Consider the following 132,573-nt stretch of genomic DNA (forward strand, 5'->3'; position numbering starts at 1 on the left):
AAATTACTTCCTGCGTTGTTTTATTTTTGTTTTTTAAACCAATTACTCTATTTTATGGGTCACTTCTTCCAAGTAAAAATGTAGAAAAAGCATCAGCTACATTGCAATCAGCTCAGCTCCTTCTATATCAAGATGCATTATACAATGGTGATGAAGGTTTCTATAATTTCTGCAGCTTTATCATGTACAACATGACAATATTTAAGCCTTTCATGATGCAGTTTGTGAAAAATCTATGATATCTCAAAAAAGAGATGCTATGCAGCTCCTTTCTTCCCCTGTTCTTAGCTCACTGCATTTAACCAGAAAAAAGAAACAACCAAGATAATCTTCCTCCGTATTTCTCTATGAGGGTCTCTTCACTAGTTTTTCTGCTATACTCCAAAACTTCCATCTATGTTCCTGATCACTTGCCTCCTTTTCTTCTGGTTGTAATCCATACCACAACGCTTCCCTAAGCCCCTCCATGACACCTTCCCTTTTGGCTACCTTACCAACATTAAACTGGCTTGCTCTAACATCTGACCTTTACAGTTAATACATTGCAACATTAAGAAGTGCAGGAAAGCACAAATGTTTCCATGATAAGCTTTGCTTACAGCACTGATCTTACAAGCAGTTAAGTTAATTTTTATCCTTCATTTTGACACTAGAATCAGAATATAAGTCTTCACACATTCTTCTGCTTCCTGGGCATCACATTTAGTTCTCTATGTTTCAGTGTCCACGTATGGGCTGGGAAGTAACAGATGGAAATTCGTCAGAACATTTTAAATGAAATTCTGTCAAATCAGGAAGGATACCACCAAGTAGTTGTGAGTGTGTGTGTGGTTTATTTTTATGACAAAATGTAACAAATAACTTAAGGAACACACACACACACAAAGGTTCCATTAAAGGAAGGAATTTGTTATCTGTCTAAAAAGAGAAAAGAAATCCAGTGTTTTACATTACTAGGGTATGCAACTAAACAGGCAGTTACCTACAAGCAGAGGCTAAGAAAGCTCCCAAAAAAGACTGCATTCTGAACATGATACAGTTATTTTAGGGGAAACTTTTCTATTTTACTGATCAAAGCAGCACTCTACAGCCTGGCATACACTGCAGCTCTCAGCTTTATATTTTTCCCTTTCTGCATCGTTTTTAGGACAGCAATTCATGACAACTTCAGAAAGCAAAAAGAAATAGAAATTCATTGAGAATTGATGGAAGACCTGACACCAGTTAGCAAAGAAAGTGCATTTCGCGATTTATACATGACAAGAAGTATTTGAGAGTGACTTCTACCCTGAAAGGATCTGTCTGCTCTAAATCATAAGCACATTTCAAGTTAGCAATATTAATGTATCAGATGAGACATTTGCTAAGGAATTTACAGTCTCCCAAAGCACTGTAAAATGAAAATGCTATTTGGAAATGCAATAGTTAAGAAATAGAGAAAAATGAAATGGATGTCAAAAAGAAAACTCAAAACCAAGCAAACTCAAATAGCATTAACTGCTCTGTAAATGACCTCAGGAATGAGCACACATCACTGCAGAGGACCTTTTACTGGTGGACATAAGAACATTTCCACTGATTTATGTAACCTGTAACAATTTATTTTAGTTGTAGAGAAATATTTTTTAGGCAGGAAACAGCAAAAATCTTTGGGAAGCATCCAAAATCGCTATACCACTTCTTAATTTGAATAAGAAATGTAACAGACCTTCAAACTATTGAACTATTAACTATTTAGATCTATGATAGTGCTTTAGTCATCCATTTCATTATTATTAAAAGGTCAGCGTATGTGCCTTTGAATTCTTGAAGCAATATATAACTTCCTAAATCTTCTTGTAGTTGACATCTTGAAGTGTAGATAGTTCAAGTTTTCCTAAGACAATCGGTGTTATATAAGGTTATATTACTTTCCAAAAGGAGAAATGAGGCTGAAAAATATTGCCAATACAAGTGCTCTCTTTTGGAAGCCTCATATACATTACGATCTCAGAGTAGTAAATTCTAAATTATCATTTAAGAAAACTGTTATCAAAGTACTCATAATTCATATTATTATAAAAGAACAGGATATCATAACTAACGGCATCCCTCTTCAACTTTATCACAACAGCTTATTTTGAAACAGCTCACGTTTTACGCTCACCTCTTGCATATGGAATGAGGACTGATGTGCATGACGATGGGATATGCTACAGAGGGCAATGCATTTCAGGACTGACAGAAAAAGTAATGGTGCATTTTCGGAGGAACTGCTGCATTATCTGCATATAATGTTCTAGCCTGCTCTCTGCAGATACTTTGATAAAACACTCCAATCCACAAATCACAGTGTATCACAGTGGGTTTTTTTTCAGCTGTATGCTATGAAGGAGCCATGCCCAGTCTGCATGGAATATTTTGATTTCCTGGCCAAATAAAACTAACAGGCAAAAAGCAACAGTCCCGTTTACCTATCTGAATGCCCGAAGAGAACAGTCAACTTAAGTTTTTATTACGGCACTTAGAAAGCATCACATCAGTTATTTTACAATGAATCTCTTAATATCAGAGATTCTCCTCTTAAATTCAGCAATTATCAGTATTTGAAAACTAATTTTGAACATTTGAGGTATGAACACAAATGACCTTAGCTATTTCTAGGTGACACATTTTGTCAACAGACTCTTAAACGCGTGAGATCAAAATCTTAGATTGAAATAAAAATCTAACAGATATGATGTATCCATTAACAGGAGCACTCAATATGCTTACATTTTAAAAATGCCTTACCTTCCAGCAAAACACTGTGGCAAAGATAACCCTGAAACAGCTGCAAAACCAGGCCAGTGCTGGATAATAAAGCCACAAGTCACCATCAAAGCACAGAGAAAGGCTATTTCACGTCCCACAGCAAGACTGAGATGGGGACATCAGGGAGGCTGAATTTGGTATCAGAGGGAAAGTGAACCTGGGTCACCCTTACCAACGGGAGCCCAAAGCCCTCCCAGACAGAGGACATCCACACTTCTTCCTTATGCAACATCTTTGTGCTACGTGACACCTTCACGCCGCAATTTAAGAAGATAAATAAGCATTCTTAAGTCCACTTATTCATCTCCATCATGCCACTGGAAGCCTGTTCGAAGGAATCCTGAAGAATTCAAAGAGATGCGCAAACTTTTCAATAAACTCGGTTGTACTTTTTCTTTTCGAGTGTAAAAAAAAAAAAAAAAAAAAAGCACAGGTTCTTCCTGTAGCTTCAACCAGAAGGGATTTGAAAGGCTGCACGCTCAAGGAAGGAAAATCAAAGGAAGAAAGGCAAGCTACATCTTCCTTTCTTCTCATCAGGGAGGATGACTGCTACCCATCGCTAAAATTCAAGAATTTATTTGTTCATTTAGAGTGAAATGTGCCGTGGTGCCAAGGATGCAAGCCGGGCCTGGTGCTGGTTCTCTTTGGACAGAATCTCACTCCACATGAATGAAGCCAAAGCATCATCTTTTTGTTACCTGGGCTCAGTTTAGACAAATTCAATTGAGTAAGAGAGTTTATACTCCGTAGCTTTATATTCCAATGTCTTATGAAGCCATAAATCGATAGGAATGTGAGCGTGAAAGATCCTCTGGGATTTTTTTGTCCCTCCCCCCACTTTTATAGATTACTCTAGAAGAAATAAAAGGAATAGTAATATCATGAGATTCTCTCCCTACTGTTTGCCGTTCAGAGAGAAAATAAAGCTCAAAAATAACCTCCCACTTGTGGCTATTGAAGCCATTTGCACTGTGTTATTTTTATGGGCTACTTGTGAAACTAGAAGGAAGGTGTGAAAGCAGGGAAGTTCTTTCTACTCCTCGCTGCCAGCAAAACACTCAGCAACACAGTAACACACTCCTGTACCCCACAACTGCATGAGCTCCCAGAATGGCAGTGGTGAAATGATTTGGGCAGTTTCCTTAAAGGCTAAGTTGATTAGCTGCGCTGTTAATAAGGCTGCATATAGTCTCCATGGAAAGTCACCAGCCTGTCCAACTGCAGGACTATCAGAATTGCCAGAGACCTTACTGTTATTTTGTTATACACCGTTTTTATATTATTATTAAGGCATTTAAAATTTTTACAGTGCAAGTCACGCTGTTGAGAGGTAAAGAATCAGAGAAAACTAATTCAGGTGACCTCCACTACAAAAAATAAGTCTCATAAGAAGTTAACATATTAAAAAACCCCATGAATGCTAAGGGCAATTAGATTCCAGGCAAGCTTAAACAATTACTTTGTATTCTCACCCACACCTTAGAGATTATTAAAAAACACAATGTTGCCTAAATTAAAAGATCAGAAGAAGGATAATTAGGAGGCAGCACAAAAAAGAAATGTTTTGAGTTGCTGCTCTCAGTACTGACCCATTTCCTCTCCAGGGCAACGCAGTACGCTTATTCCCTCTGAAAGGCAGCTCCAGAGGCTGAGCGCTGCTGGACAGCCTCTCTGCCTCCAGGATGAAGTATGAACCACAGACACCTTAAATAACAACGACTCCAGTACCTGGTGTCCAATCCTAAGTCTCTGCTCCTTCATCTTCCGGTTTCCTTTTCTATCTTAGTTTGCCGTTTTATTATCAAGTCTTAACCTTCACATTTGCTAGAATAAAACTTGCTGTTGCAAAACAGAGCTCAGTGGATCTGACAAACCTGGACAGAACAACCTGAATTTTACAGAGAACATTCAAGATGGGGGATACAAGATTAAGAGCAGAGGAAGGACTCTGGGTGGAAAAGGAGCAGCTGTGAAGGACAATGGGGAGGTAAAGATAAAAAGCTCTGGTGTATACTATTCCTTGTACTATTTGTGCATTATATTAAATCTGAGACTCTACATTACTGATATTGCCTACTTGGATTCATGTATGTCTTTGACTGTATTTTTGTCCCGTTATATTGCCATCAATTCATCTACACATAGCACTAACAACATCTACTGCAGACAACAGGCACTGATTCCCCTGGTGAGAAGAAAAGCCCTCTTCTTTATTATACCTCATACATTTAGTACCGGATCCATACTACCACATGCATACACCGTAAGGAAAGGAAAATTTTCAAGATTATAAAAATACACAGTTATAAAACCAATAAATAAATTAATCTGAGGACTAAGGGTCAATGCCATACTGGAAGCTATCCGTTCAATTTTCAAAACTGGCAAGGACAGAGAAATATGGAACGCATGCAAGGAAAATGTATAGCAGATAAATGCCCTTGCTTTGTGCACAGAAGAAATCAAAATGATAAACAGGAAAGAACAAAGTGAGACCAAATATGTAGAAGCACTGACTGAGAAACTTGACTGCAGTGATTCCCTTCCTCTCATCACAACTGAGCGTGCACCAAATGAAAAAACGGCCACTTGACATTTCCTTTAAAAAAAAAAAGTAATAGGAACAGTACTTACTTTACTCTAATGAATCATTTTGGCCTCTGCAGCAGAAAGTAGCTGTGATGAACTATAATCTGTTTCGGGAAGTATAATTCTATAATGGAGATATATATGGGCTGAAATATGAGAAGTTGTAGTCTCAGGTCTACTTTAAAAGAGATTCTGAATCATTCCTGCCCACTTCTACTTATATTTGATCATAGCTGTTGACACACTGTTTCTGCCATGCATAGATACATTTCCCTACTAGGGGTAGGAAAGCCATATGGTTCGTGGATGACTATGAATTTTCATAAGGCAAACTAAACTACATTTAATTTCTTTCCACAGTTATCCAAACAAAACTAACCATTTAGCAAACAGAATAGTTCAGCCTCAGGTGGGACATTCTTGTCCACACAACATATTTCTAAGAAGTGTGAGTCTCTCTTAAATTCAATCATCATCGACAAGCTAATGCCAACTTCCAGCAGTATTGGTCACCCCATTTCCCACGCCTGGTTAGATAAACTGGCTCACTTGGTGATAAGCTGGAGCAGCTAATAACGATTGTCTTGTTCACACAGTAGGACTGAAACAGCTGTTTTTGTTTGACTGATACAGTTTGAAAGGGCCCCCTGATGGTGCACTTCAGAAAAAACAAGGCTTTATTTCAATGTTATTTTTATTACCAAAACTACTCATAGGACTATCGTAGCTATGCAGGAAAATTGCTTTGACCACGTGTAATTGCAAACAGGGAAAAAGTTCCTGCCTATTAGAGGCAGGTGTAAAATATTGCTTTACCACCTTAGACAAAGCCCACACAAACTATGCCAGTGACTATTCCTATGGCCATAATTTAGCCAGAGAAAGGTCCCAGTCAGGCTGAAAGCAGTCATTAAGATTGACCAAGAACATTCCCTATCACGACACCCACTGTCAGAACAGACCCTTACCTTTGGCTGGGGACTGCGCTCAGTGGGAATGGAAGTCTCCCACTGCTCTCAGGCTCAGGTGTGACCTCCCCATTTAGGAATGCATTGCTTCTTAAAGCCAGCACACTTGTTAAGTGATAACTTGCCTCATATACTTGAACTGACCAGAAATAATTATTAGCTAGCCACACTGGACTTCCACACACATGATTTTTGTCTTGACTTGGCAGATTGTAACACCCCAGCATAGCCCACAGCATCACCGCTGGTACTGATGAGACTTGTCCCCACACCGACACAAATTCCTACTCCCATTAAGCAATGGGGAACAGCAGCACTGATGCAGGAGCCTTGGTCTCAACTGCGTGGCTCGGTCTGTTGCACAGACTACACACATTCTCCCAGCACCTCTCCGGGCAGGCTGCCTACTGAGGGCTCATTTGCAGCCCTCTAAGCATATCTTCAGTTTGTACCAGAGATATTTAAAAATTTCACAAGGACTTCAAATTCTAAAAAGTTACCAGAGAGCTACCTATGCCCAGCACTGCTTTCAGGGCACGTAGCTAAGTGCATAACCAGATACTAATACCATTATTAGCACTAAAATGAAAAGCTAAAAATAATCTAAAACAGAACCAACGAATTTATTTGACAGTCCCCGTTTTTAATTCATGTTTAACTGAACAGCAGCATAATAAGTGCATTATTTAACTTCAGAATATTATGTCAGATCACACAGGGTCTGACTGCAGCACTCAGAATTAAATCTCCAGTGCTTAATAACATTGTAATTCATAAAACTATTGAACACGCTCTGAATTCATTTTAACATCGTACTTGATGTCTTGAAAACACATGAAGGGGGGGGGGGGGCACGATGGCAGCCTGTTAAGTACAAACGCTAACACCTGGTGAGCTCTGTAAGAACAGCTGCACGCAGTAATTTTAAAGCTTGCAACATAGAAAGAAAATGCTTTGTGCGATCCATCTAGAAATGGCTTTTGAAAGTAGGATTGCTGCGAAGCTGAAAGCACAGCGGTACAAAAGTTTCACTCTTCCTCCTTTACCTATTTCTTCTGATACGACACAGAGACAGAAACGAAGCTGAGCACAGGTGGACCCGAGGTGCTGCCTCGGGTCCCTTCGCGTTACAGAGCACCGCCATCCCCTGCTCTGCACGAGGGCCACTTTTCAAAGCAGCCCAGCGCCAGCCGTTCCCTCCCGTGCCGTACCCCGGGCTGCAGCGCACGGCGCTCAGCTCCCAGCCGAGGCACGGCGCAGCTCCGCCGCCCGCTCCCGCGGCCGCCCCCTGCCCACAGCTCTCGGAGTGTCGCGTACGCGGCCCAAACGGGGCACCTCGGGCTCGCCGCCGAGGACGCCGAGCCGCTGGAAGTTTGGCAAGTTGAGGCCGCGGCACTCCGCTACCGCTGCCAGAAGCGGGGCACGGCCGCCCGAACCGGGCTGCGGGCGGGACGGAGCCCGCCGGCACCTCCCGACGGGGATCGCGCCGCCCGCAGCCCCGCGGTGCCGACGGCTCCCGAGCGCCCGACCCCGCGCCCTCTCTCCCGCCCGACGCCCCGCGGCCCCGCGCCCGGACCCCGCGGTGCCGTCGCGCCCTTCCCTCGGTCAGCGGCGCCCCGACGGCAGCCCCCGCCGCCCGCCTACCTTTCTCAGCGCTGACATTCTAGTGCATTATTCACCGGGCAGGTGCGGGCTGGGCGCGGCGGCGCCGCCGGCTCAGGGTCGGGCAGAGCGCGGCCGGCAGCGGCAGCAGCGCCCTACGCCCAGCATCCCGCCGCCGCGCGCGCCCCCGGCGGCTCTGCGCAGTCGCGCGCCCCCTGCTGGAGCCGGCAGACGGCGCAGGGAGGGGGGAGGGACGGGCCGCGCGGAGAGGGCACGCCCCCCGCCGCCGTGTCAGCCAATGGGAGGACGCCGGGCTCTCGACGGACAGGCGCGGCGGGGAGCAGGAAGGAGGACGGGCGCGGGCCGGCTGGCTCCGCGGGGAGGTCGGGCTGTGCCGGGCCATGGCGCTCAGCAGGAAGGAAGGTGAGGCCGCGGCCCTGCTGTCGCGCGGGAGGCGAGGGGAGTGCGCGGAGCGGTGTTTACGGCCTCGGGCGCGGTCTCCCTGCACGCCGAGCGGCGCTCCCGACGGCCTCTCGCCGCCGCCCTCCTCGCAGCGGGGCTCGGCCGTCCTCGTGCTCTGCCTCGGCCCGTCCTGGGGCGCTGGGGCTGAGCGGGCCGCGCGCGGGGCCGGGGGAGGTCGGTGCCGGTGCCCGTACCCGCCCCGGGTCCCGTCCTGCGCTCTCTGAGCTGGGCTCGCCGCGGAAAGCCGCGGCGTCGGGGCTGGGGGGAGCGAGCGGCAGCGCTTCGTATCAAAGCGTAACTTCGTTCAGTTTGTTTGGCGTCTGAGTTCTGGGAAGCCCGACTTTTCGCAGGAAGAACGTGGTTGTAACAATGTGGGTGTTTGGTGAAGTGCTGTGTTGTTCTACAGAGGAGTTCGGCGTGGCTGAGCTCTGAGCGATCTGAATTCATGCCGTCTGCAGCGCCTTTGTGGCTGACTTTAAGTTTTCCCATAGTCCCCGACTTGAATCTTTTCTGATAGAGTGTGAGTGCCTGGACAGTGAGGTCAGTGCCGAAGTGCTTGCCGGCTGAACGCAGCTAGTGACAGCTCTGAGGGAGTGTGGAAGCAGAGCAGAGCTCTCTGTCCTAGGTACGGATCCATCCGATAGCCGACGGAGTAATCGCTGTGTGTGCAGCATGCCTTCCTATGGGGAAAGGCAGAAGTACAGATGGATGTTTTGTGAGAGAAACTTAATGAGTAGGGGAAAGAGTTTATTCACTCATAAATAAGCATAGGACTCGGGCTGAGAGTGAGGTGAGCAAACTTTGTGCGGAAGAGTGGTGGGTGCCCCATCCCTGGAGACACCCAAGGTCGGGCTGGGTGGGGCTGTGAGCACCTGATCTGGCTGTAGGTGTCCCTGTTCATTGCAGGGGGGTTGGACTGGATGGCCTTGAAGGGCCCCTTCCAACCAATTCTGTGAAATTCCGAAGGACTCCAACTCCTTGAAACCAGAGGTCACAGATAAAAACACGTGTTTTTGTGAGGTGGAAGAGAAAGTTACAGTGACCTGGCTTGAGTGGTAGTTTGTACTCTTTAACACGAAGCCACTCGTGTTCCCATGTAAGGAGTAGTGGTTTGAAATTGGACATAAAATACAGCAAGGAGAAGAAGGCTAATAGGATGCCACGTGGGCACCTGGGTTGGAATAACAAAGTTGGAAGAGTCTGCAGCTTCATCTGAGCAGGCACTGCACCTGATGGCAACAAGCAGAAAATGCTGAAGGCTGTTGTTTTTTGTTTATTTCTGTCTGATTAGAAACAAACAGTGGAACTTTTAGTTTTGCTTTGAACGGGGCTATAAGAATAAAAGGGACGGCCAACAGCTTGTTGGGATGAATTATCACTGGAAAGAATCAAAGTAACTTAAAGGTAGTAAGCCAGCAGTACGGGTAAGGGAGATCTACTCAGGAATGGGTTGGACAGGCCTATCTGGGAAAGTACAGGTATGAGTATTGTGGTGTTTGCATGCGTAGTTTTTCTTGTTTTCAGTTGTGTGTATAGCAATGATACATAGCAGAGCTAAATTGACTGAGGAGTTCTCATTCAATGCATTATTGATAAGATGATTCTCCACAGTGGACGATGTATTCCATTGCTGTTAAATATTAGTTGCTTCTTCAAAGCCATATCCATCATTTTTGAAGCATGTGGGGTTCCAAGATAAAGCTGCCGTACAGGCTGACAGAGTGATGGCCTGGCTGCTAAAGGGTAGCCCTGAGGTGCTGGTGCCTTGCACATCACTGACGTTCACTGCTAGTAAGCGCTACCAAAGTTAGCATGCCACATGAAGACCCAGGGATACCACAGGCTTCCCATTTGGGAGGTTATACTGGAAAGGTGGTGACTGATAGTCAGCACGACCGCTAACAAAAAAAAATCTGAACAGAGAGTATTGCACTGCGGAGTGCTATTTCATTGTTTTTGTGATGAAATTTAGGTTTCGGGCAGGAAGCTCAAACATGTATGAGGGTTGGAAGGAGATTGTAGTTCCTTAGTTGTTTTTTTTCTTTCTTTAATGGCCTTGTCGCATTCATATACAAGTACTTTGTCCTTGCAGAAAAACACACCAATTTTTCTGTTTGCTAATTGAGAACAACTTTCCTTCTTACAGATTTTGGTGGGGTTATTTTTTCAACTCTCTGTAATTTTTTTTGAAAACCCTTTGAGGATATTTGTAAAAACAAAACAAAAAAAAACAGTTAAGGTATTTACCCTATATATTAATGAATAAGGGAATGTGATCTAGAAGTGGAGTTTGATGTCTGGCACAGGCTGTTTGTGCTCTGCAAAAGATATATTGACTGTGTGGTTTTGTGTTTTGGTAGGTTTATGGAATTTGGTTTTTGTGGGTTTTTGTTCATTTATTTGTTGGTGGGGTTTTTTTGGTTTTTTTGGTTTTTGTTTTTTTTGCTTTGGTGGTTTTTTGTAGGGACAGGAAAGGTGTCTTTTTTTTTTCCTTGGGCAGCAATCAACAATGCATCTTGCAGTGCGTGGCCAAAGATTTATTATGGATGATGCTGATCTAAACTTGATTTGAGCAAGAGGGTTTATTTATTCGGGTTGCTGCTGATTAAGTCAGTGATACCAATGTTTTTGTGATTAAATGTAGAAGTTATACTAGAATAAACGTGGTTGAATCTGCCATTAAAACTTATTAGGGGATGGAGGAAATAAATTGTGGGCTGCTGTTGCTGACTTCAGCTTTGAGCCTGAGAGAGTAATGTAGCCAGAGGGAGATGCTGACGTGGTAAGGGACGAACAAGCAGACGCGGTACCTCCAGATTTGTAATTAGGAAGTCTGTGAAGGTAACGCCTATGCAGATAACTGAGCATGCAGATTCTGATGTAATGCAGCCGTTAGGGTCCTTGGGAGTGGAAGGGGTGTTGTTGGGTTTAGAGAGATTGGGGTTCTTGGTTTTTTTGTGTGTGTGGAGTAATCCTTGAAGAGCTACCAGGCTGTCATTTCCAGTAGGCAGTGTTTGGTTTCTTACAGAATCATAGAATGGTTTGGGTTGGAAGGGACCTTGAAGATCATTGGGTTCCAGCCCCTCTGCTATAGGCAAGGTCACTTCCCTCTAGAGCAGGTTGCTCAGAGCCCAATCCTTTCGGTTGTCTCTAGTTCAAAAGGTTTTAAAAGAAAACAACAAACAAGTGCTAGAAACTTGCACTTCTATGGGTTCCCTAATGATTTGTATTAAAACGCCCTTATAACTACTAGAAAGAAGGGAAAGTCTTTGTCACTGAAGCTTCCTTCCTTCCTTCCTACAAGTGCCTTGTAATGATGGGCTATTTGACATAATATTGATTTTGTTAGATGCACATGGGAACATCTGTAGCAATTGCTGGATATTATGAAGCAATCAAATACTCAAGTCACAGCCAAGCCTGTTGTGTTTACTCCCTGAGGAAGGCTAGGTGGGCATGCAGTTGTTCACTTTCTATATATTTTGTATGCTCAGTGATACTACTTCTGGCAGTTCCATGGTTTGATTTGTAAATATTTGTATTTTGAAATTCATTTTAGTTTCTTTCAAGCGGCGAGAGAAAGTTCTCTTTAAAATTTTCAGAAATCTTTTTTCTTCAGTAACCTAAGCTGGGAGTTGGTTTTTTTCACTAGTTTAACTGTTCTTAGAGCAGTGTTTAAAGCAGCTGAGTTACTACTTGTTTTCTGTGTTACCTGCAGCACGTAGCGTGGGATTACCCGATACCAATGGTGTTGCTAAGTTAGAATGGAAAAAACACCCTCCAAGATCTAGTAAAAACATTACTGTAGTTGCTCAAAAGAAAAAGGCTACTACTTCAGCTTGCACATATACACTAGAGTTTGCTCACCTCAGGCCATATACTCTTGGCGTTCCCTGAAGCAGGAAGAAGTTCTTAGGTCAAAGTAAGGTTTAAACTTTCTGAAGTTCAGGTAGTTTGCACTCTGTGTTTGCAGAGCACTGTTTCAGTGAGCAGTGATGTTTTAAGCGTGCAGCTTGTGGAGCTTTTTTCAGGTTTGTTACTTTTTTCCCCCTTTGCCACCCCTTCAACTCTCATCCCACGTAAAAAATAAATAATTGCACTTGGCCCACTGTAGAGTAGCAAGAATGATTAATTTTATTAATTTTAATGAGCAGACTTGTTCTCCTTTATTAAGGATAGATGTGAGATCTTTAGATGTTTTGAGTGAGATCTGTTTGTTTGCACAGTATGAGAAATGCATTATGACACGCCTAGAAACACAGCTAGCCTGCACAAACTGATGCGATGGTAAAGATGCTTTATTTTCCCAGGGCAATAGTAAGAATACACAATTGACAAGGTTTTGCTGTGAGGCAGGCAGTGTTCTCATGAACAGCTGGAACAAAATCCTGCTGTTCTCATTGTGTTGGCTGTGTAACTTCTTGTTATCTGTGTCATGTCAAGTCAAGTTTATTAGATGTCTAGGAGCTTGCAGTCGCAATTAAAGTGGCCTACTGAGAGATCTCTAAAGCCTCTGCTGAGACAGGATGGCACGATCTATTAGTCAGATTCTTATTGAACTACACAGTCATGCAGAACTTGCTGACAGATGTAACACCAGTCGTACTGATTTTGAAGCTGCAGGGTGACACCGAGATCATGCTTAGTGAAGCTGAATCAGTTTCATCTTAGCTAAGAAGAGAAAACAAATATCTGCTTTCTATATTGCATATCTTAGTTTTGTATCTGTGATTGCTATGAGTCACGTTGGCCTGGGGGCCCACAGGTCAGTCTGAGTGGTACATCGCTTGCCTGTTGTGACTTTCTACTTAATTTAGGTGAATGCGTGACTGTGGGGTATGCGGTCACTGTTTCCTTTCTCCTCTACTGACGTCTTAAACTGTATACTTAAATAAGTTGCTCTTGTTCAAAGGTTGCTTCAAAGAAGGGAGAATGATGTATTACTGAAGTTTCAGGTAACTAAGTGGTTTTCCTTGTACTATAAAGCGTAGTGCTGGGTGAAAAGATAAATGGAAATGCATTTTTATGGACTACTGTATTACAGCACAAAGCTGGAAGTTATTTATTACAATTCAATAACTACATTAAGAGTAAGATTAGTAAAATCTAGGCAATTAGTATCCAATTTTAATGTCTAATGGGACATGGAACACTAATAGAAGTTTTGGAGAAAACGATGTATGGCGTTTTGACACAAACCTTAAGATAGTGAAGTTAGTGTTACACAGATTAAAAATGACAGCATCTGAGCTTCTTGTGCAGCTCTCCGTGATAAAAGGTTAACAGCTGTACTCACATGCAGACAGCTCAAGCACTGAATTTGTGTGGCCTTGAATACAATAAATCCTTCTGTTTCATTTCCAAACAGTATGTTTCTTCCCTTTTCCACCTAAATATGCAACAATGGCTTTATTAAGAGTAATGTTTTCTGTTATATGGAATGCCAGTGAGATAAACTGTAAAACTGGGAGAGGACTGTTGCTGCGTTTGGACATTCAGCCAGAAATGTACTTTTTTTTCCTTTAAGCTGTCATTCACATTTTACCAAAGTAGTAGAATGTAAAAATTGTACAAGGAAAGGTGATTAAACAGAGGAAAAAAAAAAACAAAACACATTTTTAGCATTTCTACCTCTGGAAGGGCCTCCAGAGTCTTGGGGAACGTATTGTATGTATTCAGACGCAGGTTGGTGTCAGCATGGGTAGATACCCAAAATAATTTCTTCAATCGTTCAGATGGGTTAGCCTTAGTGATTTTTCTGGTTTTAAGGTGCAGGTGAATTCCACCCTGAAATTTTAAGCTGAAAAATTACTTGGTAAACTTCTCAGGAAAGAATTTTGGAGCATAATAGTGCCTTTAAGAAACAAGGACTTTCTGGACTTAAAAAAGAGAGAGTCGTAGTATGTAAAAGTATTCATTTGTAAGTAAATACAGCTAAATGGAAACAAGATATTGTGGCTGATCTGCAGAAGGGCATACTCTTTGACCAAGCACAAGGTCTGAGATTTGGCCTCTGTGTTTATCTACAGTGGCCTCTTTCAAGGGCTAGACAGTCTGCTTTAGCCTGCGTTTTCTGCAGCAGCTCCTTCAGTCCCTGCTCTTGTCATGTAATTGTTGTTTAGCTGTCCTCATAAGAACCTGTTACCATAGCTTCACCTGCAAGATGAGGGCTGTTTATAGACTGTGAACACTAAGCAAAATACTGTGAAATCAGAGAATTCCCATTCCTATATATGTAAAACTGTACTTTGACTACATCTTGAATTCTGTATGTTTCATACCAGTTTTTTTTCTTTTGGAAAGGAAAGGTTACCCCCCCATGTTAGTGTTTTGCTTTGATTTACATACATACCATCTGTGGTGGAATGGAAGTATGTCAGTCTCAGCAAAGCTGAACTCATTGGTAGCAAGAAAATGAAAACCTTTTTTTTTCTTCTGACTTGGACAGGAGTACCCCTTTTATAAATATGACATATACCCTTATGATGTGAACATCTAGGCTACATGGTGTGTAATTGTATTCATAGTATACTTATTCTCTTCCTCATATGTCGATGCAGCTTGAACACTTTTGAAAATGGGGAAATTATATATATATATCTGTTGGTAGTTACATGTAAGTGAACTTAACTGAAAGATTGTTTTTGAATGGAATGGGGATGATTTGTGTTCTGTTTTTGTCTGGAAGCAATGTATATGTGGCTCTTCTTGTATTATGAAACTTGGATCGAGATTAATTTATTTCTTATCAGATATGCTATGTATTGATTTCCAAAGACTTTAATAGGGCCTTGGATTCTGTGCAGTTTCATCTGTAGTGAAAGCACTTCAGCTGCTGAGCGGCTGGCCAGCTGAATTGCTGTTCAGAATACACACCAGCGTTCTTGGAGGGGTGGCTAATGTGTAAACAGTATGATGCTGTGCACATGTCTATCACTAGGTGCTGTAACTGCAAACTGAATTTCGCTCATATTGTGAGGTATAAGCTAGGTCTCTCTTGTCTTTTTGAGCCTTGCACTGATTCTTGGCCATAGCTCTTTATGCTAGGCCAAATAAATAAAAGGTCAATCAGCTTGGACAGTTGAGCAACTCCTTCAGAAATGCAGGCCTAAAATGCAAATCTGCATATTGTGTGGTAAAAGGGTGTCATGGTTTTATAATTTTCAGTTATTGGTACTCCACATCATAACATCATGTAGTGAATGTACCTGGTTCTCAGAAGAGAAGGACTGCTACATTCCCCATGGTACTTTGCTCCTCTGTTACCATTTTCCAGTCAGAGGGAAAAGATAAAAGCTCACAGTATAAAAACTTGCAGATCACGAGACCTCGTCCCTTTTTCCGCCGTCTCTCATCCTGGCAGCACCTCGCTCTCCAGCCGTCTTATCGTTGGTAGTAGAGTAAGGCCTACCTTGATTTTGGGACATTCTCTCTCTCTGTATTGGATTTATCAGCTTAAATTGTAATTATATTGTATTATAGTGTGTTGTTTTGCATTCTGATATTTTATTTAGTGAATTAGTTTGTTTCTCCTCAGATTGTTGCCGCTGTTCTTTGCTCTCAGGGCCATCTCCTTACCCTTTTCCCCTTTTCCCTTTTCCTGGGGCGTGGGCCCGTGGGTCCCCCGTCCCCTTTGTCACGGAACCGGGCCGAACACCCGTAAACCATTGACAAAGGGGAAGCAAGTATTGTAGGAAATAGTTAAAGAGAATGGAAAACACCTCCTAACCAGGAGTCCTTATCAGTTTTCCACCTGCTAGCTGGTAAAAATGGCAATGTGGCTGATGTTTTCTGTGTTTTAAGAGACCACTACACACTTTTATACCTGTCTGTTTGGGTCTTAGTGAAATCCATGCGTCTTGACTATTTTTTTTCTTCTGCAAGTGGTCCCATTGAGTGTCCTGGTTTAGAGTTGACTATGTAGCTATGATTAAAGAAGCAGTGATGATTGAGGTATTGGGATTATTCTACCTGATAGACCATGGCCCTAGGGAAGCTGCTCTAGCTGATCCTAATTTGGGCACTAAATGACGTCTGGAGGTCCTTTCTTGCCTTAACTGGTCTGCAATATTGTGACAGATCTGTAAAATAACAATGCCAAAATAGCCTTTGTAGGTGGTATGATACGTCAGAACAACAGATCCTTCAAGGATTATAATTCTATTGAATACTGGAGAATAATTCTGCGCTAACAGATGAACTGAACGTCTTAATGAAGCCTTGTCCAAACACTCTGTTCTTTCCATTGTCTTCTGTTCTGCTGTAATCTTTTCTTCTCTGCATTAGCCAAAATAATGAGTTAAAATATCTTACACATGAGATGGTTTCAGAAGAAATTCTTGTCTTCTCAGGTTGCATGGCACTGCTGTTGGTAGGAGAGAGATGAGGTAGGGCAAGTCACAAGCCTTTCGAAGCTCTGTGTTCGGCACTCGTGATGCCATTTGTTTTATGCTTGATGCCCAACTTACATTTGAGTAGGCAACAGGCAATCAACTGAGAAACACCACGGGGGTGCTTACAATATATATGGCAAGTAGCCAAAAGTACATGGCAAGCGTTCTCCAAAGAAATGTTTCTTGAGGACACAGTCTCCTTCTACGCTCAGCTGGACAGGAACACTTCTGATGCTGATCAGAACGTTATTTGTCCAATTATTTGATGTGGTTTTTGTTATAAACTGTTGTGCTAACTGAGTTTTCAGTTATGCTGTCAACCCCAGGAGAATCTCTATAGCAGTGCTATTCCTATATTGGCATGTGTGCAACTGTGGGGAAGTCGCATATGTAAGTAAGACAAGAAACTTAATGGTGTCAGCTTAACACTTAGATACCAAACAATACATTTAATTGAAGGAAGGCTTTTTATTCTTAGAAAACTGTGTAGAAAGATCCTGGATATTCATTTGTATCTCTACCCAGTGTATGTTCTGTACTTTCTCCTGGAGCTTGTTTTCCTTCTGTTATGTCAAACTGCAGACACATAGTGCTTTTTTCAGTTTTCTGATGTATTTGTACTTCACTGTTTATACAGGCGAGTTGTCAAGAATTAGCCACTTAACAGCTTAGTACCTGTTACAAGATGTTTTCCTTTCTGAAAACATTGGCTTCTTTTTGTTGCTGAACAATTCTTGGAAAGATGCACTTTTGAGTGTTGCTTCAGCTTAATCATGAAGTAGGAAAATCCAGTGTGTATCAGTTACAGGCTGTTTGTTTTGGTAGCATTGTACATCTTCATCTGGAAAGAAAAAAACTTGTTTTGCTTCTGAAATCTAAATAGAAAATGAATTCAGAAGACTAAAGAATGGATGGGTTTGCAGTTTTACATTTGTAGGTATATCAGAATTGAAATTGTCTCCAAAAGATGCATCAACTATTCTCTTTGTAACGTGTTTACAGCTTTCTATACTGGCTGCAAGACTCCAGCGCTTTTGTTTGAAGCCATAGAAGTACAATAGAAACCGTGTACTTTGCTGTAAAATGACTCAGGCATATAAGAAGATCCACATGTTAAATGCAGCTATTCTTTGAATGAAAGTAGAGATCACTGTTTTCCTTTATTGGCCATTTAAACTGGTGCTTATCACTACTATAAGACAAACTGTGCTTCTTTTAAGTAGAAAATTTGAAGTCCATGGGATTTCTGTGAGGAAGTAGAGCAAAGTCTCACCCTAATGTTTTAAATGCTTATATATGCATTTTTATTTACTGATCTTAAATATGACTGTGGGTTAGGTACTGCTGGAGTTGGGGGATGGGAGGAGAGGTAGCATGTAAGCAAAGTTCAGGATCTTGGTTATTTCACTAGCCCTTTATTTAAAAAACAGTCATGCATTCAGGGTAACTCAGCTTATTTTTTTTTAATAAGAATGCCTGCCTTGTACACCATTAATAGGTATGGAAGTCAACTTAACTAGATTTGTTTGTGTCATGTCTCCTTTCTGCTGGCTTTAGCTTCAGAGACCCACTTCAGATTCTTGATGGTCTAAGTCTACCTGTACGTATATAATGAATCCAGATTGTGTTTTGTATAATACATCTGCTGTACTGTTTGGAAAACTTTGTTCCCTTGGTGAGCTTTGTGATAACTAAGAAAATTTTTTCCTAGTTATTTAAGAAGTACGGGACCTAGTGTGACTGTATACACCTAATCTTTTGGCTTAGTTTTCTTGCATGTCAGTAACTAGCTGTAAGGATCTCTGAAGTAATTTGTGAAGAACACAAGATTAAAAGCAACCTTTGAAGTTGGTTCTAGTCCTTCTTGTTGGAAACTGCCCTGTAGGTTTTATAGAAGTTTAGAGCTCAATAGAAGAGCCTTTCCTAACTGCCTTATTTTATTTTGACCAGTTTGTTCATTAAAAGAATGTTGAAAGTCTTCTAGATGTTTACCAATGCATTTAGCTTGGCAGTTCAAATTCATCATTAGTATGTTTGTGACCTCGTCTTATACAACCTTATTCTTGAGCTATGTAACACTTCCCACTATTTCATACTTAAAATTCTTCTGGCATTTGTTTGCTTGTGCTAAACAGTTCAGGATCTGTGTTCTTCCATGTCTTGCTGATTATTGTAGAGACTCTTCTGCTCTGAGTTCAGCTAGTTTATATACAGCAGACTTAAAGTTCCACAGTGTTTCCAGTGAGGTGTTTTGGGAGTTGTACTTTAATGCAGTACATTTTCGTGTCTCAGATTAAAAAATGTTTGGCTCAGTAGGGTCTTGGATCACACTGTCATTATACACGACTTTAATCACACTAGTGGCTGAGTCTCTCTCATAATTGATAATACACACAGGTTTTCTTCTGTAGTCACCTGTAGTTTATTAATCTCTGCTTAAGAATTTCTGCTTGTCCCCATAAGCATAGAGATTACCCCAAGAAAAATGTAGTTCTTAAGGCTCCATTTTTCTCTTCAGTCTTTATAACCTTGTTGACAGAGGCAGCATCAGTCTAGCTTGGTCTTTCCCTACAGCAGAGGAGCAAAGATTCTCTTCAAATCCTTAGAAGTTGTGCCAGGTGTTTCTGTTGTTATTATTACTGTGGAGTGCCTCTTTTTTTTTTTTTTTACCATATCTGTAATAAGGTTTCCCTTGTGCAATTTTGAACTATATTGGTGCAGCATGCACACACAGCTGAGACCCTCCACTATCACATGGACCTCAAGCACACATGGTCTGAGGTCTGGCAAATTCAAGTACACCCAGAATGCAGAGTCACTTTTAGTTGATGATTATAGAAAGAGTAATGCTTTTCTCCCCTTTGGTATCTTGATTTCAACAGTATATATCAATGATATAAGTGAAACTTATTCATTGCAGTATTAAAGTTCTGTCACCTTCCTAAAAAGGAAAGAGGACAAAAAATGCGGCAAGCAGTTCTCTTTTCCTCTTCTTCTTCTCCTCTCCTCTTCACAGTTCTGTGCCCTCGTGCTTGGGCTCTGGAGACACTGGCAATGGGCAAATCTCACACGTTACACTGAACTAAAATGACAATTAATTAAAATTGTAGAATCATTAAGGTTGGAAAAGACCTCTGAGATCATCTAATCCAACTTTCAACACATCATCACCGTGACCGTGAAACTGTGTCTCTAGGTGCCACATCTACCATTTTCTTGAACACCACCAAGGATGGTGCCTCCGTCATTTCCCTTGGCAGCCAAGGGAAATTTCTGATATATCACTTGCTTATATCATTTATATTATCATTGGCTTATATCATTTCTGATATAAGCCAAGATGCCATTGGCCTTCTTGGCCACCTGGGCACACTGCTGGCTCATATTCAGCTGGCTGTCAGCCAAAACCTCCTGATACATTTCTGCCACACAGCTTTCCAGCCACTTGGGTGAGGTTGTTGTGACCAAAAGTGCCGGACTTGGCAGTTGATCTTGTTGAAGCTCATCCTGTTGACCTCAGTCCTTAGATCCAGCCTATCCAGATCCTTTGTAGGCTCTTCCTACACTAAGGCAGATCAACACTTCCTCCCAACTTGGTGTCATCTTTGAACTTGCTGAGTGAGCACTCTGTCTCCTTGTCAAAATAACCAATAAAGATATTAAACAGGGCCGGCCTCAGTACTCACTCCTGGGAATCACCACTTCTTGCCATCTGGATTTAACTCCATTCACCACCACACGCTGGGCCTGGCCATCCAGCCAGTTTTTTTCCCAGCAAACTGTACACCTGTCTAAGCCATGAGCTGCCAACTTCTTCAGGAGAATGCTGTGGGAGACAGTGTCAAATTCCAATGTGATAACACAGAGCCTCAAGACGTGGTGGCTCCTGAGCTGTGATCATCATGGGTAGAGGCTTAGAGCTTCCATCTGTTGTCACAGTCTGGCCAAGTGTTCAGAATCATCTTTCTTCAATAATGTGTAGCTATGGAGACATTTTTCTATACATTTCAGAATGCATTCTCAGTAGAACATGGAAAGCATCTTTAATTTTCAACAGGTTGCAAATAATGGGTTGTCAGTTATACCTCAGAGGATCAAAGCCATGATAAACTACTGTGGTAGCTTTTAAAGACTTATTGTGTATTGGACAAATTTAGAACCATAGAATCACTTGAGTTGGAAGGGACATTTAAAGGTCATCTAGTACAACTCCACTGCAGTGAACAGGGACACCTATAGCTAGATCAAGTTGCTCAGAGCCCTGTCCAGCCTGACCTGGAGTGTCTCCAGGGGTGGGGCATCCACCGCCTCTCTGAGCAACCTGTTCCAGGGCTTCACTGCCCTTATCATTTTAAAAAAAAAAAAAAAAAAGCTTTTTCCCCATATCCAGTGTAAATCTCTCTTCTTTTACTTGGAAACTACTTCCCCTTCTCCTGTCACAAAAGACCCTGCTTAAGAGCCTTCCTTCTTATAGCCCACCTTTGGATACTGAAGTGTGCCTTCATTAATTCTTGCTTGGTCTGTGTCCTTTAAAACATATGAATGTCCTTCTGCTTTTTGGGAAGTTAGGGTAGTTGAAAGCAATGCAGTGCTGTTGCTTATGCACATTGTTCCTTTTGGCAGCATTTACACCGCTGCTATTCTTCACCCCTGCTTCCCTCTCTCACTTACAGTTTCTCATCTGTTAGAACAAAGTGAACTCCGGAACTAAGAGTAGTGATATGTTTGCTGTGTTCCTTGCGCAAGGCTCTCCTTTTTTTTTTCTTGTAATTGTCTTATTATTGGTGTTCATATTTCTTCCTTGTTCAATTCAAGTACAGGCTCAGTTCTAGAGATAATTCCCCTTAAACTATTCTTTCTTTCCCAGACTAGAACACTACATTTGTTATGTGTGTATACAGTTTTCAAGAATATCTTCCAAAACTTAGTCATGAGGAAATATTAAATCCTTTATGTCTATCATGTTAATGATTACAGAAATGTGGCAACTTTTTTTGGTTCTGATTCTAAATACCATATCCTTAATTTTCCTGTGCTTTATGAAGAATTCATTAGGTCTTTCAGAAGCATATCTCAAAATTGCTTGTGGTTGTTCAGAAACACTTTCCAGAGTAAAGTGTTCCTGGATTGGACTCTTGAAAGAAAGAACAAATCTGTGCAGATCCTCCGTTAGTAATTTCATAGAATCAGAGAATGGCCTGGGTTGAAAAGGACCTCAGATATCGAGTCTCAACCCCCCTGCCAAGTGCAGGGTCGCCAACCACTAGACCAGGCTGCCCAGAGTCACGTCCAGTCTGGCCTTGAACGTCTCCAGGGACGGGGCATCCACAACCTCCTTGGGCAACCTGTTGCAGTGCGTCACCACCCTCTGTGTGGAAAAACTTCTTCCCAATATCTAACCTACATCTTCCCTGTCTCAGTTTAAAACCATTCCCCCTTGTCCTATCGCTATCCACCCTTGTGAACAATCGTTCCCCCTCCTGTTTATACTCTCCCTTCAAGTATTGGAAAGCCACAATCTTCCCGAAGCCTTCTTTTTTCCAAGCTAAACAAGCCCAGTTCCCTCAACCTTTCTTCACAGGAGAGGTGCTCCAGCCCTCTGATCATCTTGGTGGCCTCCTCTGAACTCATTCCAAGAGCTCTGCATCTTTCTTGTGCTGGGGGCCCCAGGCCTGGACACAGTACTCCAGATGGGGCCTCACAGGAGCCGAGTAGAGGGGGACCACCACCTCCCTCTCCCTGCTGACCACTCCTCTTTTAATGCGGCCCAGAACATAGTTGGCCTTCCAACATATATACGTATGTACATGTATACATAGCTGTGCAACTGGAATGGTGAGAATGAGTCTTATTCCATTTTGGAGCTCTGATAAGAAAGATATTTCTCTGATAGATACTTTGTTCCATGCATTTTCTTCAGTTTGTTCTTAAGATGTAGTTAGTTCTAAGGGTCTGAACAGTTTTTACCAGATGTACAGATAGATCTGTGGTGCTGCATAGTACCAAACAAGTTAGGGAGAGTTCTAAATGGGGGAGAAAAGCCATTATATAGTGGCAGACATGACCAGCATCCTGTGGTTAAAGCAACACTTGTTGACATAACAGGATTATTTTTTATTATTAATATTTTTTAAGTAATTGCAGCAATAGAACCCTGAGGAAACAGTATCCTCTATCATCTGAAAAAGGTTTTGGTAGCTTAGCTCTGAGTGACTCTTAAATGCAAAGCAGAGTGCTTGTGAAGTGTTGTGCATGGCAGGATAGATATTATTCATCAGTCTAATTTTCTTGTTTGTTGATATATAGGAAAAACTCATCGGAAAAGCGTTGGACCATGGGCAGACTTCATTTATGTATGTATTGTTGCAGGTTGCAGTATGTTTAGGATTCTAAATATATCAGACTAAATTAGTCAGGCTTTTTTCCAGCTACTTAAGGATACCATCTTGTAAAATTCTCCTAACGAAGGTTTACTGCTGGGGTTTGTTAATTCCTGCTGTACTATGAAGGCTTGAAGTACATCTGGTTCCAAACAGGCATCTTGTTATGCCCTAGATGTCACTGCTGCCCATTTCCATTCTGTTGTGGCTACTGGGGCTTACTGCTTCCCTGAAGAGATGTCTTAGCTGTACTGAGAGGCACTGTCAGATGCAGAAGTGCTGCAGGCAGTAAAGAGCACCCAGCTTCTTCCCTTGTTCATGCTGCAAACCAGTAAGCTTTTGTGTTGGCAGCTGAACTACATCTTTTCTGAAGTAAATACACTGCTGCTACTGATCTAGATACTTATTTCTAAGCAAGAGAGGTATTTGTTGAAAGTATGCCTTCCAAGGTATTTGTACCTTTCAAAGGCGAGTGTTTCAGGTTGCTTTCTCAGACAGAAGTGTTACAGGTGAAAAGAGCCCATAAGAATAAGCATGTATTAAAACTGATCTCATTGCTTTCTGAAGCGATGCTAATGTGTATGAGTATAGTTCAAATATTTTTAAAATGAAAGAAAAGAGTGGAGTCATTTTTGGGGAGGAGAAGAGGAATGTGGGGTGTGTTCGAACAGATGACTAGGGAAATCAGACTTCAGGTGAGGAATGGAATGTCTGCTGTAGCAAGTAGGAGGGTAGCTACAGCAGATTTGGAGAAAACTTACTTCCTTGTTTAGATTTATTGTTATCTCAGACAAGATTTTGGTATCTCAAACAAGCTTTGGGTACAGTACAAGTGCCTGAATCTGGAGTTGGTTAAAGTGTTGCATATTAGTAGCTGTGCTTAGGGAGAGAGGGTCCAGGATAAACCTCTTAGACAACTTACTTCAGCGTCAGAGATCTTCAAAAAGCATTTACATCTGTCTTACTGTACTGGTTATTTCTCTACTTTCCTCAGAGGTCAGTAACTGTGGGTTTTGTCTTTCTAACGGTAGAATATCTGGGCAGGGAAACTTCAGTAAAAGTGTGTTTGATACACACTGATCTGTTGATGTCTTCCTGGGAACAGGTTAACCTGCAATATTTAACCAGCAAAATGGGTTGTGTTTTCTTGAAGTGGGTGTCTCTTGTAGCTTGTCTCAAGATTTTTGATATCACTTTATGATGAATATGTGTAGAAAAACTAAATTCAGGCCCCACAGGCAAAGCTTTCTGCTCAAGTGACTCTTCAGGCTTAGCTCTTTTCTTGGGTCTTTTTATAAGGTCAGTGATTATTCAGGAGATTGGGTCCAAGCAGAAAGTGATTATGCATACACTAGTAGGAGCTCAAAGAAGTCGAAAACATTCTTCCCTGCAGCTGTGACATGGCAGTTGAAACCTATCACCAATGCAGTGTGGGGAGATGATGGGAAGATAGAGCTCATTTCTCCAAGACTGGGAATTCAAGGATTTCCCAACTCGGTGAATCTGATTCCTTAGCTGTAAAGTAAAGCAATTTATTGAAGAGATCTATGAGCTGCTACGATGTATTTTTGGCAGAATTACTTTAACGTTCTGCACCAAGTCACTTGTATAGTGTCTGTATAATTTCTGTTAAATTTAAAATTGGAATTAAGGTCACATATTTTCCTCCAAATCTCTTTTCCCTCCTTCTTGCTCCCCATCTTCCTGCAATATCTGGTTGAACGTTTAGAATTTATGAAACTGGGGATGCTCTGCAACAGACAAAAAAAACTTACAAGATGTTACTTCAAGTGATTGAAATATGCATGTATTTGTATAAAGATGATAATTTTGTTGATGACTAAATTATTTGCATATATTCCTTTTCTTTAATCAAATGATGCTTGCATTTGAGTTAGTAGCAGATTGCAGGTGAAATGAGAAGGTGGTCCATAAGAGGAAGAGGCGTATAGGAATAGTTCTACTTGGATAGAAATAATTGGGTTACCATGTGTTTCTGCTGTTGTTTACAAGCTTTTCTATGTAATTAAGCAGTTTTATCTTACTGGTTTTTAATGAGTGATTCAATTGCAATGCCACTATGCCAGGAGAGACTGTTATTTCAAGCAGCTTTGTAACGCTTCTGTAAGAGGATATCTTTAAAAGTATCTGTTTTAAAAGAAAATTAAAAATTGTATTTAGTGTGCAAACATACTGTGTTAATTTATTACCAAAATCTAGTCCAATAGGGCACTTTATAAGTCACCTTGCTAGTGGTCTCTGGGGTTTTAAAGCTGGTCTATTCTGACACAGTTTAAGATTTTAATATATTAAATCTTCAACTTTATTACATGTGAGAGGTAGGGACTACTGAAGACAGATTTGCACTGGATATGCTGGAAACTCTTGTGTCAATTAGACTTTGGTTTTGTATATTTTTAATGTCTTAAGCTACTTTTTAAATCAGTGATTTTTTTTTCCTATTTAAAAATGTTTTATTACTCCACAGTGTTCATAAAGAACGTCCTGAAACGCCTCTATGCTGAGACTTCATCTTCTCCTGTTCATGCTTCGGGTGGAAAGGAGGAGGCGGTTCTCATAAATCTGGGCTCAAAATCCAAAGAGAATGATTTGGAAAATGTTCAGACTTTGTCAGCAGATGCTAGTACGTCAAGTGGGACACTCAGCAAATCATCTCGAGGTGAGACTGCATGCTCCTTTTTCTGATAATATGCTCTTAAATATAGTTACTTGAGAACGGTATAGCATCTACTTCTTTTCATCCACTTGATGCTAGCAGACAAATATCAATAAAAGAGCTATTGGTAATTGGAATGCCTGTGGTCAGTGCGTAAGCCTTCCAAAAGCCATGAAATTATCCTTGTATATATGTATGTTTCTAACATTAGCAATAACTAGTATGAAACTGTGGACTCAAGAATTGGTCTTGATCGTCCTTGTGGGTCCCTTCCACCTCAGGATATTCTATGATTGCTTCTGTAATCTATTTGTTGGTATAATTTTGTCACTGTTACAACTCTTCTCAACTATTAGAGATGCACCCAAAGATTGAGGGTGTAAAATGATCCAGCACTAATTCCTACCCTTGTGTTGCAACAGAAACCCCAGGTGCCTGTAAGCACAGTGGAAGGCAAATACCAATTCAGGCAATATATTCATATCCTGCTAAAGAGTATTATTTTCAGTGAAGATGCGTGCAGTAAAAGTGACGCAGATATTTTAACAGGTAGGTAAAAGGTCTCTTGCAAATGGGTTGTAAAATATGGATGCTATGCCAAAAGATGATGGAGCTGTGAAATAAAGTAGCTGTGATATTACTAGCAGGTGAAAGGCTCTTTGCTTAAGTGTAGAAAAAGTGTGAAATGCTTTGTGTTGTAGCTCATCTAAAATAAAGTTTTGCTGTAACTGAAGGAAGCAATTAAACCGGTTGACTTGAAGTAAAAAGACATATTTCCAGAGAATATCTATAGGGATGGTGCTTAGTTAGACCTGTTACTCGCAAATAAGGAAGTGCTGATCACAGATGTGGTCAGAGACAAGAGATTAAAGTCATGAAAGAAGTGACTGAATTGGCTAGTAGAATTAGAGCCGTGTACTTCATGAGAACAGACTTCTCTGTTGTTCAGAGATCTGATTGGTAGGATCCAGTGGAAGAGTAATCTGGATATGCAAAGGAGCTCAAGTGAGCTCGTTAATCTTCAAGCATAACTTTCTAAAAGCACAAGAATAACCTGTTTTGATATGCAGAAAGCTGAACAGTTTTGGCAGGATACCTGACTGAGTTCAGATGCATCAAGACGAAGCAAAAGGAAGATGAGGCAAAGCGCACCTTGACAGGTCTTCATAGCCAGCTCTTTGTTCATAACAGGGTAAACAACTGTGAGATATCAGCTGCTTGCACTAACCTCATGGAGCAAAGCTCATACAATACAAAAGTAAAATGTGGAGAAGGTAAAAGCTGACATCAGCTTCCCAAAATAAATGTGGAGATGTTGCCTGAGTATTCTGGGATGGAGTTGGGAAAAATTCATCCAAAGTTCAGCTAAAGTTGGCATTCATGAGGGATGTGGAGAGAAACAAAAAGGGTGGGGGCAGCAACTGGAACAGTGAAGAAAGTGTGGGTCTACTGCTCAACAGGCAAGGGACTTTTTAATAGAGGACGAGGAAGAGACTGAGGTGCATAGTACCTTTTTTGCCTCTGTTTTTACTGATAAGATTTGGCCTACCAAGACCTGAGGGCTAATGTTAAAGTCTACGGAAGTGAATCCTTACAGTAGATGATGGCTAGGGAGTTCTTAAGCAAGGTGCACAATTGCATGTCAGTGGAATGAGATGGTGTGCATCCAGGAGAACTGCCTGGTGCTGTGGCTGCTTTCTATTATCATTGAAAGCTCACAGAGACTAGGAAAGGTAAATATTATGCCTACTTTTGAAGAAGGGCAAGAAGGAGCATCTGGGAATCTGCAAATATATTATGGAATAACTCCTTCTGGAACCTATTTCCGAACACAGGAATAGCTAAAAGATGAGTGGAAGCAGTAAGCTTTTAGCAGAGGCGGATTGTGCCTGATTAACTCAATTGCCTTCTGTGATGATGTGCTTTGTTTGAAGATAAGGAGAGCACAGTGCACATTGTTTAATTTTTAGCAGGATCTTCAGCACAATCTACTATAGTATTTTTATCCCCAAAATGGGGAGATGCCAGCTAGGCAAGTAAATGATCAGGTAGATGGATAGACTGACAGGTTTAAAGGATAGTGGTGAGCCATATAAAGTTCAGTAGGTGGCTGTGTGCTAGCGGTGTACCTTGTGGATTAACACTGGGCTGCAAGGTCCTGTGTGTGGCATGGAACAACTCTTGATACAGGCAGGGGGCCAAGTGGCATGAAGCAGCTGTACAGAAAAGGACCTAGGTCACTGATGAATGGTGTATCAGCAGTGCATCCTGAAAACAGAGGACTGACTATATGTTGTGCTGTATTAGCAATATAGCCAGCAGGTCAAAGGAAGCAATCATTCCTTCTGTGAGACCATAGTGGAGTAGCACCTCACTTTCGTGAGACCGTATTGGAGTGAGGCCGTACTGAAAGTACTGTGACCAGTGGGCTCCTCTGTAAAAGAAGGGTAGTTACAAACTAGAGTGAATCCAGTGGAGGACACCATGATACAGTGCTGGATCACTTTAAATATGGTGAGACAGAAAATTGAGCTTGTTTAGTTTTAAGAACATTGAGAGGTAATCTCATTACTTTCCCTCTGCCTATTTAGTAGTTAATATAAGAAATGTTTCTTTCAGATGTTTGGCAACATATCTTGGCTATAGAGCTTTCTTACATCTGTCTGTGGTGGAATTTGTCTTTGAAGGGCTGTGTGATTGTTGCCCCATGTTGCATCCAGTTAAGGTGACAGAAGATTGCCTGTGAATCTCAAATTGTTGGATTCCCATTTTGTTTGCTTGTTTTTAGATTAGTACTTTTAGTACTTCTTTTCTGTAGTTTATAATGAGAGGCGCAGTTTCAGAGGCTGATAAAGCATTAAGCTTGTGCTGTAAAATGATATTTAATAGCATTTGGAAATAATTGTACTTTGGAAACAGGTAATAAATAGCCTGTTATCTTTAATGAAAATACTGAATAAATGTAACTATGGGGTAATTTCTGATGCTGAAAATGCTTTCATTTGTGTTAAGTGCTTGGCATTCCTTATAAACTGGGTTCTGCCCAGACTCCAGCTGATGTGGGAGGTGAGAAGGAGAACTTGAATGACCTTGTGATGTATAACTCCTCTGTTTCGTTAACTGTAAGAAAACAGTTCTAGGCACTAGATACAAACACAGGCTTTTGTTCCAAAATCCCAGTACAGGTATAGTACAACTCGTGGGGAAGAGAACATTGAGCAGCAGAAACACTTCCTTATTTAGGATTCTCACAGCAAAGCAACAGGGCTGTCCTTTGAATTAACAGCAAATTAACAGGGCTTATTTTCTGTTGGAGGCAAGTGAATGGCTAATAGCATTTTTTTTCTGGTTATGGTTTCATTCAAATTTAATAAAAGCTCTTGCTTAAATAATCATTTACTTGCTGTGATTTCTTTTATGGCATTGAGCACTGAAAGTATACGTTTAGTGTTAGGCTGTAAGATTTGGAGTCGTGGACTGTGTAGCCTTGGAAAAAGACATATGTTGATCAAATTTTTTTGATCTTACACTATTTTAAGTAACTTCTTTCTTGTAGCACAAAGGTTATGTACTAACTGTGAAAAAGCTGATCATTTAAGTAGCAGTAGTCTGAGTTTAAGATGGATAATGGAAAATGAGAGGTATTTTTTGTGTAGCTGTGGTCTTCTTCCTAGCTTGAACGTTACTGTCAGTCCTACAAAAATTTACCGAAAAATTAAGTTTGGAATCAAAAAGAAACTGAGGATTTTCTTTAAATGAACTTGATTTAAGATCCAAATATTTTCTAGCGTTAAGTAACAGCTTTTACTGTGAATCACAATGTTCAATTTGTCTTTAACAGCTATTTTTAAATTGTGAAAATACTATTAACAATATGCACAAGCGAACCCTTCTCCCCAGATTCTTGTATTTATTAGCCCATAAAACTTTAAGGTTATACTTTTGGATCTTGATCCTGTAAATATTTGCATTTAAATGCCTCTTTTGAACTCAAGTTAAGATGCTTAAGTATTCAGAACATCGGGAACTGTGTTTATGACTTATTCTCATTTAATCTTGTAAGAGGCTGTAATAATTAAGTTTAGTATCAGAAATGATTGTACCATAAATTTTCACACACAGTTCTGGAACTGAAGCTTACAATGAGACACGGCATAGTTGGAGGTTAAGTGAAGATTCTGAGGGACGCTGTCCTTTGCGTCTACGTGTTGGACTTTTGAACAACTTTTACATCTTCTTGTAGAAGGTGGTAGTTCTACAGTGTGGAGAAAATGTGGAGATTCCTATTCTTCTGCACTCCCAAGAGGGAGGATAATTATTTATATCTCAAAATATTTTTGAAGTGACTTAAAAAAAAAAAAAATGTAATGAACACCAGTGTCCAATATTTTTTATTGGATTTCTGTTTTCCTAAAACAGGTTTTGTTCCAATTCTCTTACAGTATTCAGTGAGTAAAAGAATTTAACAAAAATAGGGATTTGTTTAGCCATAGGACAACTAATTAAGACTTCCTAAACATGTTTTTTCCTTCGAGGAACCTGATTCTTTTATTGCAAGAGCTATACCTCAGTTTTAGAGGATTCAAGAAAATAAGTTTTATCCTGCTTCAATATAATGTTAAGGAGGCTTTAGATATCTAGCTTTCTTATGTTAAACCCTTTAAAATCAAGGCATGCATGTAATTAACCTGAGCCTTGTTAAGTGAGAAAGTGTTAGAGAAAGCAAATGGAAAACTGAAAGTTCATGCAAATAAGAGGACTTAATTTTCCTTTCCGTGACCTTGTGAATATGTTTCCGAGTAATATAATAAATATTTAAAGATGCTTAAAAGCTTCCTTTACTGGAAAAAAGAAGTGTCTGGCAAATGACTGAGAAAGCATTTCTAGGAATGAGTTACTTAAATATGGCTTTTATCTAGATGTTGTACTTGAATAGGTTTCGTTCATTTCTGACCCTTGTTAGGACACTATCTACCTTGAACAAGGATTAACTTCATAGAGGATATTTTTCTTGAGTTACATGGTTCTTTGCTTACTTTACTTTTCTTTATACTTTAAAATCTTGGTAACTTCATACAATACCTTTTATAGTGTGTATTCAAAATTGATATACATGCTTCTGGCTAGAGATTCGTTACCTGCCAATTTGGATTTTTAATAGCCTCTTTTGTCTTTGCTCTTGATCAGAATTATAGCTACCTTTTAAAGGACTTGGGATTTACTGCTTGATGTTTAGTATCTTTATAAAAACTAAATTTTAAAATTTGCTGAAGAATAATGGTATTCATGTGAAACGTCATATATATACTTTTCCCTACAAAGCATGTTGTTTCACTTTTTTCCCTCCTTCAAGAGGAAAAATGTAGAGTCTAGACAGTATGAAATCTTGTGGGGACATCCTACCTGATGTTTAATTCCTTCTCTTCAAGTGTGACTGAAGCAAAATGATTATTCCTAAGTTTTAATTAAGGGCAAAAAGGAATTCTATATCGTTCTACCAGAGTAGACAAAAATGCAATTTAATCCATATACTTGGAATAAAAATATGAATGTATTATGTGGAATGTACCTGTGGAATATTCCAGTACTGTTATCCTGCATGTGAATTTTCTGTCAAAATTCAGTACAGCTGTGTGGGGCTTTTTTGTTGTTGTCCATCTTATTTTTCCCCTTTGAAGTTAATGCCAACCGTATGCTGTTTCAGAAATAATCAGAGTTTGAATGCCTGGACTGTGTCCTTACTATTCCTAATCCTGTCCTCCCAGAGCCATTATGTTTTAGAAAGCTTAGACTTGTGACGGAAGCACCTGGAACACAAAGCTTTTTGAAAAAAGGTGTACAATCAGCACTGGCTTTTAGTTGATCGAACTGATAAAGTGCACTTACTTCAGAAATCAAACTCTAGCAGTACGCAATGAAGTAAGCAGCCTTAGGGTCTGGTTCTGCAACTCAGCATCACTTTAGCTGTTAATTGTTAGGAAAGGCTGTCTATTGTGAATAAGATGAAGAGCAATGGAATTACAATTATTATAAAATGAAGTGTTGTCACACAGTCTTATCTCAAGAGTTTAAAATTCCTCTCATTACCTGCTTTATTTCAGTGGTATTATTATACTGTGCAAATGAGATAAATGCATGCAGAAGTGAATGCTTGACAGAAGGCACTCACCTCTCATGGCTGTGGTAGAAACAGTGCTCAACCAGATTTCCAAGCTGGTAGATATATGTTTGAGGGAGAATGTAAAGATACGGGGTTTGAGGGAGGAAAGAATATAAATATGTCCTATCTCTGTTCAGATTGAGTGGGCTGCCTATCTAATACCTGTAACTTCAGTTGTGATGGAAGCAGACTTGTAATTTAGTCTCCAGTTCCCCTAGCAATGTTTTTTGCTCCTGATTGACCAATTCCTTCTTTTTCGTGGTTCTTGTATATGTACATTTACTTACTCTTCCACATCTTCACTTCAAACAGCTTAGCTGCCATAAAGAAATCTGCTGCTTCTGTGACAACTGAAAACAATTTAACAAATACCTTATTTAATAGTATGTACCAGTGATCTAATAGAAGTAGAAAATGCCAGCTTCAGCTGTATGTGTAAACATGCTCCAAACTTAAATGTAGTCAGCTGCACGGAAACTAGTTATCTTGAAAAAGGAAACAAAAAATGCCTTCTGTAAGAACAACTCCATAAAATGGACTTTTCAGCTAGAAGAGGGCTGAGAGACAATCCTGAGGTAAGCTGAGCTGTAGCATAACAATTGTCTGTTAACATTTGCTCTGTCCATCCTTTTTGAAATAAGAGATGTGGTCCAGCCCTTCAGTCGTTTTTGTAGCCCTCCTTTTGACCCACTCCAACAGCTCTGCATCTTTCTTGTGCTTGGAGCCCCCTGCCTGGATGCAGTATTTCAGATGGGGCCTCATGAGGGCAGAGTAAAGGGGGACAATCACCTCCCTTGTTCTGCTGGCCACATTCTTTTGATACAGCCCAGGATACAGTTGGCCTTCTCTGCTGCAAGAGCATGCTGCTGGTGCATGTCCAGCTTCATTACCTTCATTAGATCATAGCTTGAACTGGTGATTGAGCACCTGCTGAGGGGGTGTGGCTGGCCCAGGTAGCACAGGCAAATTGTTCCTGTGCTCTTCGTGTGATTGGAAAGGATGGACCCAGGTTGGAGTCACCATGGGCTCATATAAGGGTCAGCCACTGAAGAAAGAGGTCTCTGGGACCTTAGCTGCTTCCTGAGAAGGGGTGCTGCATAGCCAGAGATTCCCTTCACCAGTTGGGTGAGTTCAACTCTTCTTTCTGCATATGACTATTGGCCTACCTGTGAATATTTTACCTGGTATCACTAAGAACCTGTCAGAAGCAGCTTTGCTTCTTCATAACCAGAACACCAGCTTTTTGTCTGTCAGGACCCTCAAGTCCTTCTCTGCAGGGCTGCTCTTTAGTGAGTGCTTCTCAGACTCTGTACGTGTACCTGGAATTGCCCTGATCGAAGTGCAGTGTTTTGCATTTGACCTTACTGAACCTCATAAGGGTTTTCAAGCCTACATAGGTCCTTCTGCAAATCCTTCTATCTTCTTTGTCAGCTGTACCTCTCAGCTTGTTATCGTTAGCAAACTTGCTGAGCATGCCTTCAATCCCCCTGTCTATGTCATTGATAAAGATGTTGAATAGTACCAGTCCCAAGACAGAACCCTGGGGAGCACCACTTGTGACTGAATTCCACCTGGACATAGAGCCACTGACCACAACCCTCTGGCTGTGATCAGCCAACCAATTCTTTATTCACCAAATATTTGAACCTTTAAATCCATCTCTCTCCAATTTAGAGAGAAGGATGTCGTGCAGGATCGTGTTGAAAGCCTTGCACAAATCCAGATAGATTAGGTCATTTGTCCTTTCTTTGTCCACCAATGCCATCACTCTATTGTAGAAGGTCACCAGGTTGGTCAGGCACTATTTGCCCCAGGTGAGGCTGTGTTGACTGTTTCCATCAATCTCATCTTATTATGTGCCTTAATATCTCTTCCAGGAGGATCTGCTCCACAATCTTTCCAGGCACAGATGTGAGTCTCACTGGCCTGTGGTTCCCTAGGTCTTCCTTTGTCCCTTTCAAGAAAATGGAAGTTTTCCAGACACTGGAAACTTTGCCTGACAGCCATGACTCTTCAAATATGAGAGTGATTTGGGAACCACATCTGACATACCCTGTCAGTATGAGAGCCTTCAAGCTCAACGCCTTTTGTAGCTGAAGTAAGAAGGCCTTGTTAAAACCTTAAATTTTGTTTACTTTTATTCTAATGAGTATGTATGTTTCCTGGACTAGTTTCAGGTGAGTCCCAATAATAACATAATCAGTGAGTGTAATTAACTAATTGTGTCACAGACATGGCCTTTTAGATTCAGTGCTGCTGCATTTTTTTTTAATTCTAGTGATGGACAGGAATCAATTTGCTTTTGAAAGGTGTGTTCACACAAGATCTACAGCACTAGGAGAAATAATTGAGCAAGTGCTAGCTTAACATTTTTGTGATAGTTTCATTCTCCTGTTTATAGAATTGCTCAGGTTGGAAAAGACCTTCAAGATCATCAAGTCCAACCACAACCTAACCATACTACCCTAACTCTAACAACCCGCCACTAAATCATGTCCCTAAAAAGTGAATTCTTAGACATCTAAACAAAATGTTATCTCTTGTCATGAGCATAGATGTATACAAGACAATGAAGTTTAACACATTTGGTATATAGTATTTCATTATTACCTCAGGTGTTCAGCTTTCAGAAAATTCGAAGTGGTACAAACTTTTTTAATATGTATTTCACTTGTATACATTGATTATTCTTTTGTCTCAATTCTAAAACTGCCATCTACCTGTAGTCAGATTCTGCTTTGGAAAATATTCTTTTTCTTGGTTTCCTAGATCAAGGCTTTTCCCTACTTCCTTCTCACTTTTTACTGTGCTTTTTTTTTCCACTGCTTTCTCCAAAAGAATACAGATCTTTCAACAGTTTCAAGAGGAAGGAAGCATACCTACTTCTTTTTTTCATCTTTTTTATGTGACAAAGAATGTCTGCTACTTATATTGTAATGAAACTGAGATTGAGTCATAATAGTAAGTCCTGTCTTCAATAAAATGAGCTACCGTATAACCTTTCTTGATGTCTTTTCTTTTCTTTAAAAAAAAAAAAAGAAAAAGAAAGAAAAGCGTACATGTGGGAGGGTTGAGACAAATAATTTTGAGCTCTCATGGGCCTTGCTTTTTATGAGTTTTCCATCCCAACTTTGAGCCATAAAAAATGGATATATCTTTATTGACCTGAACTTCTTCTTGAAGATCTTAGTTTCCATCAAGATGAAGGAAAAAACAATGGTGAAGAAGTACTTACTTTTTCAAAGTGCTTTTCTTCTTTTAATGTCCTAGTCCTCTGAGCATACTTGTTTCAAACTTTTTCAGTGAATTCAAAGTTTGACCATGTCATTTTCATTGGTAACTATTTCAGTTATTCCACTGGAGATACTAACAGGAAACAAAGTAATTTAGGAATGGGTTTTAAACCAAACTTACAAATGATGATGTCATTTATGTTAACTACAAAAAAAAGTAAGAAAGGAAAAGCAAGAGAAAACAGTTCCTTGTTTTTTTTGTTCGTTTTTTCTTTTTCCTTAGTTATATAATGACCTGCTGAGGGGGGGGAACTAATGAAGTTTTTGTATCATCCTACACCTGTGTCAGCTTTTAAGAAGGAAATTGGATTTCTGCTTTTAATACAAATGAGAATATAATAAGGCTTACTATTCAGTGGAAGCAAATTTTATACTAAAGAAGCTGCAGTCTGCAATGAAGTAAATACGTAGCCCTGAAAAGTGTAAGAAATGCAAATATGTTAGTGGAAATAAACTACCAGCATTTAGAATGAGAGAAATTATAAGAGATAGTACAGTGAAATGGTAATATGTCAGAGCCTGCAGGGTGAAAAAAGAGACATGAAGAATTGTGGTGCAAAGGTGAAGAATTGCCACAGCAAAGACCTCTGTCCTATTCTAAAGCCCACTGGAAGGTGCACTTTGCATTTTTAGGAGTTGAAGATCTCAGTGCAGATGAAAAATAATGTTGTAGTTACATGCTTCTCAGTTGATGAATCTGAATGTGTAAGAAGTGTTAAGAAGACTGAAAGGGGATCTTATCAATGCTTACAGCTATCTAAAGGGCAAGTGTCGAGTGGATGGGGCCAGGCTCTTTTTGGTGGTGCCTAGCAACAGGACAAGGGGCAATGGGCTCAAAGAGGAATACCACAAGAAACTCTATCTGAGCATGAGAAGTAATTTTATTTTGGAGGTGACAGGGCTTTTCAGATAGAACCATCTTTCAAAAAAATATTACCGTCTGAAAAGGCTTGAGAGTCTGTCCCACCAAACTCATGGCTGCCAGTGAACAATTATGCCTGATTTTGTTGAAAAGAGTAGTTGTCATCATAGTACGCTGGGAAGGATAAATTGTAAGGTTGGCCAGCAGTTACCTTCTTCCTTTTCTAGTCTGTTCAGCTAGTATGCTCTCCACAGGGGAGAGAGCTGATGTAGGAATAGGTTCCATGTCTTCCATCTGTGCTAAGCTGTAGGCAAGTGCTATCTCCATAGTGAACTGCCAAGGGAAACCTTGTCCAGTCTCCTGAGAAGCCTAGTGATTGTGAGAACCAGGTGCAGATTGTCATATATTAGTCTTAATTCCTCGAATGAATTAAGGCAGGATGAAAGAGAAAACTGCTTCTGAACATTCATCTTGTTGGCTTTCTAGTAGCGTGATAACTTGTGCAAACGGATATGGGTCTAGAAGACACAGATGTAGGTAGGAAAAAGTTTTCATTCAAAAATGAATCTTGAAGATTACTTATTTAAAGTATTAAAACATAAAGATATGAAAGTGAATGCTTGGGAAAGACTCTGGTAAGTAATGACTCATTTTACTTTATAGTCACTTCCATTACTTATGAAGAAGCTGTCTCCTAGCCTGAGATTTTCTCTGTTTGATGAAGAGAACATGATGACATGTCTGGTGACATGAAGTGTCAGGATGGAGGTTGGAAGGAACTGACTGGAGTGACAATGTGCTGCCAGAGGCAAAGGATATGCAACCTAAGAATAGGGAGCAGTCCTGTATAATGTGACTTCTACCAAAAACCTGGAACATAGTGAAAAGCATGTCAGTTTTTGAGCATCGGAGGATAGTGAACCTTTTCTGTTTAAAGACAATTGTATACCCAGTAATAGAAAGTAAGGTTAATCTAGAAATTAAAAATCTCAGAAGAAGCCTCTAGCTGTGTGTACTATACAGTTAGTTGTGTTAGTTGCTGGTATCATAGAATCACTAAGGTTGGAGAGGACCTCCAAGATCATCCAGTCCAACCGTCCACCTCCACCAATGTTTTCATCTAAACATCTTTTGAACGTCTCTAGGGATGGTGCTAGTCACCTTCATTACACTTCAAAAATACACTCATACAAACATCTTAAAGGAAATAGCAGACCTTCAAGCCTTATTTTTGTCAAGATTGTATCTGTTGTGATGGTGTTAGAGTAAATGCTAATCTGAAGATTACTGACTTCTGTGGAAGGTGTAACACTGGACTAATCAGACCTTGGATTTGATTCAGCATCCATCCCTGTTTTCCTGTGGTTTTCTGTAAGGATCTCTTTAGAAAATAAACTCTTCTCTCCACTTGGAGAAGTGATAGCTGGGAGTTTCCACAGTGTAGTTTTCTGAAGTCAGGTGCAGCTAATGTGCCTCTTGACTACTGTTTGGAAAAATTTGAGAGGTTCTAGCTGACCACTAATCATCAGTCCTCTGTTCTACTAATTTCACCCTGTGGAAACAAAGTACTTCATTTTGAGGCTTTCTGAAGTCCAGGAAAGCACTCTATCGGAGAGCGTAAGATTGTTTAAGTTGCAATTTTTTGGTAGTAGGGGTTCTGCAGGGGCGACCTCTGTGAAAAGTAGCTGCCCCCTGCTTGTAACAGCTCACTCTTGTTGATCCCATAGCAGGACAGTTTGTTTCCAAATACCTGAACTTGTAACTAAATATTTAAATGAACTGGCAATAAATTAATTTCTCTTAGCCAAGTCTGGTTTGCCCATAGCAGTAATTGGTAAGTGATGTCCTTGTTTTTATCTGGACTCAAGAACTATCTCACTCCTGCTCTTTCTGTTCCCTCTCTCCACCCCGCTCTCCTGCTGGGAGAGGAGCAAGCAGAGAGAGAAGCTGGGTGGGAGTTTGGTTCCTGTCTGTGGCCAGCCCCCAACAGATAGCAGAAGCTTAAACACTACCCAGAGTTTAATCACTTAATAGCAAGCATAGGGCCAAGATCACATGAACACATTCTGGCCACATCTACATTCAAAGTGTTGTCAAGCATGCTTTGTGTCCAGGGAATGATGACGAATCTGCATTTGGAGCTGCAGGGAGGGAGAAGTTTTAAGATACTGAAATTATCCTGAAACAAAACATACTGTCTTTACCTGAAATGATGACAGACCAAGCAGCTGGAACTTTCACTTGGCTAAGGTGATACAGAAGCTTTATCCTCAGTTCCTTAAAAGGTCCAGTACTTGTTTGTCGTAGAGTAGGCAGTGTTAACATAGCCAGCCATGCTGCTGGCGTCCTTGTGGATGTAACCTTGGTAACGGTGTGTTTAGATGTACTTACCTACTCTGTGCAAAACGTTGATTTACATGCAAAGGAGCTTTGTGTGGGGAATGTTGTAGAAAACAGTATGCATAGGAGGCAAGTTGATTATTTGTTTTGTATTCTTGGTTTACCTTCAAGAACAATACTTGTTTGTTTTGTTAGCATTCTTTTAATATATTTTTGTTGTTGAAAATAAAACACCATGAACTGTTAACCATTTTCCTGTGGGCAATCTGTGGGTGAGCATCTATCATTTAATGTATGCAGATACACAGAGTTTTCTTTTTGTGGCACGTTAGGTAAGGAAAAAACACCCACTCCACCTCTTCGATGAGTGCGTTTCTTCAATTTCCTATGATGTGTTAAGGTTACAAAAAAGTGGCTCACTATACATTGTGCTTTTTTTTTTAATGATTCTGCAACAAATCACTTAAGGATTGACTGATAACCAGTTTGGTCTTGTCTCTTTATTCAGTAATTTGGTGAATTCATGACTGTTAACTGGCAGAAAGGAGGGCTTTATAAAGTACATCAAATATTTGATTACTTTCATTAGTCAAAATTAAAAAAATGTTCTTACAGTACCATGTTTTTATGCTTTACAACAATGTTTAGGATTTTATAACCAATCCATCTCTTCTTAGCCCATGGAGACTGGCCAAAGTCTGGAAAAATCCAGACTTAATGGCTTGAGAGTAGGAGATAGTTGACATGCTGATGTTATTCAGTTGAGCATATACAGTTTTTTGATATGGTAGCAGTTCGGCTTTGCATGCTTTTACTGGATTAACAAAGACTAATGCTTTATTTATAGCTTGTAAACTATTTCAAGATGTACACAGGGTAAATAAAAGTCATTTAGGGACTCCCATTTAAACAGATCAACTTAAATTTGAGTCCTCACTCTTTTGCATAATAACAGTTGTTCCTGTTCTTCTTCATAACATTAGATGTTACAAATTTCCCCCCAAATTCTGTTGCATTTAACTATTTTGTCTTAGGAGGTTAATATATCCCAGTAAAGCCAATTCTTGTGTGATTAAAAGGTTTGATTTAGTCTACTGCAAATTGAGTTTAATGGTCTTCATGGTTGTCTTTGTTCTTATAGAACTCAAATATAAAATGAAAAAAGGTGAAACACGGGGGAAAAAAAGTTGAAATTATTCAAAAGAGGATAATAAGAGATATATTCATGCATACTTGTAATTTAAAATTATCACCAATTAGCACTTCATCATTAATCAACCAGGGTAGGTAGGGAAAAAAATCAATGCAAATACTACCAGTTCAGTGATTTGGCATCAGCCTAGCAAAAAGGACTTGTAATAGAAATACTCAAAATTAGTTTTAGTGGGTCTTTCTCCGAATCACATAATTGCTCTTCATCATATTGTATTAATTATTTAATTTCCTTTATTATCCTGTAAAATAAGATTCATCAACATCAGTTTGAAATTTTCTTTCTTGTTCAAGAAAAACAAACATTTTCTAATGTATTCTCAAAATAAAAGGATTGCATCCTGATGATAAAAACAACTGTGACGGAGATTTTCAATTGTTCTGAATGTAATCAGCACAGAAATCCAAGATAATCAGTCAAGCCAAATTTTTAAAGTGTTTTATCTGAGAAATTTCAAAATGTATGGTTAAGTTACATACTTGGATAGAGAACGGGCTTGGTGAAACAAAGCTATTTAATTATAGAAAGATTGATTCCTAACAAGAATTATTTCTGTTAGGCACAACTGCATTTCGGATATTGAGGTATTAGTCTAACTATTGCTACAGCTTGGTAATGGCTTGAATCATCTCAGATCTTCTGGTAAATTTGTGAAATGAAGAGGCTAAGCATGTGCACTTGCCAATGAAGTTTTTTCCAAATAATACTTTGAGTTTCATCTATATGCATTAAAGGAGCAAATTACCTCCGAGGAGGCAAGCTTTGTGTTGTGTCAGTGCTGGCCAGTGTAGGAAGAACATGCCAAACCATCTAAAATTACAGCACCAGGGGACAGCCTGATCATCTTGGCCTTCTGGAAAATCTCATGTCTCCATGTGGTTGATCTCTCCTGTTGAAAAAAACAGTGCTATTTGGACTGGTTTCATGTAACTGTGACACATACTCCATTCAGACAGAGTGTATACTACCACTCTTGCATGTATTTCTAAATAACTTTGTAAAGGGGAAGGAAATCCTACAAAAACAATTTACTGCTTTCATCACAAATAATGATTCCCGTACAAGGAATTAGCTGGAAGGCTGGCACTTGGTAACTTTCCCCCAGATTTAAACTAAAAAGAGATGGAGAGATGAACTCTCTTGGGTGGGAACTGCACACTTAGTCCTGTGTGGTTTTTAAGCCCACTTTACCTTTGTGCCCTTTGTAACAGCAGCTAGACTACATCTGAAAAATCTGCAAGTGGACAAACCACAGTTCTGTGATTCTTTTTCTATTATTTGTGTCACTTTGTAATCCCTCCATCTTCTATAAAACAGTTCGCACAAAAAAAAAAAAAAAAGCGTCTGCTCATGCTGATGTGGGAGAAATAGATTGTAAAATAGCACTGCAGGTGGAAGCTGCTGCTAAGTTAGGGTAGAAGAGTTCTCTGACATTTCTAATGGAAAGAACTAACCTCTGGATTACTTAATTATGTGTAGCTGCTACGAAATTCATTGTGCTTTTGTTGGTCATAGAATTGTTTGATTGCTTCACGTCTGCCTTTCCCTTACTTTATCTTTGTCCTTAAGGAACCACTTGTTATCATTGCTATAATTCAGAAAATCTTTGAGAAAATCTTTTCTGAGATCAATAGCCAGACACCTTGTTTTTCTGTTTTGTAGGTAGTGACACCACAATTCCACCTCCAAGGAGAATGTACACTGTGAGTCCTCCTCCTGAGGGCTATGCTGCAGCTTTTCCAGATACTAATAGCATTACAATTTCTGAAAACTCTGAGAGTAGTGCTGACTCTACAGGTAAGTTTGTACCCTTGGTACTGTGATGAATTTTTCTGAGAGAAACATTCTAGCAAGCCTTACCAAGTAAATTTAAATTGCAACGATTAAGTATCTAAACTGTTGCTGCCAGTGGGTGTCACTGTTTTGCAGTATAAGCAAAATGAGATGGGTTCATTCTTCCGGATTCATTTCCTTTGTTAGCTTGCAGACCAGATTCAGCATTTGGTTATAGCTGTACAGTGCCGTAGACCTTGCTGAAATCAGGAAGTCTTCAGCTCCTCCCATTTGAGTACCACATGTATATTATGCTCACTTACAGTCATGTTGTTTTTAAAAGTAATGTAAGATACAGCTCTACTGGTGAGTCTTACTGATGAAGTTGTGTGGAGTAGGGCAGAGACTTAGTAGTCTTTCAAAGTGATCTCTGTCAATTACAGCAGAAATTCACCTGATTGACTCTGATGGAAGTAGATACTAATCCATACATTTTGAGAGGCTTTCTGATGAGAAACTGTGGCCAGGTTACTTTAGAACTTGTCTGCTACAAGAGAAGCAAAGCAGAATCTCTAGAGTGGCCTCTAAGTGAAGTTCGTTAAGAAACATGGCTATCTGAATGGAGTTTCTAGAGTTAAATTGATTCCATCTGTCTTAGAAATAAGTGGTAAGCTTAGATAAAACAAATTATGTAGGTTTTTTTTTTTCAATTACTGTGTTCCTGTGGATATGTTTTTTCTAAATTGTCTGTCACTGTCATGTGCTACTATATTATTAACAGCAATCTACAGCAAAGGAAATACCCAGGTGAGCCTCCTGAAGTAAAACATTTAATAAGCAGTATTTATTAAACTACTGTTTGTTCCAGCCTGGAAACTGTCTAAATTTAAGGAAAACTTGAGATTCGACTTAGAAATATAGAAAGGCAAGTATGCCTTGCCTATGAAAACAGTACCTACAGGGGTGAATTTTCAGCTTGAAACCTGAGTCTGTACCATATTCTGAGCTCCATTCATGGCATAACCTGTGGTTAGTATCCTGGTTCTAACATGTGGATGAGCATGTCACCTTTCTGTGGGGAAACATGCCGTGAAGAAGCTATGATACATACTTGAATCAGAATATGAGTAGAACTATCAAAATGCTGTGGTGACACTTCAATAATGTTCTTTCTCACTGTGAAGTTAAGAGACTTTTTGATTGTGTAGGGGAAGAAATTCCTTTATCAAAGTAAAATAGCAGTACGTCTTGTTACTACTGGAATTAAGGGATTCTAATGCCCAACTTATATCTTGTGCTTTTCCCTTTGTTAGATGGGATTTGCATTCAGTCCTGAGTCTGTTGCTAAACTTTCCTCACATTTGAATTACATTGTTCTCTTCGGACAGTACTTTGGGTTTCTGTCCTACAGCATTTCAGATTCAAGCTGCTGTTTATTCTGATATAGAAGTAGTCTTTCTCTTCTCTGTATTTATAATCTTTCCTTACTCTTTGATATTATCTCCTTTCAAACATCGGAGGGACATTCCCCTTCTTGGTTAAGTCATATAGTACCTTGCGGGTAAATAGCCATGTAACACTAACTTTTATGCAGGGACTTACGCTTCTTCTAAATAAAACTTGAAAGCATAGCTCTCTCAGTGCACTGGTGACTGGGGTACATCCTTGTTAAGATATTGGTACAGAACTTTGTGGTAGAATTACTCAGCTACAATTTAAAATCTACAAATAAGTGAATGCATGGCGCGTATTGCACGTTGATATATTGCATAGCAGTAAAACAGTAGAATTTAGGATTGCATAATATCGTCCCTTCTTAGGGTCACGTAAATATTTGTCTTGTTTTACAGTGGATAGATTATTGAGCAGTGATGCCACTTGCTCTTTTGCGTTACGTTTCATCTTTTTTTTTCCCTCTCTTATTTCAAGGGAAAAAAAAAAAAACTTTCCAACCATGATAGCAGTAAGTAGTGTTCTGGTGTTGCTTAGTGACGGTATTGACTGTTTGGTGGTGATCTCTTACATCTGATCCCAGTCTCAGTGCTCAGTAGGAGCAGATTTTCAGCTTCAGCCACTGTTTTAAGGGTTAACAAATGCATCAGGAATTTTGAGAGACTCTTATTTTTTTATTGGGTTGCTCTTTGACTTCAGAGGTTATCACAGAATCAAAAAACAAAATTAAGTTTGAAGTAACATTTAGAGCTATTTTCTCTTTGCAAGATGAGGTTGACTATAAATACCATTCTTGCCACGCAAGAAAATCTCCATGCAAGGAGATTTTCTTACCAACCTTTTTCCATTTGCATTAGTGTTTCACTGTCCCTTTATGTATTCTAGATCTTACTTGCTGCAGCTGAAGACTCTTGTTGGTTCCATCTAAATATGAATTACAGAACTAGGCATCTGTGCTAATCTTGTAAGACTGTGGGGGGCATGGTTAATTTTACCTGTGTTTGTCTTCTATTGCATTTAATCCAAGCATATATACAGAATTGGGGTGAAGACTGTAATATCAGGCAGTGCTTATAAAACATGAAAAGGACAGTTTAAGCAGTCACACCATGGATTTTTTAATTTGCTGGTCTAGATTTGAGTGTATAACATAACAGACAAAAATACATCAAAACATGATGAAATGCACATAAGAAAGTGAAAAAAAAACATATATTGTTTGACCTCTTTCACATATTTGTAGGGATAAAAGCTCAGAGTACTTACCTCCTAAGCAATGTTGCCTTTCTTGAAGATGTTGTGTTATTAAGTGCCTCATTTAATTCCTGAGTTTTCTGTGAAATAATTTTAGAGAAGGTGAGTAAAACAACAAAAAAAATAATCAAACATCCATTTATTGAGACTAGATATGTGGTTGAGCAAATATCTAGGGATGAACTCTGAGGTCAGAGTCTGTGTGGCTTTCAGAAATACAACAAAACCCCTTAGACACCTAAGTGGATTAGTGAAAATCTGACGATGATAAATGGCAAGCGTACATCTTCAGTTTATGTTCATTTAACTCAGATAAGGTTAAACCTCTGAGAGGCTGTGCTTTTTTTTTTAAATTTGTTCAAGAGCACATCCATTTACTACAGATTTTGTGCTGCATCTAGCACCTTGTTAGCCATTTTTAGCTTTCAGGCCCGGAAGAAAGGAAAATAAGTTCTGTTGAAATTCGAATAAACATAAAATAACTTTGTTGTTTATTGAACTTATCATGTTAAAATAATCCAACCATATTTTGAGATTAAAATTCTTCAGTTGCAAATTTGAGAGGAGAAGGGGCAATAGGCACAAACTAGAACACACGGGGATCTGTCTGAACTTGAGGAAGCACTTGCATTAGGTGTAGGTGATGGAGCACTGGCACAGGTTGTGCAAACATTGTGGAGTCTCCTTGGAGATTTCCAGAAGCCGCCTGGATGTGGCCCTGAGCACCTTGCTCTGGATGACCCTGCTGGAGCAGGCACTGGACCAGATGGACCCAGAGGTCCCTGCCAACCTCAGCCATTCTGTTATTCTGTGAACTTAATTACATATCAGCACAGATTTCTTACATAACTTTTTTCCCATAAATTAAGAAAACTAAATCAGTGTCTATCTAAATTAATATAACAAGATTATCAGGAGGAGTAGATATGTCATGGCAGATACTTCACTGTATTAAATTCATCTGTGAAAAAAAGGAAATATTCAGTCACTAGAATATGAATCTATAGATGGCCCATTTCTAAGAAGTTATTTAAAAGTCGAAGTTAATTACAGTCATACATTAATTTCTTGTTAGCTATAAAATGTATTTGATTCTTCTTTTTCTCTAAACTTGTAGCTTATGGTTGGTCTTGTCAGAGTTAAATGGATCTTGTCAAGCGTACAAAAAAGTAGATCTGCAGGATTTCAGTATGACTTTTTCTCCATCTATCTCTATACGTTGCTTTTAACATTTCAGATACTTTTCCAAGTATTTTTCCCTCTTGTGTCAACTAAGTGAATTGCATGAGGTCAGGGGTCTGGTTAACTTGTGGTATATGCATAAATGACTTAATGGAGTTAAATAAAGTTGCTCTTTCAGGTTTGCTTTGTGTAAGCAAGTGGTTAATGAATCTTTAGCAACGAGAAGAAAAATCTAAGACACTTGTGTCTTCCAAGAAAATAATGAAAGTTCAGTTTATCCGTGTTCTTAGAACAATAAATTAGATTTAAGTGTCTTTTTTAAGAACTTCCTTGACTTGAATGTTTTGTAGGAATTGAGTCACTATAATGGTGTGGTCAGATTGAATTGGATATTGAAGAGAAGAAATAATACAGAGATTTTTATATACATATAATTGTGCTGGTACATTTTAATGCACTGCTATCTCTCTTCTAGCTATAGATTTTATCCTTGTGATGAAGGCATAAAAATGTGTGATTTTGAGCTATACATAAGTATCAAAGTCATTATCTTCATAGATTCAAACTCTAATTTTGATCTCTGATTCAATTCATTTATTTTTATTATTTGTTTGTTGAGAAATATTTCTTTAGGAGTAGTTCCTTAACGCATATGTCATCACTTATCAAAAGATGTTCTCAATAAAAGGAGAATTCAGGAAAGTTTAATTGTCTGTCCATTAACTTACTATAAAGAAATAGCTTAGTTTTCATTTGTTTTGTTTAGGTTTTTTATAAGACAAAGCTAAACTATGGCGCTCTTGCTACTTATTTGAAGACAGGTAAAATATTATATTTTAAATTACAGTTAAATGCTAAAAATGTAGCCATATTCTGTCTGAAAGATAATTGATTTCTCCAGCAACATTTCATCTTTAATAGTACAAGCAAAGATAATAAGATATAGCATATAAAATAATTTTATTATGCACAAGCTGGACAGGAATATAATTCTTCCATGAAGTGCTTTAATATTAAATTCATACTTTTATGTAAATTCCCAAAGTGGTATTTGATGTTTCTTAGATTCATAGCAGAGCAAATACTTGACCCAGGGACTTTGGAAAATAGACTGTACATGTAACAGTCTATCTAAAAGTTGAGGGCACCTGGAAGAATAGAAAATTAAAAGAGAAATGTACTTTAAGGTAATTTTTTATTTCATAACTCTTTTTCTTGTCAAGTCTCACTTATTTTTCCATCATAATCTTGATCTGCAATGCAGTAATTGTTTGATGATGTCCTGCTGTTACTATCTTGATAATAACCTACCCAGTTTTTCTGAAATCTTCTACATAGACAGAAGGAGCAAGACCTATCTGCGCTTTGTCCTACCCATTAGGGGGCTAGGACGGACTTGACTATGAGGTAATGCTATAGCTAGCAGGAAGAGAGTCCAGTTCATATACTTAATTCCCATGCTGTAAAGAAGTCAAGGTAGAGAAATGAAAGTAAGCAAACCATTTTCTTCTACCTTTTGACAGCTGACAAGTCAGTAATAATATGGAACATACTTGTCTGGGAAATAACTTCACCTACTTAAATTTGTTTGTTGGGCCAAGGCAGTGCAGTTGCATGTAAGAGATGCATACGAGTCAGTTGTTAATGTAAGTGACATTTGGAGTTTTGATTTTTGTTATTTTTGTTTATTTCTGTTACTGAAAAGAATTGCTGCTGCAGTAAGAGCTTCAAGCTGACGGAATCTCTAAGTCCAGAGATCTCTCTCTCAAGTCAGTTTAGTTACTGAACATAGATGCACGATGCATCCCAGGAAATTACTAGCCATGTCTATGAGAGATAGTGACTTTGAATGGGTCCTTAGCAGACCTTCTAAAAATTGCTGCATTTCTGAATGTGGTTCTGCTGGCAGGAACGTTTAAACTTACTGTTCAACTAAAAGTAAATTTCTGTAATGTCTTCTAATTCACTTAAGATTTAAGGTGGCCATTTTAAGAAGAATTAATTACACCTAAGCCTATGTTTGTCATTAATGTGATGCTAGTTTGAATCATGTGTTGTCTGCTTGGCAGGTGGTTGGGAATGCGATGCATTAGAGAACTGATATACTCAGCACACCAAGGGAACAAAGTGTTTTTAGCAGCTAAGGCTGTGAGCAAACCTTTTTCAGTGGTGGATAGCACCGCTTGTGAAATTGAAGGCTACAAAATGACTCATAATATTTGAAACCAGAGGGATCGTTAAACCATGTAATTTAATCTTCGGTACCTGTTAGAGAATTCTTATAACGAGCCTCAGCAGTTTGTCTGCAAAAATAAACAAAAGAATACAATACACATTTCAAAGATGTCAGAGAGTCTCCACTATATACTGGTAATTTGTTTCAGTTCTTAGTTGGCCTCACTCTATTTAAAAAAAAAAAAAATTAAAAATTGCATTGTTCTGCCTTTCTCCCTTTGAGTTAAGAACCTTTTAAGCAGTATTTTCGTCCCACAAAAAGTGCAATCATCCATCAATCTTTTTAATTTGACAGAAGAGTTTCACTGATTGTGTGTTGCTCTAAAATATTTACTTTAGTCCTCAAGTCACTTTTGTAGCTCTTTCCTGTATCTTCTTTTTTTCACAGCATCCTTTTTTGAAATCTGACCTCTCTACTGCTTGTAGTATTTGCAGTTTCAACAAGGCCGTGTGTTTGAGTAAAATTGTCTTTGTATTTCTGCCCATGACTATCTCTTATATGCCTTGAAATTGCGCCAACATTTTTCTCCCACAGTATTGCAACAAGAGCTCGTGTTATTTGATTCATTGATACCTTGGCCATATCCAGAAGTCAACCTCTTGGAAAATGTTTCCTGATAAAGCAGCTGTTTTTGACTACAGTTGAAATGTGTGTGTTAGTGTTTGTTTTTTAAGGACCACATTACCAAGTAGCGCTTTTGTATGATTTGCCTGTTCTCATTGTTTTGTTTGTTTGTTTGTTTGAACGCTAATTTTAGTGTTAATCTCTGATGAAAATGCCAGGTTTCCTACCAGTCCCCTCAGAACCTTGCTTAGATTACAATTTTACATTGACAGTCTTAAACTATGTTTCATGCTATGAATTCACGGGCAAGGAAGGAGGATCCAAAGCTGTAAATATTTGTATTTTTCCATATATATTAATAACTTATGTCTTACAGTTGTCATTCTAGGAGTCTTAACATTTTAACATGTCCCAGCATCCCAGTTTCAATATCCCAATTACAGCAGATTTCCTGAAATTGTGTAATTGAAGAAACCAATTGAAGATCCAATTGAAGAATTGGATCAGTTTTTGTTTGGTTATTTTTTTAAATTTAATTGAAAAAAGTAACAGTGAAAGACGTATAAGAGGTTTATATTAAAAATCCCTGCAATTCTAAATGCTGATCAATCAATTCATGCTTGCACTTATCTCAGTGGTGTTACAGTATATATTGTCTTTGTAGTAGATGTCAAATAACAGTACTCAACAGTGACTATTACTGATCTTAAATGAGAGATTTCAGTTCAGGAAAGAACTTCACTAGAAATAAACTCAATTACCTTGAAGTTTAAGGAATTTAAGCATATTACCAGTTGCTTTTCTGCATCTAGTATCTGAGTATCTGTAACTGGGTTGTCTGGCACTATGGTCTGTCCGGCAGTCAACTCCTAGGTTGATTCTTGTGCTCTTGTGGCAACTGTATTCTGAGTATTCTAATTGTTTAGCAAAACAATTTGAGAAAGCTGTGGAGATTTGGATATGAGGTACTGCATTTACAAACAAAAATTAATTAAATTCCTTCCATCCAGATTTATTCCATTAGATAATAAATCAAGCAACAAACCTATTAAGGGGTGCACACAGATAAAATACTATATATTATAATTTAGAACCTCATTATGTCCAAACAACATTAGTAACTGAAATGCTAAAGTGCAACTTTTAATTTAGTATTATAATGAGTGTTTTGCAACACATTGATCAAATGATAGCGTTAATAAATGAATGTGATTTATAAGCAGATGTCCATATCTTTCTACAATTTGCTGGAATAAAAAACTTTCCTCTTCCACCCATTCAGCTTCTTCTTAAACTGTTTTGCTGCGATGTTTGTTATTCTCTTTTGTTGGCATGGGTCTATCTCCTTCTAGAAAGAAAAGACAAAGGGTTTGCAGGTTGAAAACTTACTGTAGAAGTTTTGTTACTTTGAAAAATTGCTTTTCAAGAAATCGTGAAGAAACAGTGATTTTGGTTCTGTACTTCTAGTAAGCAGGTAACTTTTTAAAAAAAATTATGTTTGATGTTCTAATTCCCCTGATTTATTTTGGATATTCTAATTTTGATTCTCTGTCAGTTTGGTTGTCACTGTTTATACAGTGGCAGTATGTTAATGCATGATAACATTATTGGTGATAGGGTTCTGTAAGTTCGCTCTGTCCTTGCAGAAATGAATGCATGGCCCACCGTCTGTGAATGCTACGTTTTCCTGAGCTGTGCTTCAAGCAGTTGCCAGCCTTGGAAGGCAAGCTTGTTGCAACTACGGCACCTCTGTTGAGGCTGTTGATATAAGCCCTTCCATAATGTTACTGATGTTCATAGATAAATCAATAACTTGATAGGGGAGTTGTCCATGAGATAGAGCAACCTTTTTCTCTGCAGCTTAACTGTTCTTGACATTTTGCATCTAGTTACAGTTACAAACAAGTAAAGAAGGTGGATAGGTGTATCTGAACAGTTCTGTACATTAGATGTTTTCCCCTTTAAAAAATCCTCTTTTCTGATCTTATGTTTGTTGATAGATGCAATGACATTTCTAATAGGTAAAATTACCACAGATTTCTTCCTGAGATTAGTAAGATTAAGGGAGCATTTTTTATTTTTAGAATTCAGATACAGTATTTAATCGCTTGTTGTCTTTGGCTTATTTAAAAAAAAATAAAAATCTAGATCCAGTGGTGCTCATGTTTGCACTTACACTGTTACCAATAGAATTGAGCAAATTCTCAGCTACAAAGCTCTATGTTTCAACGTAGTCACCACCATTTGCTATGCCTTTTCACCAGTGATGAGCAAGAGCCTGCATGCTATGCTTGTAAAAAATCTACACCAGCAGAGGTGATCTACTGTCACTGTTGTCACTTCTGAAATGCACCACCTACTGTCTCACTGTGCTCTGAATCCACTGTTTTGTCTCCAGAAACACTCAGCAAGCATCTGTGAATGTCAGGGGTGCAATTTTTTCTACACTGAGGAATTCATTGACACACCTTTGCATCATACACTCTTCCATGCGAGACACCATTTTGTCAGTCAACCCTCTGCTGCCACCTGTCACAGTGCAAGAACACATAATTGTTCCCTTGAGTAGGTGGGGGGGAAGGTTCAACCTCTACTGCCATACCACCAACATCTGCCTCTGACGTCATGGGCCAGCGTAATAAAATAGGAGGCGTTACTATCAGAGCAGCCCTCATAGATGCTTGTTTTTGTACCGTGCTGCAAAAGCTAGCTGACTTGTGTGACTGCTTGAGGGGGGGATGTAACTCTCTGAATGTACTACATGTGATACAGATTATTTATGTTTGAGGTAGGTGTAGCTTGGGCAGTCTCTTTTATAAAACATCCCCACTACCAGTATCTTGCAGTGGTATTACAAGCAATTTCAGTGATCTGTTAAGCCTAGTTAAGTTAACCAAACAGAATCTAGTAATCATGTCTCCTGATTTCACAACAAGCAAGCCTGAATCCTCCTGAAGGTGAGCATGAAATTCATCAAGAAATTCACTTCTGCCTACTGACAATTTTTAAAAACAGGATTGGGCTATCATTCTAAACTCTAAGTATGAATCATGAAGTTAAGGTTTATATATAACACACAAACCACTCACTTCTAACTTTAACTGTCTGTAACTATTTACATCTTCTAAATGCCAATATATCCACAAGCATATGGGTTTATAACAGAACTCGTGTATTATGGCATGGATTACAAGTTGTTTAATGCCTCTGAAGTCTTCAGTACTTCTTTCTGTGTGATAGTTTTCAACATTAAGGTACTGTTAGAGACCCCATGAAAAGAAAATCCACTCTGAAAAACGTCTTTAGAAGTGTAACGGCAAAGAATTCTTTCCCAGAGTTTTAGTCCAAATTTGTATGTGATGCTAGGAAAGGCTGTAAATGCTGCAAATGTGTTGAGGGATAACAGAGATTTTACTAATGTGATGTACAGGTAAAGGTTTGCTGTAGCCTTGGCTGCATGTTAACGATTTAGGAAAAATCTCTAATTTTTATTTCTATAACTGTAAGAAAATACATATATTTAAAAGCTGTAATCATTGATTCACTTTATGCATACTTTCTTGAAAGTTTTAAGTACCTGAATGACAAAAATGTACCTTTGAAATGAGACCTCCTTCCTTTTTGTTTCTGTAGTGCAGAAGACAGTGTACCCCTATTTTTAGTGTATGCCTTTACATTTCAACAAAGAGAACCCAAAAGGCAAATGTGTGCATAAGCCGAAAAAAACCTGATAATCAAGTGCATTTTACGGAGGAATTTTTACTCCTCTCATTACCTTTCCTTCCTGTGGTATACTTACCCTTCCTCATTCATTTGTTTCTCATTCCACCCTCCATGATACATTCAGCATCTTAAACTGAATCTTTAGTTTACACATCTGTAATTTGATTAGAGTGGGTTCAGCTAATCAGGTGGCAATATGTGAAGCAGAGGAGAAGATTAGGGCCCTTATCTCTGTGGCAATTTTTTCTTGCTTTTCTTTTTTGGTAGGGGGGTAAGGAATACAGTGATTTCAAACATTTTTGATAAGCATTCCCTCCTCTGATAGATCAGCATCACAGAATCAAGAGGTACAGTTTTCTCTCCTGAATGCATTCGTTTAACTTCCGATACCACTTTTTAGTTCTTGCCCCCACCCACTCAGTCCCTTTTCCCCTCTCAGCCGGAGTGCACTCCCCCTTTTTCCCTCCTTGCAGCTGTGTTGCAGGCTTCCTGTTGTCATAGTGACAGTAGGCAACTGATAAGAAGGAATAACTACTAATGAAGAGGCAGCCAACACCACCAGCCTCCTTAGATCCAAGCAAAAAATCGGTGCTGTTGTAATTGCTGTCTCACTTGAGGAGACACCCAACAGTTTGGAAATCCAATGCTGCTTGACCGCTTTCAACTCCTGATTTCATAATAAATACGATCAGGACCTAAGCTTTTGTACTTAAATTGTTGTGGAGCAGCTGGATAAAGTCAATAGAGTACTGGATTAAGTGGAAAGGCAAGTCAGTAAATTTACTGCTTTGTCTCTGCATCTCTGACTGTTCAAGTGCTTCATCGTTCTGTATCTCAGTTCATCACCTGCAAAAGTAGGAGATAAAATTGTTTTGCAGATATTGGTGAGGTTTCTGTCACTATTCATATAGGTGGCATTTTCATTTTGACTGCCATATACTTGTTTCACGCTCTGCTATAGCATGTGTATCTGTTAGTATTGAACAAAACCAAAACATTGATATCATGCATGTCAAAACCATCTGCTGACAGGTTTGTGAATACCAAGCAGAAGATGTGACCCTGGCTTATCCTCTCACTGTTAGTGCTCATATTGCTTTTTCTGTCTAACCTGACTTGTTTCAATGCAGCATTTTCAATTCTCACATTTTAAAAATAGGTGCAAGAGGAAAACAGTTTGAATGCAGAATTTCTATTATTCTGTATTATTGTGCTGTTTAAATACTCTAGACACTGTAAAAGCAAAGTAGAAAGCTTAGTTTCTAACATGAATAGATTTACGGTCAGTATGGCTGAGTGGATGAGGAAAATGAAGACATCAGGAAAAAAAATGCATGCGTAGTAGAAACTATATCTCTTCTAATATATAGCAGCTTTATGTAAGTGTTCTGCGTAACGTACAGAACATGCTGCTGATCCAGTTCTTGTGGAAGTGCTGCTGCCTCATGTTGGAAGCCAGAATCAAGCCTACCCAACGGTTTCATTTCATCGCTATTCTGTTATAGCAGCTGTTGTAATTTATGACAGTTTGTAGGCTTACAGCCTTGCATTGATAGAGCTTTCAGTAGACTGTCTCCATTCAGCTTCCACTTGGGAAATTTCCTGATCTGATATCCTTTGCCTTTGGTTACTTCTCTCTACAAAAGATATGGGATTCAGTCTTTTTAAAGTACTGAACAACCCCCTGTACAATTGTAAGCTGTGCCAGGGAACCTTTGAAAATTGCCCTTCATCCATCTTTCTTTCCCAGTACTTTTTTTAAATAATTTTGTTTGCTAGTTTCATGCTGTCTTCCTTCTATTTTAGCTCTGCAAATGGAAATAGGATTATAATTGGAGTACGCTCTGTAACAGCCTTCTGTGGAAACGTAGTAGACTAATGGAAAGAAAGTCCCTTCTTCTCTGTAGAATCACAATTGCTCAGTATTGTAAGATATGCATTATGTGTGGCATGTATCAGTCTCTCTCGCCCTCTTCCTTCCTAGGGATCTGTGGAGGGCTGAAAAAGTACAAGTAATGTTGATACAGCAAAAGACAGGAATACCGGCACACAAAATTTATTGCTGTAATCTAGCCAAAATGCGTTACAAGCAATCTGAGTGCATTCTAGGGATACTTAGTTGATTTGAACAGTGTGTTCTAGCTGACCAAAGCTACTGCAGTTTTTCTTGCTGCTACCAAACTTGTGTATTCTTTTGCTGCATCTGTGTACCATCATTTCCAAGACGCAGATACTTAGTGTAGTGTTCTGCTTGCACTTTGGTTCTGATTGCAAAATCATACCACCACAATATCCACTAAGACTTTTGTACTAAAGAAATTTGAATTGGCAGAATTTGTTGGTACCAATCATGATTTTATGTTTCGTGATATTTTTCATCCCACCCCACACACTCACTAGTGGGATTCCACAGGGCTCCATGTTAGGGCCAGTTTCCTTCAATATCTTCAGAAATGTCTTGGATGGAGGACTCAAATTCACAGTAAGAGGGAGTGAATATTGTAGTAGCTTGTGCATCTTCCTTTAACACCTTAGTTGAACTGCAGCATTTCTACTGAGAAGATGCTAATGTCCATCCTTCCTCTTCTTCTGCAAGAGAAGAGAATAAATAGATTGATTCTGTTTTCAAGTAGTTCTTTACTTGATATGTAGTTGAACACAGTAGAGGAGAGAAATGTTAATTTGTGCTTCTTACAGCTCTTTAAGAAATGGCAATACTAGCCATAGGCTTATCTGTAAGAGCTAAAGTAATAAAACAGTGATACAGCTCTTCTGTTTTATATCTCAGGATCCAGGTTTAATCTTGTCCTTCGTTTTGTCCAGATTTCCTCCTCCTAAAAAAAGTCATGTTTTCTTGAAATCTCCGTCATAGCACTTGCTGATAGAAATCTCACGTTTATCTCCACTAATAAGTCACTTCCTGTTGGGCTTTTTAGGTTTACTTTTGGCTCTTTTTTCACACCTTTTCTGTTTTCCTATTCAGTTTTTCTACTCTTCTGATTCTTTAGCTATGCTAGCACATGATTGTTTTAAAGCATGTAGATGCAGTTCTAAAATGCTGCTCAGCCAAACTGTGGTACCATAAGCTTGAATATACCTTTGATGGGTACAGTGTTTTAATGCTAAGAATTATTAAATTTTGATTTTTTTTTCCTGAAAGGAAAGAACAGTACATCAAGGAAGAATGAAAGGTGATCAGATACAACATACAGTATTTTCTTACTTCATATGTGAGTGTATACATACATATATGTATGTGTGTGCCTGTCGGTATTTCTAATTTCAAGCAGATTGCAGAATATTTCACTGGCTGTATGGAATTTAGATATATGTTTAAATCATCTCTGAAATTATTATCTCCATGGAAAAAATCTGAAACGTTATTTTCTTTGACATACATCCAGAAATTGTAATTATATGCAGCACCCACTAATGTATGCATTTGAAACTAAATATTATACTTCAAGAGTTTAGCTCAAAACGATATATATAGCTTCGAGAACTTCAACAAGACCTTTACAGATGCTGTAAGAATTGTTGCTTGTATGTAGAGAAATATGTAAGTCAAGATGCAAAGGTTAAGTTAATTGACTCTGCTCTCTAGTTTCACAACGCTGTTCCATTCCACTCTGTCTCGGGCGTTTTTATTAAGAATGCATGCTTGGTTAAATATGTATGTATTAAAGTGACATGCCTCTAGCGATTGTATTACAACTACATTGTGTATTATGTATCTGCTAGTTCAAGTTTATCTATAAATTTTTTATGCTTCACTTTTTTATACCTTCTCTTTTAATGACAGTAATTCCACGCACTTCCTTACAGTTAAATCCTTCTCTTAAAAGCCAAACAAATTGAAAGCTCTGAATTATTTTGAGCTATTTGAAGTTATTTTCTGGGAAATTTCTCCCAGGTTTTGTGCCCCTGTACTTTTTAGTACAGTGGAAACTCTCTTTTTACTGCATGTAAGGTAATGGCAGAAGAAGTGAATTTTGTGTGAAGTCCTGGTTAGTATATCTCTTCTTCAGTGAAAGAGTGGGTGTTAAAAATTAGGGCTGCGGTCTCCCTTTATCTTCTCTCACACAGAAAAGTAGCCAAAGCCACAAGCAAGCCCCTCCTGTCTCCATCAGGTGCCCCTCATTCCCAGTTCTGCTTTCACAGAGGTCATTAGTGCGCTGGCCCCAATCTCCAGAGAGCCCCAAACCATCGGTGCAGTTTGCTGGTCATGTCGCTGCAGTGAGATTTTTCCTGAGCTCTTTGGTATTCCAGGATGAAATAAGTCCAGGATGGATGCAAGATCTGACTGCCAAAGTCAACCTGCTGATTCTTTGAGAGGGCAGAAACCTGTAGTGGGTTGTCTCTTTTCTAACTTGACTGGAGATAGCTTTTATGAAGGGTTAGGGATGTGATTTCAAATGTGATATTACAGTGGAACCCTAAGAAACTTGGTTTACCTAATGAGGTGTCCTATTGTCTTGTAATCTCAGTGCAGATTTATTTGGCTTTATTTTTTAAAATAAGTTATATTTTTTTGAGTTTCTGTCCTGCTTTCTCATTACTGTTCATCAGTGTGTAATAAAAACACTTGGTTTCTCCTCATGTTTCATTTGGCAACTTGTTGAGCCGTCCTTTGGAAAGAACTGAAACTGAACTGAGTTGTGGGTAAAAACATGAATCTTTAGGACCTTCTTAGAACATAACCCATTCACTAACAAAAAAAAAAAAGCATAAAAGTATACAGCCATCTAGAAATTTTATGCCAAAAATAAAACAAATACAGAGAAAGCCATTTTAGTTGTTTCCTTTAATATCCTGTTATATAGCCAAAAGAATAAAGACTTTTTTTTGTACAGGTAGGAACAGTAGCAACCGTGTAAGATATAAAATTATTCCAGAGATGCACAAATCATTTTAAATTCACGATACCAAGTTAGTCAGCCTGCATTGTCTAATCAGCCGTAAAAAATATGTGTGTTCTGAAGGTTCGAAGGAAAAGGCCAAATGAAGCTGTACTCTGAATCCAGGAAAACATTTGCATTTATGATGTGATTTTTTTTTCCTCCAGATTTGCACTTCTTAATTGAAGTTCAGGAAGCTGTTGCTACTTCGGCAAACTAAGAAAGTGTCCTCAAACCTATTTTCCTCGCATCTAAATCCAGCACCTTCAGTTTATGCTAACAGACTTAATATGAGGTATTTGAACATTGTTTGTAACTGCAGCCTATGAGGAGGCTCCTTTTTGTTCTGTTCAAATAAAATCAAGAAAGAATTTTTACACTGTTTCATGTGTAAAACAAATTCTGTTTGGGGTCATGGTGCTCTGAATATAGAATACTGAGAAAGAAATGCCTCCTATTTGTTTCTCTGGAAACTACAGCAGATACAAAAGAACTCAATAACACTGTTTGATGGAGCAAATTCTCAGCTTCAAAACACTGTTTTTCAACATAGTCACCACCAGCAGCTATACATTTTCACCAGCGCTGAACAAGAGCCTGGATGCTGCTCTCATAAAAACCTGCACCAGCAGAGGTGACCCAATGTCACTGTTGGCACTGCTGAAACCGCCATCTCACTGTGCTCATATCCACTGCTTGGTCTCCAGAAACACGCAGCAAGTGTCGATGAATGTCAGTGGATGCAATTTTTTCTCCATGGAGGAACTGAATTCCACACCTTCGCTTCCTCCACACTTCCATGAGTTCTGCACTTCACACGCCATTGTGTCAGAGTGCCCCTCTGCTGCCATCTGTCACATGGCAACAAAATGTAACAGAATATTGGTGAGAAGGTTCAACTTCTACTGCCATAACAGCAACATTTGTCTCTGACGTTGTGGGCCAATATAATAAAATAGCAGACACAACTTTGGGAGCAGCCCTTGTACAGTTCCATAGTAAGCTTCCATAGAAAGCTTTCTGTGATGTATTACATAAGAAAAATCAATTATGACTTGGCTACTGTAAGTATTGGAGGGAGTAATTTCTGTATCTTTAGCAAAAACCTCTGCTGTACTGTCCAGTTTCATCAGGGTCAATGCATCATTTGGTTACACCACAGTTTCCCTTTCTCAGATGGTATGTGACCACTTTAAAATTAAGCCGGGGAGATGTATTTTCCTTTGAAGCTTTGTCCTCCCTAAGTCCAAAAAGACTTTTATACAAATTGCATAATGGGAAAATGTAAGAAGAAAGATTCATTTAGGCCTCAAACTGGATCTAGTCCCCTCTCCTTCTATCACAGATTTCTTATCTGCTGCTGGGAATTCTATTTAGGGGGAACCTCCCTCCTGAAAGTCAGTGTACGTTAAAGTTAAGTACTTGTGTTAGAATGAATTTTCTTTAAAATGCTTTTATTCTTTCTGCGAGGCAATGGCTTTTTATGCCAACGAGGGAATTTGACTTCCTCCCAATGGCATTATTAGTAGCATACATCAGCCAGTTCTCTAAAGCATGTGAGATAGTCAGTAATAGGTATTTAAGTATATGTGCAGATATACTGAAGGGAAAGAAAAATTATGCATGTCTGTGTCATATGTAGTGTGTGACTAATCACTATTGATACCTAAAGGTCTACAAAATGGAAAAAAAAAAAGTAATTTTCAGTTTGTAAAGGTACTAGGTAGTGTAAAATAAAGCAAAAAAGCAACAGCATCACCACTAGTCTGGATTGAGGGTGCAATATATGATGGAAAAAAACTGTGTTCTGCAGGTAGATGACAGATTTAAAGATTTGTATGAAATATAATGTCATATGGAGACAAATGAACAAATTTTCCTTTATAATTGCAGGGTTGTTTCCCAGATCATGTCATATAACTGAAAAGCCATAAGAAAGTCTCTCATTTTCAAAGATACTATCCTTCAGTATGATGCTGAGCGATTCCTGTTTTTCACCAAACTAACTGGGAAGTGAAAAGAACATGACATGTTACTAAACTGAACAGATAGATCACTGTGCTCACCTTGCACACTCCTAGAAAGTCACCTGTCCTATTGTCTGTTCAAGAGCAAGCTCATTTTCCCATAGAAAAGCTCTTTCAGTGTTGTAAGAGTGCTCAGTGTGGAAAAAAGACCTGTCCAGTCCAACCTCACAGCTCTGGCCAGGTGTGAATCCCAGTGCAGCACAGCTTGCAACCACAAACAACACACATAACTGGAAAGACCGTGGCACCAGATTCCCAACTATTACAGATTGACAGATGAATGGTTTACATTACTTTTCAGGATCTTTCCTGTAGTAGTTCTCATTTTTACAGCATACCTGTTCACATATTTATGTGTATAATTAGCTTACTATTGGACACTTGTCATTAAGAAATTACTTACATTAATGTTTTCAATAGTTTTCTTTAAAGAAAGCTAATTTACTGTATGTTTGATAAAAATAAGGTGAACCTACACCCTAATTCATCCCTGTTTTTACAAAACTGCTTACACACGCTGACATTTAATTAGAATCATAGAATTACTAAGGTTGGAAAAGGCCTCCAGGATCATCTAGACCAACTATCAATTAAATTTAATTAAAATCAGAGTTAAGATCCCAAGACAAATGGATTAAGGAAATAATGCAAAATAAAACACTTGGAAGATTTGCATTCTTCCAGACTTCCATTTCCAATGTATTCTGAATTATGATTCACTGAGAGAACCATGTAATAAATTGTAGGTGTGTTAACTCTGTCACATGTGATGTTGAATGTGATCGGTTATTGCATATGATGTAAAAAGTTAAATAATGCTGTAAAATATTACGGTAATTGAATTGAGTAGTTACCACATCTAACTACTTTAATACTTTGATTATGAAGTTGATAAATTGAGATTGGATTTTATTGCTTAGTATCTAAATTTTGCTATTTCAGCATCTGCGTACTGTTAGATTGCAGCTTAGGTCTGCTCTGTGGTACTGCTTATCACAAGGGAAAACTAAATACCATTTTTCCATTAGATTGCTTATCATTTAACATTCTGTGGTCTTTTAGTCTCAATAACGTCTTACACATTTCAGCTGATATATTTGGAAGTAACATTTTAAAAGCTGATAAGGATTTTAAGCTTGCATCTCATCATTTCTGTTATTATTCTGAGCAAAGGGAGAAGTCTGGATTCTATAAACATTCATTGAATTCTAGGTCTGAAAACAAAAGATTTTAAAGAAAACTCTGTAAATATAGAGTTCTTGCATAGGAAGTTAGAAGAAAGAATAAGTTTTGTAAGTATACATATGACATCAAATGTTTAAAATATCTATTTTTTTCATATAGATGTTACGTTTCAGTGGTGCTGTCTGTTCAAATACAAAAAATGTAATCTTATTAGCCAGACACTAAGAAGAGTTCTGTATTTAGAAGCAATTAGTCTTTGCAGCTGCTAAACTGTAAAAACTCCTTAGGCAGTTTTAGGAGCCTTGAGCATTTCTGATTTGGGAGCCTTCAGGAGAGCTACTGGTTGTCATTGAATCTCTGTTCTGTTTTCATGGCTGTGAAATCTGCTCAGCTCCCTATTTTTCTCAGTGAATCAGTGCAATCATTTTCAGTGGTTTTTGGGCTCACCATTGCACCCAGTTAGGAAATGCTGTGTGATGCCTCCATACAAAGGTTGTTTGCACATCACCCCAAGAAAGCAAAAGTAAAGACAAGGAGCTTGAAATTAAAAAATAACATTAATGAGAAAGATCATTAAAAGGTCAGAATATTTACTTTTGTTTAAAAATTAAGTCACTGAAATGTACTGAATTTGTAACAGCAAAGTTGTTATGTATGAAAGGGGCTTCATAAAGCACATTTTGCATAAAGGGGCAGAAGGCCTGAAACATATTGTTAGTATTAATTTATTCATTGGAATAATTTCAAATATCTCCTGGATGCCTTAGATCAATGTGTTTGTGTACTGAGTGTACATATGAGAAAGCAAAGCAAGCTCAGAGTCTGTTTCATCATGTATCCAGCTGGGATCGTGAATACACATTGCTGCTGTGTGCTTCAAGATCAGAGAAGCAGCAGATACAGAGTAGTAATGGGGTCTTCAGCTTCTCCCTGTGCAGACTATGTGACTGTCACAAATGAGGGTGTTGTGCAAAGCCTGATTTTAGACAGTCAATATCTAAGCCATTTGTTAATAGAACTGGAAGAAGGAATGTGACTTTGTCCTGAGTAGAGATGAGTTCTGTGGTTCAGAAGGGGCACGTCTTAACAGTGTAATGCAGTTAGGCTCAACAACCTACCAAAACAACAACAAAATTCACTGGTTTTGATGTAAAGTGGTTTTGATCCACTTTAAGAAAAGACACTACACAAAAATAAAGCTTCTCACCAGGAAGAACAAAGAAGACATCAGCTATGAGAAAAAAGCTGTACCAGGTGGCGTGGGAGCTACTTACGGACACCATATGTGAAATACAAGTGCAGCACCCACCACCTGTCTTGAAAGCCTTGAGAAAAAGCGAAAGGAAGACAGCACAGCTAAACAGCAGAATAAAGGAAGTTGATAGAAACAATTGGGTGTCTGTTTAAAAAGCTGATTTCATACTCAAATTATGTTTTAGATATTTAAATGTAAAAAAAACAGCAAGGCAGGCAAAGGGAGATTCTATATTGGGATTTCTCAAAGCATACGTGAAAGTGATTTAGTCATCACAGAACAAAGAATAAAATCATTAATATCAGACTTGATTCACCTAAAAATTCTAAAAGAATTCAAGAAAATGAAAGACTAAATAGCTGGCAGTAGTGTATAACCACTTATTCAAAATTGCCTTGTTATCAAAGACTTTGAGAATGGATACTGTGATGCCAGTTTTTAAAAACAGTTCTTAAACCATCCGGGGAACTGCAAGCTTGTTATTCTGGTGTTGGCCTTAGGCAGCTTCGCACAAATTATAATACAAAATAAGATTCATGGTGCCTGAAAAACTGTGATCTATGTGGGAAAGATAACATGAATTTTGCAAAAAGGAAATTGCAGACATCCTGGAATTCTTTGAAGAGCTGGGAAATATGTGGTTAGGGGTGGTACAGCTGATGTGCTTTCCTCAAATTTCCACAGGTTTTTTGATAAAGGCATCCCAAATAGAGTGGCTTATCAAAAATAGCAGGTGAAACTCAGGTAGTTGTCAAATGATGCAGTTTGGAGAAAACAGTCGTGTTCACCTGTCGCTGAGTTGGCTGTACCAAGCAAGAGTCAGATTTTGCAGCATGAGGAATAACTGTGAAAATATTCCAGTACTTGTTTGCAGTCAAAAAACAAAATTATGGGAATTATTAGTGTACGAAGTACAATGCAATAGTTGTCATTATGCCACTGTATAAATCCAAAGTTTACCTTGCCTTGGGTGCTTTGTGTGGCTATTGTTTGACTGGCAGATGTTTGGTGTGGTGACCTCTGACAGCAGGAGTTTGATACAATTTATGAATAAGAAAAAGTTGTCTATGTATAGAGCCAGGTAAACATTTATGGTAGAAATGCATTGTGTGATATCTGCCTTTGCTTATTAGTGTCATCACTCTTAATTGGATTTGCCTTAGATCAGAAAGGTAGTACCCATTTGTGATAAGCAGCAAATGTGTCATTTACCAATTCACCAACATCAAAAGCGCTAAAGATGGCTAAGACCATGAGAAGTGGTTTTTTGTTTCTGATTCAGATTATTAGAGAAAAAAAAAGTTCAAATTAGATGAAATATCAAGAGAGGGGCACATGTTCCTGTTTCATCACAGCAAAAGAACAGAATTACCATAAACAGGGTCTGGAAAGCATACTGTGGGAGTTAGTCCTTGAGCAGGAGAGCCAGCTGCCATACTTGAGTTGTGATGAGTGTATTATAGAGGAGCTCAGAGGATGTTCTTTGACTGCCTTTTCCTCAGACTGCTTTATCTTCTTTTTTTTTTTTCTTTTGGGCTGTGCTGTTCTAAAGGAATGTTCCAATAATACTTAGGGATCTTTAAAAATCCTTAGCATCATCAATTTATTTTAGGGTACTCAGAGCCTAACATTTCAGTTTGGCATGCTGTGAATCTTTGCATACCGTACTTAGACTTGTAGACACCTACGTAAATAGTCTCCCTTGTTTCATTGTCTTACATGATGCTTTCCCTGGATGTTTTCATCTGTTGTTGCATGAAGGCACTTAAAGAATACAGCTGAACTTGAGGAAGCTCTTTTCAATCATGTAGTTGCCAGCAGTGTATTCATACTAATGGTTAGTGTAATTGGGAGACACAGCCAGCAGAGGTACTTTGCTTATACCTGATGGAATTTAATCACTTTGTGTCTCCAGCTGCTGATGAATTATGTAAAATAATTCCCTAATATAATAGAGGTTAATAAATAAAGTTAGCAAATTCAAAGTTGTAATGTAAACTGTTCTTTATGTTATTTGCTTTTTTTTTTCCTCAAAGGTACAAACTGGATGTGAACTTTTCATTATGAAAATTCAATAAGCAGTTTTTATAAACCATCTTCACGTCTTCACTGATGGAGCTGTGCCCCTGTTCTGTTAAGGAGACGTGCAGTTTGCATGGAGAAGATTTTTTAATGTTTCAGACCAGACAAAATGAGTTGTTAATAAATTATTTATCTTTTGCCTTTTTCAGGCTATTCATTACCATTTTTACATCACTCTGTCAGTCAGACTAGTGTGACTGTGCACAGTAAACTACATCAGGAAAGGCTAAAAATAATCCAGTCAGGGGAAAAAGAAAATTAATTCCTATCAGTTCCTGAAGAATGTTCTTATTAAAGCTTATTTAAGGCTAAAAGAAATTACCATGGCTGAAAAATGCTCGTGAACTTTCTATCTGGAAGCTACTTTGCTCAGACTTACAGAGGGCAGCAAGTCCAGGCTAAACAGATTGAAGACAATTGCTTCTGGATAATTACATTATGTGACAAACTAAGCTGTCTGTGGAGCAGAGAGGGGTCACAGGAGGGAGGGAGGTGACAGCTATTAGGGACAGAGAGAGAAGAATCTTGTAGGTTTGGGACAAGCAGTAGGTACAGTTGTGAGTTTAGTTTGTGTGATCAAAAGCTGATGTTTCTTTCTATGTTACTTAAGTATCTGTTCATCTAACTTGTCATTAAGTCTGCTTACCTAGTATGCATGACGTGTTTCTGTTACGATTATGCTTTGACATAATGAGGCTCTTCAGCCCCTGTGAAAAATTATTGCAACCAAGTTGTTATCTACTGAAATTTTTGAAATTCCTACCGATTCGAAATGTAGAGAATCAGTCAAAAGTTATTGTGCACAGAACCGTGGATTTTGTTAATTAGTAAAAAATGAGAGCCAGGCACGCGGGCTCTCGTAAAGAAGTGTCTTTTTCCATATTGCCAATTGTTTTAAGAGACTAATTCTTCTCAGTTGTTGAACGCATCTAATACAAATTCACTGTCTACATTTCCTCTGTCGTTAGGAGAGGGAGGGAGATAGAGAGGTGAATACCACCAGGGTGCTTTTTCATTGTAGGTGGCTTAGGATGAGGCAAATTGCTTTACCAAAATTATAGGAGGTGACTCCCACTGAACATTTCATTTAATATCGCTGTGTGGGCTGTGACTTAAACATTATGGTTTATATTTCTTCTACAACTCATATTTATGTGTTAGCCTAACTGTTGTAATCAGGTACCCTTGCTGCCTGTATAAACAACCACTTCTTGAATCTCATTAATCTCTTGGCTTCTGTGCTTACTGCACACATGTCAATTTAATAAGTTAACTGCATTGTTCAGAAAACAGGTGTTTGCTTTTTTCTATTTGCTTATGAAGCTGCTCAGATTAATTAGATGTCACCTTGTTCTTGCATGAGGAAGCAGAAATAGAGCCCATTTTATTAATCTTTGTTTCAGTCAAGTAATACATATATTTTTGGCATGTCTCTGATAACTTCTATGAGAGTCATGTTCTTTTGTGACAACATCTTGTGCTGAGACTATGCTAAGAAATAAAACTTGTCAAGCTTGAGGAGTACAGCAGATTTATGTAATAGCTTTGTAATATCATTGCTGTTATTTTCCATCCTGTTTCTTTGGCGTGCATGCAAGATGTTTGCTGATTTGATCACTGATACCCACTGAACATATGTTTTCAGTGAGCTTCCCATAGTGATACACAGGTTGGTTTTTGTTTTGTTTTTCCCAGATTAAGAACAGTTCACTCTGACCATAGCAGTGAATTGTCCAAATTAATCCATTTGTGTACATTGCTTTGCATTTATCAGCATCTAATTTCATCTCTTCCTGGTGTCAAATCATTACTAGTTCCCATACATGGGGCAGTAGTTGTCAGGGGAGGAAAACTGGAATAATCAGAGCAAAGTTTCAGTCTTACCAGTAAGTTGTTATAACATGTGAGAAAGAATGACAAAAAGGTGAAGAGAACTTGGTAATGTCTTGGGTTTTATTTGTTTCTTGTGTTGAAGGAAGCTCAGTGCAGTTCTAATTTCCTTTTAATCAGATAATCTTAATGACACTGGTATATGGGAATGCTACAGTAAATCTGCATTTTGACACTTTCACCTGCTCTCTTCAGACTTTGTGCTGTGCTGATCTGCCACAGATAAGGAAACTTCTGGATTTGGCTCAAAACTTAGTTATCTTAAGCCCTGTTTTCCCTTGTGCACCATTTTTCTTTCAGGTGGCTTAAAATCAGTTGAGAACACTTAACTACATAACATGCCATAGTCTTGCTGTGATTTAGGGATTCTTGGATACATAAAAACATGTTGTACCACTTTGCTGGGAGCCTAGATTAGAGTAGCTGTATTAGCAAACAGTGTGTTCAGGTTAACAGAGGGCTGAGAAATTTTAAGGAACAATGTATCTGTGTTTATAGTGGAATTCACCTATTATAACACAAATACTCCCATGAAATTCCAAATTAAGATCTTGAGATGAAACACTGATGTTTTGTTTATATTATCTTTCACCATTCATATCTGCTTTCAGTTCTGCTATTTTATTCCTACAGGACCACACAGACGTTATTTTTCCCACGTCCCATATGCCCAAATCATATATAAAGATATTTAGCTCAAATACCATGCATGCAAAAGATTCCACACTGTGGGTACGAGGTGACGTTTGGTGTGTCTTTAACATGCTGTGGTGTTCAATTACAATACAGCAAGTTTATTTTTACACAGCCTTCTTCATAGAAAGTATAGAAAATTGCTTTGTGGTGAGTCATCTGTCAGCTAAAGAACTAAAAGTCTTGTAGTGATATTTAAAGAGAGAAAGTGGCTCAGAGCTGACAGAGTTCAAGTCAGAAAAAGAAACAGAAATGAAAGAGAAGGCCTCTGACTATGGAGAAAATAGAGGCAAAGACTGGAAGGGGAGGAGTGGTGAGAAAGCCAAACACACTGGGGTTGTCAGAGGCAGCTCAGGATACCACACAGATGGGTTGGAAGCACAATTTGGGCTCCAGATGTCTCTGCTCGATTGCTCTGGTATTAGACAAGCAAAGATTCTTGAGAAAAGTGTGTAAAATCAGGTAATTGGGCTCAGTGCACAGGGAGGAATTTAGAAACATGCAGGTAGACGTTGAGGGAAGGATAAATGGCTTAACTTTCTATGGAAAAGCATTGGAGGAACACTGCTGTTCAGCGCTCCATGATTAAATGTGTGAGCGTTTTGTTAGACTATGGAAGAGGGAATTTCAGTTAATTAGACAGGAAATTATTATAGGCATGAATACCGATTTTAGTGGCAGTGCAGTCAAAAGGAGGATGGATTCTGGCAGTCTTCCTTTGCTAGTGCCAGGAAGGCTTGCATTCAGAAGACGGCGTTGTATGTGAGAGCAAGTCAGTTCAGGGTCAGAAATGACTTCAGAGGTCTGGCTTTGTGGACAGTGATAAGATATGAAAAAAGAAACATGAAAGCTGCCTTGGTGAACAGGAGGGACTTCTTTCCCTTGGCGTTTGAACCTTTTGAAGAATTAGCTTGTAAGGAAATTACAGCGTAGCAAGGGAATGAGAGAACCAAGGCAGGCTGTTAAAAGAACACAGATTACTTGCCAAGGTCACTGGTGCGCTGTATGCTTTCCCTATAAAGATGATGTCCAAAGCTGAGCTAGCAGTGTGATATCCCAAAGGACGATGATGTTTAAGGAGAAGAAAGTAGAAGAATCAGAAACAGATGTCTGATGTTTTTAAGGCACAGTACTATCACGGAGAGATGCATCAGTCCTTCATTGTGAATTACATACCTTCTTGCATTCTTGGTCAAGTCTACCAACAGGTAGTATGGACCTCTTGGGGAAGCTCCTCATCCCATATTCCCCAGCCTGCATGCATTGGTTTTTGCCCTGCTAGTTCTTTTGGCTTCACCCTCTGTATAGAACCATACTATCTGTAATATAGTCTGAAGTATGTAGCACAAAGGAGAATACAGTCTTTATTGAAAGTAAAAGGGAGAAGAGCTTTTTTTAATGCATTCACAGAAGTTGGCTTTGACATTGTAGAACTGAAAGGCGTTCTAATCATAAAAGTAAGGTTAGAGCCACTGAGATGTCCCAAAATTTGAAGGGAGTAATATATCATTTTATGCAGTTCCAAAATGCTTATTACAGATCTTCTTATTTACAACTGTCATTTATTTTTTGAATCTGCAGAGGAGGAGTATCAAGGACAAACCAAGAGAAAACGCATTCGAAGAAAGAAACTAAAGAACAGTTTACAAGACTCTAATATTTTACACGGAGAACAGGTAGAATCCGGAATGCAGGAGACTCTTGTTCAAGATAATTTACAGCTGCAGCAGATAGACAGCCCCAAAATCAGCAAAAACAAAAAGAGAAAAATGAAAAAGAAGCGACAGAAAGAAAAAATGAGAGCAGCTGGCTTGCTAACAAAAACTACCGGTGTGGATTTTACATATCAGCCTGACAAAAACAACAGAGAAGGAGCACCAGACTTAAAAGATACAGATGAAAAGGCAGACAGCATTCTGGATTTCTTGCAGGCAACACAGCAAATTTATTTTGCTGACAGTATGTATTACTTTCTCCTTTTTCTTCTGTGAATATTGCCATGTTGAGGAAAATAGATGAGTACTTCTTATTTCTGTAGAATGGGCCAAGTCTACTAGAGAAGTCTATCTTTTGAACTCATAAATCATGCAGATAATGAGCATTTGTCCCATTTTCTGGTGTGTACAAGAAAATATCCACATCAGTATAAAAAACAGTGGTCCTAATTGCTTTGTTTTTCTGTCTTTGAAAATGCACATATTATTTCTTTATCATTTTTAAAATATTCCAGTGTGCTCAGAGTAAGTGTAGAGGCTAACATGGACCAAATTCTTCTTTTCTCTGAAAGCAAATATCCAGAAGGATTACTTGCTTTCAGAAACATTCAGATGAGGGCAATAATTGCTATTCTAAACTGCTTTCATGCTTACTATCTCTGAACCAACCTACTTTTCAAAAATCTCTCTTTCCCAGGAAGAGGTTTATTTGCAATGTATACTGAAATCTAGACAGATTGCATTCAAGAGGAAAGAGGAAGATACTGTTGGTATTGGGAAAGTACATTTTCATAAAGTAGTTGCGAAAAGGATGAATGTCAACTGATGTTTAATGCACTTTCTGTAGCACTTTAGATAGGTTTCAATGGTTTACGGGCTGGTTCGGCCCAGTTCCGTTGTGAATGGGACGGGGGACCCATGGACCCACGCCCCAGGAAAGGGAAAAGGGAAAAAAGGGTAAGGAAATGGGCCTAAGAGCAAAACAGTGGCAACAATCTGAGGAGGAACAAACTAATTTACTAAATAAGATACTGGAATGCAAAATAACACACAATGATACAATATAATTACAATTTAAGTGATAAATCCAGTACGATGAGAGAGAGTGTCCCAAAATTAAAGGTAAGCCTTACTCTAATACCGACGGTGAGACGGCTGGGGAGCGAGATGCTGCCAGGACGAGAGACGGACGGAAAGAGAGGAAGGTCTCATGATCTGCAAGTTTTTATCTTTCCTCTGACCGGAAAACAGTAACAGGGTCGCAAAGTCCCCTGGGAAATGTAGTAGTTCTCTTCTGAGAACCAGGTACATACACTACATGATGTTATGACGTAGAATACCAGTAATTGAAAATCATAAACCCATGACAATAGGATTACATGGATATGATCTCTAATGGCCTATTGTACATCCATTCTGGCCACTAAAATCAGGGAACTTCTTACTGTTGTAGCTAAATGTGTTTCTTCCCTTGCCCTCCAAAACAGCTTTGTGTATGATGCTTTGTATGATGTCATAAATGCCTTCCAGAAATAATGATGTTTTAATGATAAGTATCAGAATTATCTGTACTTAAACCAGATTCTGTTGGTATCTTCTAGAAGTAAATGTGTTTTCTCAAAGGCAAGATACTGTGTTCTTTAGCTGCTCAGTTCAGAACATAGCTGTAAAATGATGACTGTCTTGTAAAACTGAAAAAAAACCCAGTGAAAATATTTCCAAAGTGCATGACCTTGGCTGTCTTTGTGGAGCTACATGAAGAATATTAAACAGCTTACCTACCTGTATGAGTCCACCTTAAGTTAGAGCTGTCAGCCTCTACTCCCATAAAATTCATCTTTGGACTACAGAATTGCTTTACAAGCCCCATTAAGATGACACGAGGGATTTCATGCTAATTTTTTTTTCTCAAGATTTATGCACAAATTTTCTTTGCTTACTGTTAAAATATTTCTGCTGTGTCAAGTCTTCATACAGTGTCTAGTATTTGAAAGCCATCCTGGTTTCTGGTTTCTGGCTAATATCCTTCCATCATCAGAAATAAGAATTTTACTACTTCATGGTATGGCTAAGTAAACGTAGCCTACACTATTTGCATGTGCTGTAGTGTAATTCCAGACAAACTGAGTAAAACTGCAAACTCAGTTATTCTGTTGTTAATACATGGCCTAGAACAGAAAACTAGTCAGTTCTGCGCTACTGTGTCACATGTAAAAATTTTAACAAAACATGTGCAGGCAAGATGTCACATCTATATGTGTGACTAACTTTCTTGTTAGGTGAGTCTGTGTACGTGTATTGATCTGGCATTATGCTCTTTGCCTTTTCTAGTTGAGTGACTTTAACATTATTCATTTTTTTTAGATAAAATTGGAAGCCATTATTTTTAGCAGCATTTTCAAATGGCCACATTGGGTTATAGTTATTGTACTTAAGTCAGAAAGCTGAGTCAGGAAAAAAAAAGGAATAATGTAAGTTTAAAGGGAGTCTGGTTAAAGAGACATTCCATTGTTACTGAAATTGAATGATTAATTTGTGCTTTAGAACTGTAGAGACCACAGTTTGTCCTTCTCTGCTGTGTTGCGTGCTGTAACATCCACTTTTTAAATAAAAACATTAAAGTAACAAGATCTTTGGATGACTCCAGAAGTGCTTTACAGTAGTTCCTCACAATTTGTTCCCCATCTCCGCAGATGTGGACGTTTTTATAATGCATAGTGTATAAGAAGCAAAGGCTTTGGCTACTCTTTATCCTCTAAATCATACCTTCCTCATACCAAATTTAGATTTCTTATGCTTTCGTGTCACAATGAATTCTGTTGTCCTTTTTACTATTTCCCCTTTTATAATTGTTTAAATAATTAATTAATAATAGAGCAAGCTGTTCAGTACATGATGTTTGGTTGTAAGTTGTACTGAAAAGAAAGATGCTGTCTGTGAAAATTCTCCGTGCCTGTTAAATATTTTTAATGTTTTTCCCAATGTTTTTCCAGGTAAATCAAAATGCACAGATTCTACTGTAAATTCAGCAGCTGCTCAAGAGCTTTTACAGTGTTTTGAATCTCGCAGCGTATCTTCTTCAGATGTAACTCTTCTACATCAGCTGAAATCCCTTGTATTGCTACAGGATATTGACAGACTGAAGGATGCTTTGAAACAATTCCAGGAACATTCCATGATGCCTCCTGGTATGTACTGTTGACTCATGATCTTTCACTGATGCTCTTTTTTTGTGTGGATTCAGATTTGTCACAGATTTTTGTAATAGGAAGCTGTAAATAATTGTATACTAGTAAACCTACGCTTAGACAAGATTTGAAAGCATCATTCCCACAGAAAATGTAACAATTCCCCATTTCTTGTTTGGTTATGAAACTTTCCATATTCTGCAATGACTGCAGAGTACAAGATGATTAAGGTTTTTAAAACACTTTTTAAAAAAAAATCTTATCTGTTTTTAGATGTAATAATATTTAAAGAATATTTATAGTACACTGCCTTTATAGGCTTTTTAAATCACTAGAATTAACTTGTGTATCTTTGAGATTTCTCTTAGCCAGTTTAGGATTAATTTTGCATATGTAATAATCAATAAAGGCTATGATTTCATTTCCATATTGCTGTCTTCTTTAAAATAGAGATTTTTGCATGCTGAAGTTTGATTTACAGCTTAATTTTTGTTTAAATATAAATGCCAGTTTTAAGTTACTAAAAAATACCATTGATAATGAAAAAAGTGAAGTCTGTGTAAAAAAATAACATAATAACTTCATTCATAAAAAGAAAAATTATTCTTTTACTAAACCCTTTCATTCCTGAGGTATATGTCTGATTTAATTCATGCTCCTTTTGTTCTCTGTTATGGCCCCTTGTAATTGCAGTATAATTTATTCTTAGAAGTTCCTCAAGTGAATGTGAGACCAGCATGTAGTCCATACGTCCATAATAATTCATTTTTTAAGCAGCTGACATTCAAACACTCATTCTTACTTGCCATTAGTGCATTTGTTGCAGCATCATCCACATCTACGAGATGTACGGAATTTTCTTGCCTCCCAGAATATTTAATCAGAGTTGAGAGCACTTGCTATAGCACAGGAGAATCTCAGCCATTTCAGGCAGTGCTCTAAGTCTTTTTAGAAGTAATGACTCAGATGGCAGCTGCGTGTTAACAGAGTAAATTTGGGTTGCATCAAGAGAAGCTTTGAGCAACCTAGTCTAGTGGGAGGTGTCCTTGCCTGTAGCAGAGGTGTTGAAAGTAGATGATCTTAAAGATCCCTTCCAACCCAAACCATTCTATGATTCCATGATTCTATACATAAAATCATAGCCATCAGATGCTTAGCAATAACATACAAGGAAGAGACTACTGTTTGCACAGCCATTAAATAATTTACAGCATTACAGAGGCCAAGGATCCTAGCTAAGATTGGAACCTATTGTATGCTGTGTATTGTAAAAGTACTGAAAAGAGAGAATTCCTGCCTGTAGAGTTCATGGATGCTAAATTTTGAAAAGAACTTAAAGAATCAAATACAGATTCTTTAAGATATAAAAAAGAATTATGGCAGTCACCAAGGTTCTAATAGGTACCAAGTGTCCAGGTATGCACTGAACAAAATCCTTCCTGCATTCAAGAATTCAAAAATTGATTGCAAGACTAGATTTTATGGTCTTAATTCTTGTCAGATAGTCTTTCCAGATGTAGTACACTTTTGTAAACTAAGCAAGAGTCATTAGGAATCATGGTAATGGTAATTCTCCCATTACTAAATGACCTAAATCAGCTTCTACTGATTCAATCTAAGTGGAAGTGTTGAAGTGACCACATTCAGGATATTCCTTACAGGTCTTACCCAAAGATGGCAGGAATTCTGCTAGTTTTGCAGCCCCAAGCAAGCTGTTCTTGTTTCCTTTTCTATAGCAGAAATATCAAATTGAAGAGAAAAGGGAAAACAGAAGCAAATAACAATCAGATCCATACAAGTACGGTGATTTTCAGATGTGTGTATTTGTCACTTAAAACAGAAAACAAATTGCTGAAGGGTTTTGGTTTTCTTAGTGTGTTTGTTTGTTTGTTTTTTAATTAATTTTTATTTTTGTTGATACAACCTGAAACTGTTTACTTTTCAGTTCATTTTTCTCCCAGTGACTCCTGTCACTCTGGGCTCAATTCTAATCTTGTGCCAGGTTCACAGTGGTGTAACTTAGCTGGTTTGATATTTATGAGGTACAACAACGTAAGAAAAAAATATATTGGGCAGTCCCAAGCACAAACACAGGCTGGGCTTGCGAGCAGCCCTGGGTAGAAGGATTTGGGGGTGTCAGCTGATGAAAGACTCAACATGAGGCAGCAATGTGCGCTTGCAGCCCAGAAGGCCAACCATGTCCTGGGTTGCATCAAGAGAACCATGACCGGCAGGTCGAGGGAGGTGATTCTGCCCCAGCATTCTCGTGAGACCCCACCTGGAATACTGCGTCCAGTTCTGGGGCCCCTAGCACAAGAAGGACATGGAGCTGTTGGAGCAAGTCCAGAGGAGGGTCACGAAGATGATCAGAGGGCTGGACTACCTCTCCTATGAGGAACAGGCTGAGAGAGCTGGGGCTCTTCAGCCTGGAGAAGGCACCAGTGGGACCTCATAGCAGCCTTCCAGTACCGAAAAGGGACCTACAGGAAAGCTGGGGAGGGACTTTTTATAAGGGCATGTTGTAGTGACAGAACGAGGGGAAATGGCTTTAAACTGGAAGAGGGTAGATTTAGACTAGATGTTAGGAAGAAATTCTTTCCTGTGAGGGTGGTGAGACACTGGAACAGGTTGCCCAGTGAGGTTGTGAATGCTCCCACCCTGGAGGCATTCAAGGCCAGGCTGGATGGGGCTTTGAGCAGCCTGGTCTAGAGGGAAGTATCCCTGCCTATGGCAGAGAGGTTGAACTTTATGATCTTAAAGGTTTCTTCCAACCCAAACCATTTTGTGATTCTACGATTCTATGATATTGTTATGAATTATTAAATGATAATTAAACACCTGCTAAATATTAATTTGACTCAGCCAAGTTTAGCAATACATTCAATTAGTAGTTGAGGAATTTCAGTGAATGAGAATATAATGCTCTGAAATTTTTCCTTGAATTAGACATTTAATTATACATTTATTTTTCCTATCTTTGGCTCGGTAATAGATAGTTTTGCGCAGTTTTTAACATTTTAGATTTCTTTCCCAATGAGCAGGTAATAAAAGTCACAGTTATAAAGATTTGTTGTCTCAGTAGATTCAAGTTCTTGCTATAAGAATGCAGATTAGGACTTTTTATGAAGATAAGAATGTACACTACATATTAGAAATCTCGATTTTTTTACAAGTTGGTATGATTTCCTTGCCTTTTTTTCTGATTTTGTTTAAATTTACTGGTATGTGATGGCCTGGAAGGAAAGGTTATTCCTTCTTAGCATGATGAAAATAAAACATTTTTTCTTAATTTTAGTAGAGTGCCTTATTTTCCCAAAATTCATCCATTTTATTTCCTATAGTTCACAAAGCAATATGCTAAACCTTTTTCCTGTGGCTGTGATTCTACTTCAGATGCCAGCACTGAAGCAGTAGTAGTGGGTACTATGTTTTGTTCAGTTTTGCCTTTAATTCAAGGAAGGAAAGAGCAGGAAAAAACAGCGAGAAGTGATCCATATCTTTCATATACATGCATATTCTCCATAACTACATTTTACAAAGTAAACATGTCATTATATAATTATTATTTTTTAATTATTCTTCCACTGGTTTATCTTAAGCTTGTGAATCTCAGTTTTTGCAGCAATGTCAACGAATGTTTGTGATAGAGTCAGAAAATTTTTGCAGCAAGAGTAAATTGCTAAGGAGATTGTAAAAGAAAAAATATCAACAGTAATGTATTAGCTTTAGCCCTTCATTCAAGGGGGAAAACATGCTTGAAAAGAACAAGAACCTGTGTGATTAAGAGGTACTGGTTGATCTGTCCAGTTGTCATCATTTCATAAATGGGAGACTACATAGCATCTGAATAATTACCTTGTCCATCAGTGACCATGCAAAACTGAGGCTGGTCAACAAGTTTTGTTTGAAAATGGTTGTCTGAGGTGTCATTGCTGAGGTTTAAAACAAAAAAGTCCTATTAGTATTTCCATTTATTTTGTAGCCTTTAACAAAAATACTTAGATCTACCTACAGTCTTCTATAAACACAGGGAAGAGAATGTTTAGAACTCAAATAGGCACACATTTCTAGCAGTGGGAGCTTTGCAGGTCTAAATCAGAAAGTAGGTAGCCATTTGTAGAAGGCAGCCAAATGTCTGCAAGATCTTCCACGGTACAGTGGGCAAAAGCAAAGAGATGCAATTGGAAGTAATGCTCCATTTGCTGGTTAGAATCTGGTTGAAATGAGAGATACTTAATTCTCATTTCACATCAATTATTAAAGTATAGGTGATCACCTAATTAAAAAAAAAATGTCATTATCTCCTAATTTACAAACTTATTCAGTTTCTACTCATCAACTTCATTCCGTTATCTATTAACATTTTCCCTTTGCTGGTTAGTATCAAGTTTCAAATATATTCTTCCCTTGTTGCCTGGGAAATTATCACTCAGAGATGAGCTAGAAGCTTCTTTTAACTGTCTTTTTTTTTTTTTGAGAGTTGTCCTTTATATGTATGTGTCCTTTGTGTGAGAGGTACATTTTGCACATCAGAAGTAATAGAGTTACTGTGTGCCAACAATAGGCAGGCTGGATACACAGAGGCCCTGAAATGACTAAATTAAACTTCTTTTTTTTGAATGAGCATTCAAAGAAAAGGAAATTAGATGTGAAAGCTGTATTAACATAACATTATAAAATCATCTTAAATGTGATGTTATGTGATAAGCAACATAGAAATCCCTATCATTAAAAAAGAGATAAAGTTAAATAGATCATCCCTGAGTGAAGACAGAAATTTTAGGGCTTTAATACAGCGGTCTATACGTGATTTAATACAAGAATTCTCATTTTCAGCTGGAACTTTGTGAAGTTACTCTGTAGAAAGAAATGGAGAAGATTGCACTCTTTTAGCCTTACCCATATGATCATGTCATTTAAATCTCATTTCTTCTGAAATAATGAACCATAATTGAAAGGCATTCAAATATATAAACCAAAATTGTATCTCATACAAATAACTGACATCCTATAAGAAAATGCTCCTGTTCATCTAGGAATTCATATGTATTAGCCTTCAATCTCAAATGTCTGTATTGTTTTGACAGAAATGATAATACGGAATGAAAATAGGTGTTCACACAACTCTTTTCCTTTAATATTCAGAAATATCATGAAGGTGTTTCAGGAGAAATATTTTTTTCTTTGTTTCAGATCATACCAAGTTCATCATTACTCTGTTTCACTACTGGATTACAGATATCCTTCCTACGAAGAACAGGAAATAAAGCCTTGCCTGTGTTCATATGTGCAGGGTTAAAATTATATATACAGCACTTAACAAGTAGCAATTATTCAGAAAGAGCAGTGTCAATATACACTCTACATCTTCAGGTAAATGAATTATTTTTTTATTTTTACGGACTCCAGAAGACTAATAAGCAGGATACAGCTAGATATGATCTGTGTTACTGATCAAGACTGTACATATGCCAAATGGCCTGAATCTTCAGCTGGATGAGTATGTATATTTCGTTTTGGGATAAGGGCCTTATCTAAAATTATTTAAGTTTGTATCAAGTATTTTGTTCAAGAAGTATAGTAATTTTTATGTTTATTAATTGATCTTTTACTTTTGGAAGCTTTATTTCTTTACTTTTCTTGTTTATTTGGTATTGCTTTCTACTTGAAAAACAGAAATGTATTTTTATGTATAAATTTAAGGAAAAAATGCATCTGAGGACTGTATTTTGGCTGAATAAACTGATAAATTATGGAAGTAGATAAATTTCTACACCTACATCATGTAGGTACTCTTTAGAATTATACAGGAGTTTTGATGGCAGTTTTAGAACGATTCTGTTGCCCATTGTGTTAGTTTGGTGGGCTTCATGGGATGCAGACCTGTGGGACAGGGTTCTCTTTGTGGTTACTCTGCAGTCCTTCTGCACCTGCATTTATCTTCCACCTGATAGATGATAGAAAGGAAGCCATTTCATATCTTAGTGTGTTAGTTTTCTTGTCAGTAAGATGGGGACAACATGTTTATCTCTTCCAACATGTTCTTGAAGATACATCACTGGCAGGTGTGCAATATGCATGTGTTTTTACTTTGTCTTTTTATTATTTTGTCGGGTGTACCCTATCACAAGGCATTGTTTTAGTGGTAGGCAAGTATATATATCTTTAATACCTCTTTCTCGTTAACTGAAAAAAATTAGGAGTGCAGTATCATGCTGAAGTATAGCAGGTGCAGAAAAAAAGTGGTGTAATGGCTAAGGCAGGTGTGTGCAGCTCTGGAAAATTTGATTTAGGTCTGTATCTCCTAGGAAGGATATCTAAACCAGATCTTATACAGCAGAAACTAACAGCATATTTCCTGTTTTAAAATTCCTGACTTGCCAACACGTAAGCACTGAACTGTAGTTGTCATTTTTCACTGATGTCATGTGTGCCTCAGTCCCACAACTGGAGGATGAAGAAACTACTACTAGATACTATATTGATGGATCCCTCAGGAAATTAATCACTTCATTCTCAGACTGAGATGTGAATGTTGTGCAGTAAATGAGACCTAGTAACGGCACAAAAAAGATACGTAGCATCTCATTAGGTAAGCATCATCTATTCTGTTCAGAGAAAATGGGAAAATAATAGAGACCATGTAATTAAAGCCAGTGTTGTAAAACACAGGTACAGACTGGTCAAATGAGGACTGTAGTTCCTGTATTTACTGATACTAGAGGGATAGTGTTTCGGGATGTTTTAAGGCGGCTGCCTTTGAGAGGCTCCAAAACTTAGGGACTCACTTTGTGGTGCTTGTCCACTGGAGCCCAGCCTGATTCCCCTGGAGACCTGGATGGCTCTGTCACTACCATTGGATGCAACTGCAGCTCTCATGTTTCCAGGTTCAGCCAGTAGTGATGCATGGCATGTATCCCAGGGAGCCACGCATGTCCACATCCATGCGCATGCATACAACGGTAGTATGAGCCAGCAGTGTGCCCGTGTGGCCAAGGAGTCCAGTAGTATTCTGGGGTGTATTGAAAAGAGCGTGGCCAAGAGGTTGAGGGAGGTGATTCTTCCCCTCTGCTCTGGTGAGGACACTTCTGGAGCACTATGTCCAGTTCTGGGCTCCTCAGTTCAAGAATGACAGAGAACTTGTAGAGGGAGTCCAGGGAAGGGCCATAAAGGTGACTGGAGGCTTGGTGTGAAGGCTCTTTTCAGTGGTGCCCAGCAACAGGACAAGGGGGAATGGGCACAAACTGGAACACGGGAGGTTCCATCTGAACATGAGACAGAAATTCTTTACTTTGAGGGTGAAAGAGCACTGGAACAGGCTGCCCAAAGAGGTTGTGGTGTGTCCTTCTCTGGAGATAGTCAAAACCTTCCTGGATGCCTACCTGTGCAACCTGCTGTAGGGAACCTGCTTTAGCCGGAGAGATGGACTAGATGATCTTGAGACGTCCCTTCCAATCTCTGCAGTTCTGTGATTCTGTGACATGGCTGTCTACGTGGACTGCCACAGACTGGGCACTGTCTTTAACTCTACCAATGAGTAACCCTACCAGGACTCACATAAAATCTCAGTACAGGCAGTCATCTTCACTGGCTGATTGGGGGGCCTGGATACTGGGCCCTCTTACCTGCTCTGTGGGTCTGCTACTCCCCAGCTAGCCCTGCCTGACAAAATCCAAGCAGGTACATTTTCCCATCTCTTAAGCACTGAGCGCTCACAGAGCCTTTGAGTGTCAGGCTGGACTCAACCTCTCCACTGAGACCCTGAGCCTCTTGCTCACTGTGTAGTCCAGCCTGACATTTGCTGATAACTACACACAGGCACAAAAATCAGACTAGGCGAAAATAAAAATGCACTGGTCCCAAAGTTGCTGATTCTGAAACCCTCACTCAGTCCAGGTGCTGTCGCCAGTCATGGAGGCTGATGTCATGCCAAGTCTGTCATCAGCTGCTTGTTCTTAATTCACTTGCTCTAATCTCTGCAATTTGCAGCACTCACGGGGTATCAAGAATGAGATTTACATGGAAAGATAGTTAAAAAAGGATTTAATCAGAAAATGGAATTGACTTTGGTGATCAGGCTCAGTGTAAGTTCGATAAGTGAACTGACTTATGGCTGCTTTCACATGGCTGCTCCCTTTTGTCCTTCCTCCTCTCTGTGCCCCCTTGTTCCTCCCCAGTTCCCCCTCTTTCTGTCTTTCAGCCTTTCTCCTAAACATTCCATAATAAATGATGCATAGTCCCACAGGCCCCTCAAGTGTCCGTAATCCAGTTGAGCTTGTTTCTCCCTTCTTACTAGTTACAAAGTCCAGACTAGTGATCTCCAAAGCTATGCCTATGGTTTCTTAATGGACCATCAGTTAGTGACTGGGGAGCTTTAGTCCTTGCAATAATCTCTATTATTGCTTACTGTGGGTTTTGTTTATTGCTTTCTCTGTTACTTATGATTCCCTTTAAAGTGAAAAGGTCCTTGATCTGATAATGTGAATGAAGTGAAAACTCTCACATTCCACATACCCTTACAGATTGGCCGTGTAACCTTAGTAATGACATTTTAATGTATGAACATATGTATAGTCATGGATCTGTTGTTGCATAAGCAGTTTTATTATCTTCTTTTTAACACATGTATGTCAAGAAAAGGGCTGCTACTGCCCAAGCCGACTAGAAGAAATATAGCAGAAAGTCCCTTGGTTCTTGCTTACAGCAGCGAACCCTGGAAGAACTAGTCTGTGCATACAGACCCCTGCACATACTGATTTTAGATGGGGCTGTGCTTCATTTGCTTCCGATGTGTTTGTAGCCTTTCTAGAATTAATTACGCACAGTGCTAAGGGTTATTGGTTAGTCAAGGACTGGGAGGAACTTAAGATTTCCAGACGAAATAGATTCTTGATAATGAGGAAACACATATTATTTGGATCTTCTAGATGGAAAAATATTACTTATTAATTGATTTTGGCTAGTGGTCTCTTTACCAGATTCTACGTAAACATGGTGTCTGGGCTGAAGTATTATTTTGCTTTGCTATTACTTACATAACTTACATAAGTAACTTACATCAGATTGGGCCACTTTGTTATGATAGGACCATAATTTTATTATGGTCTCCATTATGACTAGGACCTTTTACAGAGGTGGTGAAAGAATTTAATAGTGGATTGCCATCCTTAGTATAACACAATTCTGCATTAGGAATTTCTCGTTATTATTTCTGCTTCTATGCTTGGCCATTTCTAATACTATTAAAAATTCTATAAATTAAGCTGAATTTTATATAGCTGCATACAGAGGATCAGATCTGGGTATCTTTTCTAATCAGAAATATTTTGTACTGTCAGTAGTCTAATCCCAGAATGTGAATAAAATTTCTTAGCTCAAAAATGTCCTTTGCTTGAATCAGGCAATAATGAGGAAAAGATTGCTTTCAGTCTCTCTTTTTTCTTTCTGCTTCAGCCACTGTGAGAGCCTTATATTTTGCGCAGACATCAACTGGTCCTAACAAAGCAAGCCTGGGAAATGCTTCAGAGTGTAGCAAGGTAGAGGCAGTGATATCTGATGTCTTTGTAAATGACCTGCAACATGAGCGGAATCTTATATTTGTCAAACCTACCACTATTACGCTAGAAGAGATTAGAAGGAGTGGAGGATAAAGTAAAATCTGAGATGTGTGAAAGTTTAGAAAATTGGACCAAATTCAAGTAGATAGATTGTAGATTGTCATTGTAGATAAATGCGATCACACAGGAATGTACTTGTTTCTGAAACGAACACGCCAAACAATGCTATGCTAAACCATAAGATGCAGAAGGACTTTGGAGCAGCCTGTGAAAGTACCCAGCAGAACGATATGGTTTTAATAACATCAGTTAGGCAATATACTAAAAATTGCAGGGCAATTCTGGTTCCACGTTTACCACCGTATTTGCAGTCAAAGATTTTCACACACCAGAATTTTAATGCCTAGTCACTTTTCTGTGTTTCTTCTGTAAAAAAAGTGATATTGATTCTCCCTGTATTTTTTATTGTTTAATTGAACAGGGTTATTACCTATCTGTGTGGAATACAAAAACTGAACATTTTAAATGAATATCCATCGGTGAGCACTGTGTGTTTTACATTTCATGGCTCCTTCAGCATAGCAATGAAGCATTTATTGCTTTGGGTTTTCATGCTAAACCTATCAATGACACAGGAGACAGACTTGAAGTTTTACCTCTTGAATGTTGTTCAGTTTATTGAACGTGCAATATTGTGAGATTTTCAAGGCATTTTTATAGCAAACTTTGCATCAGAGAATCTCCCACTGAACTGTATGTACAGTATTATAAGCATATTTCAAACTTCTGGGAAGATAGAACATTTTGTTTTAAGAACAATTTTGTTTTAAGACATTTTGTTTTGAGAATTAATGTAGACTGCAAGAATGTGAAAAATGTAGGGATCAACTACAATGCAGTCTGCATGTGGATTCAACAGTTAAATTTCTTGTTCAACTAATTAAATGTTACTTAGCAAGGGAGGATCAGTGCATGATGGAAGAGAAGATGGGCTCTGAGTAGGTGCTGGCCCCATCCCTAGGCTGCATGTACAAGGGAGACAAGAGGCTGAAGTAGTTCTGAGCCTCTGCAGCAGTGACTGCAAGGGTATGAGTCCGAAGCCATTATTGCTATATATAAGTACCTGTTTTATTCTCAAAATTGCTTGTATGGCCGTAATTCTTTTCTTTTATGGATATGTAATATGGGGACCAGTCTCTAATGCTACTGATCATTACTGCTTTGTAAATGGTGCAGTATTTTTGTGGTACTTTACGAAACTGTAGGGTTATAAATTCCTTCATGTGTTTTCTGTGGCAGCTGACTTTTCTCCTCTGCACCAGTGTAGTGGGGTTCTGCTCTGTAGGCTGAAACTCTGAAATGACATGTTGAAAAGAAAGGCTTTCAAAAAAGACAAGGATGGAAAAAAAATAGTGACAGGCAGCGCAAAAGCAGAAAATTGTTAAGCTGTCTTTGACCGAAGAAAACATATTTCACTTTGGTATATCATGAAATATCTGGTGTATCATAAAAGCAGTCTACAGAAGTAGAATGATGTGTGTTACATTTGTACAGTATGCTATGCATCAAGTGTAACAACAAAAAGTAGAATGAAAAAACAGCCAACTAAAACTGGAAAAATGCTGATATTTAGGCCAATCTCAGCTTCTTGTTAAGTAGATTTTGTGGTTAATTGCATCAGCCCTAGATTGCACTTAAGGAGGGCTGCGTTGCATGTGTTTGTGTAGCTAGTTTATCTTCATTTTTAACTACTTGATCTTTTGCATTGTATCTAAGTAATTTTTTAATAGGGTAATTATAATGTCTGGGTATTTCACAATTTTTAAAGCATGTTTTCCTTAGATTAAGAGGATTTATCTTTTTAAACTGCCAAATATAATGAACTAAGCCACGGGGAAAAACATACTACATAAATATCAAGAAAAAGCAGAGATTTAAAAGTATTATGTGTGTTTCCTACATTTACAGATCATAGGAAAAGCTGTGTATTATGTGTACTATTAGAAAACAATGTAAATGCTTCACAGCCAGTCGAGGCCAAACAGAGCTTTAATAAGGACATTCTCCAAGTTGAGTGCTTAAGTTTGTAGAATTAATAGTCTGTGTTCATTTTAACGAACCGTATGTATTTGTAAAATATATAAGCAAACTGTAGTTGTCTTTTACATTATTATATCTCAATTTAGGATATATAATGAAAAAAGATGTTATCTAAGATTGAAGAGGACTACACAAAAATAGAGAAGGAATGAATCCGTGGTTCAATTCTTTTTCTGTTACATCAACTGTAGGCTGGTATAGGTTGCCTCAACTAAAGGCTGCTTTTCTTTTTCAAGATCTTGCCAGTCTTCTCAGTCCTCCGTGCACAGATGGTACCTCCATCCTCTCAGCCTCTGGTACTAGCTTCCATCACCCATTTGCTACATTTTCAGATCAACATGTTTGTGCTTTTTCCCACAGTGCCCTCCTCAGATCTCTACAGAGTAGTTTTTCTATCTTCTTCCCTTCCTTCTCCTTTGCCATAATGCTGCTCAAAAGCTCAGCAACAGATAGGTCAGTAGTGTGCTAAGACAACTGCCTACTGTGCTGACTAATGTGTCTGTGTACTCTCACATCAATCTGCCTGTATTCTCAACTGTTTTCTCTTTTCTTAAAAGAGTTGCAATGTGATGCAGGGATTGTGAGTTTGTAAAGCACCCAGCACAATGAATTTCTATTACATCTGAGGTGGCAGTGTGCTAGGGTAATGTAACAGGCTAAAGTGTTATCAAGAAAGTGCTAGAAGATTTTGTAAGCATTTCCATCTGAGAACCTTTATAATTACTGAGATGAAATGGATACCTCTACAGCCCTGTATATCTGATTGTTTCTAGATATCTATTTTAGAATGATGACAGTGGTACAAAGACAATTTATGTATTTAGATTGACTGCTATGAGAGCATAAACAGGTAGGTCAGATGGAAACATCTGCATTGCAGACATCTGGATTTTATTGAAAACGAATGCATTTATTGCAACTGAGAAAAAATCAGAAAGGTACATGTTGCATTACCAAAGCATCACCGCTCAAGGGGCTGGTCTGGCAGTGACAAGCTCCTTCAACTTGGACAGGGCCACATCTCCCTTCCTTGCTGCTTCTGCAGGGAAACAGTAAGGAGCTATGTACAGCTGTGCTTGGAATGTGCTGAGGAGAGGCTTCTGCTTTTCGTCTCATTCCCTTTAAGTACTCACCCACAAGGTGGCCTTCAGCACTTATCATGTAGGCTCAGAAAAAGGTTGGTGTGAAATTTAGTTCTCCTCCCAGTAACAACAGTAGAGCGGAAGTGAACACAAAAGCACAACAAAATAACCCTTGCTAATTATAGCAAACTGATTATCCCTTGCCTATGTTTTAGAGAGTGAACCAACGGTGAATAAAGAGTTGATTCACGGAAGTAGTCACCAAACTCTGTAGATGTTATGATAGCTAGTTTGATCTGAATCTGGCATGTTAGGGGCTTAAAATGAGGGTCATGTTCAAAGCTGATTTAAATTCAGGGAAAGCATCTTAGCCTATTACCATTACTATAATGCTGGATTCTATTTACATTGATAAACAGTTAAAATACTTGACATGTTATTCAATTAAATCTCTGATTGCTAACTGACAGAGCAAAGTGCATTGATTTTTCCAACCACATTAAGCTAAGTACATGGCACAGTGTTTCATTAGCCTGTCTGCTTAACCCTTTCACATTAATTCAATTACCCAGTATAAAATTAATCTGTAAAATATTAAATAACTCTGAACTTTTAAATTAGAAGGCAGTGCAAGGATATATTCATCTTGATAGTTTCTGACTTATACTTATTACTGGGTGATTTGCAATCTGCTGTGAATCACACTGTTACACAGATGGCAAAAGTCACTCAAGTTTTTTTTTTTTCTCTGTACTCACTCAGTAAATTGATTTATGGAGGTTAAGGCTGGAAAGGACGTAAGATTATCTTCTATAACCCCATCTAAATATCAGGTCATAAATTTTCCTTGTACTTCAGGGTGAAGACCAGTAACTTGAAACTGACACGAGCACAATTTGTTGGTTTGGGGTTTTTTGCTGAAGTCTTCTTTGGAGACAGGCAAGCTTGATTTAAAGACATCAAGAAATGAGGACTTGTCCCCTTCTGTGATCATTTATTTCAGTACTCAGTCACTTTCACTGTTAGAAACTTGCATTATTTTTCATTTGAATTTGAGTAGATTTAACTTTCAACCATTAGTTCTTGGTATGCTTTTCTTCAATACATTAAAAAATTCTCTCACTAGCCAATATTTTTTGTCTGTGAAAGTATTTGAACACAATAACCAATCTGCAGTGCACCCTCCTATTTGGTATCCTAAGAATTCTCCCTAAATTATTTGCTTTAAGGCATTTTCTACAGTCTTCAAATTGTTTTTATGGCTCTTCTACTTTCTGTCAATTCTTATATTTTTTTACACCTTTGGACAGCAGGCATGCACAAACTGCACGCAAAACTTCATTTAAAATCTCAGCACTTTCATACTCACACCATTGTTTATATCCACTTTTTTGCCATAGAATTGTATAGAGACACCATGTTGAATTATTTGCAATACAGCTACCTATAGTTAATCTTGGCATTTATTGCTTTCGAACATACAGTCTCTGGTTCTGTCCTTCTTGTTCTTAAGTGTCTGAGCTTTTGTTTGACAGTATTAACATCAATGTTCTTTTACTATGTCTCGATTAGTAAATGAAGGGTTGTTTCATGTGCCTGTACTGCTTTCATTAATAACTGCTATCTGCCAACCCTGGTGTCATCTGCAAAGGTTAACAGTAATGATTATACATTTTCTTATAGCTCATTAATAAAAATGCTGAACGCTATTGAATCTAGTCCTACTCTTTTTGGGATCCAAAGAGAAACAACATGATGACTCCCTCTTTCTACCTTCTTTTTGAAAATTGAGCACTAAGATCATCTAGCTGACTTCTAATGTATTTAATATGCACTTTGTTGTCTTTTATGCTTTTTATTCCTTTGATCAGAAAGTTAGGTGGCACTAGGTAACTTCACACGAGTCTAAATAGCACAAAGTGTAATGACTGTACTTCTTCAGTTTCCTGCAAGAACAAGCATTATTTGTTTTAGATAAGGATAGGCATCCAAACAAAAGACACACTAAAAAAAAAAAACCACAACTATAAAACTGTTATTAAAGTATGTTTAAGGGGAAGCATAAAAACTGAAAAGCGCTCACAGTGAATACCCTTTCAACTTCTCCTTACTTATTTTTAATTTGTTGCTCTGCAGGGAATCATTTGTGTTAGTTAAGAAAGCTTATTCTGAACTAAAAACATCAAAGGAAAATTCATAGTTGTTTCTTTTCCTGCAAGATGTGATCTATAGCTTTAGTTCTGTCACCACAATGTAATACACTGTTGTGTTTCCTGTACTCTCTGTGTTCAAGAAGACAATCTCATGGTGGTGTCTGATGTATGTATTATCAGTTGTGCTGCATTTCGTCCAGCTGGTTATTAAAGGAAGATCCTTGCAATAAGCACATTAACTACTGATGAAAAATTCAGTTTTGAGACTGAGAAATTTGTGTAGGAAGTTGCACTCACAGATTTCTAGTGGGGTGTGCAAATTTTATGCAGTTTTTACATAAGCAGTTCTCTAAGCAGATTTCCAGGGACATAGCATTGACCTATTAACTCTCAGTATTAGCGTTAACTACCTAAACATCTGCACCCTAATCCATTGTTGGACACAAGTGTGAGGATTTGTCAGAGATGTTCGTCTAAATTCAGCTTAGTCTCCCAACTTCTGCTGCTCATGGAGTGCCAAGCTGCAGAGGAGAGGCAGGTGGTATGAAGAACCAAAACGCAGGCTGTGCTAACATTTTCTGCTGGAGCTAGAAATGTTACAGAGAAGCCCCATTTACTCTGCCTGGAGCTGTTACAGTCCAGAAGTAAGCAGGAGCAGATTCTCAGGAGGATCTTTCTATGAGAACAAGCTGCCTATGGGATTCCCACTTCAGTGCAGTGGTTCATCACTCTCACAGTTCCCTTTAGTCAAGGCTGTGACACAGAGGAGTCCAATTGCAGCCCAAAGCTGCACAATGGAAACACAAAGGAGTAATAACAGGATAATGGCACAGCAACTGGCAATACGTCCAATTAGCTCAGGAACTGAGCGTGAAAGGAAAAGGATTTTAAAACAACTTCTAACTAAAAGTACCACTCCTACACCAGCTGCAGGAGCCTGCAGTTAGAACGCAGAAGAGAGAACCGAAATGTTTTGTAACAGAAACTGAAAAAAAAAAAAAAAACCGACAACGAAAAGCAGTCAAAGAAAAGAGACATTCAGAGCAATTTATTGGTTTCTTTTCATTATGTGAATAAAGCTGCTGAATGCACTTCTGCAGCTTTGTTTGAGTAAAGTCTAATTGCCCCAACAGAATCTGACCTGTGACTATAGAAACCCCTCACATACAAGCAGGCAGTGCACAGCCTTCAGCTCCCAAATTCTGACTCTGTGCTAACATAGGACTTGGCTTTTAGGGTTCCAAAAGCTTCTTTAACTCTCCCCTACACTTTTCAGGGAGAAAAAAAAAAAAAAAAGCAGTGTTTCTGTCAAAGTGCCCTGGAAGCATCCATTCTTTCAATCTAGTTCCCTCATGCATAAGCAAAAGCCATCAAAGTTAAATACCAAGCCAAGAACATTTCAGGTGTCTCCGTCAGGGTATCTGAGACACAAATGCTTAGCTGACTATTGTGTTTCTGTGTGTCCAGTCCACTTTCTCAATAACTTGCAAGGCTTCTCCTCTACAGGATGTGTAAGGTAGCTCAGCCCTGTTCTGAAGAATGAAAAGCAGTCTCAAACTACTTGGCATGTACTGTATGATGAAAATCTGAGCATGGCCAGATCCTGGGAAGCAGCTGGCAACAATGACTTACCAAGGTGGGGTGAATGGGAGAGAAGCAAAAATGGAGCTATGCGTGTATGAGCCTGATATTTCCCCTGCAGGTAGTAATTCTCAGATCTGTTTTGTTCTGTTTAGTAACATCCTTGTGAACTACCTAAGACTTGTACTTTCAGATGAGAGCGGTGAAAAACTTGGGAGGTAAAAGTCACAAAGTTGAGGTGGCATTGAGCAAGTATCTCTAAGAGGATAGTCTTTTGAATAACAACTAAAGGTCCTTCATCAACCTTAATGCAGAGCCAGTTGTCCAGAGCTGATCCAAATCGTAGGAATTAGTTATCCACAAATTATTGATGCTTTGTACTGCAGGCTTTTGAATAGGAATTTTTCTGTTTGAAGCCAAGAAGTCCTTGTTACCTTCTTTTTTCAGAGCCCCCCCGTTTGTTGTTGTTATTCTCTGTGAATATACAGGATAAGTCATCTGAAAACCTACCCAATAAAGGCATTCTACACACAGTTTCTGTTCCTTCTCTTCTCTGGGATTAAATCTAAATCTGTGGACCTGGATGTTATCTCAGTGCATGGAATTGTGTGCTTGCATTACCATCCATTATGCCCTGCAGGAATATTTACTCCCGTTCCCTATCTGGCAGTGTGTACTTGTGAGTGAGCAAGAGTCATTACAGCTGAGCATTCTGTTCTGTGCAGTGCCCTCACATGGTGGAAATAATTGCATTCCAACTCTCAGTTCAAGAGCAGTGCACACCAGGATATTACTGTATAACTGTCAGCGTTGCTTTGGTGTAGAAGCTTCCTCCAGGCACCCACAAGACAGATGGCTGTATCAGTCCATAGCCATTCAACTCTGTATTGCAATTGGAAAGAAATACAAACAAAAATTTCTAACTATCTCTGCTAAGCAATTTTACAGCTGTCTATCTGAAATTAACGTACCCTCTCTTGTTTGCTTTGCATTTTTATTGTGATGCTTTTTTTTTTTTTTCTAAGTACTACACTGTGAGTAAGTAGCCTTCCACTGAGCTTTTAATGCTCACAAAAACACAGGACACTAAGTTAACCAAGATACATGCTTCAAACTGTAGGAAACCAAGCAAAGGAGGATTCTGCAAAACAGTATCAACTGAACACTTTTTATAGGCCAGTGTAAAAAGCAGTCTCTTGTAGCAAAGTACTTATGTGTAAAAGTTGAGGATAACTTCCTGGTCCTGGTATTGGACAGATCAACTGGAGATGAAGTGTTACTGAACCTGGTGCTCACCAATGCAGAGGAGATCATTAAAGAGGTTACGATTGGAGGCAGCCTGGGCTGTAGTGACCATGCTCTGATTGAGTTCATGATCATGAGGAATATGGGCCTGGCAAAAAGCAGAGTCAGGACCCTGAAGTTTGGGAGTGTGAGCTTCCAGCTGTTTAAGGAATTATTGGATTGGAAATTATTCGAAAATTGTCCTTAAGGACATAAGAAGGAACAGAGCTGGCAGATCTTCAAGGACACCTTTCTGAGAGTGCAAGAGCTCTCCATCCCCCAGCATAAGAAATCAAGGGGAGGAAGCAGGAAGCTGGCATGGCTGAGCAAGGATCTGCTGGTTAAATTAAGGGAAAAGAAGGAAAAGTACAGGCAGTGGAAGCAGGGATGGATGGCCTGGGAAGAATACGGGGATGTCATATAAGAAATATGTGGAGCTGTTGGAGGACCACAAAGATGATCATACAGCGGGATGGAGCATCTCTCTGAAGAAAACTTGGGGGAGCTGGGCTTGTTTAGCTGGGAGAAGGGAAGACTGGGGAGATCTTATTGCAGCCTTCCAGTACCTGAGGGAAGCTTATAAGCAAGAGAGGGACTGACTTTTTACATGGTCTGATAGTGATAGGACAAGGGGGAATGGCGTTAAGCTAGAAGAGGGGATATTTCAGAGCAATTCTTTGCTCAGAGGATGGTGAGGCACTGGCTCAGGTTGCCCAGGGAAGTTGTGGATGCCCCATCCCTGTAGGTGTTGGATGGAGTCCTGGACAGCCTGATCTAGTGGCTGATGCACGTTATTAAAAACACGGGTTCACCATACACTTTTGAAGTGTTCTTTGATTTGTTCTGCCATCCTTTTCAAACGATTTGGTTGCTTTCTTGACCCCTTACTGAGCTGGTATTTTCATAGAAATGCTATTTAATTTCCTAATGTTCATAATTAGCCAACGTAGCTGTGTGCACAGCTTTGCTATGCCTTACGTAGAATTTCATCTGCCGTTTTGTCACAAGTTGTTCATGATCAAGGTGTGCTTCTGCAGCTCTGCACAGTCAGCTTTCACTTGTAGCCACTGTAATAAACGTAGTGGAATCAGCAGTCTCTGTTCTCTCATTATTCATCACCTTTTTTCAGGTCATTCGGGACTTTGCTGAGCAGCACAGATCTTGGCACAAAGTCCCATGGGATTGCATTGGCGATTTCCTTCCAGTGGGAATCTTGCACTCCTGCTTTTCCTTTTGTGTTTTTTAATTGCTTATTCATTCAAAGGAGGATCTTCACAGTCCATGTGACCTCCCTTTGCAAGTTTTATTTTTCTTTTTTCAATTTATAAAAATCGAGTTTAGTATACCTTAACCACTTATTTTAAAGGCAGTGGGCTTGTGAAATGTATCTTCCCTTTGCAGAAGTTTTATGGACTGTTGCCCAATATATTTTCCCATGTGTCTGCTCATTCTTTTCCTTGCAGTGCTTACTACTGATTTGCTGAACAAAGACATCAAGGTGTGCTGGTCTCATAGAACCATGGAATCATGAGTTGGAAGGGACCCACAGAGGTCATCGTGTTCAACTCCTGGTTCCACATAGGACCACAAAGGGAAAAACCCTTCCCTGGACAAGTTGGCAGTGGTTGCGGTTCCTCACATCACCGCTGGATCCCTTTGTTAAAATGACCTATTTTACCACCATGCAGGCCTCTGATGCTGAAGAAATTCTCAGAGGTTATATACTGCAGCTAGCAGATGTGTTATTTCATCCTTCAGTTAGTTTAGAACTCTTAGGTGAATATTGTTTGGTCTTAGTGATCTCTTAGCAGTGTGTCATGGGAGATAAAATCTCTGAAGAAAGCAGTCAGTCCTAAGTCAAGTGCATCATGTTTAAATCATAGAATCGTAGAATGGCCTGGGTTGAAAAGGACCTCAAAGATCATCAAGTTTCAACGCCCTTGCTGAGTGCAGGGTCACCAAACACTAGACCAGGCTGCCCAGAGCCATGTCCAGCCTGGCCTTGAATGCCTCCAGGGATGGGACATCCACAACCTCCCTGGGCAACCTGTTCCAGTGCGTCACCACTCTCTGTGTGAAAAATTTCCTCCCAATATCTAACCTAAATCTCCCCTGTCTCAGTTTAAAAACCATTCCCCTTTGTCCTATCGCTATCCACCCTCGTGAACAATCGTTCCCCCTCCTGTTTATACGCTCCCTTCAAGTATTGGAAGGCCACAATGAGGTCTTCCCGAAGCCTTCTCTTCTCCAAGCTAAACAAGCCCAGTTCCCTCAACCTTTCCTCATAGGAGAGGTGCTCCAGCCCTCTGATCATCTTGGTGGCCCTCCTCTGAACTCATTCCAAGAGCTCTGCATCTTTCTTGTGCTGGGGGCCCCAGGCCTGAACACAGTACTCCAGATGGGGCCTCACAGGAGCCGAGTAGAGGGGGACAATCACCTCCCTCTCCTTGCTGGCCACTCCTCTTTTAATGCAGCCCAGAACATAGTTGGCCTTCCAGGTTGCCAGCACACATTGCTGGCTCATGTCCAGCTTCTCATCTACCAGGACCCCGACCCCCCCCAAGTCCTTCTCCTCAGGGCTGCTCTCAAGGAGTTCTTCCCCCAGCCTTTATAAATACCTGGGATTGCCCTGGCCCAAGTGCAGCACCTTGCACTTGGCCTCGTTGAACCTCATTAGGTTCACATGGGCCCACTTCTCCAGCCTGTCCAGGCTGTAGTATTCACTACTGTTCCCCTGTTTTGCTTTGCAATTCTAGGTAATTGAAATTCTGTTTTAATCATTTCTGTTTGGCCTCACAGTCAGACAGCCACAACATTTAATCAGAATGCATAATGAAAAAATAAACATTGTAGAAATGCTACTCTTTTGATTAATGATTTTTTTTATGCTTTACATCCTGCATAGATTGTTTTACCCTCTACTGAAGCTGATGAAAGAATCTTCCAGTGTTCATCTAGAGAGTTCACGACACAAGAAATGTACCTGTACTCAGGATTGTGCCTAAAAATAGATTACTGATCATGCTAAGTAGCCAAAACTGTGCTGGCACAATGCCATTCCAGAAATAATAGAAGTCCTATTAAGGGATTAGAACACTTAAATAGGAATACAGATAGTTGTGGATGGAAACTGTATGTAATTGGCAATGCAAAGGCAATTACAAGGAAACAAAACAAGGGAATGTGTCAGAAAGTGCATGAGAACATAAACTCAACTCGAAAAGTTTCCACTAAATCCATGTAATTTAATTTATAACTTTGAAGCATTGTCTATCATTCTTGGAAGGCTACAGTAATTTTTGTCTTACCATATTGCAGCTTTAAGTTTTACAAGACAATTTACAGCCCTTTTTTTATTTTAGGTGGACTAATTCATTAGCCTGTTGCACTGGAAACATGCAGCATGGAAATATACAGCATCCAGGCTTTTGTATCTCAGGATGCATCAAAGTATTTATGTTTTCCAAATTATAAACTATATGGGTGATACAGATCTAGATATCCATTACTGCCAAATGTAAGGAAGTTTCCTATCACACCACTTAGGAAAACTTTAGACAAATAGTTTAGATACATGGGTATATGTGTGTCCAACTTTTTGCTTGCCTGGACCACACTGAGTGAAGAATTGTCTTGGGCTGCATATGAAATATATAATGTAGTTAATGTATGTAAGTAACAAAACATCTTTTTTTTTAATTTTTTAGTAAAACATTTAAGAAGAGGGCAACAAAATCATAAAACTAGTGGGATGGGCATGTGTGATTTAGAACGTCTTGATGTTATGATGCATTTCTTTACACAGTAATGGTAAATTTTTTATAAAGTTCTGCATTTTAGAATAGCTCAAGATTCACTGTTACTGTGATAGAACAGGTCTTTCAGAAGGATATTATTTGAGTTTTAGCAGATAGGTCAGGTGCTTTGAAGTGTAGAACCTAAAGTTTGAGTTTGAAGAAAAACAAAGAACAACAGCAAAAAAAATACCCTCACAAACTGTCTTTTCAGGATTTATGACTCAATTTATAAAACCATATGGAATATAATAACCCACTCATTCTGAGTATCTGGATATAGTGTTTGAAAAGAACAGAGAAGTAGCAGTGTAATGGTTGACTGGAGTTGTGTTCTTCTGTTGTAAATCAGTGCTTTCGAAGCAGAACTAAAGTTATGGTCATGAGTTGAATGTATCCATATTATCTTAGAATGAAACCTTTTCCATTCGGGAGTCCTAGTACCCCCAACACCCTTAATGTAGGTATTTTTTCATATTGCGGCTCTGCTCTGAGACAAGGAAAAGCAAGTTGCAGATGATAGGGTATGGACTAAGTACAAGACTTATTGTATATTAGGGTCTTTCTCATATGTAAAATACGATAGTTCTTCACAAGCCTCCATTTGCAGGCATCACAGGAGATCTCATGGCCTTCTAAACCTCAACTAACACACCCAAATACCTGCATTTCTGGAATTACATGCCAGAAGGCTATTTCTTAAGATTTCTCATTTATGTGATTCACTTTGAAGATTTGGCGTATGTGTAATAGGATGTCAGTGTGGGATGTAGAGGAGGTGGAAAAAGAGCCCTGCTCAGTAACTGCACGTGCATCTGCTCACATGCACAGATTTACTGATGAGAAACGTTCTCAGCAGCAGTATAGAACAGGTAGGAATGATCTATCCGATTTCTTACAAATTATTCAAATTCCAAAGGCTGTAGGCTATTTGTATTACAACCCAGCAGGTCAGTATAGCTGTTCACTGTATATCAAGCTGCAGAAGAGATCTGGAACACTGTGTGATGGAGCCACTCATAATCTGAGACCCTCTGCAGATGGAACGAGGGAAGTCTATGAGACTGCGGAATCTGACAGTCAAGCTTTCTATTGCATCAGCCACAGAGGCAACAAAAGAGACAACGTGAAGAGTTCTCATGTTCTCATCACAGACTGTAATAAAATTTCTCATACTGATTTTCATAGAGACAAACACCCACTGAGCATTGGCTAGCCAGGAATACATGTTCAGCCTGGCACACAAGCCAATACGTGGTGGGTGTCTTGAGGTAGTTGGAGCCTAGTGGACTTTGGGAAGGAGAGCAGAGTGAGGGGACATGCCCTGTTCCTTAACAAGCTCCCCCCTCTCTGTTCCATCTTTTCTAAGTGGAAGTTTCACATGAAGTAGCCTAATGCCTCATTTCTAGATGTGCTCTTGAGTAATGAAGTGTCTTGTGAGTGCTGTGTATCCAGATGGATCCATAGGTCTGCCTTAAGTTTTTCCTAGCCAGATCAGCAGTGAGATGGAAGTTGAAGAATGGCATTACCGTGTATGAATATATCCACCTTCTTCACAAGCTGTCAGCGTTGCACTGTATGTGCTTCCATTGCACTACCCTGCTGAGGTATTTGGCACATGCTCTGAACAGTGCGACTGTTGCAAAACAGAGCATTACAGCTCTATTAATTCTCATCACAGGGTTAACTGGGACCTCCAGGACCTCCACTGGAAGTCTGTTCACTGCCTGACAGATAAGAACCTTCCCAAAATAATGGATGTAGATAAACCTTTCCACCCAGGTAGTTCCCAGACCAAGGAGAACAGCCCAGCACCTCTGGTAACTGAAAAGCAGCAAGCCATAAAGCTCTTGTTTAAAAAAGACATCCATTATTCTGCCATGGGTTTTAAGGAGTGGAATTAAAGCAGTAAACACAACAGGGAAGTACTCGTGGTGCAATATCACTTGCACAGCAGAGGTGGACAAGCTTCTACCCTCTTTGGTCTGCTAGTCCAGATATCTGTTGCAGTCCAACCTCCAGTTTCTGCAAAGTTGTACAAATTGTTATGATAGAATCAAATATCAGAGTTCTCAGTGCTCTGAGCATTGCAGCACCTTTTTGAAATGGGCTAATTTCCATTAAGGACTTCAGAGCTGCAAGATCCCAAGTCTTGTCTGCGCTTTTTGCTTGTTTTATTGGTTTTGGGTTTTCTGGTATTTTTTTCATTTTGGTTAAGTCCTTTTGATCTTCAGTTGTAAAATAAGTAAATATTTCTCTACTACTGTACATGTTAGCTACAGAAAAACAATGAGTTTATTCACTCAAACTGATTGTATGAAACCAGCAACATCTGTAGGGCGATGACTGTCTAATAGGGCTTGGGAGATGGGAGCCCCGAAGATGCTGTACTTGCACTTTGTGTTACATTGTATACCTCCTCCTGCAGGCCCTTAAATGTAGTCCTTCTCATTAGCTGATTTCCATGTGTAGTAGGCCACTGTATGAACCTGGGTGTGGCTCTCCCTCTTTGAGGACCTCCATTGAGTGAGGGAAGTTGGAGCTGAGATGGTGAGATCCACTAGCTGGGAACTAAGGTAAAAACCTCTCCTCAGTATCTAAGAGAAGAAGCATTTGGTGATCCTAGGCTTTGAGAACCCTTTAATGGATCACCTTATCCCATCCAGTATGTTGGAATGGCCCTTTGGGATGAGCCCTTGTGGTTCAATATTCAGCAGGAGCAGCAGCAAGAGATAATCCAAAGCAGGTGAATTAATCTTCATGACTGGTATGAAGCAAAGAAGTCACAAAGAATAGCATAGGAGAAGAATTTGGATTCTCATGATACAAAGGATTATAGCACAGCTCTCTCTGAACAATACGCTTTATGTGTACAGTCCTTGCTCCTCAGAAACGCCACTGCTTTGCCAGCCTGCATGTGAGCCTGACCACAGTACTTTTTGGTGATTCTACCAAAGACAATATAGACATAGACTTTATCAGAAGTCTTTGTGCTTTTAAAAATCCATTGTCAGTGTCAACCTTAAAAGGCACAAAGTAGAACTTCATCAACATTCTTGTACTGCTGCTACATTCTTTTGAATCATAGAATAATAGAATCATAGAATGGCTTAGGTTGAAAGGGACCTTAAAGATCATCCAGCTCCACCCGCCTGCCATGGGCAGGATTGCCACTCACCAAATCTGGCTGCCTAGGGCCCCATCTAACCTGGCCCTGAGCATCTCCAGGGATGGGACATCCACAGCTTCTCTTCACAACCTGTTCCAGTGCCTCACCACCTTCTAAGTAAAGAATTTCCTCCTAATATCTAACCTAAATCCCCCGTCTTAGTTTAAAACAACTATCACTATCTGGCCATGTAAAAAGGAGGTCACTCTCCTGTTTATAAACTCCCTTCGGGCACTGGAAGGCCACAGTGAGGTCTCCCCACAGCCTTCTCTTTTCCTTACATCCAATCTAAATCTCCCCTCTTTTAGTTTGAAACCAGTTTCCCCTTGTTCTGTCACAACAGACCCTGATAAAGAGTCTGTCCCCTTCTTTCTTATAGTCCCTGTTTAGATGTTGAAAGGCCACTATCAGGTCTCCCTGGAGCCTTCTCTTCTCCAGCATGAACAGCCCCAGCTCTCTCAGCCTGGCCTTGTAGGAGAGGTGTTCCATCCCACGGATCATTTTTGTGGCCCTTCTCTGGACATGCTCCAACAGGCCCACGTCTCTCCTATACTGAGGACACCACATCTGGGCACAGTACTCCAGGTGAGGACTCACCAGCGGAGAGTAGAGGGGCAGGATCACAACCCTCAGCCTGCTTACTACACTTCTTTTGATGCAGCCCAGCATAGAGTTGGCTTTCTGTGCTGCGAGGGCACATTGCTGGCTCATGTCCAGCTTGTCATCCACCAGTATCCCCAGGTCTTTTTCGGCAGGGCTGTGCTCCATCCTTACATCCCCAACTTGCACTGATAGTGAGGGTTGCTACAACACAGGTGTAAGACCTTGGCCTTTGTTGATCCTCGTGAAGATCACTTGGGCTCAAGCCTGTCTAGGTCCCTCTGGATGGCATCCCATCCCTCATGTTGATCACACCATGCAGCTGTCAGTGTTATTGATGAAGATATTAAAGAACACCAATCCCAGTACAGACCTCTGAGGGACACCACTCATCACTGATCTCCATCCGGATGTTGAGTCACCTCAACACCACTCTCTAGGTACGATCTCGCAACCAGCTCTTTTTCCATTGAACAGTCCACCCATCAAATCCATATCTTTCCAATTTGGAGAGAAGGATGTTATGGGGGACTGTGTCAAAGGCCACTGAAGTCCAGATAGATGACATCAGTGGCTCTTCCCTTGTCCACTGATGCAGTTACACTATCATAAAAAGTAAGAAGGTTGGTCAGGCATGACCTGCCCTTAGTGAAGCCATGCTGTTCATCCCATATTACCTCCCTCTCTTCCATCTTAGCATAGCTTCCAGGAAAGATCTGCTCCATGATCTTCCCTGGCAAGGAGGTGAGGTTGAAAGTTCGGTAGTTCCTTTATGTCCTTCTTAAAAATAGGTGCTGTGTTGCCTTTTTTTCAGTCACCACGGACTTCACCTGACCACAGTGACATTTCAAATATCATCGAGAGTGGCTTGGTGACTGCATCAGCCAATTCCCTCAGGACTCTGGGATCCATCTCATCAGTACCCATAGACTTATGAATGTTCAGGTTCCTCAGGCAGTTAGTTGTGAACCTGATATTCACTTACAGTAGTAGGGGCATTGTGCTCCCCCAGCTCCCACCTTCCAAACCATCCACTCAAGGGCTGCTTGTAGAGCAGTCACTAGTAAAGGCTTAGGCAAAAAATGTGTTGAATATCTCAGCCTTCTCCTGTCCATTGTTACTAGCCTGGTTCTTGCTCGCTAGGGAGAGTACACCCTGGACTTCCCTCTTCTGGTTGTCATACCCATAGAGGCTTTTCTTATCCTTCTTTGCACCTCTTGCCAAATTCAGTTCCAGTTGGGCCTTATTCTTTCTGACTCCACCCCTAAGCAGCTGAGCAGCATCCCTATACTCCTTCCGGGTTACCTGTCTCTGCTTCCACTGCCTGAGCATTTTCTTCTTATTCTCCAGTTTGACCAGCAGGTCCCAGTTTAGCCATGCCAGTCTCTTGCCTTCCTTTCCTGATTTCCTACACCTGGGGATGGAGAGCTCTTGCACCCTGAGGAAAACTTCCTTAAAGATCTGCTCTGTTCCCGTGCCCTTGAGGACAGATTCCCAGGGGGTTTTGCTGACTAACTCTGAAGAGCTGGAATTTGGCTTTCTTAAACTTAAGCTCCCAGATTCCGAGAAAATATTTACTGAACCGCTCTTTTTTGAGAAAGAGTGAATCTCAAAGACTCTGCACACAAAACATAAATGAGGCAAGGTCTCTACTCACAGATTTTATCTGAGAGAATTGTGACAGGATTTGATTGCATTTAATTGTTGACAGCTGTCTGTCACAGATACAGGCAAAGAACCACTTTTTCTCTGTCCATGCTCTCACACTTTCAGGTAGAAAATTTTAAAATAAAGCTGTGTTTTCTACAGTAAGTAACAAGCACCCAGGAAATGCTTCGTCAATCACTATTACAAGGTGTAGGAAGGTAGCTAACTACAGTAGTGCATGTAGCCCCACCTGGACTATTTCAATTGAACGCTGTGCTGTAGAAGTTCAACATAATATAAAGAATGCGGATGAGTCATTTTGTTACTACGTCTTGTATTATTATGTATCCGAGAGTAATTTTTCTGAATGCTTTTACACTGCCATAAAACTGTCAGCTCTTTACTGCTAGGCACTGCAATAGGAGTAGCAGCGTTCCAAAGAATCTGCTTTTGTCATATGGTCCCCAGTGTCTGTGATTTAACACAGCTAATAATGAAGCAGGTATCTACTGCAGATTTATGCACCTGCTTTGTTACACTACATGAGCTTTCCATGTTATACCGTAAGGTCTTGGGGTACAGAAGAAAAGCCAAATTACATGTTAAAACTATTTCATCTGCTTTCTCGCTTGTAAAGTTTCAGAAACCCATGCTTCATCAGAAGCCGCCTTCTTTCTGTACTAAATCTCTTCAAGGCTGTATTTGTTTGTTTGTTTGTGCTGTATTAACCTGTGGCCTAAGCAGCATTCTGCTTTCTCTGGTATTTGTTCCCTTTTGTATTTATAGGAAGTAATCAAATGCCTCTCAGTCTTCCTTTTGCAAGGTTAAACAAAAAAATCTTGTACAATTTCTTCAGGTAATATGCAGCCCTTCTTCATACCAAGTTTAGTTTGAACTCTTCTGTTTTAATCAATGGAGAGCAATCCACGTGACTGCATTTACATTGTTGATGTCTGCATCTGAGCTTGCTTCATCATCTCACTGTATTATCCATCATCACTTCTTTATGACATCAATATGGGTAAATTGCAGTGGCTGTTTAGAGCAGCTAGTTCCGAGACTGACATCTGTGCTATACACGTCTAAGTTAGCAGAGAAGAATCCAGCTCAGAAACACATGCCAGAGGACTTACGTATTTTTGCTACGTGTGTGCTACTGCCAGTGACAGCAATGCTTATCTATCTTCACTTGGAAATACTTAAAAAAAAAGTTCCAGGATCACTTTTCCTGTTTCCACAACTGCATCCCAGTGAGGTCTCTTAGAGGTCTTTTGAGCAAAACATACATCCAATTCTTTTTTTCTCTCTTCTTTTTTCTTTTTATGTACTTTCTAACAGATACAATCTGCAGTAATTTCTAACATACATTTTTTTCACAGCAGAAGTTCTCCTTTCTCCATTGCAGAAATTAGTGTCATTTTCTGCTATTACGTGGGGGATTTTTGTTGTTAAATTTTTGTCTGTTTCTATTATTCTATCCTTCAATGTCATCAAAGCAATGTGGGTAGGCAGGCTGCAAACACAGGAGTAACCACTTGGCATTGGAGCTGTGGGAAGTGAACTAGTCAATTCACAGCGTGAAATAAATGAGTTTATGCTGTTTCATTGGTAACTCCATAAGCCTCAGCAACACAGTCTCTTGCTACTGTGTATCCATAACCTTAGATGACTTTGAGGACTGAACTGATTACAGTTGGCGACCTACGTCTCAGCTCATCCACGCAGTATTCCAGTCCTCTTTTATTGACAGCATTTCCTACTTCTGCCAGCCGCATATTCCAATACAGCTCCCTCATTTTGTGCTCCACAAAGATAGTACTGTGTAGTGCAACAATATGACTAGCATTGTCCCTGTTCCTTGCCTGTCTTATCATCTTAAAATTCATTAACCACCTTCAGATCCCTCCTTAACACTGTGCTTTGCTGCAACGCCTACAAAAATTTGGAAACAGTCTGACTGTGAGTGAGCTGAGAACATTGCCTTGCATGCCAAGCACTATATTCTCTTTGTTTCCCAGTGCTCCTCCATCTGTTGGCACCCACCTGTTTCTAAATGGATTGTAAGCACTTTGGGGCAGGACCATGGCTTTCTTCTATGAGCTAGTGGGGCCTACTCCTGTTACCACTGAAGAACTGGTGTTTTTAGTTACATTTGTTTCAGGGAAAATTCCTTTGAGCTTAGCTTTAATTTTTAAATAATGCATAGAATGATTTGTGAGGAAGTACTTTCCAATCTAATTTCTGTTTAAGTAAAAAAAAGCCCCCAAATAGTCATGTGGTTGTGCATAGAGGCAGCTTTATTGGGTTGTTTTCTTCATATAATTTATTTGCACACACAGACAGTATTTTGTTTTTACGCCCATCCTATACATAGAGGTGAAGTGGAAGCCATCTGTAAGTTCAGAATCCTGGCCATATTCCTCCACCCAGGCCTATGTAAGGATGATGAATTTTGGAAAGTACTTCTTCAGTTAAATATCTGAATTACTTTCGGAGTGGCAGTGGTGGGTTCCTGTGGGAGGTGACTGCTGCCATCACATGTCTTTGGCCCCTTTTCTCGTCATTGTCTGGGGCCTTAATAATTTGCCTTCACAGAATGTAGCAGTAGGTGAGGATGCAGCAGCAGCCTCAACAGCACATAGCACTCAGCAATAGCAGCATCATGAGCAAAAACCACCAGCAGGAGTTTGAGCAGGTCCCAACTAAACCTGTGTAATTTCTTTAGGAGAGTGGTATGGGGGGACCTTGTGGCACTGGAGAGGGGCCCTGGGGAAGCTGCTTGCTGTGGTCCCCCATCACTTCTATTCCCACTGGCCAATGAGAAGCTTTCCCTTTTCCCTATTTTTAGTTTTTTCTCTTCTTCCCCTTCCTCTCTGGTTTGCATTTTTGACCAAATTAACTGTCCACATTAGACTTAGGGGTTGCTGGCAGCTGCAGACTCAACTGATGGATCTTTATGCATGTGAACCCAACTAAGCATCCTTTGCAGAGCAGCCATGTGTGGGTGAAAGATGCTGCTCTTGCTAGCTGCTGTTCCTGTGCTCTATCTTGCACACTACCAGCTTGCATTGCTCCTCTCTCTCTGCTTCAGGAAGGCTAAAGATGTGGTGAGGCACTGGCACACGCTGGACAGGGCCCTGGGCAACCTGGTCTAGTGGAAGATGCCCCTACCCACACTAGGGGGGTTGGAACTAGATGTCCTTTGCGGTCCTTCCAACCTCCAAATAAATCAAAATAAGTTGTTCCCCTTGGTTGATTCCTACTGCATGGGGGGAAACAGCACATGCTCATCCTGAAGGCATGGGTTTACGGCAAGATACATTTAATTTCATTATTTATTTCTCCTCTTAATGGAAATAGAACACAAGGCTGTAGATACAGACAGGTTGGGTCAAAGAATTCCTCACCTTTAATTCTGGGATGGGGAGGGAAGGGAGGATGACAGCATGTAGTTTGCATTTGTGCCTGCTTGTTGCCTATTAGAACACTGTCTGTCAGGCTGCGAAGGCGCCAGAAGATGAATGAGGTGAGCAGTCTGCTCTGCTAGCAGGATCCTCAGATATTTGCCAAGAGAGCAAATCTCTTGTAACGAGAGCTATGTGCTGCCTGGGGTTGTCTTGCTCCCTCAGCCTGAGCCAGGGGTGGCTGTGGAGGGGACGTGCAGCTCTGTGGAACTTCTGGCTGATGTGGCAGTCAGGGTTCCTTTCTGGGATGTGAACTCCCAAAGGAACTGAGGCAGACTTCTGTTTGTTCAAAGAATGCCTGAAATAACGTAGAAGCCAGGCGTGTGGTTCTTTTAGAGACCTTGGGAAAGTCATGCAGATTTTGGTAACACCTGCAATTACAGAAAACATTCTTCTGTTTAACTCTGTTGAGCACAGCCAAGAAATAACTTTTAAAAGATCTGTGGCATTCAAGGCATCCTGTTTCCCTTTCCTTTTATTTTCAGCAGAGGGATGCTGATTCTCCCTGTCTGAACACCGTGCCCCAGGAAGCCCGCCTCTCCTTTCCACTGCCATTCTCTGAACTGAAAGAATCACACGCACAGGTACAAACATTGTTAGTAATGCAGTTTTAACTCTACTGAAATTGTGATACTGCTTTGAATATGAGCGAGACGGGAAATTTAAAGGAAAAAATCTGCATTCTTTACATTTCCATAGGAACGCAGACCCTAAGGCTTTAGGAACCTGCTCTGGGCAGCAATCCTGGCTGCTTTTCTTGTACAGAAAGGATAGGCATACTGTGAGAAAAAGAAACAAGAAGAAAACCTTTTGCCTTTTTCCAGTGTAGATTTTTATCTCAAACTTGTTTGTACAGGCACTTACATTCACTAATGCACTGTGTTTCAGTGGTGTCTCCTGTTACGATGTGAACCCAGATCAGGAAGAAGCCTTTCCATGAACTTCAGCTAGCTCCCAATTTTATATTGATTGTTTCTCATTAGTACAACATTTCCTACAGCTGAGATATGCAACAGTTAAGATTTAGCATGGGGCCATTGTTCAAGTGTGTATTTTAAAAGGCCCAGATTAGCAATTTCCCAATCTCTTATTTATATTTATGTTTATATTTATATTTATATTTATATTTATATTTATATTTATATTTATATTTATATTTATATTTATATTTATATTTATATTATTTATATTGTGTTTAGATTCATGCTATAGAACTAGTGCAGCTTACCTTACATTTTCAGTGGATAAGACATAACTTATCATAGAATCGTAGAATGGCCTGGGTTGAAAAGGACCTCAAAGATCATCGAGTTTCAACCCCCCTGCTGAGTGCAGGGTCACCAACCACTAGACCAGGCTGCCCAGAGCCACATCCAGCCTGGCCTTGAATACCTTCAGGGATGGGGCATCCACAACCCCCCTGGGCAACCTGTTCCAGTGCGTCACCACCCTCTGTGTGAAAAATTTCCTCCTAATATCTAACCTACATCTCTCCTGTCTCAGTTTAAAACCATTCCCCTTTGTCCTATCACTATCTGCCCTCGTGAACAATCGTTCCCCCTCCTGTTTATACGCACCCTTCAAGCATTGGAAGGCCACAATGAGGTCTCCCCGGAAACTTCACTGATGCTGACAGAGTTCACATGGTATAAATGTGGTGTGGCAAGAGAAAGGTGCAATCTGCCCACCAGCCAGAGCCTCAGAATAAAGTAGCATCACTCCTTTCTGTAACATCAGTTAAGCACCTGCTGAAAAGTAAATGAGTTACGATAATTCTTGATAACTGGTATCACTGCGGAATGCCTGATGTAGAATATTTCTCCAAGTAGAAACCTTTCATTGTTCTGCTGGTTTACGGCAGGAACATTACTTCGAGAGCTTTGGAATGCCATAGTAAAGAGCCTGGAGGAGTGTAAACCAGCACCGTTCTGCTGAGCACTTCTGATGAACACCAACATGAGCTCACAGAGCACACTGGTGCGGTGCTAGTTGACATCTCCTGAAGATTTACCCTGCATCTTCAGAAGTGTGACTGTAACTGGAGCTGAATTGTGGCTTGCTATCCTTACTCAAGGTTGCATATATTGATGGTGAGAAAGAGGAGTTTTCTCATTACAGTCTATCCATGGAAGCTTCTTGAAGAAAGAGAAATTGATTTTGTAGATCAGATTTTACCACCCTAGGAGCAGACTGAGGTCAAGCTCACTGCAAAGGAGTCACAGTTAAGAAAAAGAAGTTCTAATAGTAAAAACAAATATTAGATTAGGTATTTTCTAGTGGTAAAGTTTTGGCAGTTCAAAAGAGAGGCAAGAACATGCATAACACCAGGTAAAAGAGATCACTACCAGAAAAGAAAGAGCTTATTTTTAAATGTGCCTCCAAATAACCCTGTTATATTATTAACACATCCTTTCAACTTGGGTCATGGCTGAATTAAGCTTCCTACACAGGTTGTCCCATGGATATAAACGTATACTCTAAGTCACATAAAAGCAATCCAATCCTATTTGCATTGTCAGTCTACAATACAAAATGCTGTAATGACCTCTTTTTTTATGTCCATTGCTATCTATAAAACAGGCTTAGGCCCTTTTGTTCTTAAGGAGGTCAGCTGTTGCTTTGCTTTCTTAATGAGCTTCAGACATTCCCAGAGAGCTTTCTAATATTGCAGACATACCTACCCCGAGGCAAGACACTTGCAGCCTCTGCCAACACCTAAGCTTTGCAGACAGATAACATGTGACAGGTTATGCAACTCAGCTGGGCTTTATATATGAGTAGGATGTTAGCATTTAAGGAACTCACAGGGAAAAGAGCACCAGGTAAGAAGGAAATGTTTGTATGTGTTGCTTCTTGGAATACTCTGGCACTCTAACAAAGCATATTAAATTTAATTTTTTCATTTAGAGGTCAATGTAAAAAATCCCTGGGAGTTGGTAATGTTTTCTGTTTTCTAAAATTGCAGGGACTGAAATTCTACAAAGACTTAGAAATAATGGTTATTCCTCTACGGAGAATGACACCTGGGTATATAAGGTTGCTGCAGGTATGAAAATTCCAACTTTTTTTCTGCTTTTAATTAGATCTTTGAAATACCGGTATTTTTCTTGCTCAGACTGATTTTGTTTCAAATTATTGCCTGACCAACCCAAGGGAGCCCTGGCTTCTGTTGGGTTAACATTCATAAAAACTCAAAGAAGTCTTAATTAAGCCTCTGCTGGAAAGTAAATGAATTATGATAATTCTTGATAATTGGTATCATACTGGGATGCCAAGTGCAGGGTACTTGGAAGGAGCTTGTGTTTCTGCAGTGCTTAAACTAAAACTATTTCTCTATTGTTTTAGATTGCAGTGACTTTGTGTTTGGGGCAGTAGGAAAATGTTAATAAGAATGAGAATAGTGGAGTTCCGAAGGACTTGTAATACGTTCTCAGTAAAACAGTTCAACCAACTTCTACAATTATGATCGCAGAATCATAGAGTGGTTTGGCTTGGAATGGATTTCTAAGACCATCTAGTTCCATCCCCTCCCTGCCACAGGGAGGGACACCTTCCACTGGATCAGACTGTCCAAAGCCCCATCCAACCTGGCCCTAAACACCTCCAGTGATGGAGTATCTACAGCTTCTCTGAGCAGCCTGTGCCAGTGCCTCACCACTCAGAGTGAAGAATGTCTTCCTTATGTAAAAGGACATAAGGATGATAAAGAAACCTCCAGCAGTACTGACCTGCCCAGGGAGGTGGTGGACTCAGCATACCTGGAGATGTTAAAGAAATGTTTAGATCTTGTACTAAGGGACGTGGTTTAGTGGGATAATACTGGTGGTATGTGAACAGTTGGACTGGATGATCTTGGAGGTCTTTTCCAACATTGGTGATTCTATGATTCTGTGACCTCTGAAATGCTGAGGGACCAGAGTATTGATTGCTAAATGAAGAAAAAGTAAGACAGAGAAAATATTTTAAATCAACTAAATAATTGAGAATAAAACACTCATGGGAAAGATATTATAAAGTAGGGTATATTCCTCATTGTACTCCATATTCTGATATTTACAGAGTGTTTGTATTCTTTTGCTGGATAATCTCACAGCTGTTTAGCAATGTTATGTGTATTCAAAATCATGGTCTGTAGTGGTTGAGAAGTGATATAGCTGAGCTAAAGATACTGTGTTTCAGTCCTAGCAATGAACTTCTTCCACACCTCTCTACGTATCTTTTAATATCAACTTACATAGTGATACTATTTGGAATTCCTTTTGTCTGTATTTATTCTCTTGCTGAAGTAGCCACGCTGTTAACTGCAGCTGAGCACTGAGCTCTGATTATTTAGGTTCACACAGAAAACATCACAGAATCTGGAAGTGAATCTCAGGTTCCTTGAAGTGGGAGCTTTGTGAATCATCTCAGTGGCGCCATACTTTCCATCCACTGAGTGCAAGGGAAAGCTTAAAGAATGAAGACTTTGTGTAAGTCATCATTCAGTGTAAGAAATACCACAACGAGAAAGATGCACAGTGTTTTAATTCACCGTGTCAATATGTGTGAGAAATTGTGTTTCTAGACGCTTGGATCTTTAATAGAGAATCCATGCAATTATGTTTCCTCTTCTCGATCCATGTATCATCTACTTCTACTAGGGCAATTAATTTCTTCTCTTATTGTTATTCAGAGAATTGGTAAATAATTAACTTTTTATCTTTACTTCGATTGGTATTTCCTGCTGCCTTGTGCAGACTTGATGAAGAGTCAGTGTTAAAGCTTGTCTGTTTGGTCCAGTGCTACCTATGGAGCTAACAAAAGATTGTTACTGATCCCTTTTAGCCTTACTTTCCTGGATTTATAACTAACGTTCTAGGGAGCATCATTGAATTAGGAGCTTTTCTGTTGAACTCAGCAGAATCAGCATAATAACTTGCCTTGTTTTCCCTATAGACTCAAGCTGCAGGAAAAATAGTTATCAACTCATCGGACGTGCTGCTGCAACGGGCAGCCTTGCTCCTGGGCATGTTTGGGATCAGTCTCTCCAGCTACAGCACACACCAGCTGGCTCAACAGAAGAGACTTTCCGTGACCCTTTAAGCAGCGTTGGGATGCGACCCAAGAAGTAAATGCTTGTGTCAGTAATGCTGATGAGTAGCTTTTCTGTCTTCAATACTGGTGTGGAGGTAATGAGACGCATTACAGCCTCGATTTCTACATGCAAAGTTAAAAAGATGAAAGAATACAGACTTCTTCAGGAAAGAAAAAAGTATCACGACGAATGGAAATCAGATTTCCAAGGATTTGTAAATGTGATGGATCTCGGTGGTCATTTAAGACCCTTCCAACCCCAGCAATTCTGTGATTCTGTGATTTTGTTTGTTATCTAGTGTCTGCATAAAGAGACATCTGAATGAATAGAATACAGTTGAAATCAGAGTAGATGTAACCAGATTGATGTGGGTGCCATGCTTATTTAGCATCACCTTGCTACAGCTTTTGCAAATTGACTCCTATACAAAGACTGGTTTGGAAAAGGATAATTGGAAACAATATATTCCTCATGATAAGAGTTAAACCAGATAAAAATAATCTTTCAAAGACTGTTTGTACTTTTATGTCTAACTACAAATACACATCTATGTGAGTTACAGGAATTGTGCACTCTAACCATTACTGTTGAATCTTAAACTTTTTTTATGCCTCTTGTATAGAAATGTGTGTGCGTTGTAGCACATACTGATTTCCTTGTGCAACAGCAGGGATGGCTGAAAGCTCCGCCATCGGTACGCTGTTGGAAAGGAACCACGACAGCAGTCCTGATGACTTTGTCATCCTGTACAGAAACTCTCTACTCTGGAAAAGATCAGTAAAAATTTTGAGTTGAGTTTTGTTGTAGAGTTAACCATCTGATTGTATTCCTCTGCAGAAAACCCTCATCTCAAAAGATACATGCTGATTAAAATAGAGATTGACCTTCCTTCCTTTTCCCCTGTTATCTTGTTCTTCTTGCTCCATATAATAGCTTATTCAGGAATGTTCTGTTACTGTCAGTTAGCATTTTTCCAACTGTTTCCAATGCTCTATGTAAACATGGCTTTGTAGACTCTTCCATGCATGTGTTACTGCTTAAAGACCTTTGTTCTCGCTTAATAAATGCAAATTTATTTTTTCAGTGTTTAAATGCGTTTCTTCTGTCAACAGTGTTTATATTCAACCACTAAGGGGCATCCTTCACAGCTGAATGTGCTGAAGCCTTCAGATTGTGCAGCGCAACGTTACGAACCACAAATGGAATCAGGTTGAAGTTCTTACCTGCTCTTCTCCAAATTGTTCTGGCTCCTGTTTCCTATTCTCACCCCCTCCAAGAGATGTCTGTCTTTCTCCCACCACTGTGGTTAAATTGAAGAAGATTAGAGGAGGTCATTTTTCTACAATTTACCAGGGCACAAGTTATCTCTATCTTCTACAGCCTTCTGTTTATATTTAACATTATAAATCATGTAATGGAATATTCCATCTTCTGCTTTTACCTACAAGAAATTATTTAAAAAAAAAATTGTTTTGACAAAAAAAAGTGATGTATCTGGAACGTGTTTCGTCACATTTACTGAAGATACTTAATGTGACACCTCCCTCCCATATGGAATCTGTATGGCTTTCTAATCAATGCACGTGATCTTTGCGAGCTGTGTTTTTGTTAACTATTTTCCTGCTCCCATGCAAGGTGAATGCAAAACCAGTAGCTGTCATCAGTTCCATTAGTATGCTAATATGGACTCTTCTGTTAGATAAAAGCTAAGTATAATAACATGATGCAGTTTTTAAATATAATCACAGTATCATTTTCAGAAGATATACTAAAATAAAATAAATGGTAACTTGACCAGGGACCGATTCTCATTTTACTGCATTGTGAAAATGGAGCTCATGAGGACTACGTATTTTTACTATGAGAACTGCTTTGAATAGTTTTGGAAGTTTTATTTGAGACCAGTGTAAATGACAGATGGAAGAACAATGCTGGCAATTGGTGAACTGGACTGTGGAGAGCTCAGAAGAACTGTGGGACTCGGGAGCCTCAGGCACATGCTGGAAGGTGTAATGGAAATCAGTTACAAAATGAATACATTTAAGCTTGATGATGGTGATTTAGATCTAGACTAAAAATCATCTTTAAGTGAAAAGTTCAGACTCCATCCAGCAGAAGATGCAGACGTCTATAACCTATCTACTGCTGTGAAAACCTAAAGCCAAAATTTAGATTTTCTAAACCACAGCTGCCAGCTCACACTGGATGTAATGGACATCCCCATGCCCACCCCTTTTGCTGCTGAGGCTCTGGAAGATCTGCCTTCAGGTTTCTCCTCAGTAACACTGGAGCATGCTGAGCAGCAAGACATCAAAACCTTGTGCAGGTGCACAATGATGGTTATCTTGTCCTCCTTAAGGCTAGGAAGGCTGGGTCTGCCCAAAATGTGGCTGGAACATAATATCCCCTGTTCACTTTATCCTGTTTGTTTGATAGAAGGAAGAGGAAGAAATGGAGCCTGTGTGATTCTCACAAATGAGCCAGTGGTGCTGTATTTTCCCCTTGAGATGTTTTCCTTGGCAGAACTGGCATGCTCCTGCAGATTCCTGGTCCTACAGGAGTTTCAAGATATGAACTGTCAGAGCTGCGTATCCCTTACAGGAAGGGATCTAAATTCAGAATTTTGACAAACTAAAGCTGTTTTCCTCCTACCTGCATATTCACTAAGTACCCCTCCTTTCCCAGTATACCACCTCTGTTCTTGGACCCTACCTTAGTTTGCCACTCTTACAGGCACCTCATTTCAGTCTGCAGAATCCCATACGAGGCATGGCTCCTAGAAGCTGGGCAGGACACCACTCCACATTGCAGTTCCCAAACCTGCCCACAAACTTAGTGCTTCAAGATCGGAGCACGCCAAACTTGACACGTGTTTATGTTCTGTTGAAGTCAACGGGGCATTCAAGGGACATCCTTCTATCCCTTGCCAAATGGAGGCATTTAATCTCTTCCTTGATCTACCCCAAAAAGCATTTACATTTTGAACATATCTGTACTTCTGTTTATATGGATTTTACTTCAAAAAATGTTGGCAAGGCCTCAGCAATTGAAAGCTAAGGAAGGTTGGGAGCCTGGTGAGCTTGGGGAGGATAATGCTGCTTGCTCAGTTCTGCAAAGCTTTTAAGAAACACCAGCAATGGATTTAATTTGGCACATAAGTTGTTATGTTTGTGAAATTGTGCTCCAGGAAATACTTTTTACCTTTGCTAGCTTGTAAAAATATTTAAACACAAGTACTGTTTAAGCAAGTAAATATTAGACCTTCTTCACAAACACACTTTAAAAGTAATTTCATAAAATGTATTTTACTAGTCTTACCTCAAAAATTGGGCAAATATCTGTTAGTATCTCCTGATGCCAAAAATTTTAACTAAACAAATCCACTTCTCTCAGCAGTAGCTTCCCTACTTTCAGTTGTGTCTTGATACATCACACTAATTACTTTATTCTTTGAGAAGGAACCCTAGGGGATTTTGTAACTGCTGGGTTTGTATGTCCACCTTCTGAAGTCAGGTGAAATGAAAGTAACATTCAGAAAATCAAACATCTTTGGTATTCTCTTCAAATAGATGCAGCGTAGACTGAGAAGGTTTTTGAGAGAAATGGCATTGCTGATATACATCAGGGAGCGTTCGAACTTGGCCTTTTGTGCTAAATAAAGTCCATTAAAGTCACTTGAAATGGCATTTTTTACAAAAAAACTTTCACACATGTATGCTCAGTTGTTCAAAGCAGAATTTCTGTCGTCTTCACATCAGGACAGACAGCCCAGGACAACTACTCAAGGAAACACTCCACTAAGAAGCACAGTATAAAATGAATGCAACATCTCTGATGTCTTTTCATAGATCTTCTGGAAATTGTGTTTCTGCATCAAAGTTCCCACTCTAAAGCATTTTTCTCTGTAAAGCTAATCTCTAGCTTTGTGGAGCTGCAGACTGTGCATTTCCAGATACGCCACAGACCAAGAAATGGAGTAGTTACTAATCAGCAGTCACTTGGTCACTTATTACACTGTGATTATGTGATTGTGACTCTGAGCCTTTAGTCCGCATATCAAAGAAAGAATGAAACCAAACCCAGAGTTCTTCTATCCCTGAATTATGTACACATCTGTTTATACAGTAGCTGTGCCACAGGCTGAAGCAGCCGGTCTCTAGGATGGGCTGTTTACCCTCCAGCTACCCTGAAGTTTCCTGTGGGGCAGAATGGGCCTCAAGCTCCCAGATAAAGAACTTCTGCCCCAGCCCTCGCTGGAGCTGCTGGTGGCTCACGGCTGTTCTGGCGGCATCCCCCCGTGCCAGCAGGGAGGTGGCACAGTCTGGGGTGTGGCACCTCACCGATAAACCCTTCATTTTGTACCCTGTGATTATGCTCGTGCCAGACAGATGGATTTTTGGCGCAGCTGTGATGGTAATCCATTTAAATGGCATTCTTTTAAGTATGTTCTGTGCCCACATCACCTTTTCAGTTGCTAATTATACTTCCCAGCAATGATAAATCAACCAAACAAGAAGGATACTAATGCTTATCTTTGCCTTTTTCCCTTAGTTATGAGCAGGCAATGACAACATAAAATAAATCTGTCTTGTCTTTCATATGACTTTCTTGTTACTGTTCTACAAAGATAGCAATTTAATAAGGTAGCTTAGGTATTTTAATCAAACAGTAGATTAATATGACTCCTGGAGCTATGTTCACTTGAGGTTTTAACTGAGCATGTAATCATGAGCTACGGTATGGCACTGACTTTTAATCAGAGTTCATCTGTCTTTGCAGCAAGTGGTTGTACATATAAATATCGTCCAAAAAGGCCCAGAAAGAGATGCTCCTCCACCTCCATAGCAACATTTCTGTGAATGACCATTTCAAGGGCTCCACACCTTTTCCAAAGCTTGTAGGAACTTCATACAACCCACAGCTGACCTTTACCCTACTGATAAAATGCAAGTGAAAAGTTCGCGGCAGGATGGTTAAAGGATGGCAGACTGAGGGGGATTTGAATTAACTCCCAGTAATTCAGTACATTTCCATTCCGAAATCACGGGTGGGATTTATCTCTGTTTACAAGTCGAGCCCAGTTCGCTCCCTCTGAGGACACTGAAGACCGGTCTGGGAGCCACCTCCACCTCGCGGCCTGGCAGCTGCTTGGAGGGACTTCAGGAGGAGATGAAGGTACATGGATGCTTTCTTTACACATGCAAGTACTTCCTGTTAGGGGGCTATTTTATTTCTCTGTAATTTTCCTGACTGGGGAAAAGGGGTGTTTCTTGTTGCTGTGATTTAAACCAGCATGGGGAAGAAATACCAATGGAAAGTGACCCTGCTGCTGACAAATATCTTGAATCTTTAAAAAACAGCAAATAACAAACTGGTTTGTCCTTCACTGTGTGTTCTTCAGTAATGAATTACAGGAACTTGAAACTCTCAGCCCAAAAGGGATGGCGGCACATAAAGTCAAAATGCATAAGAGCTTGAACAGAATCATCACTGCCTGGGAATAACTCAAGCAACGTGTGGCTCTCTTGTCATAACTGCCATATTTCTTTCAAAAAAGCAAGCTTTGTCCCATGGAAAAAAAAAAAATGTGCGTAGGACTGTGCTCTGCTCTCAGCTGCACTGTGGTAGATCCTCACTGTAGATGGGGAAAGAAAGGGTGTAGGGACAGCACAGAAGCCTTGGTTTACCCTCAGGCTACAGAAGGAGGTGAGCGACCAGGTGGAAGGAGGGATGCCATCGCCCCATCCCTGCCTCAACATTGAGTACAACCCAATCTCTCTCTGAGTCTTGGTCTTTTTCACACAGCTCTGGCGAGGTTTCTTTTACTGGGTAACTCAGTCCGTCTCTCATCCACTTGCTGGATTATACCCTATTCATTAGCCCAGGAGTTCACCTAAGGGGTTATTTGTAATGTTTCATCCCCTGCTGGAATTAGATTGTTAATTTGATAATGTTCATACTAAGTGGAGGAACTGTGAAAACGCCGGCAGTGTTGGCTGAGAAAAGATACCTGCAATGTTTTTTTACTCCCAGTGGTCAATTTTTTCAATAAAAAAACAGTTCTGCTCTTTGTATTCATGTCCCTGCATCTCTCTTGTCTTTTCCTTGCCAAGCAGAAAGGCACAGAGGCCTCAGATGACCTCATCCTGCAGAACAGTGTGCAATGGAAGGATGGGCATAACTTCACAAGAACAAGAGGAGCAGAACACCTTCCAGCCAGAGGAGACGAGGTGAAAATCTGATCCCCCGGGCTATGCAGTGAGCCCAGTATCCATCAGAGCCCGGGGCAGCTTCAATGAGCCTGTGCTCTGCAGCCATTTAGCAAAGCTGGGGCTCATTTAAGCTCTGTGTACCTTTAAGCTGTGGTTTAACTCTGCAGCTATCTCAACACAAGATTGCATCAAAAGGACAAGGAAGATGAATGTAGACCGACCAGCTTATACTGGGTCATAAACAGGTTGGTGGTTTTTTTTGTGTTTTTTTTTTTCTTTCTCTTAAATCATACAACCTGACTTGTGCTTTACAACTGCTCTCCCACACTACAGCAAAACTATTTCTTCACTGCGTAGCACATTAAAAAGCCCAGAGTTTTCTTAAGGATATTGACAGTGAAGTAGGATTCCTAGGCATTTCTATAGGTTCTCTCTACCAAAAATCAACACTCTGCAGAGCAACTCATCCCCTTTGGGTGCCCAGAAGAGGAGGGCCATGTCCTCCCCCACGCACGTGCCTCACTCCTGGCTGACTGCAGTCATGGAGATTTCACTCGGAAAGAGCACCTCACTTTTAGAAAGCTCATGGGAGCTGAGATGAATTGTCCCTATCCCTACAAGAACAGCCTCCAATAAGAGCCATTTCACATTGAAAGAGAGATGGAGATAACCAGTTAGCACATTCGGAGGCATGGTTGCCAGGACCTGGATAGGGCTTTCAGAGAGAGCAGCTCAGCTGCAGAAAGCAGAGGCTGTGCACTGAGCAGAAGCACCTGGAGCAGTGCTGAATTAGAGTAAGCTTACACTGGAGACATAAATGCACACTGAGCAAGCTCAGGCTATCCAAAACCAGCACCTGGCTGCAGCAGAGTGCAGCAAAGTGGAAGTAATGACGTGAATGCAGTGCTCTCATGCTGTCTTCCCTCCTTTCTCCTGCAGAAACTGGAAGGAGCACAGAGTTTTTCCTTAAATAACAGATCCGTTAGTATGAATTGCAGGGAAAGGGCCCCCATCACATCAGGGTCATGGCACTGCCACTGCCGAGAGCTGGGAGGCCACAGGTGACTGAAGTGCTCGGTGCAGCCCAATGCCACTACAGCCGGGACCAGGCCTGGAGCATGAGGCACAGGCCACAGCAGAGCCAGGTCCCATGATGCAGCAGCACACGGATGCTTCGTGCTGTGCCACCTGTCCTACACCACCAGGAGGGCAGGGTGAGGGCTCTGGGCACTTCTTTTTCTCGAGTGAGAGATGCCGTAGCCCTCTTTGGTCAGAAATAATGGTCATCATCCTGAGATGCCCAGCACCATGCAACGCACGCAAAGCAGGGCTGAAAGCCAGGCTGCGTATACTCTTTGTGGTCCAGTAGAAAAGAAATATTATTATGTCAATACCTATACGACAGCATTCTTTCTGTTAACACAATGTTTGGTATAAAATGTTACTGCTTATTATATTCTTTACTCCCAGGGACTACTGTGAAGTTCTCAATAAATAATAATTTTCATTTACTTTCAACGCAGGCATCTATAAGTAATTGTGTAATATTGCTGAGGGTGAATTATCTGCAGACCTGCGCTGCACTGTAAATAAAGTGCTGTGTGTGCTCCGTGCTGCATGATCCAAGATGGTGCCAAGAACCTAAAATCATCTGCTTTGCTGCAAGATTGCAGAGAGAGCCACAGAGCTCTGTGCGTGTGTACGGGGTGTGGGGCAGCAGCTGCTCTGCCCTGCCCTGCCCTCACACCTCTGCCCCTCCCATGGCAGCTGCTTCCCAGCACCAGAGAGCCTTGGTCTTTGGGACACCTCTCCTATGAAAACAGGCCGAGGAGCTGGGCTTGTTCAGTGTGGAGAAAAGAAGGCTTTGGGGAGACCTCGTTGCAGCCTTCCAGTACTTGAAGGGAGATCATAAGCAGGAGAGGGAATGACTTTTTACACAGTCTGATAATGATAGGATAAAGGGGAATGGCTTTAAACAAAAAGAGGAGACATTTAGGTTAGATGCTAGAAGAAATTATTTCCTCAGAGGGTGGTGAGGCACTAGAACAGGCTGTCCAGAGAAGCTGTGGGGGCCCCATCGCTAGAGGCGTTCAAGGTCAGGTTGGATGGGGCCCTGGGCAGCCTGGTCTGGCAGATGGAAACACTGCCTATGGCAGGAGAGCTGGAACTAGATGGTCTTTAAGATCCCTTCCAAACTAACCCATTCAGTGATTCTATGATTTGCTGGGGAGATATGAGCTGCTGCCATAGGTAGAGACACAACAGTGAAATTTATGTCTCTGTCTTAAAAAAAAAAAAGTCTCTTGGATAGAAATGATGGCCTCCTGGGTGCTTGAGGTCCTCCTGAGAAAAGATCCAAGCCTGCCAAGATCTTAAGTCATCTGGCTTCACATCCATCTGCAACTGACTCAGCGGTCTCCCCTTCCTCCAGCTGCATAAGTAGCTTGTTAAGTGTCTTAAAGCCAGGGATTATATCAGTCCTTAATGAATGGATGTTTACTACTGCTGTTTCAATTGCTCCTAGGGCCCCCAGGATGTCCCCATTGTGTTAGGCATGTACAAATGAGCTAAACTTATTATCCTCAATGGCTTTCCATGCAAATGAGCAAGATGCAAAGTTTGACAGGTCGCCCTGACAACCTGCTAGTGGTTGTAAAAATGCAAAGGGGAGCAATGGAGTGTTTTTCCTCCCTTATTTACCACTAGCTCCTAATAAAAGGAGAGGGAAAAACATCAATTTCCTTGCACAGTGAGAACAAGGCAATAACTGAATCACTCAGACCATCAACCTCACTGAAAATGTCTGTGCCGTACTGGATAATGCCAAAAGGGAGTTATGCCAATGTCTCAGATGCTCTGTACATACCAAGTCTGAAACTGTACTCTTAGTTGTGATATCTAATTATTACAATCAGAATATGTTTATTTTAAGTAATATTTTAGACAGAGGATCCATTTGCTTTGATTGCCTGAGAGGTGCTGCTGCCAGAGAGCAACATTATTATTATTATTCACCTAATAATTATGCTATTGCCAGGTGGACCTGAGGAAATTCACACTGGAGTACTTTGGGATCTGGCTGAAGTGCTCAGAGCCATTAGCGATTAGTGATTGCATCTGAAGTGCATGAAGGATGGGTGAGTTCCCAGAAGACTGAAATAAGGTAAGTATCCCAAAAAGCCCAGGATCAGTCTGCAACTCAGCAGCACTCAACAAACACTCAACAGTGCTCAACAAATAATCAGAGCTATCTGCAAACCTACAGAAAATTAAGATGATCAAAAGCAGCTAACTTGTTTACCAGGAATAAATCATGTGGAACCAACCCCATTTCCTTAGACAAGCTAACAAGCAAGTGGGCAAGCACCGTACTATGTGACATATTAGTATGAGTAAGACGGTCACAAAAGATTCTCATAAGCAAGATGGGGAAATGCACTCTTAAATGAGCTGCTGTAATGAGATCTTGTCTAAGAAGTACAAGGAATGAACTGGGAAGAAAAGTACAGAATGGGTTGCTGCATGCTGCTGTGAACGGGGGCTGACTGATATTTTTACTAATGACTCATATTACGAAAGTGGGTATGCATAAAACATCAACCGAGGAAGGACTGCAAGTGCCTAAAGGCTGGAGCAGAATTCACAATGATCTAAAATCTGGAAAGTGATCTCAAACTGGCAGTGCAATTCAAGAAGAAGTGCAAAAAGCCTGAGGCCTGGGCAAAAGCATCAGCTGTACAAACATGGGATGAGGAAGAACACAAGATCAATGGGGTGAATCACAGCACGAGTCACCCTGTCAAGCAGCGGGGGTGGGAGGCATCTGGGGGACATCCCGAGCAGGGCTCACACCAAGTTATGTCTTGTTCATTCACCTGCCATATACACTGTGTTATAGCACCCTGGTAAACCTAATGCTGCCCTGCTTGATGATGTTTTACTGGACACAGAGTCTCACGTGCTGTGCTACTTGTGTTTACACCTGGTTTGGGTAGGAGGTTCAACAAGCCTGGAAGTGGTCAACACAACAGCCAACACTTCATTCCCAACAGTCACCAAAGGGAAGATGCCACCTAACATCCAGGCAGGGACTGAGCAATCTCAGAGCTTTTCCTTCCAGCAGTTTGATGTATGTGGTTGCATTGCCAAGAGCTTCCAAGGGCTGTCCGGTACAAGGGCAGAACTGGAAATCATCAGTTTTGTTTCAATTTTATTCAGTAAAAGAAGTTCCAGCAAAGATGTTCTCTTGCTGTTCTGCCCACTCTTCCTGGGAAAAGGTCCATAATATTAAGGGGAAAAAAAAAAAAAAAGTGTGGCTTAGATAGTAAAGGCACTGAAGCCAAATTCAGGTGGCACAAACCTTGACCTCACTGAAATGAGCAGCACCGCATCAGGTGGGTACCACAGCTCAGAACCACAGAGTCACAGACTGGCTGAGGCTGGCAGGGCTCTCTGGGTCCATCTGGCCCAATGCTGCTTCAGCAGGGACACCCAGGGCAGGGTGTTCAGTAGCACATCCAGGTGGCTTTTGAGGATCTCCAAGGAGCACACTCCACAACTTCTGTGCAACCTGCGCAAGCACTCCAGCACCTGCACAGAAGTGCTTCCCAGTGTTCTCCTGTTCCCCGTTCCCGACAAGGGCAGGAGGAAGATGGAAATCTGCAGAGCAGCCCGGAAGGCCTGCAGGACACCAGCCCTGGCCAGGGTAGCTACGTCAAAGCGCCAGTGTGAAATCTGAGCCCTCTTCAGTGCTGTAAGCCCTGGCAGGCCAGTGGTCAAAGCTCCCATTCCAGGGTGGGGGTGCAAAGTGGCACCAAGAGTTCTGCTGGCAGTCACGACATGCCCTCTTTAGCAGGGATGGGGAGGAGGCCAGTTTCTGTTGCAGGAGAGAGGGGCGGAGGGGATAGCGGTAAGCAGCAGCAGAACAGTAGTCCAACAGCCAAAGTATGAAACCAGGCCAGAACCTTCATGCCACAGCTCTTCTGGTGCTCTACTTGCTCCCAAAACAAATGTGATTAAACACAAAACCAGGCTGAGTGAACTTCCATATAAGTAACCCAGGACATTTCATTAGTTCTTCCTTCCATTATAAACTCTGAGACAAAGCCATGATCCCGTCTGTGCTCTGTTTGCAAATGGTAAACAACTACAGTCATCTCCAGAGAAAAACCCAGTCCCAAGTGAGTCACATCAAGAATTCAGCAGGTCAAGTGGGCCCTTTACAGGAAGAAGGATAGAGGTGAGTTAATCATCTCTGTCCTCACCTTTCCTTTCCAGTATGGGGCCACTGGACCACAAAGGTTGGACATCTCAGGATGGACATCTGGCCTCACCAGCCACAGCTGCACATCCACAGGGCAAAGCCCTCTCTGTGAGTCTCCACTTTGCACTCTTGACCATTAGACACATTTTAGATCCAGCCTTGGTGCAGGAGCCCAGTTTCAGTTCCCAGTTCTAGAGTCTTTCTGCAGTTTTAGCATTTTGCCCATTTTATGCCCTGTTTCTAACTTGTGACTTTTTAAGTACACACAGCCGTTCTTGTTACTGTCATTGCTGTGCATGGCCCAATTCATTACTCCGATGCTATTTTGCTGGTGGTTTTTAATATCAATACTATGTCACCCAAATAATAGCTTATATGCCTAAGGTAAAGTCAAGGTAATGTGACTGCGGAAATTTTTGTTTATTTTTAGTAACAGCTTTTATTTAACACGCTATTGATTGAGACACAAAGTGTCACTGTGGGTTTCCTTTCTAGCTCTGATCTGTTCACGTAGCTCTAGTGTGAGTGAAGTACGAAGACCAAGAGAGAAGAGGAAAGATATTTCTTTAAGAAATGTAGAATAAAAATACTCAGTGAAAAATGACATATCTCTGTTAATCTCTTGTTGAAATCTAGCTCTTTGTTCAACCAGCTAGAGGACAACTCAAAGAATAGTAAGGAACACCTTTACTGTGAGGGTGACAGAGCACAGGAACAGGCTGCCCTGTACCCGGAGGGGTGGTGGGGTCTCCATCTCCAGAGATATTCACTACCTGTCTGGACGCCGACCTGTGTGACCTATTGTAGGGAGCCTGCTTTAGCAGTGGGGTTGGACTTGATGATCTCCAAAAGTCCCAGCCTCTACAGTCCTGTGATTCTGTGAACTTGGGCCAACTCAAACTGTTTTTAGCAGTGTCCTGAAATGTTGGCCACCTTTTGCAGGTGGAAGAGTTTAAATTTAAATGTTCAATCTCAAAACAGGCATCATTTCATTGCAGTTGCATAAACCAACAGCCTTTCCCTGCTGGAGATGATGATGCCCACGTAAGCCCCCTCTGAGCTGTTGGTCAGCTCTGATTTTCCTACCCTGCAGCAGCCCAGCAGCTGGCAGCACATTAGGAATGCAGTGAGTCCAGGGCTTGTACCCCCTTAGGACTCACAGCAAATGGATCTGGTTTGATTGTACATCATTTTTCTGTGCCTGCCGAGACTGCTCCATAAAAACGACGTACATGTTTCATTTTAAGTAATCTCTGATGCCTCGTAGACTTGCTCTTTGAAATAACTGTATCTGAATATCCATTACTGCAAGGTATCTGGGCGAATTTCCAGATGAGATCCTCAAAGCATGCCTGTAACACGGACATGTCCATAAGCCAAACTATGCAAACTCCTGCATTTACAAATGTAAGAAGATAATAGAATTTATTTTTATTTTTATTTTTTTCAGACGCCCAATTATTTTTGGCAAACCAGGAAACTTTCACAACACAGGAACAAGGACAGATTCAGTCAACCCCTTGCATCTGTGCTTAAAAGATAAAGAAATAAGCAGAAGGGAACAGAGTTTTGAAAAGGAAAACAAACCAATCCCTAGCCCCAGCTGCTGATTATTTAAGTACCATGAAAATTGTAATGTTAACAAGTTTAATTTTTCCTCCTTCCTGTAAGTGATATTTTCTTCTTTGAGAGCCTGTGAGCAGAGACCTGGGTGTGACTTCTATTTACCAGCTGAGTGTATAACAGAGTCAAGTGGTTTAAACACATGAATCATCCTTCCCATTGCTGCCAAAAGACCACCTAACCCTGTGGAACTCCGTGCTGGGAATAAGGCACTCTGTCACTTCGAAAGAACTCTAAATATCTGCAAAGGAGCCCGAAGATGTAAACTTGAAGCAAAAACCGCTGGGTGAGGTTCTTTCTGTTGTGCTGTGGTCACCCACTCTGGTTGAATTCACAGCAGTTCCTTCTGCCTGCTAACGCATTTGTAGAGAGTGTGCAATCAAATGTGCAGGGTTATTGCCGCAGTAGGAAATGCTTGGGACTAAATACAGAGGCTGGGCTGTTTGTACTGCAATACATGGATACAGAAATGACAAGTCTAGAGGTGTGGTAAGCAACTTTTAAAATACCATTTGTACATAAATACTGTAGACGAAAGCCTATTTACAATCATAGAATTGTTTAGGCTGGAAAACACCCTGAGGATCATCAAGTCCAACAATTGTACTTCATATAACGATTGTGAAAGGGGATTTCTGGGGTGGACTTTCACCTGAAGTTCTTCAGTATACAAAGAGGGGTGGGTTAGTTTTCCTTTCTCCTTCACCCTGAGTCCTCAGTCCCGTTCTGGACATATGCATTGGGTATATCTATCTTGGTCCTGATCTAAGTGGGTGCAGATTGCACATACGCTTATACCAACAGTATGTTTCTTTAACTGCATTTGTTATTTCTAACAGCTCAAGTACTACCCTGTACAATGCCCTCAGTCGAAGCATGAGTCTTAAATGTGCTCTGTGTTGAAAGAACACGTGAACTAAGAAAAGGTGACTTGAAATAAGGTAAGAAGCTTCAGACTGTGCACTGGGGTAGCATCTCTCCATTCAAGTTTTCACTGAGAGGAGGTATTAAAAGCAGTCCTGCCATAAAAACACCCTACAGGTAGCCTGCAGGAACGATGGTCCCCATGAAGACTCACCTGTACCTCTTGGTGCAGAAGGTACTCGGGGTTGTGGTGTCACTGCCAGCAGGACTGGCTGCCACTGGCTCTGCTTGCACACTGGTGCAAATCACTGAGCTGCTCAGCAGGTCCTGCCATTGGGCCAGCTGCACACCCCGTGGTATGTAGACTTGTCATGGTTTTGTGATTTTCGGTTATTGGTATTCCACATCATAACATCATGTAGTGGATATACCTTGTTCTCAGAAGAGAAGGACTACTACATTCCCCACGGTACTTTGCTCCTCTGTTACCATTTTCCAGCCGGAGGGAAAAGATAAAAGCTCACAGTATAAAAACTTGCAGATCACGAGACCTGGTCCCTTTTTCCGCTGTCTCTCGTCTTGGCAGCACCTCGCTCTCCAGCCGTCTTATCGTCGGTAGTGGAGTAAGGCCTACCTTGATTTTGGGACATTCTCTCTCTCTGTATTGGATTTATCAGCTTAAATTGTAATTATTGTGTGTTGTACTATAGTGTGTTATTTTGCATTCCGATATCTTATTTAGTAAATTAGTTTGTTTCTCCTCAGATTGCTGTTGCTGTTCTTTGCTCTCAGGGCCATCTCCTTACCCTTTTCCCCTTTTCCTTTTCCCGGGGCGTGGACCCGTGGATCCCCTGTCCCCTTTGTCACGGAACCGGGCTGAACGCCCATAAACCGTTGACAAGACTATGTAGTGGCATGCTGAGTCTATGGTTAGGTATATCATCCACTACCTAACAGTATACATTGAGGAATGGGGGAGTTCTCTATAATTGATCTACAAGCAGATGACAACTTGCTCTTTAGGATGCATCTCTGGTGAAGTGCTACTCAAGTGAAGTGTGGCTCCATGAAACGTGGTAAGTTCTGAGGGTGCTTAAACACAGTCCTGATGGAGACAGAGCTGACTGACATCAGAGTCTGAAGCAGGAGGCAGTTCAGATCACGGAACAAATGCTACCGGGTATCTCAAAACATTCTGGTCTTAAATAGCTCTAGCATTGCTCCTCTACTCCACAGAAATCCAGATTTTACTCACACTGATTCAACTCCACCGCATTCAGTAGCACTCAGCACTGTTACCAGAGGAAATGATGTGACAAGGCAATCCTTCAGAATCAAAATTGATTTAATTTTTTTCCCTTGCTTGCACTCCATCTTATCTGCTCAGCCTTGCCTTTGCACTTCATTTGCCTGCCTCCTCAGTTGTGCTGGTGCAGTGCTCATGCCACTGCAAGAGAAGTTGGCGTTATAAGAGATATTCTTAATTATAAATCATTTTACTCTTCAAATTTCACCTTGGACTCAGTTGGAAAACAACAGCTTTCACTCACCAGACTTTGTGAGAGCTGGGCTTAGAGTGGAAACTTGTTTTTCTGTTACTATCTGACTTGATGTATTGACAGGATGGCTGCTGACTGCCAAGTGTTATGGCTGTACTTACATATGCTAAGAAGAGGGAACAATTTCCCACTAGTTATAATGCTTTGGCCACTGAGACAACACTCCACAGATGGCAGGGAAGGACTGCTGCTGTGGACGGTCCTTGCATTGACTTCGTATGGTATGAATTAGGATCTAAATTCATGCAAAACTGCTATCAAATAACTATCACCAAAAAAAATCTGCTCAACTCTTAAATTCTCTAGACTGATTTTATTATTACTATTATATTGAAGAGTTGTTTCTGAAAGATCAATAAAGAAAAATTACATACATTGTGTAGTAACTTTTTTTTTAAACACATAGTTAATGCCATTCCCTTGTAAGATTACAAATTTTCAAAGTAATTCCTAAAAAAAAAAAAAAATAAGGACTCCTGTCAACTTGAATGAATAAACTAGAAATTCTGTCATAAAATTTAACTGAAAGCAGTTCTGTGGAAAGCCACAGAGGAAAATTTTAAAATATATATTTATGTATGACTGGTCTGATCAGATAAGTGTCAGTGAGGTTGGAAAATGGGAAATCAATCACTGCTCTTGGCTGTCTGTACACATTTTTGCCTGAGCTGAGTCACCCAAAGCTATTTCTCAAAATTCCAATCTCAAGTCTCTGCAACCACCACATTACTTTTTGTGAAATAATTATTAGCTGCTTTTTTTTCCTAGAGAATTCTGAGTATGTTGCTTCAGTAAGAAGCAAATGCAGTAATAAGTATTGCTTTGAAGGTACAAAAAAAAGTACATTCTTCTCAAGAAATACTTTCCGAGCTCTTTAGGTAAATGGCTCTTCAAAAGTTTTTCCTGAGGTAGCTTCACAGTTCTGGAGTGAGATGTGCGTGATATCCTCCCCAGGACATAAATCTCATCACTCCCAGGGAAACCTCCACCCAGTCATTGTTCCCAGTAAAAGAGCCATCTTCATACAATATTTTTGTCCGAGCTATTTCCTCGGAATCAAATGTGATCCATAAAAACAAAATAATATGTGTCTGGACAAAAGCATTGAGGCAGGGATATCCCTCGCTGGGAGGGTGACATTAAAAGAGCTCCCACACAATGCTCTTATCACTACTGAAGTAGATGTTCTTAGTGAAAAATAGTATTAAAATGAAGAAAAGTAAGAGTTGGATACCACAATCTCATTTCCCAATTTGAAGTTTTCTAAGATCTTTGGAAGAGGGCACTGGGGAACCTTTGCTTTAAATTCAGAGTCTTTGAGCTCCCATCATAGTGCTAGAGGAATCAGGACTGTTTATAAGTTGCTGTTTAAAGTTTTGGAAATAGTCTTTCACTAATCTGTGATATTTGTTGTTTTCCATTTTTTTTTCCCCCCCTCAGGTTAATTTGGATATTTGGTACCTACCTCTAGATATACAGTCAGCGTAACTCAGTGAAATGAGACCTGTCAGTATCTTTAATTCCAACCAACAATAAGGAAAGATTCTTTCAGGTGAAACCTCCTCACCAGCTACTTCACCTACAGAAATAGCACTCCTGTAAAAAAGTAACCAAAGTGAAGGCAGCAACTTGCACCTTCCTTTTACTCAGGGCTCTATGAACAGTGCACCCTTCCTCAGGGCACTGCTATGACAGAGCCACTGCGCACCAGCTGAGCCAGGAGGGTTACATGTCAGCAAGCCCATGTGCTCCAAAATCACAGGCTTTTTAGTTCTCCTACCAGTCACCATCCATGTCTTTGCTGTCAAACCAACGAGTCTTATGTACATAAAAAAACTACTCAGTTCACACACCTGTATTTTAAATATGTTCATATCTTTGTACAATCATGTATGAACTCAAAATGGAAGACTTTGCTTGTTAATAGTGTCATCAAAAAGGCATTCCAACTGCCATGTGATGAAGATTCGGAGCTACCATGGAGTACAAACAAAAATCCAGTCTCCCAAAGGCATAAGGAAACCCCATTACATTTTGATGTGTTTAAAGTAGTGGTAAAGGCGTTTTGTGGGGTGGTAAGGCAGAACAAAAAGCACCCTGAGCACAGGCTTGTGACAAAGGTGCAGGCGAGGCACACGCAAATGGGTTAAGTCTGAGCTGCTGATTTATGAAGGGAAACAGGAAAAAACAGCAGAGCAAAAAGCTTAGAGAAATCAAAGTCAAAACAGGAACTAGAACATGACCCTGAGAAGAGGAAATAAAGATTTCACCTGCACCCTGCCAGGGAAAGAACCTGGGAACCCTGAGCACAGGCGTTTGCTCCGTCATTCTTGCTGTCACCAGGAAAACACTCACCTGATTCAACAATAAATTTATTCACCTATGCAGTAAAAAAATCTTTCAAGATATGAATTTTCTTGAGTTAACTAGTTCAGGGAAGAGAGGATACCATTGGGAGGACCACATGTAGAGTATGATCTGTCGTGCCGTGGCTGTGGCACTCAGCTCCTGGATGAAATGCATTTTCAATAGGTCTGGAAGAAGGCAACGTGGAGATTAAAAAAAAAAAAAACCTACAAAACTAAGAATGTAAAAACAAGGGAAAACTTGAAAGAGAATGATAATGTGTCTTCAGCTTAGGTGTTAGAAGATTCAAGAGAAAGGAGAAGAAAGATAAAACCAAGAAGCAGATACAATTATGCCACTGATTCTGATCACAGTACTTGGAGCCTGAGAGTAAAGACAAGGAAACTTCCTGCTGTCTCCAGATCTACAACCAGAGCATCAGCTGCTCCAGCACACACCTCTTCAGTTCCACGTCAGCTCAACCCCAACCCCTGTCCATCACTGACGTGATGGAGCAGTGACCAAAGGGTCTGGCTTCAGAGAGAGAGAAGAAATACAGTGATGTGCCAGCACAAGGATGCAATTACAAAACAAATGATAGACTCATAGAACATGTTGGGTTGGAACAGACTTTAAAAATCATCTACTACCAGCCTCTTCCACTAGACCAGGTTCCCCAAAGCCCCATCCAACTTTGCTTTGAACACCCCCTGGGGATGGGGAATCCTTACCTTCCCTGAGCAGCCAGTTCCAGTGCCTCACCACCACACTGTGAAGCATTTATTCACAATGTCCAATCCAAGCCTCCTTATTTTGCTTGGGGCCCCAGAGCAGAATGCAGTACTCCAGGTGGGGTCTCCTGAGAGCAGAGTACAGGGGAACAATCACATCCTCAACCTTTTGGCCATGTTTCTTTTGATGCATCCCAGGATATGGTTGGCTTTTGGAGCTGCAAGCACATATTACCAACTCATGTTAAGATTTCTACCAAATATAGGGGATTTTCCATTACTAAGCAGAAAAAGAGGAACAAAAAAGGAGGAAGACTGGGAAAGGCAAAAGGTACTTCCAGTGCTCCCTATCCAGGCACATGACTTCTCTAAAACAGCCCTGGAAAATGTCCCCTCTCTTCCTAAGACTTCTACTCTAGGACATTTGAGGAGACACACACCATTCCTGCAATTAGCTAGAAGGTGAAAGACTTCCCATCTTCTGCTCCCCAGACAAGTCCCTTCTGCTGGCTCCCTGCTCCCAGCTCCTCTCAATCAGTGGAGCAGGTCAGCAAAGAGATGTTATTTAAAGTGTCCTGGCTGACCCTGTTTGCTCTGACGAAGATAGCAATCCCAGGAGGAGACCATCCAACATCTCTTGAGCCATGGGGTAAGTTCAAAATGCAGAATGGAGAGGGTAGCTAGCAGGAAGAAAAGCTGGAGAAAATAACCTCATCATCTGACACAGCTGCACATAGTTTCTAAATATAAATACAAATGTTAACTTAATTATCCTGATTACTTATCATAAGATTATTAGTTGCTTATTTCCCTTGTTCCACTCTGATTGGAATCTTAATTAAATTCAGCTGTTGAATAACCTGTTCCTATTGTTTCATCAGGCCTCTGAGCATGATGATGCTCTCAGAGTTACGGAACTGGAAGTACGATATCCTGTAAATTTACGATGTGTTAGCTATGCCACAGCAACTGCTAATCTGAACAGTTTTACTCCGTGACAAATACAATGTTGTTCAACTTTAAGGGGATAGTAAGCAAGCCATCTAGAATCATCTTGTATTTCCCTTTGGGTACAAGAAATGTCTTTGGGCAATTACTGTTAAGCAGCTGAATGAAAGTAGCATGTTAATTACTGATGTGTTGATGTCCTCATTTATGTTGGTGTTTATAAGGGCTAGTTCCCTTGAGGATAGCAGGTGATATCTCTCTTTTGGCAGCATGGTTTGATATGAAGGGAGGCACTGATATCTTGCTGCCTTGAAGAAAACTATTGTTGCCTCAGACAGAAGTATTTGGGCAGGCTTTGTTGTTGCTGGGGTGTGAACTGGAAACTCCTAAAATTTCAAAGAGCTGTCCTTTGGGCTTCTAATGAGAAGACGCAGGAAGAAGGACATATATTATTCACGTTACTTTAGCAGTTAAGGAGGAGACCTCTCCTTCTTAAAAACTGGGTATATTTTGGATTAATTAAATGCTGTGGCTATTACAAACTCTTATAGATTATTTCCAAATATATCTTTTCTCTTCCTTATGCTACCCCTTGAGACTGTACTCTCTGTGCTCTCCCAGACTCCTGGATGTTTTTTTGTTTCTGGCACATTGATGTGAACAGCTGTGCTACAATTAAGTAACCAGGATCCTGCATTTGTGATTAGCTCCAATACTGTTCTACCTAAATTAATTCCTGCTTAAGTCTTCCTTTGGCCTGCACTCTGATGTTTAGGTTGTGGCACTCCATAAGGAAGTTTACTCCAGAGGATAATTTGTTATAGTACCTACAACCACAGACCTGCATAAAACCCAAGAAAATTCTAAGATCACAACACAGCATATTTGATACGTGAAAATTCCCCAGGTGAAATCTGTGTTGAATGGCCAAAGCTGAAATCCTCTTCCAGTTAGAGAAAGAAGTCAGAAGTTTCACCATGCAATAGAATTTTTGGGGAAGATTTCTGTTCTTGCTTTCCCTGATCCAGCACTAGGCTGCCTACTGGAAGACCACTAGCTCTGAAGGAAGACCTGGCACAGTTCTGCAGAGAGCTGAAGCAATGTGCAAGTTAGATTAGAGAAGCTATGTTAACTGATGTCACCTCTACTAACAAGGAGCTGTTAGGATAAAATTGGCTTTGGGAAGAATGAAAGTCAGTGAAAAGACATAGTCTTGAGATATTGACCCAACAGTATGGGAAAGTGGCTTTAAGACCGTCAATGTTGGGACCACTTTTTGAACAAAAGGCTTGACATTGTAAAGTGACCCTGAATACCTCTGGATATTTCATAGTACCAGTGAAGTAGGTATGCTGAAGCAGTGAATTATTGGTCTGAGGATGAAAGACTTCAGAGAATACTTGAACTGTCTGTCAGTGGGCTTGTCATCACTGATGACTTGTGATAGGAAAGCAGATTCTATCTATATTTCTGTCCATTATGCCTTTTGCACTGATATCAGGAGAATATGAAAAATAGGTATTGCCTTCTCTGACTGAATGGCAGACTGCAGATGTTTTGATCTGAATACATATAAATTCCTCTTATTATGGAATTCTGTATGAAAACCTGGATTGCTTTGCAATCTAGTGTAACATGAAACAAATTAAACTTGTTGCTCAGGGCTCAAGAACTTGGAATAAATGATTGTATCCTTCTGAGACCGATTTCTTACAGCTGGAAATGATTGAGGAGTGTTTACTTATTCCAGAAATTCTGATCATGGTATGAACTAGTAAAGACAGAGAAAAGTCTGATGACCTGCATGGAACTGATATAATGCACATGTTCTATATACACGTTTAATTGACAGCGCATCACAGCACGTGTAGGTCCAGTCTTGCTCATGGTGGGGCCAGCTCAGGAAGGGCATGTAGGGTACAATCAGGGACAAGATCTATCCTTAATCTGCAAATGATCTAGGAAAAGTGGAATTCTTGTCCTTATGGGGATGCTTGGCACCCTCTGGAGATCCAATGTGTTGAGCAGAGACACAAAACTAGTGCGAGCTTGCTACAAGCAGCAGAGACTTCCCTTGACCATCTGCTGGGTAATATGGAAATGAAAAAAAAATCTTACGGATCAAAAGCTACAAACTAATAAACAAACCTTCTGAATCCAAGATTTGCTAGTGTAAGGGACAAAAGAATCTTCTTTTAATTGAAGAAGGGAAATATCAGCGAATTTTCCTCTTCCTCACATTTCAGGTGGATCTTCCTTACAGATCCTGTGCCATACTGGGAGCAGTAGGAAAGATCTTCTTCACTGTCATTTCATACTGTAATACTACATAGTGGGTTTTTTTGCTCAGATAGAGCTGCCAATTATTTTTACAACTAACTTTACACTTTTTTTCTTTTTTTCTTTTTTTTGGAAAGTTGAGTGATTGTTAGATTGAATCACTTGAGTGGTTGATACTGCTGGATATTGTATGCAACAATTAGTTACTGTGGGACAATGTGCTCCTCAGATATAGCCCTATACAATTTTTGATCAGCAAGATGTTTTCAACTTGCAGAAAAACTGCTCATTTGAGGCTTGCAGTATTGCTTCTTTATCTTCACCAACAACATGAACACAGACATATGTTAACATTGGGATCTTCTCCATAGATAATACCTCTTCCATTCTGGCAGTTCTTTCACATTTTATTGTCAGTGGAGCATTATGAATGCAAGAAATAATCTGTGAAGTCGGCTTCCAGGCTTTAGCAAAGTAATAAACATTTGAAAGCAACTTGTAAACTTCTGTAGCTTCACACCTGAGTTCTCTCCTTTATTATTTATATTAATTGGAATGTGCGTGAATCAAATAGAAACATAAATGTCAGACATTCAGTAGTGTGAACACAGAGTAATTCCAAAAATCAGCAAAAAGAGAACACAAAACAAGCAATAGGTTAGCAGAAATTGAAGTGGGTCTCTTTATTTCCTCTAGTCTATATTTTCTCCTGATTTTACCATGAAGTAAAATGCAAAAATAAAAAAATAAATGCAGTAAAATGAAGGACCACAGTATTTCCTTCCAGTTTATTGGAAAGAGATGTGCATGGATGCAGAAAGTTTCAAGTAGGAATGAGGAGGAGAGAAAATAGAGTAGGAATGGGGAAAATTAGAGGAAAAATTAGCAAAACATAATTAGATTTGGGAATATGAAAGAGAAAATGAAAGCTTCTGTATGGTAATACCTGTTCCAGTGATTACTTTAGGATTTACTGTGTATTTACTCCTCTTGAAACTCATCTTCTGTTTTTCATTACATTTCAGTAATAACAATCCAGCCATCATTACTACTTAAAAGTTACAGTTATGTATTCACAATAATGAGTGGTCCCTTGTTTTGGAGTATGCTCAAGCAGCTGATCCATTTTGAAGCTGAAAAACATTAACTACCAGAAGCTATTTAACCACTGAAACTCAATAAGCTTACAACTAGTAATTAACCTCAGCTTGGCCCTGCAGGAAAGAAGTTGTTGCCAGGAGAGTTACCATTTTATGAAGTAAAGATGGCTGTGGATGATAGAGGCCAGGATGCTCATAGTCTCTGTTAATGAGCAGGCTTTGCATACTAGCATAGCAAAATGTAGTAACCAGCTGGTGATTTGACGTCTCACAGTGATGATTAACACATTTGCTCCTGAATCAAACAATCATGGGCTGGTCATTGCTCTTCTTGGTGAGGAGGCAGGGTCTGGATGGATGGTTCTTCACCTTTCTTTCAGGAGGTGGGGTTGGCTCCTGCTATCTACACTTTAATTTCCATTAGCTGCACATGACCAGTGTGTTACAGGTATAGGCAGAACACCTGGGAAGATGGGGAAATCATCCTATTTTCAAGTTACTTCATCCCAGTTTCGTTTGAAAGGTTTCTTTATCAGCAGCAATTTCATTTCAACAAGCAAGAAATAGAGCTAAAAATTTCACATATCAGCAAAAGATTCTTCACTGTCACCACTATCAGCAAAAAAAGAGTTTAAATGTTTCTGCTGTGCACAGCTGAGTGATTAATATATCAGTGCATTGAGCTGTGCTACAGTCAGTGCTGTGTTTGTGCTGGAAGGCTCCAGCAGTGCTAGAGATGGCTTCAGCAGTCCTAATAGAAGAGATATCAATAAGTTTCTTATTTCTAATTAACAGACAATGTATTTTCATTCTTTTTATCACGAGCATTGGACTAGTTTACAGCAACTTGTGGTCAGCACATCGATGTCCAGGTGGAGGCCAGTCACGTGTGGTGGACCCAGGGGTCTGTCTTGGGACCAGTCCTCTTCAACATCTTTATCAATGACATAGTGGGATCGGGTGCACCCTCAGCAAGTTTGCTGATGACAACAAGATGAGTGGTGCAGCTGATACAACAGAAGGAAGAAATGCCATCCAAAGGGACCTGGACAGGCTTGAACAGTGGGCATACATAAACCTAATGAGATTCAACAAGGCCAAGTGCAAGATGTTGCACTTGAATCAGGACAATTCCAAGTACATGTACAGACTGAGAGAAGAACTCACTGAGAGCAGCCCTGCAGAGAAGGACTTGGGGTCCTGATGGATAGAAAGCTGGACATGAGCCAGCAGTGTGCTCTTGCAGCCTGGGAGGCCAACTATACCCTGGGCTGCATCAGAAGAGGGGTGGCCAGCAGGGAGAGGGAGGTGATCGTCCCTCTCTGCTTTGCCCTCATGAGGCTCTATCTGGAGTGCTGTGTCCAGGTCTGGAGCCCCCAGCACAAGAATGATGCGAAATTGTTGAAGAGGGCACAGAGGAGGGCCACAAAGGTGATCAGAGGGCTGGAGCACCTCTCTTATGAAGATAAATTGAAGGATCTGGGCTTGTTTAGCTGGGAGAATAGAAGATGCTGGTACATTGCTTGAAGGGAGCTTGTAAACAGGAGGATGACTGACTTTTTACATAGTCTAATAGTGATAGGACAAGGAGGAATGGCTTTAAACTAAAAGAGGGGAGATTTAGGTTAGATGCTAGGAAGAAAATCTTTCCTCAGAGAGCGGTGAGGCACTGGCACAGGCTGTCCGGAGAAGCTGTAGATGCCCCATCTCTAGAAGTGCTCAAGGCCAGGTTGGATGGGGCCCTGGGCAGCCTGATTGGGTGGGTGGCAACCCTTCCCAGGGCAGAGGGGTTGGAATGGGATGATCTTTAAGGTCCCTTCCAACCTAAGTCATTCTATGACTCTATGACTTGTGCATTCTTGTCAATAGGAGAAAATGATGGCAGTCTGCAATTCTTTGGATGCAGTCGTGTTTACTGGTAAATAATGCCCTCATGAGCACAAAGATCACACAGTTACCATTTGCCTTTTCATACTTACAAACCTGTCCTTCAACTAGCATTCTGTCAAAAAGGTGCTCTTCTGTTTTTCTTTCTGACTTAACAAATGCAACTTTTCCTGTCTGCGCAGTTTTCTGCTGAAATTCTGCCTGCTCTTGCTTCCTTTAATGCAGACACGCACATACACAACCCCTGAACTAATTAATTCCCAGTGTTAGTGTTTACATTCAGTCTAGCCTTTGGCAGCCACCACCATTGTTTTAGGTCTGACTGAACAGCAGGATATTTAATTGTTTGCTCATTTAATCTGAATAAAAAGCAGCCAGAACAACCATAAAACCCAGGGACGATTGTATGTGACCAGCTTGAAAAACAAAGATAGATGTGCTGGATTGCACCTAGCCTCCTGCAAAGCACTGCTTCAGCAGAGTATTGGGAGCAGGACTGCTGTCTTCCTGTACCACAGGAAGGCTCAAGGAGCCTCCCATGCAGAGACCAAAGGTCCTCTGCACCACAGAGCCTACAGCAGCTAGAAGGAACAAGATGCCTCTAATTGTGTAATAACAAAAAAGTAAGCTATTTTTTAAGCTGAGCATGGGAAAACATGAAGCCATGCATTGCTACCACCAGCAAAACTGGCACATGAAAGTTAAGAAAAGGGAGGCCCTGAATCTCATATTTGCATTGCCAGTTCTTTGCCTCATATTGTGCATCTATATACGTAGGTTGCTTTTAAAGTAATGCCTCCTATTTATTTCCATGGAAGATACAGCAGGTATAAAGAGCACAATAACTCTGTTTGATAGAGCAAATTCTCAGCTTTAAAATGCTTTTTTTTGGCATAGTCACCACCATTAGCTACAAGTTTTTGCCAGCCATGAACAAGAGCCTGCATGCCATGCTCATAAAATTCTGCATGGCCATCCGGAACATGGCTTGTCTTTCACAACACCACCGTTGCTGAAATGCACCACCGACCGCCTCACTGTGCTCACATCCACTGTTTGGTCTCCATAAATGTTCAGCAAGCATCGACGAATGTCAACGGGTGATATTTTTTCCACATGTAGAAATTCATTGCCACACCTTTGCTTCATATGCACTTCCATGTCAGACGCCATTTTGTCAGACTGCTCATCTTCTGCCATCTGTTGCACGGCAACAAAATGTAACAGAATATTGGCAGGAATGCTCAGGAATACTGCCATACCAACATTCACCTCTGACATCATGGGCCAACATAATAAAACAGAAGGCATTACTTTCAGAGCTGCCTTCGTTTATGGATGGAGGTGTCCTTCAGAGGTTCCTTCCAACTTCAGCCCTTCTGTGGCTCTGATATTCCTGTGGGGCC

At 40.0% G+C, this 132,573-nt stretch overlaps 1 protein-coding gene across 7 annotated transcripts; it reads left to right on the forward strand.

Moving 5' to 3' along the window:
* Positions 8,259-107,446, forward strand: ERICH1 (glutamate rich 1). 7 transcript variants are annotated; one of them, XR_002436546.1, is made up of 11 exons: positions 8,259-8,375; positions 25,676-25,867; positions 41,395-41,529; positions 67,528-67,905; positions 70,655-70,849; positions 76,043-76,222; positions 87,248-90,382; positions 101,766-101,864; positions 103,142-103,370; positions 104,246-104,326; positions 106,216-107,446. XR_002436546.1 is itself a non-coding variant. In XM_021390286.1 (6 exons), the coding sequence occupies exons 1-6, from the start codon at positions 8,354-8,356 to the stop codon at positions 76,114-76,116; spliced, it is 996 nt and encodes a 331-aa protein (XP_021245961.1). In that variant the 5' UTR covers positions 8,259-8,353; the 3' UTR covers positions 76,117-76,610. The 7 variants fall into 7 exon arrangements, 1 of the variants encoding a protein (XP_021245961.1); XR_002436544.1 differs by lacking the exon at positions 103,142-103,370; XR_002436545.1 differs by lacking the exon at positions 103,142-103,370 and having other exon boundaries at positions 87,248-87,377.

The sequence above is a fragment of the Numida meleagris genome, chromosome 3 (assembly GCF_002078875.1).
Source record: "Numida meleagris isolate 19003 breed g44 Domestic line chromosome 3, NumMel1.0, whole genome shotgun sequence".
NCBI classification, from domain to species: Eukaryota; Metazoa; Chordata; class Aves; order Galliformes; family Numididae; genus Numida; species Numida meleagris.

Bases quoted from the DNA above. Each gene is read 5' to 3' on its own strand.
- ERICH1 (XM_021390286.1), top strand. From the start codon at position 8,354: ATGGCGCTCAGCAGGAAGGAAG. The intron at 25,868-41,394 runs GTGAGACTGCAT...TCTGTTTTGTAG, and splicing joins ACTCAGCAAATCATCTCGAG to GTAGTGACACCACAATTCCA. The intron at 67,906-70,654 runs GTATGTATTACT...ATGTTTTTCCAG, and splicing joins GCAAATTTATTTTGCTGACA to GTAAATCAAAATGCACAGAT.